We start from the raw sequence: 117,503 nt of genomic DNA, 5'->3' as shown, positions 1-117,503 counted from the left end.
TAGTTGTATGACCACAGTTTTTTAAAACTGCTTGACATCTGTGTGGAGTCAACCAACTTGTGGCACCTCTCAGCTGTTATTCCACTCCATGATTCTTTAACAACATTCCACAATTCATTCACATTTCTTGGTTTTGCTTCAGAAACAGCATTTTTGATATCACCCCACAAGTTCTCAATTGGATTAAGGTCTGGAGATTGGGCTGGCCACTCCATAACATTAATTTTGTTGGTTTGGAACCAAGACTTTGCCCGTTTACTAGTGTGTTTTGGGTCATTGTCTTGTTGAAACAACCGTTTCAAGGGCATGTCCTCTTCAGCATAGGGCAACATGACCTCTTCAAGTATTTTAACATATGCAAACTGATCCATGATCCCTGGTATGCGATAAATAGGCCCAACACCATAGTAGGAGAAACATGCCCATATCATGATGCTTGCACCTCCATGCTTCACTGTCTTCACTGTGTACTGTGGCTTGAATTCAGAGTTTGGGGGTCGTCTCACAAACTGCCTGTGGCCCTTGGACCCAAAAAGAACAATTTTACTCTCATCAGTCCACAAAATGTTCCTCCATTTCTCTTTAGGCCAGTTGATGTGTTCTTTGGCAAATTGTAACCTCTTCTGCACATGCCTTTTTTTTAACAGAGGGACTTTGCGGGGGATTCTTGAAAATAGATTAGCTTCACACAGACGTCTTCTAACTGTCACAGTACTTACAGGTAACTCCAGACTGTCTTTGATCATCCTGGAGGTGATCATTGGCTGAGCCTTTGCCATTCTGGTTATTCTTCTATCCATTTTGATGGTTGTCTTCCGTTTTCTTCCACGTCTCTCTGGTTTTGCTCTCCATTTTAAGGCATTGGAAATCATTTTAGCTGAACAGCCTATCATTTTTTGCACCTCTTTATAGGTTTTCCCCTTTCTAATCAACTTTTTAATCAAAGTACGCTGTTCTTCTGAACAATGTCTTGAACGACCCATTTTCATCAGCTTTCAAATGCATGTTTAACAAGTGTTGGCTTCATCCTTAAATAGAGGCCACCTGATTCACACCTGTTTCTTCACAAAATTGATGACCTCAGTGATTGAATGCCACACTGCTATTTTTTTGAACACACCCCTTTCAACTAATTCAACTAATTGCCCAATTGCACAGCCTTAAGAGCGTGCATATCATGAATGCTGGGTCTCATTTGTTTTCTGAGAATCTACTGAACCTACTGGTAACTTGTTTGCCACGTAGCAATAAAAAATATACGAAAAACCTTGATTATTCTGGTTAGTCACATTGTACTGCTATTATTTTGAACAATACTGTAGGAACAATGTACACTGACTCCAAAGAGTATTTGGACACCTAAGTTTCACCTAATAATGCATACATTCAACTAACAAAACATCTGAAAACAAATGATGCCATGCGTATCTCAGAACTTATTAAAAAAATATTTCAATAACTGTTGACAACTAGAAAGTCTCTTCATCTTTAACAGTATATGTGCTTAACAGTATATTTTTAATAATTTCAAACCTAAACCTATATTTCTTGAATCCTTATTGATTCTTGATATTTAATGCAATGATATGCATACTTCAAAGTTTAGCTTAAATGTCCAAATACTTTTCGGGGCCATTGTATGCATGTTTTATTAACTGCTGAATGTATGTTTTTTTCTCATCTGAGTGAATTATCTTTTTTATTCTTTTTTATTTATTGAATGATCACGAACTGCAGCGGTTTTAATGATCAACTATTCACTATAGCATCTCAACTGACTTCACACTGGTTTGAAATATCTTAATTGTTAAAGCAACATTTTAATGCTTCAAATATTTCCATAAAATCCAATTCATGTCTAATGCTATATAATGTTTTTTTTTGGTTTGTTTGTTTTGTTTTGTTTTGTTTTGTTTGTTTTTTGGGGGGGGGGTGTCAATAAATGTACAGTTGTTTTTATTTTTATTTATTATTAGTTTTTTGTTTGTTTTTTGCTGTCAGCAACCCTTCAGAATTTGACTATTTTATTTTTATTTAACTCAAACTTCTAACATGTTATTTTCCACTCATGCTTCTGAGAACAGAGCAGGAAAGAAAAGATCTCAGCTGTGTCAGGTTTTCAGATGTTACTAAATGCAAAGCAGAAATAACACATTCTTTCATCAAACACACCCCCTGGACTGTGATAAAACCATGTGGACAAGGGTTTCAGCCAACAAATCTTGACATGTTTTTAATGTCCTAGGGTGTTCAGCTGTCTCAATTTCTCAAACATTTGATATGTGCTTCATGTCATACTGATAATCCTTTATTATTAAGTAAATGCAAGGCATTATAGGTTTTGAATATTAAAAGCTAAATAAAGCAGAAATATGTTGCTGCACCGTTACAGCAGGTATGACTGAAGATGATAACAGTAAACATTTTTACATAATTTATTACATAATACATACATACACACACACATGCATACACACAATTTGTTTTAACAAAAATAAATACATTTAACTGGTCTTTTGATAATCTTTTAATTTAAATGAAGCTGGTTGACTGATTGTACCGCATCATCATGATATTTCTGTGTATATACTTTATGTACAGAATTAAAGTTTATTTATTGATCTAATTGTACTGTGCTTTATTAAAATAAGTCTGCATCACATTTAATAAGTACAAAATAATACTGCTAACTTCTGAATTTCTACATGGTTTGGCTCCACATTATCTTTGTAAACTGTTTCTCCTGACTCTTTTATTTTGGTCTTCAAACTCCGGCTTTCTCTCTGTCTCTTGGTGTCGGCCCTCTTCTATAGATCATTCAGCATTACTGCACCTAAACTCTAGAATTCTATGCCCCGGTCACATTGTCGCATTCATAATTGCAACTTAAAACCTATTTGTTTTCTAAATATTATTGTATTTTGTTTATGTGCTTAAATCTGTAGTGCTATTTTATAACCTGTTTATATGCATTCTAATTCTTTGTATTATCTTTGTTCTTACACTGTAAAAAAAAAATCAGGTCCCCAATTGAAAATGTTCTAGTAACTGATCACATCTACATTTTTCAGTTGGCCAAATTAAATTTAAATTAAATTTGGCCAACTGAAAAATTTAGATGTGATCAGTTACAAGAACATTTTCAATAAGAGACCTGATATATTTTTTTATACAGTGTATCTACCACCTTTAATATTGTATATTTTCGCTTCTTTTGTCTGCTATCATTGTCCACCCTACTCGTGCTGTTTTATTTCTTGTATCTAAGCACCCTTGAGTTGGCCAAATTGAATTTCTGTGAATTAAATTACATCAATTCACAAAATTTCAATTCGGCCAACTGAAAAATTTACATGTGATCTATGGGGGTATTATTGTTGTTTTTTTCCAAACAAATATATTGTTATCCACAAATAAATAAAGTGATTCACAAAAAATAAATAATTTCACAAATCAATAGAATGAGATCCACAAATAACAAAATAACATTTGCGAATAACAAAAAAAAAATCCACACATGTGAATCGCTTCCTGTGCATTTGTGGATCTCTTCTTGCACATTTGTAAATCGTGTGGATTTTGAAACATTCTAGGGTCTAGACTCAAACAAATCCACAAATAGGTAGACTCCACCCACCGTCTACTTAAGCCAATCAGATAATGGCCATATCGTGCTGACCAATCGTAGCACGTTCTGTTCGGGGGATTTAAATTACTGAAATCTGGATACCGCAAGCATGAACGCTCTTCATTCCCTCAGACAAAACCACAACTAGTGATTTTAGACTTGTCTTTTTTCGTCAATGATATTGCATGTTTATATAACGTTAGTCACAATGTAAGACTGTGATGTACTCTGAAATACAAGCATGCAAAAACATCATACTTGAGTTCTCAAAAATATAAATATATATATTTTTACAAAATGAATAGCCTTGTCAAATGACTATCGTTTTAACTTATATGGTGGAAAAGGTGACGTTTGCAAGAAAGATAGAGTGAACGATCTGTAAGCAACGTATCTACAGTTGTATTTTGTAATACAAAATAATATTACCCTTTGTCATTAGACACACTATTTAGTTTTATATGCTACTTGGAGTTTCCTATTGTTACTGTACTAGCATCTTGTGTTATCTAGACAAGTCTCTCTAAGAAACTTTCAATTTAATCAGAAATTGTTTAAACAGTCAATAAGTGGATCAATCCCTACTTACTGCTTGCAGGGCTCTAGTTGTAATTGCCACGTTCTTCAGTTTAAGACGCTGAGCGAAGCTTGCTTGAAATGGGCCGAACAAACGAACGATCTTAAATTAAATTGTTGTGGTATCCGATTATAAACATCAACCATGACTGTTGACGTTTTTTTATCTGCGGGAAGGGTATGAAAAGTCCTCACGTCTCCTGCACAGCCTGGAACCTGATATGTGTCCATGAGAGCTGCCGTTTTCGCTATCCTCAAGTGTCGCTTGTTTACCTGCAGTCACGATGATTCGGCTCCGTCAGTTCCGCCTGACAATGAATATGTTTGGACAGATGCAAATGTTGGGGGCGTGCATATAAATGATCCCCAACGTTTGCGTCACAGTTGGCATTATGCTGAGAATCACTTATTTTTCCGTGGTGTTTTTCATTCACGAGATTTAGGAGGCAATGGTGTTTGAGACTCACAGTATGTGATGTACTGAACTCTTGTACTATGGCAAGATTAATTCAATTTGTCATTCTAGGGCACCTTTAATAATAAGTATATAAATATATAAATCAGACGGTTTAAAGGCATGATTGACCAGTCTTGATTAAGTACTGTATGCCAGAGTGAGGTGAATAAGGTACGTATATAAATGCATATGGTAGTATGGCTGAATCTTTGTTTTATAAAACCAGGTACATGTTCAGCGTCATTACACAGGTTTTATAAAAAAAGGAGCTGTACTGGCTGATGGCTGCGGGTGAAATTGGCTAAATGAGCTGAGTGCAGACATTGTTCATCATTGACTCCAATTTTGCCATCGCCCTGTTCTGTGTCACTGCTGTCAGCGAGTCTGAAAGTGAATCTGGTAATACAGTTGGCCTCCTTAGTTTGATCAGATGCCTGGAAAGGCCAGAACTGTTGTTGTTCGTCCAACAAAACACAGTGGTCAATGCAGACTGAAAGAACGTCTCCCTGGAATTGCTGGTGGTGTTCAAAAAAATGCCACATTTAGCTATGTTCACATGTGCTGTACAAGCTCCACCTCACACCATCCTTTATGTTGTTCTACTTTCTTGACACTGGAATATAAAACAGGGCATCTTTGTTCAAATTGTCAACAAACCAAGAAAAGAATGACAGAGAATGAAACATGATTAAAATCCCCAGAGGAAGTATTTGGAGGTTTACTGGAGAGAATACACTAATATAAAAGTCATTTTTGCTTTATGTGCAAATTACATATTATTCATGCTTGGAGGCGAATATTAACATACATAAACTAATGTTGCCCTAGTGTTTGGTAGCGAAATATGTTTGCATAGGTAGCAAGTAAAAAAGAGTAACAAGTGTCTTCTCTATTCTAAACTTTTCATAATATTATAGCAGTAATTAGTCAGTTAACTAAACTTCAAAATATTCTTTGAAACCATCCATGCATACTAAGATTCAGATATTGTCATCAATATTGTGTCATTGCCATGTAATTTCTTCCTTGTGTTTAAGAGACAGTTCACGAACTGCCATGCCATTTGAATGGTTATGTGATGATTGATTTTTATTATATTTATGTGATAAATGTGTGAAATAAAAAGAGAAAGTAAAGGTAATATTGCATGAAAGAGATATAAAAGACACCAAATCTATAACTGCTGAAACAAATATATGCTTGCTTTTATTTATAATGCATATACTTCACACCTCTTTCTTACACACACACAATTTACAAACATCCTACTGTGTGGTGTGAAGCATGCAGCCCCTAATAGTATTAAATGCAGTTAGTTGAACTTTCCTGTCTGTCATGGAATCTTGTTTTCATTTGTTTCATTGGAACATTGTGTTGTGTCCTTATTGGTTCATTACTTTCAGGTGAGTCTTAAAGGGACAAAAATGAAAATTCTGTCATAAATTACTCACCCTCATGTTGTTCCAAACCTGTAAAACATTCATCATTGGAACACAAATGGGGATGTTTTTAATGAAATCTGAGCGATTTCTGTCTCTCCATTGATAGCTATGCAACTAGCACTTTGACACTTCAAAAAGTTAATAAAAAGACATATTAATCACATTAACCATACATATTAATCAAGCGATTTAGTCCTAATTTTCTCAAGAGACGTGATCCCTTTATGATGCTGAACAGATTTAATTTAGTCTTTTGTTCACATATAAACATTCATTCACTCACACATCAGTTATGGTAAATGGACGCTCAAGCGTGGTCGCTTGATGTGCGAGAACGCAGCACGTTTGAGCTTCCGCAAGAAGTTTGTTCTTGTGCGTCAATCAGGTTTGGCAAAGCTTCTGTTTATGTTCGCTGATCAAAGTTTTGCATTTTGCTGCATTCCAAAGTTCAAGTTTGGTGAACTCTGAGCTGGGAATTCACACCACGTGAAGGTGAAAACTAGTGACCAGTAGAAGATTAATATAGGGGGAGACCAGGGACAATTGTAACACTTTTTGAAATTTTTAGCAATAGATCAAAAAACATTTATTCTTGAATATATAACCAATTTATTATATTATAAACTTCAATCAGTCCACTTCTGAAACAATGTATTTACGTGCTTCTATGAAATATGTATAGGTTGCAAAATATATTTTAATACAGTCTCTCACTGAAAGAAAGCACATGCTATCAGCATGCTTTGGAGAAATGTTTTGTTCATAATTAGTTAAGATGTTCTCAACCTTGGAGGAAACCAGTATCATCTGGAGTTTGTGTGTGTGTGTGTGTGTGTGTGTGTGTGTGTGTGTGTGTGTGTGTGTGTGTGTGTGTGTGTGTGTGTGTGAGAGAGACCTGGTAATCCCTACGTTATGGGGATGGCAATATCCGAAATTCTTGTCCTTGTGGGGACATTTTTAGGTCCCCATGAGGAAAACATCTTATAAATCGCACAGAAGGAGTTTTTTTTTGAGAAAGTAAAAATGCAGAATGTTTCCTGTGATGGGTAGGTTTAGGGGCAGGGGCAGTGTAAGGGGATAGGATGTACAGTTTGTACAGTATGAAATCCATTACGCCTATGGAAAGTCCCCATAAAACATGGAAACACGACATGTGTGTGTGTGTTTGTGTACCAGATCTGTGCAGGCCTAATGTTGGAGATGTACATTTCTGCAGAAAAAGCCAGACTTGAAGACGCTTTTCGGTGGCCTATGAGGTCCCTGTGATGTAATTCTGGTTATGGAACGACGACTTGTCTACCTAGTTTGGCGATATGTGCTCCTATCTGAAAGTTGCTTACATTGCATTTTGTCTGAGCCAATCAGAATGACGTGGATAGACCTTGAGAACGGTATTATTGTTGGGACAATTGTATGTACGATAGGGCGAGGCAACGAGACGGTGAGGGAGGGAGCGCGGCCTACGAACTCCTTGAGACTTGAAGCTGGCTTCTGCTTTTGAAACTGCAAACTATTCTAAGTAAATTTTTCTTTTAAATAATTGCCATCCTGACTCTGTCTTCATTTCTTCACTACTGGTCCTGGGTCATAAGATGTTAACCCCTAACATTAAACTATAAGTATACCAGTATGTTCACTTAAAGAAAAGTACAAGTACTTGCAGTATAAAACTACTAAACTAGCCTACTAAACTAAACAGAGTTCACTTCAAAGTGTACTTTAATAAACTAAAAGTATTAAAATAGTAAACTAGTATACTTATAAGCTCACTTGTGGTACAAATGCAAATGAGAAAAGTACTCCTACTGTTACACTTATAATACACTTGATTTTTTTATAAATGAAAAGTGAGTTATAAATTAAATCTATTAGTATTACTATTACTTAAAAGTATACTTTATGTACTAAAATACTCCCAAGCAGTATTGAAATGGCAGACATTCAAGATTACTACTAGTACACATTGATATTAGTATACTTACTACATAAAGTTTATTTAAAATATACTTGAACATTACTAAAGTATACTTCATTAAATGAACCTGAAGTATAGTTATTTTTCTTAAGGTGCAGTGTAACTGCGGCTTTACTCAAATGAGATTGGGGAGGTATTAGGAAGTTTGATTTGATTTATTAATTTATTTACAAACTAACAAACTATATTAAAATAACTAAATTATATGCATATTTACTTTTAAGTTGAAAATATTATTAGTTAAAACAATATATAGAATTTCCTGCAGTCACTAAGAGAGGCAGGCACGCCTAGCTCGGCCGCAGCCCACACCAACCACCACAAGCACCTAGGTTTTACGCTGACAGCACTGTCAAGATGTTGTATTTCAGCAACCTAAACAATTTCTAATTTTTCAAAACTTCCCTTATTTACCATATAAATATGATATTCAGCCATATAGCAGGCAGTTTTCTATGCTGACTGACTACAAAGATGACAAAAAAAGCACTTGTTTTTCTCCTTGTTATTCTCCTGTCCCTGCTCCTCTGTACAGGTAAGATTCGCTTGTGTATACAGTCAAATTAACACTTAATACCAATTGAAAATACAGAAATCTGAATAAAAAACCTGCAGATCTCAGTGATATTAGCTAGATAAAAATAAAATTAAAACATTCAATAAGGCTAATTCTTTGGTCAAGTTTTAAATGGCCATTTTACTATTTTTTTAAATATTTTGTGATGTTCAGGCATTTCAGGTGTTCAGATGGGAATGTCTCCACACTTTGACCATCTGAATCCTGTGAAGGAGATGGAGTTCAGTTATCGTGACAACAAAGCAACCAAGAGCAAACAGGTAAATAAAGTATATTCACTTATTCAAAGAGAAAAAAACACCAATTTCTTTTCATTAGCAATATTTTAATTTCTTCTACAGATTTTTTGTGGTATTTGTAAGACTGTTGTTAAGAAAGCAATATCATATATTGGAAAAACAGTGACTAAGGTTTGTAAAACATATTTGTACATCTTTTCAACATACTTTAACTTCAATGTTTTCCCTTGGTCTTGATTTGTTCTTGTCTTTTTGCAGGATGAGGTAAATCGGCAGATTGATACAATATGTAAAAAAATCAAAATACCTGGCTGTGTAACATTTGTGAACAAATATAAAATTAAACTGGTCAATGCACTGCTCTCTGGAGGCAATGAACTAACAATCTGTATCAAATTAAAATTGTGCAAAAAGATGTACATGCAAGCTTAGAATTGTATTGTCATATATATATATGCGTGTTATAATTTCTTCAAACAATTTATGACAATAAATGTATGTTTTCTTGGGATAACCATAATTGTCCTCTGCAGGTGATTTTGCCGCAAATATCAAACCATTTACATTTATAGGTGTAACAGATTAAGAACGCTCCCAGATTATTCTGCATGTGTTGAAAGATATTTTTTTCTATTAATCATAACTGTCATAATTAATCATTTAATTAAAAGTAACATTTATTTTCCTTGCAGGAATAACATTTATATGCCAAGTTTGCCAACTAAAATAAATGTCCCCAAAGTGTGAATATAACAAAAAGATAAATTGTTGTCTAGTTGTATAGTTGTCTAAATAAACCAGGGCCATAACTACAACCATAACCATAATGCATTTTAATATATTTAGAAAAACATTATCATATAATTGCAAAAGGTTCAAAATGATTATATCCCAACTAGAATTTCCTTCACTGTTATATTTCTTTATGCTTTCTAAGAAAAAAAAACCATAATGCTCAATGTTCAAGACATGGCCTTGATATAATCTCATGACTTTTGAGAAATAAGGTGATGTAATCAAGAAATCCAGATTTGCTAGTACTGTTTTGCTAAATAAAACTGAAGAACCAATCATATTGTAGAAAAAAATGCTCTTGACCATGCTCCTATTCTATAAAAACAGTTATTCTTTTTCCTGGTGGGATACTCTGTGATTGGTCCATGAGATCACGTTGGATTAAAGCATATTCAAAGCAAGATATTGTCAGGGGTCTATTTATTGCTGCACAGCAGGCTAGACAATAGAGATGGTAAATGGACTGCATTTATATAGCACTTTTAACAGACCGTATGGCCATTCAAAGCACTTTGCATTTTGCCTCACATTCACCCATTCATACACCTGACGGCGATGTCAGCCATGTAAGGCGCCTTCCAGCTTGTCGGAGCAGCTGGGGTTAGTTGTCTTGCTCATGGACACTTCGACACTTGGTCAGGTGGAACCGGGGATTGAACCACCAACCTTTTGGTTTGTAGACAATCTACGTGAACCACTGAGCCACTGCCGCCCCGCAGAGAAAGAGCTTACTACTATTCTTCTTACGTCCAACGTTTTCTGAAGTACACTTAGTTGAGAATAAATTCGTAGGTGTCTGGGACACCTGGGTTAACAAGTCAGTTGATTGGGGATTTTTTTTCCCACAGTGTGTTTATTATACTGTATGTATCTGATACAGTGAAATTAAATACATTCATCAAATACTGATATAAAGAGAAAAACCACACCAGCATAACCACCAGTTTAACAAATGTAAGCTTCAAGAAATATTAGGCAGTGAAAAAGTGATGACATACAGTTTTAGATCCCTGGTAAAGCAATGATGTGGACATTAGATTAAACTAAGGAGACATTATTTATAGTAACATTACCAGTTATCATTCAAAAGCTTTTGTGTAAGATTGTTAGTTTTTCAAAGAAGTCTCTTATTCTCATGCACCCTGCTGCATTTATTTGATCAAATACATTTCAGTCATATACTGAAATATTATTACAATTTAAAATAACTATTTACTATTGTTATCAGTGCTTGGTATATTATTTACTTACAATTTGTAGTCACTGATTCCAAATTACATGACAAAAAATTGCAGTTAGTAATGTAATCTAGATTTTGTATTCTGACTTCTTTTTAGACTTGATTATCACATTGATTTGAATTTGATAATCTTGTACCATATTGATATAATAATACAAAGAGAAAATTTTTTTCCATTCTTTGTTAACATCATGAAGTGCATTAGGCTTTCAGACTGGGGTTTGTGCAGTGTGGCACGAATGCTGGATTGTTTCTTGATCTGTCCTGCTGAACTTATTTTTGCTTCACTTTTAGCAGTTTGTTTTGTTGGTTTATTTTGAAATGTTGGTTGTATAAATGTTTTTATTATTTGCTGAGGGTCACCATTGCTGTGTTCTGTATGTCAAGCATTGATGATCTGTGCATCATTAAGTTATGTTTATGAGATCACATTTTTCAAAGATAACTCTCAGCAGTTGCTTCGTATTGTGAAAGATCCATCAACAGACATGAAGTTATTGGCAAATCTTAATGCTTGAACTATTCTTAGCATGAATATGAAGATTTTAGTTATTACTGACTAAAAAATCTAATATCTTGTCATCATTTTAACAAAAGTTTTTTATTTGTCACATTTCTGACTTGGCTAGAACTGAAATTTCCATATGAATAGAGGGCCCTTAAAGAGATAGTTTAACCAAAAATGAAAATTTGATGTTTACGTAGATGCCTCATTCGACCGATCTGTGCAGGCACTAATGAGGAATCTATATGAGGTAAAAAAAAAATATATATATATATATATATATATTCTGAATCCCCTTTAGCTAGTTTAACAATGGCAAAAACAGTCTGCGCACCATGAGTCATGGGTGTGTTTTGGGAATAACATGCAATAAACCAATCAGAGTCTCATCTCCCATTCCCTTTAAAAGCCGATTGTGCTTGCAACATGGCAGATTCACTATTCACATGGAGGAATCCTTTTATTTTTAATATTTAAAAATGTTTATGTGCTACTGTGCATCCATGTGTGTAATGGGCACATATTACTATGCTTTCTTTAAATAACACAACAACTGCGCTATTGACTTTAGACCAGGTTTTTGTTGTTCAATGGTGAAGTCATTTTTTAGTTACCTCAAAATAGCAACGCCAAAAATATGCCTGAACACACCTCCTTTTCAGACCAGCAAGCCCATGGGCAAAACAGATGGGCACGAGTGAATTTGCTATTAAAACAACGTGGCGCTGGACATGAAACTGCGTTAGGCTGAAACTAGCAAAAAACACTTGCCTGATAGGGCTCAGAGGGTCCAAAATCCCAAGCTAATGGAACACTAATGCTTATTATTGTGACTTCAAAACAATTACAGTGGTAAAGAATACATTTATTGCAGTGGCGTGATTAAATACAAAATTATAACATGAAATCACAGTAAAATAAGAGCTGTAAGTTACTGTGATGTCAGCATTATTGTGCTGTTGATTCACAGTAATTTGTAAGAAAATGACCAAGCGTCAGCGTGCACTTATTTCACAGTAAATTTCTGACTACAGCATAACTTTATGTAAAAGAATAGGTACTCCTTAATCCAATAAATTCATTTTTTTTATGCAAAAAAAAAAAAAAAAGATTCATTATTGTTCAGGAAATAATTAAAGGTTAATATACAAATATTTTGAAAATACAGAAACTATTTTTAAGTAAATAATCTGAAAACACTGAATGAATGAGATTCCATAATAATTTAATAAAGCTTTACAGAAGTAACAATTAAATATATTTGTATTATATGATATGATTATTATCATATTTTTATTATAAATATGATGATTATGTCTAAGGTGGACACCCAACTTAATATATGATATTTACCATCTAAATCATAAACATGCATGTCATCAATTATATTTTAATTATATTAACAATTATATATGAATTATTATATCAAAGCCAGTCCGCTGTTTATTATCATGTTAAATATGACTTTTACCCCGTTTCATACTTTTACATATTCTGTTATTGAAAAACTGTTACGTATGATTTACAAAAATCATAAACAAGACATACATTCAATAATTTTAGTGATTCTCATTTGCTACTTAAATCTCCAATAGAAAAAGGAAAGAAAAAAAAAGAAATTAAAATAGCACAGAATCAACTTTTTGGAAGCGTAATTACAACAACATACATTGAATTAGCACTAAAGCCTAACTGTTGTATTTACGGTATGATTGTAAAAAGTTTGTTATTCATTCTCTATATTAGGATGATACTCAACCCCCTTATAGTGCCCATTTTTTTCTGGTTTGGGCCACTGCCCCTCAAAATGTCTGTGCACGGCCCTGGGTGTGCTGTTACAAGATTGTGTTTATATTGTGAGAAAATGAGTTTCATGAATTGGTTCTGCTGCATTTTTCTCATGTGTTATTTACTTGCTAAAAGAAAAACAGTAAATCTAGTTTTTCTAAAAGAAAACTGACAACGCCTCTCAAACAAAGCAACCGTTTAGCACTGTGGTGTTGTGGTATAACTTGCATTTCTGTCAGCTTCTTTACAGGACACGAGTAAACAGTTTTGACAGAAGAAAAGTCATCATAAATAAAAATAAACATGAAACTGACTTTCTACTTTAAGTGCATTGCCTCATGTTATTTTTATGTTAATACTGTTGCACATGCAAGAAAGTTGATCCACATTGCGTGACTCCAGTAACATGATTTCATAAATTAGACAGCAATGTGCAGTTATAAGTATAACAATGTCACACTTTTAGTTCTTTGACACTGGTTTGTTGTGCCTCTGCTCAGAGAGAGAGAGAGAGAGAGAGAGAGAGAGAGAGAGAGAGAGAGAGAGAGAGAGAGAGAGAGAGAGGGAGAGAGAGAGAGAGAGAGAGACGGTGAGCTTATAAGTAAGCAAAAAGAAAAGTGAGCAAGAATTAGTACCTGATCCTGATACAATGTTATCAATCATTTATTTTGTTTTTCTGATCTCTTGCTCAGGTAAGATACATCAATTAAAATATTCCAGATTTTTTTAATTTTTTTAATTTGATTTATATTATATGGGAATCACAATGTTATCAACATTCAATTTATGTGTTTTAAAATAATGATTTTTATAATTTTCTTTGAATGGAAAGCCCTAGGAAAGAGTGAAAATGAACTTCTTTCAGTTTGGTGGGAGCCAGAGATGCCCTCATATTCTAAAACCTTACATAGTTTGATGGACGGCTATGGAAATGACTCATCAGTATGTACAACTTTGTCATTAATACTGCAGCCCTTAGCAGGACTCACTCATTCATGTCATTAAATATCATTATTTAGATTTTTTTAACCTCATTTCCCATTACTCACATGCAGAGAGTGCAGCCGAACATCATCTTCTGTTGCGTATGCCAAGAGGCAGTAAGACGAGCTAAGAATGCAGTTTATCAAAAGATCCAGAAGGTAATGTTCAGATGTCTCAAAAGAACACGTTTCTAATGGCTCTGACCGTTTAAGACAGGATCGTCATTACATTTACACAATTATAATGATAAAACAGAATAGCAATTTACAAACTTTACAATAATTAAGAAAAAGAATAAAAAATGTAACTTTTTAATATGGAGTAAAGTATGTGTCATTATTTTCCAATTGAGTTCTGGCATTATATGAATATTGAGATGTAACATCAATGTGAATTTATTCATTGGACAGCTTGTGTCACAAAAGGAAAAATTTAAAATATAAAAGTTGCGTCAGTTTTATGTTTAATAATAAAGTTATATTTTGTACATCTTTCCCTGTTATTTTACAGAAGATAAACAATGTCTGTTACAAATTCATAGAGGCTTTTCGAAAGATTTGCATTCAGCGTGCAGTGAGATATCGGGACATCGTACTGCACACGCTCTTCCCTGGTGGGAGTCCAAGGGGCACATGTTTGAAGATAAAGTTCTGCTCGTAACAACTGACAATGGCTGTAGAAGGGCTACATTTGCATTTTTTGCAATTCTGTTATTGGCGAACTTCAAATCTGTTTCTAAATTAACTTTTCAATATTTGAGAGAAAACTGTTAGTTGAATATCTGTCGCCTGCCATGTGTCTTTTAAATGTGCATATACATATTTTTTGTCATCAATTTGAATGTTTGTCAGCTATGGGGTCTTGTGTTTCCATTTATGCTTTTCAGGAAATCAATAAAACATGCAGCAAATGGATTTTCTTTATGCGTTCCCTCTGCTATTCTGTAGCCAACGGATACAAAAATTCCCTGATGAGGGCCCTTTTTCCTGGAGGTACTCCTATAGGCACCTGCAGAGTGCTGAAGTTATGTGATCACAGAGACTATAAGATCAAAAAATGCAGTTAAAAGTTATGTTTAAATGCTGTAAAATGCTCTAATATATTGTACTGAATATTATACTACTGCTTTTTTTTTGCGATTCATCTGTAAGATGTAAGATTGTGTTATGTTTTACATCATACATTAAAAATAAATGTGATTTTCTACTTCTGGTTATTTTCTGTTGATAGTCTCTTTTTTTCTTTGATTATAACTGAATATTTGGCATGTAAGTGACTTCAGGACTCTTATCAAACATGTGCGGTTTGGGGCCGATCGGACATTTTATGCTTGACATCTTCCTCTTTTATGGCGAAACATCGAACTTTGTGAGGCCACCACAGACACGCTGTTGAGATCTTCACAATTTACATTTGCTATAGCCTTTAGATTAGACTGTGCAAATATGATGTTGATGATTAAATCTCTGAGGAGTGTGTATATACCAAATTTCATATCTGTATGTGAAATGCTGTGCTAGGGACTTTGTTGAAAATTTGTAGGTGGTGCATTTTGCCACGCCTAATTCTGAAACCCTCAGATGTAAATTTTCCATTACTTGTGACGCGTATGCAAAGTTGAATGAGTTTTCGAGCATAAAAAAAATAAATAATAATAATTAAAAAAAAAAAAAAATATATATATATATATATATATATATATATATATATTTTTTTTTTTTTTTTTTTTAATTATTATTTTTTTTTTTTATATCATATATAAAAAACATATATCTATATATCTATATCGAATTGAACGAAAGCACACACGTGTGTTTGCCTCAGAAACATGAATTCATTCTCGCGCCAGTCCCTCGCGCAGCTTCTCGACAATAACAGCGCGAATGGCAGTCGACTAGTATTGTTCTTCTCAACAAGCGCTATGGCTGCCCGGACACAATATTCAGATTTCAGACGCGCTATCTTGACTCGAGAGATGGAAACACGGATCAGTGATGAAGCATGCCGACCCCCTTCTCAATGCACTTGTTTTGGGTCGACAGAGATGAAGGGCTCTCATTGGTTTGGAGAAGATCCTGGTAGTCATATATATATATTTATTTATTTTTTAATTATATTTTTTTTATGCTCGAAAACTCATTCAACTTTGCATACGCGTCACAAGTAATGGAAAATTTACATATATATATATATATATATATATATATATATATATATATATATATATAGATATATATATATATATATAGATATAGATATATATATAGATATAGATATAGATATATGTCCTGGACATTGAATGCTTTATCAACCTTCAGCTGCTGTTTAGTTTAACATTTTGTCGATTTTTGAAAATTCTGACATAATTAAATATTTATGAGATGGATTTGAACTGGATTTCAGGATTTGAACACTGCCCTGAAAGTAAATGGTGACCAAAGGGATGTCAAGCTACAACAAACAATTTCTGAATATATACTTTTGGGTATAGGATGCTAATGTAAAACACACTTTTAACACTGTTAAAAGTTTCTGACCTTGGGTAATTAGCACTGAACTATCAGACAACACTGGAGGTTTAGCATTTAGACTCGCAAGGGTTAATATAATAATAGTGATCAGCAAAGTATATTTTTGTAACATCATTAGAACAAATGAACAGTTGGTCCAGGATTAGAGGAGGGTTCAACTTACTTCGCTTAACACTTACATTTAGCATCTTTGTGTGCTCATATCAGCAAAACCAGGGGTAGAGTGCCCTGACACTTTAAAATAAATATATTACAAAAGGGAATTATAGAACAATGTATCTAGCCTGTATCATTGGATCCTTCGTGATACTCTTTGGTAAGATATTGTTAATGTTTTAGCACTACTTTGACTTGTATTAATTTGATCTTGTCAAAAAATTATTCACTTTAGTGAGGCGTTAAACCAGAACCACATTTGTGTCCGAATGTTAAGATGTTAATGTATAGCCTATAGTTATATTATATGATATATGAAGTTATTTTTTTGTGCAGCTGCTGCTAAGAGTTCTCCATATGAAGCTAGTCATGAGATGGTACAGGCAATCACCTTCGATGACAAAGAAGATCTGTGTAATCCTTCCAAGGTAATGAAATTAATATAATCTCTCACCCTTAAATAAAAGTATACAACAATTATGTACAATATAATCCTGTGGTGAAGTTCAGAGAACATTAGTGTGGAGTACATTGTATCAAGAATCCCCTTGATAACACTCATTGTATTATTATTTCTCTTCCTAGACGGCCATAAAATGTTGTATTTGCTTGGAAATGATAAAAAAGTATTTACCCATAGTAAATGCTCTATTTGACCAGGTAAACATTTAGTACTTTTATTCCTGTTTTTCAATAATAATAATATTAATAATCTGCTGAAAACACAATCTTTGATCATTTAATCTCATATATTTATCAGAAAAGGAAGATAAAATAATGTTTTTAAATGTGATTTGCTAAGTCCCCCTTGGAAATATATTTGTATTGTTAGCCATAATGGTTACAGTTTTGTTATTTACTTTGTTCATGAAAGTATTCATATAAATGTGAAGAAATTGATGTCTTATACATATTAAAACTTATTTTTCGTTTGCTCTCTCAGAAAATCAATACTGTATGCAGTGCCAACCGATTTTTCAGGAAAACGTGTAGAAAACTTGCCACCAAGGTGAAATTTAAGGTCATCAGAGGATTTTTCCCAGGAAGTCCTCTACAATCCTGCATTAAGTACAAAATGTGCTAAGTAAAGGATAAACCTAAACTAACAAGTCAATCAAAATATCAGCTGTTTGAGAAGACTTTGTTTGCTTTGTTATTTTGTCAAACCATGAGGCAATAAAATTTTTTAATGTAAATGCAGTCACTGATTCATTTGTTTAAAAAACAAAAACAAAGTAATGTAATAATGCTGATGATTAGCCATTTACACTATTTTACTTAAAGGGTTAGTTCACCAAGAAATTGATGTCATTAATGACTCACCCTAATGTTGTTCCACACCCGTAAGACCAGAAAACAGTTTAAGATATTTTATATTTAGTCCGAGAGCGTATACAAGTGTAGGCACACTATACATGTCCAGAAAGGGAATAAAAACATCATCATAGTAGTCCATGTGTGACATCAGTTGGTTAATTAGAATCTCAATAACCATCGAAAATACATTTTGGTCCAAAAATAGCAAAAGCTACGACTTTATTTAGCATTGTCTTCTCTTCCGCGTTTGTTTTCAAACCTCAAATAAAGATTCAAACGGTCATGAATCATCTTATTAATTCATGAGTTGGATCGCCAATGTCACGTAATTTCAGCAGTTTGGCAGTTTGACACGGGATCCGAATCATGAATCAATACGCTGATTCATAACCGTTTTAATTTTTATTTGAGGTTTGAAAACTAACACAGAAGAGAAGATAATGCTGAATAAAGTCGTTTTGCTATTTTTGGACCAAAATGTATTTTCGATGCTTCAGGAGATTCTAATGAACCATCTGATGTCACGTATGGACTACTTCGATGATGTTTTTATTCCCTTTCTGGACATGGACAGTATAGTGTGCACTTGCATATGCTCTCGGACTAAATATAAAATATCTTAAACTGTGTACTGAAGATCAACGGAGGTCTTACGGGTGTGGAACAACATTAGGGTGAGTCATTAATGACATCAATTACCTTTTTGGGTGAACTAACCCTTTAAAGCATTTTCTAGCGATTGTACATCAGTTTTGAAGTATTACTGATGGTTAGAAGAACTGAACAGACAGGAAAATGCTGACAACAGGAGCTCCATTCTCATACTTGACACTTTGGTCCACTGTGGTTTTGGTGCCCTGAACATCAGCACTTCAAAAGTCTTGTATAGACATTTATTAGACACAGACGTATTGTAGCCAAGCAGCTCTTTCCTAAGTAGAGGATTTGAAGAATCATGTCACCTATTCTTTTTGGACTGCTTATCGTGTGCTCAGGTGAGACTGAGGGACTATATGAATTTTACTTAGAACTTTTCATTGTGCATTATCTCACATCTCACTTTTCCTTAATATTTTACAATCATATCAAATTCTGCACATAAATGTTGTTGTTTTTTTTGTGTGTTTTGTGTTTCAGTTTTTGTTAGGTGCAACAGCATTACTAACAAGGCACATTGGAACATGCTGGAGAGAAATGAACTTAACCTTCCCGAAGAAGTAAAAAAGAGTCATGAATTTAACATAGAGGTAAACTGATGCACTATAACGCGATACAATAAAAAAGACAAAGTTACTAATATCCAATTTTTTCCCCTTGCATACTATCATCAGAAGACGGATATGAACGTCATTATGTGCTGGGTTTGCAAGAAGTCAGTTGATCATATAAAGGGCTTTGTTCTCCGTGAGATTAAAAAGGTAAACTAAAACTTTTTCTTCTACCTAAATTGTAGGTCTATACATATTTAGCTTGAAAATGCCTGCCCATATCTTTAAGCAAATGTTGTTGTTTTTTTGTTCGTTTAAGGAAATAGAGGCTGTGTGCAAAGCAATGAAAGTCCTCAAAAACATATGCAAGAAACATGCATATGAATACCAAATTGTGATACTTCATCTACTGTTTCCTGGTAATAGCATACAAACTTGTCAGCATTTGAGCATGTGTAAATAAATGTTATTCGTAATGAACATGGTCATTTCTAAATATCAACCTGTCGCCTGCTTGCTTTATTAGGCTGTAGCTACTTGAATTTCCATGTCCTACAAAATAAAGGAAATTTAGTGCTATTTTTTCTAAAATATTGTGTGCATTATTCATAGTCTGAACCGTTATAAGCAAAATCTAATAGCAAAGATGCAATCCTTTTTTTAATTAGACAATTGAATGCTTTTCACATGCATATCTTGTATAATCACTTGGAATGGGATCTTTTTTTTTTTTTTTTGCATTTGTTGTATTTTTTCAGTTTAGATATCTTCAAAAACAATTTAAATAACAATATATATATGTGCAAGTTTTAAATGCAAATAAAGCATATCTTTACAAAATTTCCCCAGCTTTCTCTTTTATTCTTTTATTCGTTCTGACGGTTCTGACCGGTTCTGGCCTCTGATTGAAGAATATTTGACCATGTGACTCTGACACAATTCCCGCGCTGCACAAGAAAGAGCAGGTGCACGTGCGCGCTCGCGCGAATAGCGTTGCTTCCAGTTTGACATATTTATTAAATGTTGATTTTGTTTTAATTCACGTTTAGAAAAAATATTATTAATGTTATAGAAAACAGCTAAAATTAAATCGTACCTATTTCAGCAATCAATCTTAGCATATCTGAGAGCGCGTGGCATCATGCGCGTGTCATTAGGTCATTACTGAGCCGCGGGTTTTTAAACTGAGGTAAATTTGGTTTACAATTGAACACTTGTCATATTGGGATAAATCAGAATAACCACGTAAAATACAGCATATAAACGTGTGCTTATAAATTATTCAGATAGGAATGGTGATACGTAACTTGTATCTGTTAGCTGATAGATTTCAAGACGCTTCTTTAAATTGAATTAGCAAAAGTCTGTCATAAACAAACGGGAATTTAATAAATAACGAAATACGCTACCATTCATACTAAAAAAAGACAGAAGCGAATAACTATATAAAGACAATATTTACACAGTGGCAGTGCATTTGAGACATGATTAAACTGGGTCGACCATGGGCCGAGACCGCACCATCTGGACCTACTCACAGTCTGCAGATCCGGCGCGGCCCGCGGAGAACGAGGCCGACCCCAGCCGGTCGGAACCAGCCAGACTCATCTCAGCAGCCTCGCAGGAAAACACCCGGCCCGACCCTGCTGATCCAGAGGCAGGAGATGGCCGCCTTCTTCAGACTGTTCGGTGGGTTCAGCTAAACAGCTGCCAGTGAAATCTTATAAACAAAATGTCACACCTATGTCCCACTGGTCACTTTTACATCAGGTTAACTAAGAGTCAGAAATGTCAAGTTCAATAGCAGTATAATTCTGTAGAATTAAAACTCTTATATTTTAATGTCTGCTCAGATGATGATCTAATACAGGACTTTCTGTGGATGGACTGCTGCTGCAAACTTACCGATAAGGTAACGTTAGCCAGACATATTTTGGCGTATTTAATGTTTAGCTGTTTCTAGATTGTGCTCGGTTTTGTTGTTGAATTCAGAAAACGATATATTCAGCTGTGTCTCTAAACCCAGTTATCTATGTCTTTATCTATTATAGTATTTGTTGGCTATGACATTTGTGTACTTCAGGAGGGCTCGCTTCATTATCACTGAACACAACAGAATGAACTTCTTCCTTGCCCTGTGAGTTGATCGTCCTGTGATAGTAGCCTGTTAAATTTATCATGAAAAAATTGCAGCTGTGGTTGCCAGAAATCAGTTGTAAAAATACTGACACATTCCTACCATTTTATTTTATAGAATGTTAATATTTTCCCTTTTTTGAACTACCGAAGTGCATTTTACCTTACTAATAGCCATAATAATACAGGCAGTACACACACAAAAAAATTGAGAACTTAAAAGTTTAAGACAACCAGCTGCAGAACATTTGAGTTTTCTCAACTTAGGGTCAATAGTTGTACAAACTTTGAGTTATCTCAACTTTTTTCATGTTAAATAGTCGAATAAACTTTAAAATCTGAATTTTTCATACAAAAGTTGGATTGTTTTTACAGTGTACAATAGAAAGCCATGTGATGAATCCGAGTTCATTGTAAGTGTCCATAAAAACATGGTCAAAATGCACTAGATGGTGCACCGGGACAGACAAAACTATGGAAGCCTGTTTCCACCACCACCACCACCACACAAAAAAAAAGACTAATTGTGACTTTTAATCTCAGAAACCTGACTTTTTTTCTAACAATTGTGAGTTATAAAGTCAATTCTGAGCTATAAACTCGCAATTACGTGATATAAAGTCACAATTCTGACTTTATTTCTCAGTCAGAATTGTGACTTTATACCTCGCAATTGTGAGGAAAAAAAGTCAGAATTCTGAGATAAAAAGTCACAATTACTTTTTTTTTTTTGTGGTGGTGGTGGAAACAGGCTTCCATAGTTTTGTCTGTCCCGGTGCACCATCAAGTGCATTTTGACCATGTTTTTATGGACGCTTACAATGAACTCAGATTCATCATAATATGGCTTTCTATTGTTTTCTTATTTTATTTAGTGGCGGAATCAGGCTTTCATACAAAACACTTAAATAATAATACAAAAAACATTAATTAAATAACACAGAATTTAGCATAGAAAGACCCCAATACATTACTGATTACAAAAATCAGAGGAAACAAAACTATTTAAAAATGTCATGCAAGAACTTCTGGGAATGGCTTTCACTATTTTTTAACTCTAAATGATATGGTAATTAATTTGGCAATTTATTTTCATATAATGTGATTTAAACCATTTACAATTTTTTATATGGAAAGGTAACTTGCCGTTAACCAACTAAAAGATGTTTTACTCTAGCATTCAAAAACAGTCACAAAACTGGTCTGCAATACTGAACAACATACTGTATTTGTCTGTATTTGTAGTATATAGGGTTGTACTTTGGCATTGTTTTTGATGCCTTCAATCAAATTGCACTGTTTGCACAACAGAGAAGTCATATTTATGGATAAAATCTTAGTTTCTTGAGTCCATGTGCTCAATTTTTCATATTCTAGCTATCTAGCAAACACAATGGAAGAGGATGAGGAGGAGACCAAATATGAGATCTTCCCTTGGGCTCTGGGGAAAAGCTGGAGGAAACATTTCCCACGATTCCTAAAGCAAAGAGACCAACTGTGGGCACGCATAGAGTACCGAGCTGCTGTCAGCAGACGATGCTGCGAGGAGGTACACCCCTCACTAGTGTATTCTGTGCCACATATTATTTGCCATACTCTCTTGAAGTTCCACTTGTGCTTGAACTCGTCTGATTGTTCATAATTGTTAATCCACTAAGAAAAGTGTTAATGTTTGTTGCAATGGGAGCACTGAAGATAGCAATGTGCTGAAATGTATGCTGCTGTCTAGCTTCTCTGCACTTTTCACACCATGTAACTTATAAAATAAAATGTTGCTACTTATTTACTTGATTCAGTGTGCTTTCAGCAATCTTCTTGCTTGTTCCGAAAAATAGTTCTAAATCCCACTGTGCTTGATGCATGATTGCAGGTGATGGCTATTGTGCCATCTCATTTCATCTGGCAGCGTGAGCGTGCAGAGCATCACAGTGGTGCTCAGAGGCTCTACCAAAACTGTGAGGGGATCCACATTCCACGTGGGCCTTCTGCTTCTCCAGAGCTTTGTTCTCTCTGTGCCAAGACCTCTGCTGTTCCTGTGCCTCGCCCATCCTCTACTGTAGCCCGTCCATCAGCTGTACCCCTGGAGACCAAAGCTTCACAAAGGCGCAATAAGATGACCAAAGCTCGACACTCCTGTAACTGCACGACTACAGCAGGTAAATTAGCGTGTGACGCCCTCTAGTGGTGTTAAAGGAAATGTATGGTGTGCACCACTACTTCATGACCACTGAGTACTTTTACTTTGGCCACCACAGCTGAAAAACTTTTATGATCTATACCAGTGGTGTCCAAACTCGTTCCTTGAGGGCCGCTATCCTGCAAAGTTTAGCTACAGCTTGCCTCAACACACCTGCTGGAAGTTTCTAGTATGCCTATTAAGACCTTGATAGGCTGGTTCAGCTGTGTTTCATTGGGGTTGGAGTTAAACTCTGCAGGACAGTGGCCCTCCAGGAGTAGGATTGGACACCCGTGTGGCATGTTGCACAAAGCTGGTTTCAGTTACTACCCAGGTAAGTTCAAGATTAGTTAGAGCAAACTCTGGTTTTTCGGGCTCAAGAAGGTGGATTGTTTTTTAGCAGTGTTCATTACAATGGTAACTTACACTACATAGCTAACCTGCTCTGAAGCAGGTTTTATTCTTGGTTAGAGATCACAAACCCAAACTAGACCAATCAGCTGCAAGTAAAGACGCAATAAAGCCACGCCCCCTGCATTTATTGTTCCAAATTTACAGTTTATAGTGAAAACCATCAGAGACAAAATTGCTCATCCTTTAGTACTAACTATTATATTTATATTATAATTACTTTCAATTAATTTAATATATTCATATAGTTATTATATTAATTTATATAAATAAAACATGCATTCATAATTCTTTTAAACAATGTGTATTCATTTGAGCTCTTTGTGAACCTTTAATTATTATTGTATCATTTCTTTGATTCACATAATGCATTGTTATAGTCAGATATTATTTCAGCTGCCTTCTCAAACTGTCGCTGTGGCAGCAGTGTTTATTTCTGTTTTGTAAACGCATTTCATTTCATGATCATTTTCAAAACGATCTCTCAATCTTCTGAAGAGAAGTGAATCAATCGGACACTGTGATTGGCTGTTTTCTGCACGTGTCACACTTTCAGGTGCACGCGATTCAGAGTTAATCGCTAACTCTGGATTAAAACTGTTGACAGAGAACGTTTATACCAAGCTTTGAGAGACTGTTGAACTTGATCTAAACTAGGTTGGATTAATTTGGATTTGTCAACTCTAAACCTACTCTGAAACTCAGTTTGTTCAGCTAGCTTCATGCAACAGGCCTCTGATCTATACCAATGCCTCTAGAAACATTTACCATTTGGCTTTTCTTCTCTTTTTATATTTACAGGAAGTGATAGGGTCAGCGAAACGTGTCAAGATCATTCAATGGACTGGATCAATGAGGAGTAGCTTGGTTGCATAATATAAAATCATATTTGCCTGTTGACTATATATCTGAGGCACTTCAGCTGTCTAAGGGGAGAACATAATTTCAGTCTCTTAACTGATCTTATAAGAAATGTACAGCATTGTTGTAAAAAGGGGAATAGTCATGTACATTGTTCATATAAGATCTAAATATGTCAGTAAATCCTCTCACTATGTGAAGGTTTGTACATGTATTTTACTGTATCATAATCCTCTACTATTTATTTCTTCTTGTACAAAGTGCTTAATGAAACAAGTATAACATTTGACTAATATGAATGTGAATTAAATGTATTCCATGGATTGAGCAGATAATTAGATTCACTATACTTTGTCTTAAATACTTAAGAGCATGACATGAAAATGTACAATAAAAATACTTTTATTGGACAAGTTTATTGATGAAATGTATTTGAGACACAGCAGCTTTATTGTACTCTTGTATGCACATCTATTTCAAGATCTTCCGTAATTTTATGAGAAAGGCTGAAAAGAAATTAAAATCAGGTACATTTCAATCACATACAAAGTACCTAGAGAATTCTCTGAAACATGCATATTGAGCTACTGGAATACACACAACAATGTAGGGCTGTATCTCACCTGTATGGCCAGTCTGTTCTGGATGAGGACGTGCTATGTATGGGACGTCTCCAAATGGCACCAGATCTTGACAATTCAAATCCCCTTAAAACAGACAGGTTAGCATGATTCTAACCAGGAATGATTTAAGGTGATGCAATGAAGAATCTGTGACTTGTTCGATGCAGTCAAAACAAAAGATAAACTGTAAATGGAGAAAAGAGCATGTTATGCAATAATTCACCTTCAGTGTCTTCACTTGGTTCACATTCATCATTTTCACGTGGAGGTTTTCGTTTGGTAAATGTTCCATCTTTTTTGAGGGATGGACCAACAAGCCAGTCCCGGTACTGAACCTCAACAATGCGTTCACACACCAGAGGAAGGGTGGAGCATCGCAGACCCTCCATCAGATCAATGACCTGTGTGATACTGGTGACAAAATCAAACATTGAGACTTTCTATACACTACTGCTCAAAATAATTATTTAAAAAATATATATTTTAAATGATAACGTGTGGCTATACATTCACATAGTTGTTTTGTGTATGCACAGAATTTTGTATTACTTTGCTTGATAAACAGCACACACAGATCCAGGATGGAGGTGAGGAACCACAGCAGGTAAGGCCAAATGTGGATTAACCATATCCAGAGCGACCTAACACACAAGAAGTCTTTCATATACAGACAGCAAATGATTCTTATATTATGATAAAACATAAAACACATAGGGTACTGCTTCTCACTGAGTTAAAACCCCGCCCAGCCAGAAGAGGACCAGCAGATATGAGGTCTCCATGGTGAAAGTGAACATTATCAGGCCATTCCTCCCCTCGTCGGAGGCTCCACGAGGACTTCCAACGCTGGTAGTTTAATACAGCACCTCTGTGATGGTCCTCTCTTATCTCCACACTCAAAACACTCCCTTTATATCCAACTGATGACACAAGCATAAATTCATTCCTAAGTGTTGTAATGCAATAGTATACCTACTTCCACAGGACCCTCATAACATCTAGAAGATGGAGGAAACCTCACACACCTGCCCTGGACAAGAAAAGGCTCATGGCACCAGATCCAGAGCCTGATTCCAGAACACAATCTCCTTCGGTCACATCCATCATTGTCAACATCGCACTGGCATCCTGCAAAGGAGAGAGCGCCAAAATACTTTTTATTTTTCATTGGCATAAAACCTGTGGCGTAACAAGTAAAACATAATACATATTTTCCTTAAACCTTGAAAGCACGTTTTAACTTTCAAAAGTTTGAGGTCTGTAAGATTTTTATTTTATGTTTTCAAAAGAAATAATTTAAATTTAAAAATAACTTTTTTGTTTCAATTGTATTTGTACTTGTTACTTGTTAATTGTACTTTTTTTGTGTTGGCAAAGCTGAATTTTCAGCATCATTTCTCCAGTCTTCAGTGTTACATGATACTTCAGAATTCATCCTAATAATATGCTAATTATATTAGTGCTCAGGAAACATTTCTTATTAGTATTAGTGTTAAAAACAGTTGAGCTGCTTAAAGGATTAGTTCACCCAAAAATGAAATTGATGTCATTAATGACTCAACAATGTTGTTCCATAAGGTTCCTGTAAGACCTCCGTTCATCTTCAGAACACAGTTTAAAGGGATAGTTCATTTTAAAATAAATTCTGTCATCCTTTACTCACCCTCAAGTTGTTTTAAACCTGTATGAATTTCTTTCTTCAGCTGAACACAAAGGAAGATATTTTTAAGAATGTCAGTAACCAAACAGTTAACTGAAACCATTGACTTTCATAGTAGGTAAAAAATACTATGGAAGTCAATGGCTTTTTGTTTTCTTTAATTCTAAAATTTGAGATTTTGTTAAATATAAAGTGCATTATAAATAAAATATATTATTATTATTATTATTATGTGACATCAGTAAGTTAATTAGAATCTCTTGAAGCATTGAAAATACATTTTGGTCCAAAATGAACAAAAACTACGACTTTATTCAGCATTGTCTTCTTTTCCGCGTTTGTTTTCAAACCTCAAATAAAGATTCAAACGATTATGAATCAGCGTATTGATTCATGATTCGGATCGCATGTCAAACTGCTGAAATCATGTGACATTGGCAATCCGAATCATGAATCAATACGCTGATTCATAACCATTTGAATCTTTATTTGAGGTTTGAAAACAAACACTGAAGAGAAGACAATAATGAATAAAGTCGCAGTTTTAGCTATTTGTGGACCAAAATGTATTTTCGATGCTCCTCTATTTCTCTTTTTTTCTTCCCTTTTTCTGGTTTTTGCTACTCTGAGTAGTATACAAATCTTGGTATTTAGGGCACTTTCTGCGTTTCTTTGCCTCTTCTTGACGGATCACTTCCTGTACTCCAGAGTTGTAAGTCGCTTTGGATAAAAGCGTCTGCTAAATGCATAAATGTAAATGCATTAATGTAAATGCATTAATTGAAAGCAAAGAAATTTAGAAGAGAAACACAATTTTGTCACGTAAATCACAAATAATATTAATATAATTTTATAATATGTATCTTCCTGTATATATATATATATATATATATATATATATATATATATATATATATATATATATATATATATATATATATATATAATTTTTTATACAATTTATATTAAGTTTTACAACTTAAATTAAAAATGTACAAAAAAAAAAACTTTAATTCAAAAACTAAAAACCTGTTCATTATGGAAAAGTTATTGCATGTTTGAACTTCTTCTTCATGGAAATGACTAGGAGTATCACTGACTGTTGTTTTGTGATGATCATTTCTTACTTTAGGGTATGCAATAGCTGGCCCTCTCTTCATGAAGAGAGTAAACTCATCCAGGCTGGGTCGTCGAATCAGAATCGGGATTCCCATTGAAGTGCGTATGATGCTTCCAGCAGGACGGCCCTCCATGTCCTCATGAGTTATGAATCCCCAGTTACTATGGAGCTTCAGGCCCTCTTTTAGCTGGAACATCTTCCGAAATTCTAAACGTCTCCTCCGGCTGAACTCAGCCAGTAGAGTCTCTCCGAAACATATTGGCCTTTCCCCAGGAACATACACATGATTAGGAGCAAAAGATCCTTGAGGGTCCTCTGTTTCCAATTCTCGCTCCTTCCCTAAACTCTGAGAGTCCTGTTCATCTTCATTGTTTCTAGTGTCCAGTAGTTCCAAAACCTCTTGACTCAGACTGTCTTCAGGCAGCAGTTGACTGATCCTCTCCAGTGGGGACAGAGGTCGACGTCTCCTAGACAAAGAAGTTCTTCGAGAGAATGGTGGAAAAGTGGACACAGGTGCATCTGAACCCTTGTCAGAATCATTTGGGTCAGTCCCAAATCTCCTCAGGCCACAGAGAAATGGTTTAATGTGAATCACATTATGTCTTTCTAAACACATGAGATAGACTTTGGCAGTTTTACGAGTCATGAATGAGAGACCCAAATGCAGAGAAACAGCCATGGTTTTGAGCCCCAGAAATAATTCTTTAAAGATAAAGACGATACACTTTTGAATGGTTCTTCTCACCACACAGTGATCAGACACATCACACAGCTATTTGAGAGCTTCTACACGGACTAGAATATACTATAGGAACTAACAAATCATGCATTATTTAATTCGCTACAAATTACATCTACACAATAACCGTTGTAAAATATAAAGTCAAAATTATAGTAAATAGATCGTTTTAAACGACAATTCATAATATCTAAAATATTAGATAAATAATTGATTACTGTCTGGATTCCAGAGTAAGTGGCAACTTAAATGCGTACGGTAAGTGTCCATTACGTTAGAAGAAAAACAATCCAGCATGATTCTCAAAGGGCGCCGCCATGATGAAAAGGACGTCACTGACAGATGCAGTAGGACCTGGTCACCGGTAGATGGGTTCATTCTCTTTCTCTTCTCTTTTTTCTAAACTTCAGATTCTTGATTCAGTTTCCCTTATGCTAAAAATATTTTAAGGATCTTTAAATATCTTTAAATAAAGTTATTTACGAGGCTTGTGTATGTCTATTATTTCCTTAAAGTTTATATAACATATATAGTTTGTATGTATGTTTTTTAATAAATCATAATCACCTTATTACTGTTAGGTTTATAACTGGTTGGTTTACTGTTGAAACAATACACTTCTTTAAAAAAAAAACAATAAAGTAATACAATATTTCGTATGAATATATATATATATATATATATATATATATATATATATATATATATATATATATATATATATATATATATATATATATATATATATATATATGGAATTATTTGTTAAATGCTCATAAAGATGTGTATTGTACATGATCCATAACGCTTTAGAATAATTATATGTAATAACCGTTTCCAGTAAACGTTACATTATGAGAATTTTGATCAATGTCTTTCTTTTCTTTTTTTCTGTTACTAGTAAATACAGACCGTACACTACATGTAATGCCAATTTAAAATGAAATATACTTCACTTAGGGACTGTGTAAAACAAAACAAAAAACGTATTAAAACAATACAAATTATAAAGTTTTTTCAAATTCATGTAACTGCCCTAATATGTTACTTTATATCGTTTTTTTGTTTAGTTTTTTACTTACATGTTCATTCTATATTTTAGTTGATGTGGTTATTACATACTCTGAACTGTTCCATACTGTCTTATAATTGTTTTGTACTTTTCTGTAAGTAAACAAAAAAAATCCAGAATTCCAGATAAAATTCGAGTAGGTCGAGATGGAAACGTCCGCGTCTGTCTGTGATTGGTTAAAAACAATAATGACACGCCCACAGAAACCACCAAGGCCAATTAGCGTTTCCGTAGCGCCTGTGCAGCTGCGCATGCGCGCTTTGGAATTTTCTCTCACACGTGTTTCCCGTGAGGCAGACGGACGCACGCGGAATGGTAAGATGGCGGCGGACGGAGGCCGAGCTGCGTTACCCTGCGCATTCAACCCCAAATCACAGCAGTTTCTGGCTCTGTGCGCACAGGACGGGAGACTGCGAATATGGAATACCGACAGCAAAACTCTACAACAGGAATACGTGCCTTCTGCGCACCTGAGCGCAGCTTGTACCTGTGTGACATGGGGACCGTGCCGAGCAGTTCAGGTAACGCAGTGTTCGGGGTTCAGTCGGGGTATGCGGCCTGTTGTATCGTGGTGCTCCGTCACAGGGTCTTCAGGTCGCTGTGTATTTATTCTTCATGTGATCATAAAACTGAACGCTGATTATTTAAGACTATCTATTCCGGGTGCTTTAGAGCTGCGCTCGTGGACGGCGCTGCGCACATGTTGCGTGTGGCACATGTTCAGAGTACAGGCCGCGAGACGCGCAGATAAAATACGAAATCCAACAATAAACCTTTAAAATCACTTTACTGATTCCAGGAGTTAAGTTGCACACATATTGGGGCTCGTAAACATTGTTATATCCGTCTATTGGTTGTCTGTGCCTAATAACGTAGGCACAATAAGTTGATGTTGGCTAAGTGTTGATTCGCTGTAATTTATTTTATATCTCAATCATGTCAACATCTGTGTTAGTGTAACTTATTTTTGTATTGTTTTAATGATCAGTGTTATATTTAAATAGACTAGCAATTTAACACATGGTCACATGGCTGCACAGCCCTTACTCGTGAACTTTCTCTTGTTACCGTTTAGTAGTGTCTATCAGAGATCAGTGTTTCTGTCAAACTGATGTATAGTAACGCGGAACGTCATAGCCGTTGATTCTAGTTTGTTAGAGAGACAAAGTAATATTTCCATTGTTACTAGTAACACACATCAATTGTTTTACTCGGAGTTATTTTCCGTTTTGATTCATATATCAAACATTAACTTGCTAGGTTTTCTAATTTTACTTGGAACGTATGGGTTTACTATTTATTAGCTAACAAGTTATTGTTAGTTGTAACTATCCAAGTGGTTCTAAGTAACTGCTGCAGTTTCCTTGTGCAAATGGGGGCTAGAATGTGTATAATAGATAATAACTAATGACTGCTGTTGTGCAAATTGGTGCTAGAATGTATATAATACATTGGGTGGCGTATAATACATACAAATGGGTGCAATAATGAATATAATGGATAACTAGTTACTATTAGCGAGATGTATTTTTAGTACTTAATAAATATTCCTCATTAATAAAATAACAAAACAGGCTAATTTACATGTACTACTATCTAACAAAGTTTTGAGTGAAATTGGAAAATTTCTAATCACAATTTGATTTATTTGCTTGCTAGTAATAATAAAACCTCCCTCGATAGATAGATTACATGCATGCGTTAAAACCTTCTTAATAAAAACAACTGGAAACATTTGTGAAGAATGTCCAGTAGACCAATGTTTAAATATTATTCAGAACTAAATAACATATCTAATTTGGCAGAAGGGTTGGTAATTAATATTAATAATGGCCTAATTTGTTTTATTTTTTATGTGCACTCTTTAGGATGTTCCACAGAGGAAGAGGAGGAAATGTGAAGCCGGGTCGCCAGCTGAGCAGTCAGATCTGCTGGCTCTGGGCACTGCTGCTGGGTCCATCCTCATCTACAGCACAGTGAAGGGAGACCTGCATTGCACTCTGGTAAGAATTCAACAACAACTGGTCCTTATGATGTTTGGCCAACACAACTCTAAGATTTAAAGGGTTAGTTCACCCAAAAAAATGTATATTGTCATCAATTACTCTTTCATGTCATTCCAAACATCTGCTTTGCCCACCCAAGCTAAATTTAAGAATGGATAGTGTTAATCTGTTTTTATGAATTGTGAATTTTATGAAATGTCTGTGTTAAAAGGTTTGATAAAGGGATGTAGAATGCCCCAAAACAATCACAAAAATAACACCAGAAAATTGCAGTATTTTTTGTTAAAAGGGATACTCCACCGTTTTTTCATATTTAACTGTTATTCGCTTGACTAAGATGAGTTGATTCACTTTGATACCCTAACCCACAAATTTATGTCATTAATGACTCTCCCTAATGTCATCCGACACCCGTAAGACCTTTGTTCATCATCGGAACACAGATATTTTATATTTTAGTCCCAGAGCATATGCAGTCAATGCCCACTTTACTGTCCATGTCCAGAAAGGGAATAAAAACATCATCAAAGTAGTCCATATGTGAAATCAGTTGGTTGATTAGAAAAGATTCAAATGGTGTGAATCGATCAATGATTCGGGTCGCCAATGTCACGTGATTTCAGCAGTTTAGATCGCATCAAACCGCCAAACTGCTGAAATCAAGTAACATTGGCGACCCAAATCATTAATCGATTCACCGATTCATTAACCGTTTGAATCTTTTTGGAGAAACACGGGAAGAGAGGACAATGCTGAATAAATTCATAGTTTTTGATATTTTTGGACCAAAATGTATTTTCGATGCTTCAAGAGATTCTAATCAACCAACTGATGTCACACATGGACTACTTTGATTATGTTTTTATTCCCTTTCTGCACATGGACAGTAAAGTGGGCATTGACTGCATATGCTCTGGGACTAAAATATAAAATATCTTAAACTGTGTTCAGATGATGAAAAAAGGTCTTACGGGTCAGGAACGACATTAGGGTGAGTCATTAATGACATCAATTTCATTTTTTGGTCAACTAACCCTTTAATCTCTCTGACTCGCGGTGACATTTTGATAGCTCTTAGCTTAGCCCACTAAGCCCAGTTCATTCACTATGTTACCAAACAGAGATCAAGTTAGACGGAACCAAACACCTCCATGTTTTCCCTTAATACAGTTTCACGAATAGTTGAATGACCAAGTATGGTGACACAAAATAAAATGTGGCACTTTTCTAAGCGGGTTAAAAAGGATAACTATAATGTATGGCGGAATAACACTTCTGAGAGTACTTCAACTCGGCATGGTATAAAGTCACGCCTGAAATTGTCTCACCCTCTCATTTCCCTCAATAGAACCAATATGACTTTTACTTCTTCCTGTATTTAAATAGGAAAAACATGGAGGTGTTCGGTCGCTTCTAACTTGATCTCTGTTTGCTACCTAATGAATGAACTGGGCTTAGTGGGCTAAGCTAAGTGCTATAAATGCACGCACTGAGATGAGAGAGGTATGTATCAACTTAGTTAAGGGAATAACAGTTTAATATGAAAAAAACAGTGGAGTATCCCTTTAACTGAAAGTAACCGTGTTACATGCTCACATGCTTCAGTCCGTAGCAGAAAAGCAAAGGCTGACAATCACGAGCAAAAACAGTCAGAAATAGGCTATTTGCATGTTATTAAGGTGTGATTACGAGGAGTTGTATTCATTAATATGCATCTTGTAAATATTAATATACAGCTCTGATTTGATTAATGCCAAGTTGAAATTGGCTATAAAAAGGTGCATTTATTGCATGGACAGAGCTAGAACATAATGTAAGTGTTTAATTTGTATGCATTGTTCAGTTGAAAGTTCCATATGTGGCTTGTTGTTAGACTAAATGTACGAGGAAAACAGTCTGCTTAAATAACAGCACTGAAATATGAATGCGTTGCTTATTTTTTAATCAGTTTAGGGCTTTTCACGCAAGAGGCATCGGCGCGTACTGTGCAGAATGATCGCATATGACATCAAAGTACAGCGAGCGCAAACGACTCCACATGCTTTTAAATCGCTTGTGCGGTATTTTGATATCATATGCGAATTGGTCCACGCAGCATCGATGCATCTCGACCAATCCTGGTGTGTTTGTATTTCCTGCTGCCTCGCTGGCATTGCTAAAACATTAGCGAGAAAGACGAGATGTATACGGTGATGTAAGACCTAACTCTGTGGTGGCTCTCTAGCCTGTGGAAAGCCAACTCGGTTCTTAAAGGCTCTCAAGTCGAAACCAACTTAGAATTGACACTAGCACTGGCTCTGAACTAGCACCTGGTTCATTCTAGTGGAAAAGGGGTATTATTAAAAATTATAAATTCGGTTCTCAATCAGATGGGGTCCTTGCACGGGGCGTTCGTTTTGCGGTCCCACGATCACACTCACCAAAATGTCTTATGTTTTCTCAGGGAGTAATCTTAACTCAATCTAGGGCAGCAGCTATTGATTATTTTTGTAATCGATTAATCTAGCACTTAATCGATCAATTAATCAGATAGTAATTACTTTTTTCGTTATTGAAGAGCAATTCTAAATATATATGAGAAAATAAGATGCGCATCTTAAAATAACATATAATTGGTTTTCATTTTAGACAAAATACATTTAATGCTGAAATTGCATACATTAATAACTCAATTTTAGCTAATGCACACAATTGCCATATTATTATATAAAAATCTATTTCAAATTACTTTAAAAGGTAAACATAGTTCAATCTAAAACTAAACCTACAACCAATAAACCAAAATAATATAAATTACAATAATGCCTAAACATTGTATTTATGTTGTGCAACTTAACTTTCATGTTTCAGCTTCAGCTCAGGCATGAGCCTTTACGATCTTATTTACTCCTGAATCAAGAAATAATGGACAGAGTAACTTGAAATAAGAACAAGATGCGCGGATCAGCTCTAACTTCACCGAATTCGCTGTTAAAAACAAATCATCCACCCGCACTCGATCGTCACAACTTCAAATCCTCCATGTTAAGCGGAATGTTATCGTCAGATTAGCTACACTGAAGTAGGTTGCTTTAAAGGGGTGATGAATTGAGAAATCAACTTTCCCTTGAGCGTCATGCTAATATAATAATGCCCTGTAAGTGCACGCGGTTCACGCTTATATCGACCAATGGTGCGGGCCATGTAATCCAATCGCGGGTGGATGAGAAAAAAATCATTGTTTGTTTGATAATGACAAGTTGCAGTTGCCGCATTCATAATAATTTCTCCCAGCGTTCAGAAGACAGTCTCAAAACCAGTGTAGAAAATAGCCTATTACTTATTAGTTATGAGGTTTTTGAATGTAAAAACCACACAGATGTCATTAGTTGAGCTCAGAACTCTTGCGAATGAAATGTTCAGTGTCGCATCCTGAAGCTCAACACACAGTTGTCTTCATTTAAAAATAGCTAGACTAAATGATATTACCAGTGCTGATGCCACTCTCTCGCATTGCAGACTTTGATCTCGACATAAGCTGAAAACGAAAGTTGAAGAACAACAAGCATTAATTGCATTTTACCCTGAAATGAGAGTTCCGCGTCTTTCTAAGATCAACACATTAATAATTTCTCTCATCCTCTTGAAATATTTGGGATGTTTACCCACACAAGTGGATTTACTGTGGCTATAACCGCAATCCATGTCGACTAAACAAAGCATTGAGGCAGATGAATTTGCCTCAAGGACTTTTTTTAATTCGAATAACTCGAGTTACTCGATGAATCGTTTCAGCCCTAACTCAATCAGACAGCCTGGTTTTTGCTATTTTTTTCCCCCATTACACCCATAAAACTTTTGTTTTTTTACAATATCTTCCATAGGTTTGTAATAACTCGGGGTAGAAAGTAGTTCACAGATATGAGTGATTTATGTTATTATAGGTGAAATTATAAATGTTTGATGTTTGATATCAGGATGGTGGACACAGTGGACCGGTGAACAGTGTCCAGTGGCATCCAGAGGACCCTGTCTTATACAGCGGCTCAGATGACACACACATAGCCGAATGGGATTTGCAGAAAGGAAAAGTTAGTTGGTGAGTGTGTGCTGTTTTTTTGTTTGTTTGTATGTTTGACAAATATAGGCTTCCTTTTGTTTTATTCAACATAATAAAGTGGTGTATTGGATTTACATGCAAACATGTTCTGTATTCAGCAAATGGAAGGCAGACAGATCAGCCGTCAGCAGCCTGTGTATAAGTCCAGATGGAAAGCTGCTGCTCTCGGCAGGAATGACCATCAAGATGTGGAACCTGGAGACTAAGGAAGTGTACAGGGTGAGTCTGACCTCTAAGCTATTATCAGCCACAGGTAAATAAAAACAGGAACATTTCAGATTTAACAATACCTCCCAAATTTGCAGAAATTCACTGGTCACTCTACCATGGTAACGACTCTCTGCTTCGCCACAACACGACCCCCAGACAGCAATGGGATGTACTTTCTGTCAGGAGCTGCTCACGACAGGCTTCTGAGTGTGTGGTATGTTACACCTTTACTAGCTAACACAGCATTTAACTCATAACGATCATTTATGGTTCTGCAGAATTTAAAAATTACATTTTAGCCTTTTTGAGATGAGCAGCATTGGCTAATAATGTATCCAGTATTAGGGATGCACCAACATTTGTATTTGTAAATTTGGTTGTACCTTTATAAATCATAGTTTGTGGATGTATTAATTTAGACACTTTGAGCTTTGGATACAGGCCTAAATGGTTAAATGCACGCAATAATATCAAAAGGGCAGGCGTGGCAAGTTTACGTAAACCCAGTCATTTTGTTTTAAAGGTGGGGTAAGCAATGTTTCTAAGTTCTAAATTGTTGATATTTGAAATCAACCCAAAAGCACCCCTTTCTTCATTGCTTCGCCTCCAAAGCTCACTCTCCAGTCCTAACCACCCTGCTCAGTCGGTCTTAGACCCTCATCGCTGGCATGCGAGGCAAGTGCACCAACAAGGACATTAAACAGTAAACACTGCATTCTCTAGCAGTCATAAGCCTGAACAACTACCACTGGCTGACCTCCGTTACACATGAAATGCAAGAGTGGATGTAATTATTTATCGTAACAAGCACAACAAAACAAAGCTTAATTAAAAATAAAACTAAGATGATGAACAAATGACAAGGAAGAACAAAAAATGAACATACAGTACACAAGAATAAAGACAAACAAGATTTATTTGCCGACAGCACAGCAGTTCTAGACAAACAATATGACACTCGAAACCAGTGTTACTCACGTATGTTTTCAGGCCTTCCCGCTTGGCTCTCTCCAGTGCTGAACAGCTTTTCTGACATTAATACTGGTGCCAAAGCTCTTTCCTTTCACTGTCCAGTGATATTCTTATTAAGTTTTTTCTTTTGTAATGTCTCTCAGGCATCTCTTTTAACAGTCCTTCTACAAATCTCCCTTATGCTCTTTCTCTCCCCCACCGCCATACTAATGCTGATTAATGCTGACACGTTTATTGTGGTGTCGGTCTGACAAACTTTTAAACTGCAGTTTTCAAATATTGTCTACCCCACCTTTAAGTGAAACAGTTGAGAGAAAATGGAATGCATATAATATTGGATCTGTGCATTCAGTCTTAAAGGAACAGTGGCCTAATAAACCTGAAGCTATCTGTGTCCGTAATGTTAATCAAAGAGAAAAAGACAAAGAAAATCAGTCTTTGCTCTTGACTGAATAACTTGTGTACCATTAATATGATTCAAAGCAAGTTTAATTCTTACAGTGAAGACTATGCTGTTTCTATTTTACATTTATACAATTTCTGTAGTAGGCTTTTAGCAGAATATACTTAGACTTGAATAAAAAACAAAGCACTATTTTTTTTGTTTCCTTTTCATGTTATTTGTCCTATTGTTTAAAAAAAAGTTTTGACTTGTTTTCGCAACTTTTGTTTGTTCACAAACTATGTTAATAATTTGCATAGTATTCTGCTTTGGTATTGAAATTATCTACAATTGAGATATAATAGCAACCTTTCAGCATATATATTTGATTAGAACAGTGACCTTTTTAAACCGCGGTATACCTTGAAAATGGTAAACCCCAAATGGTCCCCCCTGTACTCATTCCCCCTTTATCAGTCTATGTATTTTTAGTTTAAAAATGTGCAAATGTTAATATTTACATGTAATATTTTTACATTTAGTTGACTACACCTTTGAATTTTCAACTTATTTTCACACAGTTTCACACGGCTCATTTTGTGGTAGAACTGGGGGTATCCAACCTTAAAAATCTAACCAAAGTCTTAAGGGTTACTTAAATTATGTTGTATCATAAATAACATTTTTGCTTAGGGATGGAGCTAAACCCTGCAGGTCAGTCGAGCTCAAGGGCTGAGTTGTCCACCCCAGTTTTACCATAAAATGAGCTGTGAAACTCTGCAAGAAAATATCTAGTTAAAAATGCAAAGATGTATGCAACTACAAATGTAATATCATATCAATTTTACACGTGAATATTAACATTTGCACAATTTAAAGGTGCACTGTGTAGTATTTTTGCAGTAAAATATCCAAAAACCACTAGGCCGGTGTTATATATTTTGTTCAGTTGAGTACCTACAATATCCCAGAAGTTTCCAACTATTTGTAAATTGCTATTTTAACTAAGGACAGGGACGTTTCAGCATTGCATTTGAGGGCGTCGCCTGTCAATTGCGTCATATCTGCGTTACCCTCGGTTTCGGCTTTTATTTGGCAGGAGTGCTTTACTCTTAGCAGTGTGAACAAGTGAACGCACGGAGAAAAGTCATAACATCGTTTTGAACACACTTAAATGTATCTAATATGATAAACAGAGCTACATTACCTCAAAATCATATCCGGAAGAGCGGATCTGTGCAGGCGCCCGGCGACTGTGTCCCGTCCCGTCATAATAAAAGTCCCGGTATTTGCGAGGCGGGTATTTGTTTAACAATCGCTCCAGCAGCTGTGCTCAGGTCCATAACACTCGGTCCTGCTCTGCTTTAGACTACAGTAACGTTAATAACCGCATGCATGAACGTGATTTCTGCCCGAGTCCTATTTTCCACCGGCTGTGATGAGAAGACCACATCTCCCAAGATGCTGCGCTCACACTTTGCGTCATCAAACTACGATTTGTTTTGAATAGGCGCCCCCCAGTGGACGGAAAGCTGCATAGTGCACCTTTAACTTAAAATAGATAGACTGATACCCTAATAGGGCAACGTCCGGGGAGATGCAACTCAATAAGCTGATGACTGATTTAGTTCCTTCTGTGCTACTCAGGCAGGTGAGGTCTGATGGAAAAGACAAGAACTCTGTGGTGTCATTTACTCTGACGGATGAACCCCGACACATAGACCTTCAGACATCCAGCCGCAAAGATGAGGTGAGGATTTAATGGGCTTAATCCTTTTCCATAATTGATGTTATATGCTTGGGTTTTGACACTTTTCGGTATGTTTCTCAGGCTATGAGGTTAGCAGTGGTGTGTAAGGATGGTCAACTCCATCTCTTTGAGCACTTTCTAAATGGGTGAGTCTGTCCATCTTATATTTATCATTGTAAATTGTTTTTTCTTGAAAACCGTTCAGTGAAGATCATGTTCATATTTTTCTTCCTCAGGATATGTAAGAAACCGCTGTCGCCAGTGTGCTCCCTGCAGGTGTCCACTATGAAGGGAGACTCGCCTGTGCCTGTCCCTCTGCTCGCAGCAGCTTTGTGTGGGGACAGACAGAACCTGATGCTGGCGTATGGACATCACCTGCAGCCTGTCATGGAGAGAACTGTAAGTACAGCATAAACTGATCATTGATTTTAGTGGGTTATTCAATTGATCAATTATCTAACATGCCGTCTATTTCCACAGCCATTTAACACGTCAGAGAGACATGCATGCTTAGTCCGAGATGTACATGCCACACTTTCTCTCTCTGTAGACACGGCTGTCTCCAAGGTAAGACCCTATCTGTGCCTATCATTTGACATTATTTTTCAAACATTATTATGCAGTGTTGCATACCATATTTGTAAAACTATTAAACTCTGCTTAGCTTAGTCTTCGGAAGATGGAGGTGGTTTGAGCTTGTTGAACGGAGTGAACAAGCTGTAATTGAGCTAGTTTATAATGTAGGATATAGCCCAGATGTACCCTTACGAAAATTAACCATATTGATAACCATTTGTATAACCACACAAGTAGCATAGTTAAACTATGGATTGAAACACAACTATGGTTAATTTGGGTACCATGAAATAAATACAAAAACTAGTTATTGTTTAAAGGTACTATAATAAATGGTTATTTATTATTATTAATAATAATAATATAGTGTTTATATTTTTTTCATTGTTTTATTCATTGTAAAACCAAGGTTAATTTTTGTAAGGTATATTCACCATGTATGTTTTCATAGCACTCAGATGACACAGTTGTTTTTGAAGACGGCTTTGGCCAGGATGCGGAATAGTGTTTTGTCAGTAAAAAAAAAAAAAAGGCCTTTTTATCGATTAATAGAAAAGATAATTGGCAAACTAATCGACTATCAAAATAATTGTCAGTTGCAGCCCTTGAAATATCTTGAAATATCTAGGTGTCCAAACTCAGTCATGGGGGGCCACTGTCCTTGCAGATTTTAGCTCCAACTTGCCTCAATTCATGTTTCCTTCTGTCTATAAGTTTCTAGAATGCCTAGAAAAACTTTGATTAGCCGGTTCAAGTATGCTTAATTTGAGTTAGCTAAACTTTGCAGGACAGTAGCCTTAAAGGTGCAGGATTGGATGCCCCTGTTTTAGAAGAAATGCTAACCGGTTACAGCATATAAAATGTACACTATAGTTAAAAGTTGGAGTTGAGGCTGCACTTATTTGATAAAAAATAAGGAATGTTCTCAGTCTATTTTAATCATTTAAAAGCTTTAATTTCAGCATCATTCCTCCAGTGTCATATGATCATGCAAAAAAATCCTTCTAATATGCTGATTTGCTCCTCAATATTGAATTATCAGTGTTGAAAGAATGTCTTACTCACCCCAAACTTTTGTAAGAGCTTTTATGTAAAATCTTGTAAGAGCTTATATGTAAAAGCTTTTAATACAATTTCTAAGTAAGTTCAGACGAATTACTAAATCAACTACCCATTTCTTCTGTAACACTGGTACAGTAATGGTTTAGAATGATTTGGTTTATTGACTGAGTGCATTCATTTGAACATTTTCTAGGTGAAGACACCAGTTGTTAATCAAAAGAGCAAAGTTTTAATACCAGGACTTCCAGGACACAAGGCACCAATCAAATTAACTCCTAATGAAGCAGAGAAAAGGAAAAAAGGGGCCAGTACCACAGAGGTAAGCCAAATGCTTCAATTTTATCCCCAAAGAATTAAATAAGGATTTTCTTTAAATCCTCTCCATCTTACTCTTAGATGTCTATTGAGGAGCGATTGGAGCAGATTGAGTTGAGTGTCGGGAAGGGTGCTGCTAAAAGCTCGTCCTCCCTGCAGACAGACAGTTTTGCTGTACTGCTGGTACAAGGCCTAGAGAGCAAAGATGAAAAGATCCTTAACGTAAGTTACACTACTCTGGCAACGAACATCAAAAACAACAGATTGTTGCCGCCAGCTGAAAAATGATCACTTTGTGTATGTTCATAGACTGTCTGTCAGTGAACGCTGTTTGTATTCTCATTCTAATTTGATTCAATCTAACAGAAAATATTTCAAACCAAAAAAGAGACATTGATTAAGAACACTGTTGCCCGGTTACCACCCCCAGTTATCCTGCCGTTGTTGGAAGAGGTATGTCGTCATTGTTACACTGTTAAATACTATGCATTTTATACAAACTTGAAAAATCTTTTGAATCATATTTATTATATACATTTAAATTATTTTGTGGTTATTTCTTTAGCTGGCCAGAAAACTGCAGGGACATCCGTACACGTGAGTAAACTTTCACTTCTTTTGTGTTTTGTTCCTTTTAAAGTTTTAATGCATTAAACGTTTTGTAACTTGATTCTTTTTCTGTCTGCAGGGCTATGCTTATTGTTCAGTGGTTTAAGGCTGTACTTGTACATCACGCATCATACTTGTCTTCGGTAAGTGCGTGTGGACCTCAGTACTTGTCAAACAGAAATTTTGCACCAGTGCATCTAATCTAGTAGTAGGTCATATTTATCACTTTTTGGGGGGGGTTCCTCATTTGGTCTGTTATTCTTGTTTTTCCATAGCTGCCGGATTTAGCGTCTCAGTTGGGCCCAATCTACCATATGTTTGAGAGCAGGGTGAAGTTATTTCAGCAGCTCACCAGGCTTCATGGCAAACTATACCTGCTTCTAACACAGGTGAGCTGCTCAAACACAAGCAACCAGAACAAATGGCTTATGCACAGATTTGTTTTTTAAACTTTTGCATATTTTTCCACTAGGTGGCGACAAGCAACCGCACTCAGAAAGTCTCTGAAGTTGATAGCACAGCAAAGCTGGTTTATGAAGAAGGTGGTTAATAGTTTAATCGATTTAGAAGTTTAATTCGTTTTTGATTTGTGGTTTAATTAACTGAGTAGCTGACTAAACTGTATCATTCTGTATGTAAATGTATTAGGTTTAATCTCTTTCCTTTTAAATGTTTAATAATGTGTATATTTCTGAAATAGTCTTGATTGCTGACATGGAAAAAGTAAATAATAAGCTCTTCCTTTTTTTCCGCAGAGTCTTCAGATGAGGATGAAGTGTCCGAAGATGAAGGGCGACCTGAGGATGACTCTGATGTAAGATACTCTCTCACAATATTTCCTTCTGGTATTTGCAGTGTGGCATTATGGGATTGTTCTCATGTTGACTTGTCTTCAGAACTGGGAGGAGGATGAGGAAGCAATGGAAGTGACAGGAGACAAAAAGAACCACAAAGAGGAGGAGGAGGAAGAGGAAGATATGAAAGATGAATCAAAAGCAAATGGTGATTCAGATATGGACCCTGAAAATGAAAGCGAGGAGGAATAATACCCATAAATCAGGCCGCTGGATTCAAAAAAGGACCCATACATTTATATATGATTTCATTTTATTTTTCATTTTGTTGAATTTTATTGTAACAAAACAAAAGGTTATGTTTTATAGAATTTTCAATAGCCAGTGCAGCCTGGACTTGTGGTTGTCTTTCTCAGAACAGTCACGAAGGGTGTGTGACCCTCATTTTGGGTGACTGACAGCACCTCGTACGGAGAGAGCGCACACACATTTGAGGTCCATTTAAAGGTCACTTTTTTCTTTTGACCTGTAACTGCCTCTGTTTTGTTGCCTAGCTTCTATGGGATACTGTGGGTTTCCCAAACCAAATCCCCCTCGATCTCCCTGCTCGGTTACATCCTTAATCGGGCGTCCGATGTCCCTGTGGTCCGAGCATAGGAGCTTATCATGATTATGCCCATCAACATTGTCCTCTGCTCACATCTTTAATTTATCTGTTGTCATTACTCTCTCTGTCACAGTCATTTCTCATGTTTGATTTCTGTGTCCTGTGTGATTTCAGATGAGTGGTTTTTGTACACCCTCTGTAGTCACCCCGGTTTCTCAGTCTTGAGAGCAAAAAAATGTGAACCTCCCATTACAACATTAATATTAAAAACACAACACCAGAGGCGTGTGCGTTAATTATACGGTGGTTGTGTTGAGCATCAACCAAAACCTTTCATGCAAACAATATATATCGGCAACTGTTGTACAGTTTAAATGAAATAAATACTGTTTTGTTCTCATCTCTTGTTTGGGTTAATTTAAACTTCACAATTTCTTTTCTGGCTTAAATAAGGCAATCTCTGGTACTGCTCTAAAATGTATCAACCTGAAGAGTGTGTATATATGTGTGAATTTTTTATTTTCTCTACAAAAGTAATCAGAATTTGTAAAATGTAATGCTTGGTTCTAAACAATTGAATCTGCTAGAAATTCATGTTTGTAATTGCGATCTTTTAATTGATTTTTTTTATTATAAATGCTCACCTAGTATTCAAAAACGACTGGATTCCTGGGTTTTAACCAAAAGCATTTAAGGTGTCAATTGTTTCCGTCTAGTTAGCACAAGTGTTTTACAGTTTTTAGCGTACAGTTGCTCTTCCCAGGTGCTCTCAAAATAAATTAAATGTAAGTGTGTGTGTGTATATATATATATATATATATATATATATATATATATATATATATATATATATATATATATATATATATATATATATACATACATGTATTTAATAGAAACATGCTTTTTTGTAATTAAAAAAGTGAAACTTTCATATATTCTAAATTACATGAAACACAACTATTGTTTTATGTTTAAAAATGCACAAATGTTTAAGTTCTGAAAAGCATGTTAATGTATGCACTCGTTACTTGGTCAGGGATCCTTTAGCAGGAATTACTGCAATGTGACGTGGCATGGAGGCGACCGATCCACCTGACACTGCCGAGGCATTATTGAAGCATTACATCTTTGCATCTTCACTTTTTCTCCAGACTCGGACCATGATTTTCAAATCAAATGCAAAACATACTTTCATCTGCAGCAGCCCAGTTCTTTTTCTTAGTCCAGTAAGATGTTCTAACATTGTCTCTGGTTAAAAAGTGGTTTGGTACGAATGTGCCAGTTGTAGCCATTTTTCTGAAGACGTGTATGGTGGCTCTGGATGCACTGATTCCAGTTTCAGTCCAACTTGTGAAGCTCTCCTAAGTTCTTGAGTCGGCTTTGCATGCCAATTTTCTCTTCCAGTCAACTTTCCGTGAATATGCTTGGATACAGTGACCTTCTTACCCTTGTAGAGGATGTCAATGATTGTCTTTTGGACACCTGTTAAGTCAGCAGTCTTCTTTATGATTGTGGTTTCATGTACCGTGATGGTAGTTTAACAAACTCATGATTAGAGGATTAGTTTCGAGTTGACCAAACCAATCTATTCAGGCTTTGATGGTACCATGATGCTATCATCAGCTTTCTCTGTCAACTCAGGCCTGAGTTTAGCTGTAAAATAAGTGAACAGCCAATCATATGCTGTGGATCAGTGCAGCTGAGATTCACTTCTCACGAGAGAAGCAGTGAGAATAATTTCTCTCTTCTGCAGAATACTGCATAATTTAAAAATATTAAGAATTTAAACAAAGTTACACAGAGAAAAAAAAGAAAGGAAAACTGATTTAATTTTATGTCTGGAAATAGGGATCTACGTTATATTATTATTATTCGTGTTTTTGTGTGTGTCTATTTGTTAATGAGGGATTTGTGTACACAGTAATATTTTTAGATTTGTGGAGTAAAATTAGTTAGCTGGGTTAAGATGACATTTTAAGCTAAAACAACTAAATTAGCAAATGTTTCTGTTTATTTAACACATTGGCGGATGCATTAACATCTTCCTGCACAGGCTAAACTATCTAAATATGTTAACATTTTAAAGTAAATGCACATTATTCTAAAGGGTAGCATCTTCTCCCATCCTAGAATGAAAGTTATCAAACTCAAAATGAGATATTCAAGTGTTTAGATACCGTTGGCCGTAATTATCGACAATACAAAATATTGCTGGAAACATTTTAGTTTACATGTATGACATTTTAGTTTAGTAATGATCAGCTAGAATATATACATTTTTCACTTTTTAAAGTTTTAAGATGAACGTTGCCACAATATACCTGTAGGTGGCATCGAAGGACTCATTGAGTTCTCCACTAGGTGGCGTCGATGTGTGTACATTTCATCACACGTGTCCACAGCTGTGTTTAACGCCCGCAACTCGCCCGACCCCTTGCTTCCAAGACAATCACGGCGCTGCGACTACAGTGTGCAGACGATTGCGCATTCTCCGACTGTAAGTATACGCTAAATAAGATTCGGTTTGTTTGTTTGTTTTACAAATACATTTGGTATTGATTTATAGATTGTGTCTCATCTAAACTTTCCGCAAAAATTTTTTTCAACGGTCAAAAACATTTGAAGTTTGGTTTTGTAAATATTTGTGAACTGAATAGAGAGTTTAAACTGTTTGGCGATTGTACACAATAATACATTTGCTTCAATAAATGTATTCCGTTCACCTTTTATTTAAATGTATTCCGTTTAACCGGAGTCCTATAAAGTGGAAATAGAAAGACTTTCTATCTAAACTGCCCGAATAGTAAAACATAAGATGGCTTTTTGAGCTAATTGTCTTGTTTATTCTAATTATTGTTTGATCTTAAATAGTATGCTAAAATAAATTATAATGTAATATTTTATGAACTTTAACTAATGTGAAAGTTCAGATAAATGCTTCAATAATCCTGCTTCATTCAGATGTAACGTTAGGCTAATTTAGTATAAGTAGGCTAATATGAATGTATATCACTAGCGATTATATTAATAGCATTGCAATGTAATCGACATGAAGTAAATGTATGAGGTACTGCTTGTAATTATAAGCCTGCCCTCAAATTCAACACTTTTATAAAAGGAGGGTCCTTTCGCCATCTTTCTGAAAGGTAAAAGCATAGTAAAAGACCCCATGCTTTAAAGGGATACTTCACCCAAAAATGAAAATGTTGTCATCATTTACTCATCCTCATGTTGTTCCAAACCTATATACATTTCTTTGTTCTGTCGAAATACAATATTTTAAAGAATGTTGGTAACCAGTTGACGTAGCCATTGACATCAGTTTCCTACTATGGAAGTCAGTACCTACCGTCAACTGTTTAATTACCAACATGCTTTAAAATATCTTATTTTGTGTTCAACAGAAGGAAGAATCTTATACAGGTTTGGGGGTGAGTAAGTAATGACAATTTTAAATTTTGGAGTGATTTATCTCCTCAATATAAAATTTTAAATGATCACGGAAGATGTGTAGTTCAACTTTGTATAACAAGCTACAATAATACCCTTTAATGTGTAGAAATGACCAGTTTCTTTGAGATTTTCTTTGTCTCATTCTGCCTCTCTCTCTGCACCCCTCCCTTTCAGGTGAGAGATATTCAGGTGAAATAACCTGATCGCTCATAGGTGTCATGAATTGGGCTTTTCTTCAGGGTCTTCTGAGCGGGGTCAACAAGTACTCCACCGCGTTCGGTCGTGTCTGGCTGTCCATAGTCTTCCTATTCAGGGTCATGGTCTTCGTTGTTGCTGCGGAGAAGGTGTGGGGTGACGAGCAGAAAGACTTTGCATGTAACACGGCTCAGCCTGGCTGCCACAATGTTTGCTATGACCACTTCTTCCCTGTGTCCCACATACGGCTGTGGGCGCTGCAGCTCATCTTCGTCACCTGCCCGTCGTTCCTCGTGGTGCTGCATGTGGCCTACCGCGACGAACGCGAACGCAAGAATCGCCTGAAATACGGTGACGACTGTCAACGGTTGTACATCAACACTGGAAAGAAGCGGGGTGGTCTTTGGTGGACGTATGTCCTCTCGCTGGTATTTAAGATAGGAGTAGATGCGACCTTTGTGTATCTGCTATATCACATCTATGAGGGCTATGACTTCCCCATCATGGTTAAGTGTTCTGAGTCTCCCTGCCCCAATGTGGTCGACTGCTTCATCTCTCGGCCTACAGAGAAGCGAATATTCACCATCTTCATGGTGGTGACAAGTCTAGTGTGCATCCTGCTCTCGCTCATCGAGACAATCTACTTGGTGGGCAAACGCTGCTGTGAATGTGTCCACAGGGTGCAAGGGTCACGGCAGATAAACAAGGCAAGGTCTATTACAAACATGAGGGGCTCACATACTCTTTTAGAGACAAACAGCAAGAAACTGGCAAGGAAAGACCAGCCAGCGCCAGCGTACAGTGTGGTCATCTCATCCTAAGGAAACATGAGGAAAATACGTTCGCCCCAAAGTGGGACTCCAAGAGATGGAAAATGTTCTTCACGTTCACCACGATGGGAACTCGAACACGACTGACTCAATGGACGGTTGGCAGTAGAGGAAGCTGCTTTTATGCTTACCCTACATCCACTGGATCTTTTTGCTGGAAAGTTGTGGCCTGATAAACAGCACTGTATATTTGAAAAGCTGATGGGGTCAAACGCCATCATTCAGGATGACAGTCTTTAGTTTGACTAAAGCAAGTCAGTTCAGGGTTTGGGTGTGATGTAGCTTCTGTTAGGCCAAGCTCCAGAACACCAAATTTGATCAAATAGCAAATAGAAAACAGCTGGTATAAGACCAGATCATTTCTAATTATTACATATTTGTCAGTTTTTAATCGACACTAACAAGCAAAACGTGACTGCAAATTAAGCTAAAGTACTCTTCCATTCACGTATTTTAATAATTTTTCAATTGTACTATTTTTTTGCAGGAAAAAAAGCCATTATCAATGGAAACCTGTTTTAATCTCAGAGTAATTGTAATTGTCTTAATATTTCACATTGTGAAAAATCTGTAATCATTTACTCACCCTCATGTCATTCTTGACCTATATGACTCTTCTGCAGAATACAAAAGACTTTTGAAGAAGGTTTGAACTGTTTTTGTCCATATAATGAAGGTCAATGGGATCTAAAACAACATTGGACCCCATTGACTTCCATTGTATGGACAAAACACTGAGAATATTTTTTCAAAACATCTTTTGTGTTCCCCAGAAGAAAGAAAGTCATACAGGTTTAGAATGACTTGGGTTTTATTGAATTTTTCTCAATTTTAGTTTTTAAGTCGACTATCCCTTTGAACTTCAATATTTTGACTCACAATGTGGCTTTATTATTTTAATTCAAACTATATCTCATCATTAACTTTATTTCATTCAGTCTCTAAGGCGGAAACAAGTTTCCACAAATATCTTCATTTGGCTTTTACTTGTAGAATAATTTGTTCTGTTGGATGCAAGAACACCATGCAAAGATGTCTACATTTCATCTACATTTATTTGATAACAGTCATCAAATAAAGCACGTGCTGTTAAACGCAACACATTTTTCAAATACACCCCTAAATCTATTATTTTGTAAACCTTGATAATAAACCCTAATTTATACTGAAATTTGAATGTAAATTTGTTTACACATTTTTGCAAAACAGTATGTACTGTATTGTATTTTTTATTACTACTATGCAATATTTTGTCATTTTTGCTGAGTTTATTTTTTTGTATATAAGCTGGTGTGTGTGTGTGTATGTGTGTGTGTGTGCGAATGTGTGCGTAAACTGTGGTGCTTCAATCTAATGTCTCAAGAATTTGTGGTATTGAATAATCACAAGAATTTATTGATAAAGCTTTTCAACCCTGCCAAGATGAGCAAATTCAAAAGAGGCTGTTTTGCCTGTGTGTGTATGAGAGTTTTTCATTCAATGATAAACATGTATCCATAAAAGTAAACATTCTCCGAGGTTAGAAATCCTCTGTTTGTATGCTAACCTTTCAGAATTCTTTCCTCATTGCTGTGTTTAAAGTTGTTTACATTTGAGATACATTAAAAATCTGCTTTTTATTTTCTTACAATCTGTTTCTCATTTAAATTAGGGATGTAGAGGACTTTAGAGGATGTGCTGTTAACAGATTTAACGGTTAAAACCAGTTATTCTGCACGTTAGTGTGCATTGGAGCAAAAAAAACGTCAAGAATGAAAATATGCAGATAAACATCATGTGCCGTGTCGACATGACATTTCATTCACATCAAGCTGCAAAAGGGCAAGACGGAACAAAAAAAAAAGAAATGTTACATTTTCAAGAAAAATATAATGAATCATGCACACATCTCCTCAATGTTGGACCATTTCTGCCTATGGATTTGTAAAGGCGTCGCACTGCATAAAAACCAACTTTTTCTCTTTAGGCAGTTTTGTTACTCAGACTGTATACCGGTTACACCATTCAGTCTTCACTCCTTTCATTAGGCTAGATAAAAGCGCCCCAAGACAAATAAAAAAAGTTCCACCCTGTTTCACCATCAATGCCATAGTCTGTTTTCTATTTTTCTTGATATCTCCATAACCTCTGTACAGTGAAAGGGTAGGGTAGATGTAGCTAATTTCATGTTGAAGCAGGTTTCGTAAGTCACATCTACATTCTTAAGGTGTGGAAACCAATCTAACGAGTCTTTTTGTCCTTTTTTAACGCAACCGACATTCCACTCCCTGTTGAATGTGCTCTTTACTTCCTCTCAATCTCATTTCATCATTGTTAATGCTTTAATTATACCAAAATTTGCTTACCATATATTCTGCATATTCACATAGCAAGCTTGGTACACGTTTAACTAATGTTTTTTGTTGGTAAAATCTATGTTAGAAGTTTAATTCAGTATGCAAATGCAAATCTAAGTGAGGTTAATCATTTCCCCACATAAACAAGTGTAAACCAGTTAGAAAAATGTAAAACAGGCCTGACTGATTTGGTTCAGTGTTTCTTCTGCAATGTTTCTTAATGTTTCCTCTTGCTGAACAAACAAGTTAAGAATGAACACATGGCCTGGATAACTCAAAGCAAGACTTGAAAACACATTAAGAAACAGACTGGCAGTCCTGTTGGCAGAATTATACATAGCTTTTTACTAGAGTTCATTTTATGCCCGAAGCCGAGAATGAATCATCCTCATCTTGCAAATGTTTTAGCAGTGAGTCAGAGGGCTCCTGTGATTGAACAGAATCCCTTCTCACTTTGATGACTAAGAACCAGAGACTTTTCCTGTGGAAAACTCAACTTCTGGTTTACTTGCTTGGGATCAAGCCGGCAGTCCTTTGTATTATAGGCTACCATCCCATATCCTCAATCAGGAGGCTCCCGCCACCAGCTAAAACTATTGTATTGATATTGGAAAATCAGATAAACAGACCCACACCAACGGACTTTCCCTAAGGATTTCCCATATTCCAGACCTAATGCAAGACTTGTTTGGAACATGTAAACACAATTACCCAAGATAATTAGAACTGGATTGGTGTCTGACAAAACATTTAAAGTATGCCTCCACAGACCCACTACAGCATGACAAGTTTTTCTAGGTAGCAAAATGTATTTAAAAAAAACAACACTCTAAATCTGTTGTTCAGGACGAGGTGTGGTCCTTTACGTGACTACAGGGAGCGCAGGCATTCATGGACAAGTTTGAACATAGAGAAGCCGCCTGCAGACGTTGGCAACATCACAAACCACTAACAAGCAGTGTGTACTTGACAGGGCTGTCCAAACAAAGGGAGTCTTATTTATTGTGCACCAAGATGGAAAATGTTGCTAGACTTCACAGGCAAGGGTTTCCTATTTGTCCCACAAAACACAATGCAGTACCAATATTAACATACAAAAAACAAAACAAAATATATTATGGAGTCATATTACCGCGTAATGTCAGACATTGCAACTTGAGAAAAAAGAATGCTTTAATTGTTCCTTAAATTCGACATGTAAGGCAATACACTGGGAAGCATGATGATTTTGCGAGCATTAGGCTATAGGCCTACACAATATATGTATTTAATGAGCGTACTATTTTAAGAGGTTTATAGCAGAGCTGTGTCCTCTAGTCTGAAAACTGAACTCCACCCTCAATGAGGCGTGTTACCAAACCAGATCCACAGGAAAGAAACAGAGGTCTTCAGAGAAGACAGCCGCTGAATTATAAGAGAACTGAAACATATAAAGTAAGTAATAAACTTTGTTTTGTGTTGGCTGGTGTTAGAAGCGATTCTGTGTTCAAATTAGCTATAATAATAATTTGCGCTAAAAAGATTTTCATCACTAAAACTGCCTCGTTTTCCGTTCATTACCTTTATGTAATTTTTGTATGATGAAAGCTGTATGATTTTAGTCGGTAGAAATTTTCTATGTGAAATCTTTAGAAACGCTGTAGCCTTATCATAGGCTTTTGTCTGCCTTTACAAAACGAAATATTTTAAAACTGCTGATAGCTTAGCAAATATAGAGTGGACACAAAGTAGCAAAAAAGACAGCAGGACTGGTTGTACTTTGACTGCAGTTTACAAAAAACAACAGATATCTCGTGTACGTATCCTACCTAAAATAGTTTTTGAAAGAAATCATCAAAAGTTAAAGCGCATTCCTTCGGTTGAGAAAAAAAATTATGGGTCTGTTCGTTTCAAAATAACAAAAGATAAAAGTACCATATCATGACTTGTCACTTGTGCACTATAAGTATTTTAGCCTTCTGAAGTCAATAGCTTTCTGTGACTAATTCACTTTCTTCTGTTGTTAATCAGATAGTATTAATTCACAAATCAACGAAGTTCAATTCATGAATGAATCAATCAGGACCTATTTCCCAAAATTACAATACATATGGATGAGTGGCCTGGATATTCTTTAAAAAAAAGCATTATATCCTCCTGGGACCCAGTAATAGACTTTTGTCCACTGTAGTGGATATTTTATTGTGTTTTTGTGACATCACACACGTCACAGTTTTGAGTCAGGATGTGCTTTATAGAGCACATTCACCAAATGTTTGGAGGTTTCACTCGGACAACAACTTCGTGGTCTTTAAAAATGGCTGACATTAATGTTTAGCACTCTTATGGAAATATGATAATATTTTGTAATTATAATTTAAATCTGATTAATTTTCTAATTGTTTGTTACTTTATCAATACATTCTTGTGATTATTCAATACCACAAATTCTTGAGACATTAGATTGAAACACACACACACACACACACACACACACACACACACACACACACACACACACACACACACACACACACACACACACACACACACACACACACACACACACACACACACACACACACACACACACACACACACACACACACACACACACACACACACACACACACACACACACACACACACACAGTGTGTAGTAATAAAAAATACAATACAGTACATACTGTTTTGCAAAAATGTGTAAACAAATTTACATTCAAATTTAAATCATGTTTATCAGGCATTTTGGAGACACAAACAGTAAATAGGGAAATAAATTACATAACAAAATTCCTATGAAATATTACATATTATTATGAAAATGTTGCCAATTATTACTCACCTTATTACACTTCTTTTTTTCATTACATGTTGCACCAAGAACACAATAATATGCAAATTAGATGCAATATACCGATACATTGTATTGAATGGGAAAATCCAAGTATGGCCATTTTACCCACATATTGCATAAAGTAAGATGGTATATCAAAGCATTCAGTTATATCTTTTATAACATAGCTCAGAATCATCTTTAAAAAAAGTTTGTTTAAAAAAAATCCTGAAACTTAAAAATGTATTCGTGAATTAAAAATAAATCCCATTGTTTTTGCCTATACATGCAGTTTCATTTTATTACATTTTTTTAACAACTGAGTCCTGGTGTCAACTACAGAGGACATATCACAACATATGAATACAATATAATTTTCCAAAAAAAATAATGTGTCCATTTGTTTCTTATGCTCTAAACAATCTAATGACATGAAAAAATACAAAATTCAAAAAACGTCCCAGGAGGATATGAGCTGTTTACACCACACTGTTTTACAATTTTTTATGTGTAGGCCTACACGTTTAATTTACACGCCAAGGGCATTATGGGGGCATGAAAAAAGAAACTTTTAAAAAAGGATTTCAAAGTGCAAAATTTTGACAACGATACGGATATTGTCTCTGTGTAAACCACTTAAAACAAAATTGTGAGAATGGCTATACGCATGCGTATAAAGTGGTGCAGGTATGACGTCACTTTGTAGACCAACCAGCCTTGAACATCACACTGGTTCCCTCGACAAAATCCCAAAAATCTTTTTCCATAGGCAATCAAGATCATTTTCACAGATGAACACAACTTCAATGAATTCTGAAGCCTAGTCGCCAGCTGGAAAAGCTAAAGGTGGGCTATAAACGAACTACACCACGGTCACTTAACTTCAACATCATTACCACTAAGCTTCCGACAACTATTTCTTTTCAGTTGGAATATAGTTTATAAGAGCACAATTATAAGCATAACGAGGCTCTGAAAGTGGACTTAGTTTACACCATCGGCGTGATGATAGTTCCATTTAGCCACTTGTTAGCAACTGCCTTTTTCAAGACACGTTATAGAATAAAACGTGAAAGTGTCTTGAGCTTGTGTTCACCACAAACCTTATTTCAGCCATTTAACCAAAAACCCATTCAAAAAACTCATTGACTTTGGGACGATGGAACCGGAAGAGCTAAAATGCTAACTCGTTTCCACATTTTGGCCTATGATGTGATGCCATACCTACACCACTCTATTATGTGTTCAGACTACAGGCGTGTAGTTTTTCTTTACAAAGTGACATCGCCAACGACTGGCCTGGCATATTTAATGCAACATTTTAGGTTGTTTTTCCTGGATCCGTGCGAACGAGGATCCAAAGGAAAAATGTTTCAGGTTTTAGAACATCATTGTCATGTAAACATGCCCTTAGTGTGTTGGAATAATGGGAGGTTGAGTAAATGATGACATAATTTTAGCTTGAAATCTCCCACCAGATTGCTTTTTACAGTATGTTGTTTTGAATCAGCTCACTCATTGTGATTTCCCACCCCTGCTGTATACTTTATCAGACAGAGGATCCGAGGAAGAATTCAACGAAGAGAAGAGTGAGTTGTCTTTGCTCTCACCATGGACTGGAAGACTTTTCAATCCCTTCTCAGTGGGGTGAACAGATACTCCACTGCATTCGGCCGGATCTGGCTCTCTGTGGTTTTTGTGTTCAGAGTGATGGTTTACGTTGTAGCGGCCGAGAGAGTTTGGGGCGATGAGCAGAAGGACTTTGACTGCAACACCAAGCAGCCGGGCTGCGCGAACGTCTGCTACGACTACTTCTTCCCCATTTCCCACATCCGACTGTGGGCTCTGCAGCTCATCTTCGTCACATGTCCGTCGTTGATGGTCGTCATGCATGTGAAGTACCGCGACGAGCGTGAACGCAAGTACCGTGAGAAGCATGGTGGAAAAGTCAAGCTCTACGACAACACGGGGAAGAAGCACGGTGGCCTGTGGTGGACGTACCTGCTCAGCCTTTTTGTCAAGACCAGCATCGAGATCACCTTCTTGTACATCCTCCATCACATCTACGACAGTTTCTACCTGCCACGGCTGGTGAAGTGTGACGTTCAGCCATGTCCTAACATTGTGGACTGTTACATTGGCCGACCCACAGAGAAAAGAGTCTTCACCTACTTCATGGTCGGAGCTTCGGCACTCTGCATAGTGCTCAGTGTCTGTGAGATCATCTATCTGATCTCCAAACGCATCATTCGCTGTGCCAACAAGTTTAAAAGGCCCCACAGAAGCAGCACACCGCTTGATGGACGATACCGAGATGAGGACAGCAACTGTACCATTCCTTTGCATGAGCTGGAAAACAAACCCCAGTATAAGGAGGAGTCAAAACCAGACTTTAAGTCTGAGTATAAACCTGGGTCTAAACCACAGTTTAAATCTGAACTCAAGCCAACATTTAAGCCAGCCTACAGGTTGAGCGTGGACATGAGAGCTTCTGCTCCAAATCTCTCAGTACCTATGTACAAGATACAATCCGATATACTTTGAGAAGCATGTTTCCATATGTGTCAAGTATTTGCAAAACCATCCAGAGGCATAAAACAAGCTTTGACGGCCTGGACAGTCTCAAAGTCTTTTGTTGCCCATCAAGACCTATAGAACTGCTGTTTGTCATTTGGCAGATGGTCGTGAAATGTTTGCCTTGGATATAACAGGGATTAATTCTTTTGCCTAATGGCAAAGTGGTGATTAATCAGGACTGTGATTTCACTGCTACCTGGGTTCAAACCTGGAGTTACCAACCTAGTTCCTTTTAGCTTCAATACCAGCTCAAACGACTGCATTATGACTGTGAACCTAAGAACTAATGGTGACAAAATCATTCCTTTTCTTCTGATTCATTTTTTTTTTTATCATTTCTCAAAAAGAACAAAGGTGAAACCCCCATGAAAAAGCAAGAGTTATCAAATAACCAGGAAGGCATTCATAGAGAACACACCTTCCATACAAAATCCACCTCCGCCTTCACACGCACAAAGAATGATAGGAGGAAGAGTGGCTTCATTGAATGTAAGAAGATCTGATGAAAATGCCTCATGGGTCATTGATTGTTTATGTGTCATTGATTATGAAACGTCTTATATATCAATGTCCTGAATTGTTAGCAAAAATAAGAACAAAGATTCATATTTGAAGCTGTCTTGACCATCAGTTTCAGAGAATAGTTGATGTTTATGTGCGAATTCTCTTGAACTCTATCTGAACTCAAATTCTTATGCTGGAAAAATAAGTGGTATATAAAATAAACCAAAGTGTAAGATACAACCACTTTTTCTTGTGAAAGACTGTGGACTAACCTCTGCTGATTTACACTTGGCAAGCGTTTGTAAGAGTCTGACTTTGTTCAGACTTGCTGTTATGATTGTGTTACATATTTCAACTGAGATCTTTCATGCTGCACACCCTGCCTTTGTATCAAAAACTTGCACTGACATATTTTTTTTTAATGAAATACCTTCAGGTTATTGTAAAAAAAGTATCCTATATGATTGTATGACAATATGAGATGTTTTTGTAAATTGAGGAAGCTTTGAAAGTTTCCTAATTTTGATACTCTATAAATAATAATAAATAAATTGCTATAGTTTAAATCATGAACAGACATTTGAATCAAAGAGGAAACAATAAAGGAAGTAGATGAACTTCTACTTCTACTGAAACTGAACTTCAGTTCAATTTCACAGAACATGAACATTGTTATTAATTTTCCTTTGTCAGAAGTTTTATAAAATTATAAAATGGAAACTCGTAATAGTGATGTTTAGGGACAGTAAGACTTTTTAAAAAAGAAATGTATTTTATTCAGCAAGGACACATTCAAAATATCAAAATTGACTTTACAAAAAAAAAACATTTACAACTTTTTTGAAATAAGATTTTAAAGATTTGAAATAAATGCTGTTATTTTGAATATTTTACTCATCGAAGAATCCTAAAAAAATGGATCATGTTTTTCTCCAAAATATTATTATTTTCAATTTCTGAAGGATCACATGACATTGAAAACTGGAGTAATGATATGGTTTTGCATCACATTAATAAATTACATTTTAAAATATTGTAAGGAGCGGTTTTACTGCGAAGACAAAAGCTGAGATCCAACGCCCTCCAATAAAGCAATAAAACTCACCAATCTGGAGAGATCTCACAAAAAGACTGGAGGACACTGGCCAGCCCCAAACCCTCTCCCTTCCTCCCTTTCCCCCCCCTTCTCCCTGATTCAAGTCATAGAATGCAGATATACAACTGATGATGTATCTTGTGAATCTATTGTTTTATCCCTTTCACGTCTACTGTCTTTTTAAAGGTAACAGTGCAATTGGTAAATTGGTCTCAACTTCACTGCAGTCACTGATAGGATGAGAAAGATTGAAACATTGAGAATTCTGTGCTCATTTTTGAGTGTTCTCTTCTAAGAAATCTGACCCTCTCTCTAAAACTAGGTGTTGCCTGAAAATATTTACAACCCTTTGTTCTGGTCTGGGTATTTACGAAAGGGTAGCAAAGCTGTACGTAGCCAGAGTACAGTGCTGTATAACTGACTTAGAGGCACTCACACACATGTATTGTATCAGTGCCAGATACAATGACTATTTAAAACCATTTTCATACTTTGTAATTGTGCTTTATATTTTTATGGCGAAAGTTGTGTACCATGGATTCATGTTCAATTAGGGGTACAATGTGGCGTCCTTTATTTCCGCAGGATATTTTTGTTGCCAGGATAAATCAAACCGAGTAGGCTACTCAGGAGCATGGGGCACAGGATTTTGAGATTATCTGATTTCTGATTAGCAAGTTACAACTTCCGTGTCTATTACTAAAATTACACGTTTTGTTGAGTGAGCAGGTGCAACCACTTCACTCTGCAATCCTTCGACTAATATAAGAACTGGCCAGTTTTTGTTTGTGAGTGAGTGAATCCGGATGCTTCTGTGCAATATTGGGTCCCTTGATGAACTAATATTTAAAAATAAGACACTAGTTGAAAAAAGCAACGATCCAAAATAATTTACAACGAATCATCATCATTAGCTGTTAAGTTACAAACGCAACACATTTAACGAAGTCACAGAATTGGAGTCAGATAAAATTAAAGTCAGATTTAAAATTAAAAATGCTCTTCCCAATGAGATTAGACAGGCTAACTCTTTTTGTGTTTTGAAATCTCTACTTAAAACCCATTTTTTAGGCTAGCGAGTGACTCAACTTGTTTAGTTTCCTAATGTTTATTTTAAATGTACTATTTTTTATTGTTTTATTGTATTTTATACTGTCCATACTGTTTATGTGAAGCGCTTTGACATATAACTTTAAAGGCGCTATAGAAAATAGTCCTAACAGTTTTTTGGATCAAATTAAAATCTCTGGAAAACATTATAGTGCTTACCCAATCAATTGGTATCTTTATTATGAATGTTCGGAAATCACCATCATATTTCATAAAGAGCTATATTTCAAGGTATTAATATATGAACTTGGTTTTTATTAAGTCATTCTTCAGAATAATCACATACATACATGCAGTCCCCAGCCTTCCATTTACCAGATGCCACTTCATGATGAAAGTAGGAGAGCTATTCGAAAACGTTTTTTTATCAAACCTTAGTAATGCATGACCGAATACGTTTTTCAGGGTTGGTGTATGATGTCAAACAAAATGCGTAAATGTGCGAGACTTGTTGGTCCAGTTCATCAGCCTTCAACAAATAAACAAAACTAAAGAAAGTTTCCTAACAGTAACAGAAAGTTAGTTCCTTTTCTCTTGACAAAAATATTCTTACTTTTTTTTAAACAGTTTTTAAATAAAAAAAGGTTTTCTAGTTTAAATATAACGGTTTACCACATTGCACAAAGACTCATAAATTCACTTTTCTTATTGTCTTTAATCATTAAAATGAGTAATTTCTTAAACATACAGGCTGAAGATTAAAAAAACAAAAACAAAAAAACAATATCAGTCAACCACAAAGAGAAACACCAACAAGACATGTATCAATAAATTAAAGGAAATCTAAAGGCATTCAACAAACCTGCAGAGCTTCTGCTTGATTTGTTCCCGTAACAAACAATACATACTGCTTATGTAAAGGGGTTTTCCTTCAATTAAGTTTTTTTCCTGGAGAGGAACAAAATTCATCAGTAATCGGTTATCTTTGTGGTGCATTATTTCCATTTCCTGAGTTTTAATTTGAATGCGTGTGTTATGAATACCAATGTTGTACTGCGTTTTACTAATAATGACAGATATTTCCGTTTCAAAATGAGCCAAAATGACATGCAGACAAAGCTCTGGGGACATTAGACACAAAACTGTGTGTGACCCCTTATTCTGTGAGACATTGTCACATTAGTAATTATATAAATTAACATTAGTACCGTGATACAGGCTAACCAGCAAGATATTTGCATTTGATTAACAATACTCTGTCAAACTACTTCCCTCTCTAGCATGTATTGCCTTTAGGCATCATACATTAATCTTACTTCAGCTGTACACAAAATATTAAATTCATTTACTAGAAATTAACATACTCTGTATTTAGTGATTGACTGTCATCAATTATCAAGGCACAAGAGAACAATTTTGGTCTGTCTGGTTGTGAATATGAGATGATACAGTTCACAAATGTCCTTTTCACCACCAGACTAATTCCCACATTCACAGTAGAGAACGGATGTGCTCATCCCCAGAGTCTAGCTCCACTGTGATTAGAGATATTTATTTCAAATATGCTGTAAATGAAGAGGCTTTACTGTATACTAAGGGATAACAGTGTAACCTTCACAACAGTGAACCCAGGCACTACGATCACTTTAGAAGACTTTAGAGCTTGCAGGAGGCCTGAGCTACTTTTGAATTTGTCCTTCTGTTCAGTGAATGACAGATGAATGAGCCAGCGTCCAAGAGTTTGGGCAGGTCCACTCCCTGAAACACAGAAACTACAGTCTGAATGGGTGGTATAATTGATTAAAAATTGTTTTTTAACCAGACTTTCAAGTAAGAAAATATATTTTTGTGTTATAAAAATTAAGCCATGTGCACAATGTACGATTTACAATAGTTCTTTATGAGTTGTTTCAGACTGTACGAACATGTTTCCAGCTGATAGTCATGTCACACTGTGGGATTTCAGTTGAGTTTACGACAGTCAAGACGCATTGAAAACGGATGCACGCAAGAAGACAGCTGCATTACATGCAGGACTGAAATGGTGGATAGCAAACAAAAATGATCTTTAGCATTAATTTTGATCATGGCTTCTCTTGTAATGAAGAAAAAAGATGATGTGAATGGAGCAAGTGGTGGTTAGTTGTCTCACTAATTGCGCCACCAGGTTCTGCGCTCCTATTGGTCTTTGATTTGGTGTTTGTCATAGAAGTCACATTACAGGACTGAGCATCCCATCTTGACACTGCCAGAATTTTGTCTGACCCTAGTTAAGATTTTAATAACTAAATCTACCTCAGTTTAAATAAATTGTTCACCTGTTTGAGAAGTGTTTGTCATGTTTTGACAATAAAGGATAGTTTAAAACCACAGTTAACTGTCGGTTTTCTACATATTTCACTCAGGAGCAAAAATATGCCTTTAAACTTTAAAAGAAATTAAGCTTTTACATTTATCGTGATATTTATCGATATCGACTGATATGGTAAATTATATCGTGATATTTTTTTGGCCCATATCGCCCAGCCCTACAACACATCAAAACCCAGTTGTTTTGAGTAGGGCTAGTAAGATGATGCATTTACAGACCAGAACTTTTAAAAATAAAAATCTAGAGACGGCAGTAAAAATTGACTGAAAGAATAAGTACATTTTAAAACACACACAGTCATGTTAGACTTACAGTATGGATTCCCAGCCCGTGCAGCATATAGACCACATCTTCAGTTGCAACATTCCCAGAAGCCCCCTGGGCATAAGGGCAGCCGCCTAACCCTGCAACGGATGAGTCCACGACACTTACCCCATTCTAGAATTGAGCACAGGAAGCAAAAGTGTGTTGTATTTAAAAAGTAGTTTCTCGTTTTAATAATGTGAAAAATGCAAGATCATAATGCACCTTATGTACACAAAGAGCAGGTCTAAATAGACTAATATGGCTGCAAGCAGCAATGATGGGCCCAAGCCCCAGCACCACCGCCAGTACACAGAATGAGATCAAAGGATAAGTTAGAGACTTTTTACAAGTTGAGCTAGAAAATTCAACAACATTATATAAAAAAGTAACATCTAAACTGAGACATTATAATGTCTTATATATCCAAATTCAATAGCTTATATTAGTAATGTATATGAAAACCCTGTTTTCAGCAACAAGGCTTTTCTCAACCCTGTTTAAAAAGAGGCCTATGCTTTCAAAGTCTAGTGGTTACACTATGTATTACATATAATTTATTTATTTAACCTAGATCTGTATTTTTTAAAAACATTTAATTTGTATTATTTTATATAGAAATAAATGGCATATACTTTATTTAGAAGATATGAGACTTTTTCTCATAATCCCTCGCCACGTCAACAAGATATCCAATAACCGTTTGCAATTTAGCATTTGTAATATATGGGCATCATGTTGAGAACGTTTGGTGTGAATTGTATTGAAGCCCTTTGGAGCAGTAGTTCATTCAGAGCTTGATTAAAAGAATACATATTCAAACAAAAATGGCTGACTTTCTGTTGGTTGGAGCTAATGATTTTGAATTAGAAAGTTGTCCCGAATTGATGAGAACAACATATGTACAGAGTTTTGTCAAAAGTATGACTTCAGTCAAAAGATGGCGCTATTGAGCACCTCCTTTTAGGAGGTTCTCTTCCTTTTACAATTCGAAGCATGCTAAGAGTAAAATAAAAATATTAAATGAAATGCTGCCATGACAACAGTATTCAAGACATCAATAATCCTTTTGCAGGTGTACATCTGTCTTGTCATTACTCTGACGAAGTTTGAAATGAATCGGATAGAGGGATATTTCAAAGCTTATTTGAAAGTCACAGCTCCTGCTGCCAGTTGGTGGCATTATGACTTTGACTCATAATGGTCACATCAATGTGATCGGCCTCGTAGAATGAACATACGTCCTGTTTCTCTTTTTTCGCCATAAATCTGTTTCACAGCCAAATCGTTTGAGATATCAAAAATCTGCATGGAATTTAGCATCCTCAATGTCTTAGCTTCATGTTGACGGAGTTTCGGCTGAATCCCCTAGGAGAAGTATATCAAATTCCAGAGCATGCATTTTTCAAACAACCCATAATAGCTGACTTCCTGTTGGGCTGGCGTATGACTATGAGCGTGAAAGTTATTTGACCTGACGAGATCTATAAGAATATAGAAGTTTGGTGACTTTAAGTGAAAAGGGGTGTGCAACAGAGACCCTCAAATACAACCATATTAAAGGGTGTGCCACAGATCCCTATAATAAAACAATATAAATATAGTAAAAATTGTAATTGTTCCACACGCCCCCTGACTCACTTACCTGTAATGCCACAAGTATGTTAGCAAGTGCTTGTCCATAAGTGTCATGACAGTGAACTGCTAAAGCCTCCACTGGAACCTCTTTCTTCACAGCATTCAACATCTCCACCATGCCACCCGGAGTGCCTACTCCGATGGTATCACCAAGTGAAATCTCATAGCACCCCATGGAATACAGTCGCTTAGCAACCTCTGCCACTTTGTTTGGAGATACCTTCCCTTCATATGGACAACCCAGTACACACGACACATAGCTAGGAAAAAGAGCAACATTTTTCAACAAGAAGAGCGGTCATTTTAAAGTTTTGCACACTGGGTTATGGGAAAAACTAAAAATGTACAATCCACGGTTGTCTTACCCTCTCACAGGAACTCCCTCTTGTTTGGCCGCTCTCATCACCTCCTCAAAGCGCACAAGACTCTCATCCACAGAACAGTTTATGTTTTTCTTACTGAAGAGCTCTGATGCAGCACCAAATATTGCCACCTCTTTTGCACCAGCCTTCATCTGATTAAAAAAAGAGAAATATTCCTGTGATGGCAAAGCTGAATTTTTTAGCATCATTATTCCAGTCTTCAGCATCACATGATCCTTCGATATTCTCCTTATATGTTTATGTGCTCAAGAAACATTTTGTATTATTATTATTAATGTTGTAAACAATGTTGCTGATTCATTTTTTTGTAGACATTTTTTTTTACATTCTTTTCTCAGGATTCTTTTTTTTTTTTTACTTCTTTTGAATGATAGTATACACATAAGTAGTATAGCACATGAAAGTCTGTTCACTCACAGCAGCCAGGAATCCCTTCAGATTAGGGGTTAGAACGGGGTAATTCACAGTAGGTTTCTTGTGGAGACCCCGCATCACTTCCTCCTGATCAGCCATCTGCCAATCAAACGCAGCCAAACTTCAATAGTTACATCAAAGATTCTCTCATAATTCCTATTTTATAGCAATTTATGTTGTGAAGGTCTATTAATAAAATGTTTGCATATTTCAATGGTGTGTGTGGTGTGGTGTGGTGTGGTATTGTATCTCACCCGAGGGACCCATTTAGGTGAAACAAAACTTGTGGCCTCAATGACAGGAAGTCCCGCCTCAGAGAGCATATCAATCAGACGGATCTTCACCTCAGTGGGAACGATGGCCTGATGGACGCAGAGTTTGTGTTTAACAGGAGATAATATATAGCTTTCCTATTTCACATTACATGGTTCCCGGAATTTCTCACACATACATTTCCATCATACATTTCCATGAACTATTCCAATATTATGAAACATTTTAGACCAAAAAATTATAATAATAAAAACAAAAAACATATATAGGCAGGTATATACAGTGGCATGAAAAAGTATCTGAAGCCTTTGGGATTTCTCACATTTCTGCATAAAATCACCATCAAATGTGATCTGATCTTTGTCAAAATTACACAAATGAAAAAAACAGTGTCTGCTTTAACTAAAACCACCCAAACATTTATAGGTTTTCATATTTTTAATAAGGATAACATGCAAACAATGACAGAACGGGGAGGAATAAGTAACTGAACCATCACATTTAATATCTGGTTGCCCCCCTTTGGCAGCAATAACTTCAACCAGACGCTTTCTGTAGTTGCAGATCAGTCTGGCACATTGATTAGGATCAATCTTGGACCAGTTCAGTCAGATTCCTGGGATGTCTAGCATGAATCGCTGTCTTGAGGTCAAGCCACAGCATCTCAATGGGGTTCCAGTCAGGACTTGGCCACTCCAGAATGTGTATTTTGTTCTTCTGAAACCATTCTGAAGTTGATTTACTTCTGTGTTTTGGGTCATTGTCCTGTTGCAGCATCCATCCTCTTTTTAGCTTCAACTTTCTGAAAGACGGCCTTAGCTTTTCCTGCATAACTTCCTGATAAACTTTTGAATACATTTCTCCATTAATGATTGCAATTGTCCAGGCCCTGATGCAGCAAACCAGCCCCAAACCATGATGCTTCCTCCACCATGCTTTACGGTGGGGATGAGGTGTTGATTTTGGGGATATTCTCCATTTTTCCTCCACACATGACGTTGTGTGTTCCTCCCAAACAGTTCAACTTTCATTTCATCAGTCCACAAAATATTTTGCCAGAAGTTCTGTGGACTGTCCAAGTGCCTTTTTGCGAACATTAAACGTGCAGCAATTTTTTTTTTTAGACAGCAGTGGCTTCCTCCGTGGAGTCCTCCCATGAACACCATTCTTGGCCAGTGTTTTACTTATAGTCGATGTATGCACAGAGATATTGGACTGTGCCAGTGATTTCTGTAAGTCTTTAGCAGACACTCTAAGGTTCTTTTTTTACCTCTCTGAGTATACTGTGCTGAACTCTTATTGTCATTTTTGGGGGACGGCCACTCCTTGGGAGAGAAGCAACAGTGTCAAACTCTCTCCATTTGTAGACAATTTCTCTAACGGTGGATTGATGAACATCCAAACTTTTAGAGATGGTTTTGTAACCTTTCCCAGCTTTATTCAAATCAATAATTCTTGATTGCAGGTCTTCAGAGAGCTCTTTTGAGTGAGCCATGGTGCACATCAGACAATGCTTCTCATCAAGACACAGTTCTTTCTAGGTGTGTGTTTGATAGTGAGCAGGGCAGCTTTAAGCCACTCTTCAGTGATTGGACACATCCCTGACTTAAATTGTTTGGTAAAAATTGGTATTAATTGCTCTAAAAGTCTCATTAGGCATAAGGTTCAGTTACTTATTCCTCCCCCTTCTGTCATTGTTTGCATGTTATCCTCAATAAAAATATGAAAACCCATAAATGTTTGGGTGGTTTTAGTTAAAGCAGACACTGTTTTTTCATTTGTGTAATTTTGACAAAGATCAGATCACATTTGATGGTGATTTTAGGCAGAAATGTGAGAAATTCCAAATTCAGATACTTTTTCATGCCACTGTATATATATTTATTATGTTATGTATATATTATGCTAAATTCTATTCTCTCTCTCTCTCTCTCTCTCTCTCTCTCTCTCTCTCTCTCTCTCTCTCTATATATATATATATATATATATATATATATATATAAATTAATTAAATGAGAAAAAAGTCAGAATTTAGCAGTTATATATGAATTATTGCTGTCAAATGGAATAACTGCATCCAAAATAATGTATATAAACACACACACACACACACACACATTTACGAATTTTCAAAAAAAAATATTTGTATATGTGTATATATATATATATATATATATATATATATATATATATATATATATATATATATATATATACAGTAAATACATGCAAATATTTCTTAAAAGTATACATAAATGACTATATTTACAGAACACAGTATACACAAATATATTATGTAACAACAAACTTTTATTGGATACTATTAATCACAATTAACCGAATTAACAGCACTTATGTTAATATTAAAGATAATTAAAATTCCTGTACTTAACCTTTGAAACTCAATATTTGCCGAGCTGACAGTAACTAACGTTACCTTCAGAAATCAAGGTTTAATTTGAGTCACCAGTGTATGACAGTTGGTAAAACAGAAGTAGAACTACACTGCACATTGTCATGCTGGATTTTAATGCAGGTTAATTCAGAAAAAGAAAAGACGTTCACCTTTTCATTCTGAAGTCCATCTCGGGGTCCAACCTCCACAATCTTCACTCTCTCTGGGAATGACTGGGTGGCAGACACACTGACCTGTCAAATCACACACACAAAGTTTACAAACATACATATGCACCACAAAAGGGCAAATACAAACTACATAACATGGTCACGTTTAGAGCAGTAAACAAAAACTTACGGATCTGAGCACGACGGCAGCAAAGGAGTGCAAAGAAGGACGGTGAACCCGAGCAGAGGCGAAAGGACCAGGACCAACCCTCATCATGAGCGCCGCCATCTTCACACGCCCCCATTCCTTCTGACGTCATAATGTCATATAATGATTTTAGATCTCGCGATAATACGGTAGCGGATTTCGAGAGGCTTGTCACCGTCATTCCTCTGCACCATCATAGCGACGAGAGCTAAATGTTTTCTTATTTGACCCGACCAGAGGGTGAAAAATGCCAATGTTTTTTGTTAAATGTGAGTGTAAACCTAGAATGAGCAAATGCATTTGTATTTTATTCTGGTTAAATGTAACTAATGATTCTTACACACACTGCATGTATTTAAAATATATTTCTTTAGTCTAAATTATCTTAAATCATTTTCAAAATAAAACGAATAGCAGAATATATTTCCATAGTGAAAGAGAAACACATACAGTCATACATATAATATTTTATTTAGACAATGTTTAAGATGAGCCTGTGACAACATAACTTGTTGCGATTTAAATAAATAAATGAGTCTGTTTCACATCACACAAAGTAAGTCACAAGGACTCCATGCAGCAACGTATATAAAATGAAAAATGTAAACCTTGGGATTAACACAAGTTTGATTTTTTTAGAATTACAGAAAAATCCCATTGTAACAGCCTTGGATCTAAATTAAATTACCACATTGTCCTTTTGCCAATAAATGCCTTTGAAATAAACTAAATATACTTTAAATTACAGAAATATACTTGTACTTTTATAAAAGCAGTTATATTTTAAATACTTTTGATTTTTAATGAGAAATTTATTTTATTTGTACAAAAACGCACAATCATTTTCCTTATGAAATTATAACGGATGTTAAACTGCCAAAAAATACAGCTCTTACCCATTCACCCTCACACACAATCAAACATATCATCACTTTCCACTGGCTTCCTCATCACTGTCCTCCACTTCCTGGATTATGAGATCTGCTCCAGAATCTTCTGCGAGGTCATCGTCGTCCATGACCCATGTAATTTGCCTGTTCTCACTCATGTCCTCTTCCACACCCAACAACAGGCCATCCTTATCCTCAGTTCCATCTGTGATTAACTCACTGTAGCCACTCTCCTGAATGCAAACGTCGCACAGCCTGTATTTGCGGGTTCCCTCACTTACCACTCGCCCATTGACTTCAGTAACATGGCGTTTACACTTCCTGCACACCAGTTTACGGGCCTGATGAATCTGTGTAACACAAGTGTTTTTCTTTTATTTAACAGACAGAAAAACATATACTTATATATATATATATATATATATATATATATAGATTAAACAGCATTCCTGATTACACAGGAAGTACAATATATGAAATGATTTTATGATTAATGACCAACAATAGCATGACAATGAATGACAATGTACAGCAATGAGCAGTGAAGCTGAGTGTTTCTCACCGTCTCAAAATGGCTACGTAGGTGTTCCAGGCGAGTGAAACGTTTGCTGCAGGCCTGACAGGGATACGGACGCTCACCTGTATGACAGCGGAGATGACGCTTCAAGTCTGCCTTCCTCTTTACTGTGTGCGTGCAGAAAGGACATTTGTAACGCATAGAGGGAGTGGAATCTGAGACAGAGAGAGACAGTGACTGTCAGATCCCTTTCACGCATCACCACATCAAATAACTATTTGATAGCCAATTTAATAAATACATGTCTTGTTTACAAAGTCCAGACCCATTGCATAATAGAGAAAGAATCAGGGGCATGATAAAGGCCTAGAGGAGAAATGTTTTGCATTTAACTACTGTTCAAGTTTAGGTTGTTGATCAAAACCTAGAATGCAATATAAACAGAAAATATTGAAAGGGGTACATTCTGAAATCCATTGCCGCTTCAGTAGACACAGACAGACACAGACACACACACACAGACAGACAGACAGACAGACACACACACACACACACACACACACTATGTATAATAATATTATTATAATTATTATAATGATTTTTTTATCATTCTTTTCAGTTATGATTTTACTTAATCAAGAGAACTGAATATTGTCTGTACCTCTTACTGAGAGAAAGCACATGGTATCAATACGTTTGGGACACTTTCTGGTCAGAACTGGAGGTCAACCAACGCTAACCTTGGATAAACTGTGTATCTGTGTATGTGCATAGTATTCTGTGCTACAGATCAGTATTGAGGATGTACAATGGGCAGCCTAGGGAAAGTGACAGTATGTTGTTGGTGCCTGCTCCAGACCTGGAAGGTCACTATACGTGCCTAAATCTGTACTCAAAATCAATACTTTATATTGATGTTAAATTGAAAATAATGAAATAAAATTAATATTTAACTTTTAACTCTAAGATTATTTTTTATGTTTTTAAAGTAAGCCTCTTATGCTCACCCGGGCTACATTTATTAAAAAACAAAAACAAAACAAAAACAAACAAACATTAAAAACAGTAATATTGTGAAAAAGTTCTACAATTTAAAAGTTTCACAGGAATAAATTACATTTTATATATATTACAATAGAAAATGTGATGGAAAAGCTGTATTTTCAGCATCATCAGTCTTCAGGGTCAAATTATCCTTCAGAAATCATCCTAATATGCTGACAGGTGCCCAGGAAACATTTTTTACTAACTCATATCATTATTAACTCTTATTATCTAATGTCTATGCTAAAAACAGTTGTGCTCCTGCTTAATATTTGATAAACAGAAAGTTCAAACGAACACGATTTATTTCAAATATATTTTTGTAACATTGTAAAAATCATTACTGTCACGTTTAGCAGAATAAACTGTTTTATACGGCAGTGTAGCGCTTACCTTTATTGAACACCCCAACTACCCCAACAATTGACGGAAGGTTTGCGTACAGCTCGTCTGCTTTCTGAGAGCAGTGTGATACCACCCCCTGAAGGTCAATGAGAGAAGTGTCTTCTGTTACCAAGCGACTGGTGGCGGTTCTTTTCCTGCTTCCTCTTCTCCTGCGTTCAGGGAGCACAGAGCTGTACTGCTCCTCCTCCATTTGTGCCTCCAGGCTGGACTGTGGAGGAGAGTTCTGCTGAAGCCCTGAGGGCTGCGGGCTGGTTCCCCTGAAGTCTTCCTGTGGCTGTTCATCCTCTTGCTCATCCCAGAGTCTGGTCTGAGAGCTCATGCTTACGTCACACATGTTGGACGGCTCGATGACGTTCTCACGTCTGTCCTGAAGCGGACTGCTGTCCGACAGACACAAATACCGATTCTCATCGTCCTCTTTTGCACTGATCTCGAGGAAAGATTTAATGAAGGCCTTGCAGTAGGAAATGACGTCATTCATCTGCAGGTAGCTGGCGGCTGACATCACTTCTATTACATTAGAGCTGTTGAGCTCTAGCTGACCAGAGTAAATAAAGTCCAGGATTATGGCAAAGATGTCAGGGCTGAAGACATCAAAAGAAGCACTTACAGACTCCAGAGTGTCTTTAGCTCCCTGAGACAGCAACATCCTGAAATATCCACTGCTGCCATACAGGACATTACGGTGTGCACGGAAAATCTGACCCTCAACCAGCACGCTGCAGTCACAGAACAACTCCTGATGCCGCTGCTGGTCCAGCTGCTTTAGCAAACAGCTCTGGTGAATGGCTGACATATCTGCACTGGTCCATTTGTGAATAGGCCTGAATAAGAAAAAAAGTGAGAACTTTATAAATATTTTTATAGCATAATTAACTATTTAAAATGGTTTATTGAATTAAAAAAAACATTTTATTGCATAACATACACAACATACAAGATACACATACAGAGGATCACAGTATATTATTATCCATTACATTCATAATAACTTCTACTTTATTTCTGCAGCGTGTATGTGTGCTTTGTGTGACGTAATGGCAGCGATTTGATTTCACAAGGAGGCAGTAAAACTCCGCCTTACTGTTCTGTGATTGGACTGCACATCTGTCAATCATCTACATTCGCTGTGGAAGGGGCAACACCCGACTTTGCGCATCGGGTAACAAGGGAGAGAAGAAGGGAGAAAAAAAGAGGAAAAACAGAAAGAGGGAGAGAAGACGACAAACGCGGGTTTAACACTGACGCGTTAAACATTGAAACAATGGCAATAAAGAAAATTAGGGGACGTTTTTGCTGTTAAAAAAAATCTCTCCATCTTTCGTCTTCCCTCGCAGCACGCGCACACAAATACCAAAACTGGGTTACGTTGTAACTAAGACACGAGTAAATAAATAAATAACCCAATTAATATAAAGCCATACAATCCGTAGGAACCAAGAAAACGGACGAAAAGTAAATTATGAGATTAAAGTGCTCTGCGCCCTTTATGTGTAAAACGCCCGACGGAAAAAGTAATACCTGAGATAACGCACACACACGCCTGTATTTAACGTACCTAAAACGGTATTTAATCGATAACGAGGCATTGCATTTCTTACATTACGAATAAACCCTGTCAGATACGGGGATATGGGCAGTGGGGTGGTTTCTGATGGGAACCCTGTCGTCCGTGGAGAGCCGCCCACCGTACCGACCTCAGACTTGATTTTAAAACGCAAAACACCCGGCTTTTTAATACCTTCACCCCTTTTTCATATTTCGGATTACCTGAGCTCAGACGCCCCGCGGGTTGACGCTGAGCCTCGTGCTGGTCCCCTTCGCCCACCCTCTTTACCCGGGCACCCGTTTCCCCCAGTCTCTTAAAACATAATACTCACAGATGCCCCGCGTCACCCGCACTCCGATACGATCGACATGTCCCACTTTCACAAACCATCTCCATTTCTCTGCCTACTTTGGATGTATTTGTCCAGCTTTTGTTATCAGGGCGAACTGCTTTCACTTCCTGCTTTGCCCGAAAGACCGAAACCCGGTTGTGCTGGAAAAACGTTTTGCTGACGTGGGTGTCCGGAGCGCCCGGGACCGGAGAACCGCTTAAAGCACACGCGCCCCTGTACAGCAAAACCGATACATTCACGGCTTCTGGCCCTGAAAATGAATAAATGTCCCATTTAGGTTTTTAGCACTTATGTTGACCCCATTGTCTCATAGAAAACAGCGCCATTGGTTTGACAGGGAACGTTCATTTCATACACTCGGATCTAAGATGTTTTATTCTAGCACGTGTTTTGTTAAAATAACCTGCCAAAAAACGACAAAAACACGGAACAATCAGTGAAATGCTGAAAAAAAACACTTAAACATACAATAAAAAGAAAATGCAGCATATTCAATTTATTTTTTCTTATCTCACTGACAAGGAAGTAAAAATAATCATAGATCAGTGTGCTTTAATACAAGTGATGGCATACAAATATTGTACATTTTAAAAAGACAGATGCTGAATTAGATTAAATCTTTTGTTTATGTTTAGATTTCTTGTAATATAATGATTTTACATATAATTATTACAAATGAAAGACTTCATTGTCCCACTTTGGCTTTGTTTTTTTGCTATGAGTGCAATTCCCTTATTTTTTGTAAGAAACAGTCTGCATTCATCCAGTTTCAAGGCAGTGTTCCATTACTGAATCCCGTGGGATTCTTGGATTGCCAGCGCCATAGATCCTCACCTGTGATTAGATAAAACAGTCAGATTAATTGGGAGCTGTCAGTATTTCTCACCCATCTATTTATGCACACTGCAGAATGAAAATGAATTGATTTGATGGTTTACACTTACACATCCTCTCCAGGCCGTATTCAGCCTTCCAGCCCAGCTCTTTCTCTGCCAGACTTGGATCTGCATAGCAGGAGGCCACATCCCCGCTCCGCCGAGGAGCAATCTCATAGGCAATCTGGAACCAGAGGAAGAGAATATTCAAAACATCACAATCCGATTTCATAAAGGTGACCTTAGGCTGAACAAATTGTGTACATGCATATATAAATTATATATATGTGCTTTGGACCGCAGCAGGTTCACCTCACCTTTCGACCTGAAGCTTTTTCCATGGCATTCACCATCTGTAGCACCGAGTAGCCTGTACCTGTGCCAAGGTTATAAACCTACAAAGAGACCAGGACAGGAAGGTAAAAAACTGAGAAAAAAGGATGTGAAAAACAGAGCACATTAAAGAGGAAGAAAGAATGTCTTACTTTACACCCACAGCTGTCCTTCAGTTTCCTGACCGCAGCAATGTGCCCTTTTGCCAAGTCAACAACATGGATATAATCTCTCACACCTAGCCAGGAAGAATAAATCAGAGTTATTATCTTAACCGGAATGAACTGAATGTCCTGAACTGAAAACCAACATAACTGAAGATTTTCATGACTACAAAGCAAACTAAAATAAAATAACATAACATGGTTATAAATAACATATTATAGAACTTGGAAAGTTTTACAACCACCTGAATTAAACCTTAAAATGGCACTGACTGAATAGGAAAAATCAAGACACTGCTGACAATTTTTCTAGCTTTCATAAAGTCAGCACAAACTTAAGACAGCCCTAAAATAAAGACGAAATAAACCAAAACCAGACACCTGTGGAAAAAACTCAACTAAAACCAGTGTTTTTTTTAGTATTATTTAAATAATGCTACACTATTTATTCATTTTAGCTTGACTTTAAGTTTTAGTAATTTTGTTATGTGCTGTGTCATTTTTATTAGTTTTTAAATAAATTTAAATAGTTATATTAGGCTTTCATTTATTTATATCTCATTAGTTTGAGAAAATGTAGTACTTTACCTTAAACTAATTATTTAAAGTTTTTATGCCAAAGTTTTCCATCTAATATTTATATTTTATTTAACGCTGCAGTCCGCAACTTTTTGCGCTCTAGCGGTTAATAAACAGTACTGCATGCGTCTTATGGAAGAACATTGCAGCTGGAGCTACTTCTCTCCGTTTTATGTCTATGGCGAGTCACACGGGCTGTGCACCTCCGCAGCGGTTCCTACCAGTCTGGCCTGAAATAGTCCCAATATAAACACTTATTATAAGTGTACCATAATGATCCAGGGTAGGACAAAAACACGGTTTGGAAAATGGATTCATGTTGGACATTCTCATTATATAATTTTTGTAAATCTTGAACACACAAAAAAAAAAAGTTACGGACAGCAGCTTTAAGCTTTATTTCAATTACTAATTACAGTTTTTCTCAATTGCTAAAACACTAAAACCCATCGGTTGAACAAATTTCTCAGTTGCCTGAACTCATTTAGCTAATTGTGCAGTCTGTTGTCAATACCTTAAACCATTTCACATGGTAAAACATAATTTGCAGATCTCACTTAGACTTTTCAGCTAAACTCTAAACACATTCTTATTGTCAAGACACATTCTGCACTCTAATGCACATGCCTTCATACGGGTTAACACAAGTGACAACAATCAAATACAAATGGAGAACACAATGTCATTGATTGAACACAACCACTCAAAACTGATTTAATCTGTTTCAAATGATGAGACACAACCAATATAAGTACAGTGCATTGTAGGCTGTATACTGTACAATGAACAAATCATATTGCCCTGAACATGTTGCTTTCCATTTGTTTACAGTAGGCTACTGACTGCTCAATAGATTTTGACTGGTTGCAGGTTCATATCAACAAAGGACAAGTTTGTGAGATGCAGAGTACAGTACTGTAAAAATCAGCCAAATCTAATGAAAATGCATATCTATAGCACAAATTGTATTTATCGCGTGATTTATGTGCCAAAATGAGTTTTTATGTGCATATGTTACACATGCAGTTTTCGTGTGCATATGATATGTACTTTATATTGTGTTATGTGCACGTACTCCAAACACCTCAACCTACCCAATAGGGTGACAATGCAAATCATATGCACATAAAAAATAATTGTGACGTATAAATATGCATTTCATGAGAATGAGTTGGTAAAAATAGGGCTACAAGCAAGAGTAAGAACAAAAAATTGCAAAGCAAAGCAGAGTAGTAATAATTTCTGACCAATTTTGAGCTACTATGATTACAAGACAATGACAGAAAAATATGAAATTTGTTTTGAGATTAAAAATTTACTTCTGCCTGAGAATGTTTTGAACAATGTGTTTTCTATTTTTTGCTGTATTGTTTACTGATTGCTTGATAGTGTTTATCATTTTGATCACTTTGTTTATGATTTGAGAGCAGTGTTTGATTTTGAACACAGGCAAAACTGTTTTGAGGCGAAAGTTTCATTTTGCAAGAGGAGTCAGAGGTTTTGTGAATAGTGCTTGAAGAGGAGGTTTTGTGTTTAATGGTTTCAGAAAATGGAGCAAGGTTTCAGAAATAGTGTTTAAGCAATTGAGAAAAACTGTAAATGGAAAAAAAAAACTTTGTTTAATAGTTTAACAATAACTCATAAAACACATAATAAATATGAGAGAGAAACTAATTGCAACTCCAGAAATTAATTAATAAGAGACAGCAGTTAAGACGAAGATAACGTGCTGAAAACCATCTCATTACCGGTTCCATCAGGTGTGCTGTAGTCATTTCCAAACACATTCAGATGTTTTCGCCTGCCAACAGCAACCTGCCATACAAGTGAGAAAGAACAATGTCTTTTACAATGCACAGACACAAATGTAATTATTTAAACCTTAAGTGCTCAGACAGATCACCTGGGCAACATAAGGCAGGAGGTTGTTTGGGATTCCCTGTGGATCTTCACCAATCTGTCCTGAGATGTGAGCACCAATGGGATTGAAGTACCTGAGCAGCACAGCATTCCAGTCCTGCAAGTCATTTTATCAGTTACACACATGCCACACTGACGCAAAAGGGTCAGAACAGTGTGTTTAACTACCTTCTCTGCTGTGCACTGGTCCCTGATCATTTCCTCTATGAAGTACTTTGTCTTGCCATAGGGGTTTGTGCAGCCACCCACTGGATGCTGCTCATCAATGGGAAGTTTCTGGGGGTCTCCATAGACGGTGGCAGAACTGCTGAAGACCAGATTACGCACCCCATGAGACTGCATCACCTGATTCGGAAACAAACAGAGCCACAGCCAGTAAGGCATTCCTTAAGAGCTGAAAGCACTAACATGCACAAACAGACCCCTAACTGTACTAAATCTGAATGTCAAGATTCAGATTCATATGGACACTCCATGCATGAAAATTAACCATGCATAAGGACAATCCATGCAAAGACATTTACATTTTCAGACACATTTCTTACCTCCAGCAGATTGATGGTTCCTGTGAGATTGACTCTGTAGTATCTTAAAGGTTGTTCTACAGATTCACCCACAGCTTTCAATCCTGCAAAGTGCATCACTGCATAGAAGGAGTGCTGGGACACAGGACAGAAAGAAAACATTGAACTCAATTAACCACTAGAGGACGCTGTTATACATTGAAGCTGGTCTTCGTTCAGCAGTGGTGTGCGGTGGTCTTTTAAAATTAAGGGGCTAAGTCCTCAATCCCACACCAAATACAATTACAGCTCTGGAAAAAAAATTAGTCATCATATTTTCAGGCCATTACAAGTTTGATTTTGATGTGTCAAAGCAGTGATAATCAAGTGGTTTAGTTGTTTACTTTAAAATTAGTCATCTCATTAACACCATTATTCTATTTATTCAGAGTTTCAGACCGATTCAAGAACAAGCACAAAAACAAGAGGTAGGATTTATTATACAAAACAATCATATCTAACCATCACCAATCATAAATCGTTGGAGGCATTGCCTCTCATGTGACTCATTCATCCTCAACTACCCCTCCATCAAACCCACTGCACGCTAGGGGGTCTGTTTTAAAGGAAGGCAAGCCTCCCACTGTAACTTTACCTACAGATGTTGCTGTTGAACAGGGTTACTTTATAAAAACTAGTGACTTTTTTAATGTTACATTTTTTTAATATTTGTTTCATTTTTTTTTTAAAATATTTATTTTGTTCTTATCCAGTTGTTGAGGAGACACTCCCTTGCTTCCTCAGAGTAAACGGCATATATATAAAAAAATATTTTATATTTTTTTTACCTTTTTAAATATTTTCTCCAGTCCAGGTTTATCCAGAAGGTCCAGCTCATGGAACTCAATCTGAGTATTCAGAAACTTCTCTATTCTCCGTAAGCTCTCTGGAACATCACCCTCTCCTCAACAAAACACACATCCACAAACAAACGATGGACATAAAAAAAAAAAAAAAAAAACATTTGAAAAAAATTAGCTATTTATAAAATACTATTAGCTAGCTACCAAACCAAAATACTGAATTAACAATTATATATATATATATATATATATATATATATATATATATATATATATATATATAAAATGTTAAATATTGAATGTAATACAACCGTTTTAAATACAATATAATACATGAATTTAAATACAAATATTTAAATTAATATTTAAAAAAAAGCTGAGTTACACGGACTATACTATATTCCACACAAGGGCTCACTGTGTGTGCAGGATATTTCTGAGACTCTTTGTAATGCAATGTGTTCAGGACACCACCAAGGACCTTCTGCCGTTTAGTGTTATTTACCTCTGACAGCATTACTGAAATTATCGACGACCACAGGGTGATACCCAGCCTCTATGAGCTCCACAACACAGTGGCTGCCAATGTATCCACCTCCTCCTGTCACCAAGATCTTCTGACGCATGTTGAGAGCCTTCAGCGCGGACAGAAATATAGACATACAAAGGTGAATGTAATTAACGTTACTGGATCACTGTTTACAGGTATGTGGGTGTGTCCTATCCTTATTAAACCTGTAAGAGCACTACGTGGCTCAACCTTCACCAGCTGCATGAGCATCCTGTTTCAGTGTGTTTGAATGGAGCCCTTTCATTCATCGATGGCGCTCATGTCACAGCATTTAAACCTCACTAAGATTACCAAAAGTTCAAGTGACCAATGCCAATTTAGTTCAAACCAGCATGACTACACTGGTAACGTTAAGTGGTAAACACTGACAAAATACATGAAGACTTTAAAAGTCACCTGACTGAAGAAAGAAAGTAAGATCTGTATTCCCCCAGTCAGAACAAACAACATAACAACAGCTCAGATTCAGATCTATTATCACCCACCGTACTGATGAAGGCGGATCAGTGAGAGTAATTGGAGAACACGCAGGTGACAGCCACAGCAGTGACCGGCGGGAAGAGCGTCTGTTTGGTTTATTCATTCTTGCTTCCTTGTTTCAGGGCTACGTGGAAGTGTGTGAAGCCGCCAATGTATGTTCTGTGTAATTCACTTTCAAAGAAAAAGTCTTCATATTTTGAGTCTCCTTATGTCACGATGAAATAAAATAACTATTTTTACACCAATCACTCATTCATCTATGCAGATTCTTTGTTTTCTTTAGCAGGGCGGTGTAGTAAACCAAAATGCCCTCCTTGCTCATTGAAACACGTTCTTTGGAGACCAATCGAAATATATGACTTTTATATAATTAATATAAATAGGATATGATATTATGATATCCATGGAAATAATTATTAAATATATGCAAGAATGAGTATGAACATTATACACAGTACACATATATCAACACAAACTATAATTTTGGATGCAATTAATCGATTTAACAGCACTAAAGTATCATGGAAGCCTTGAACCACAGTGTGAAAAATCTAATTTATTTGTTTCTTCATAAATTGTGATATATTTTTTCTTTTTATTGTTTTTCACTTTCTTACTGGGATTTTTTGTTGAGTTTTTAAGTTTAAATATAAAACATTTCTTTAAAACAACCAAAAACAAGAGGAAACAATAAAAACAGATCAAAAGAAAATGCTTTCCTAAAACGACTTTTATTATGAAAAAAGTTGTTCCCTTCCTTTGCGCACACAACTTTCATTCTGACGTGTTTGTCCTTCTATGGAATTAAGTGGTCAATTACAACTATGATCATATGTCAGTCAGCTGGTTTATTCTTTTATTTATCTCAAATTTGAGACGGTTTAATCTGTAATGTGTAGTTGAACATGTATGATGATGCCTACATATCCCTATCATTCACACTTTAAGGAATATCTTCCTATTCCGACAATTTTCAATCACTTTCAAGCCTCACTCCTTCTTTGTCAAAGAAAATGACACGTCTGAATAAGCAGTAAGAAAGACAGAACTAAACAGAATCAATAAAAATATTTATTTATTGTTGTTTGTCTTTGGAATCTTACTCTCCTTCAATATCTACAAAACGCTATAACGACTGGCAGAGTTTCAGTGATGGGTTTGGGGGTTCAAAGACAACAGAACATGATGAAAAGCTGCTCAATGAATCAGCTCCGTACCTTACTCTCACTCTGACTTTTAACATCACAGCAAATAAAACATGTCACACATACAGAAGTAAGGATTTATGATATTTATAATGTCGTAGATACTGTAAAACTAGAAGATGAAACCTGCAATTCCACATGACAACCAACAGAGGGCAAAAAGCAGCAATAATAAAATCAGGACACAGTCACAACCCTTTACTAAAACACTGCTCTCCTTTAGAAGTTGCTCAGGAGGTCTATAATACTAGAACATAAAATAGCATTCCAGTTCTTCTCAGTGGAATGAATATGAAGGGGCGGGACCCCCAGAAATTGTATTTTTTGGGCTCTCAGTTCTAGGCACAATTTTTTAAAGTCCATAAATGCTGATTGATTAAGGCACATCAAGAAAGCACTTCCGTTTCACACCATGAAATCAAAATTACAATTTGTGTACTTTTATGGAATATTACAGTGTGTATTATAATGATGTATCCATGCACCTCATTATTTATTGTTTGTCTGATGTGTTCAAATAATCTTTAATCAAAATAACCTTCTATCATGTCCTCACACTTGCAGTGACGTCTCTTTGATGATGTTTGGAGCGAGGGCGGGACAATATCACATGTAAAATCATAGCAATAGCAAACCACAATGATCCAATCATTTCCGATGGACAAAATCAAGTCCAGCCCATTTTGTCTTGTTCAAGAAGACATTTCACTAGAATACGCCACAATAGGGAAGAAAAGACTTTTGCAACCTCTGTTTCATGCTGACTTTAAGTTGATTTGACTTTTAAGAGCCTTTCAGTATAAAACAGTGAATGAAGCAATTCACTTGTTTCTTGCAATAAGTCAAAATACATGGCAGGGTTAGCGGGCCATGCTAACCAGCCAAACTCAAAAACACTGTGCAAATGATCAGGACATGTATATATCCAGAGTCTCACATCTCAAAATGTTGGTAGATGCTCTCTACGTACTCCAGAACTCTGTGCCAGTCCGGTGCATCATCTTTTAGCATTTCCTCCACCGTCTGAGGAACCACAATGAAACATTATTCACAAATGAACAACCACACGAGATCCTGTTTGCATTATTCCAATGAATCATGTTTGAGTCATTTTGTTGGCTAATCATGATTGTTAACACATTCAGCCAATCATGTCTGAGGCATTTACATATCCAGTCAATCATCTCTGAGCAATTATCATGTTCAGCCATTCATTTCTGAGCCGATTACATAGCTAATCAATCATATCTGAGTCGTTTTCATGTCTATTCAATCATGGGTCATTTTCACATCTGGCCTGTCATGTTTTTCATTCTCGTGTCTTGCATATTCTGAAATCTGGAATTAATTAATTGTGCATTGGTTGATTAGTTTGGTGTCTGAATCAGGGAGGAGTAATTACAGGATTAAGTTATACAATTAAATACAATTGCTTCGAAAAAACTCAATCATCTCACCAGTGAAGCAGAGATTCCAAAACCTTCTCCAGTCTTGAATGCTAGAGTGAGGTTCTCTTTCTATGGATAAAGCATCAGCATCAACATCATCATAACACTCATATGCTAACATGTTAGCATGTAAGCATGTGAAAGATGTGTATTACCTTGTTCTCTGGATTGAGTTTGTCATATGGTATGTGAGAGGGGAGGTAACTGTGGTAAATCGCACAAAAGGCCAAACCGTCCTCCCAGCAACTGCTGAAATTAGTGATCTCAATATTCTGCAGGAAAAACAGGAAACACCAAAATGATAAAGAGCTACATTAGTCTAATTTTAATGCAGCTTTTTTTCTGGCCAAGAACCACCCAGTTTGACAGAACGAGACTGAGTGATTGATATATAAAGTGACCAGCCACACTTAGTTTTGTCTTTGTCTTTATGCTGTTTAGTTTTATAGTTTTTATCACAATAATGGACCTGCGTAATTTTTTTTAATATAATTAAAAAAAGAATATTATAAAAAGTTTGTTCCCCCCTTCTATATGTAAAGCAGTACCCAGAAAAAGCGCTATATAAATTGAACAAATTATTAATTCATTATTAAATAAACTTTTCTTTCTGCTATTAATGTTGAAAACAGATGTGCTCTTTAATATGCCTGTGGAAATCGTGACATTTTTTTTCAGAATTATTTAATGAATAGAAGTTCAAATAGAAGAAAAGCATTTATTTGAAATCTTTTGTAATGTTATAAATGACTTTCCTGATCAATTCAAAGCATCATTGCTAAATATATTAATTTAAATATAAATATATTAATTTTGCTGAATAAATGTATGTACAATTTTTTTTTTACAAAAACTAAAATGGCACTTTACAAAAACAGTGACTATTTAATTCCTAATAGTGTTTGTTGTTTCATCCCAGTAACTTACACAACTTTCAAGACTTCCTTTTGCAGGCAGACTGATAAAAAACTCAGTGAGTCAGACAAGAGCTTTCCAGATTGGGAAAGTGCTTTTCAGTTGTGTGTACAATGTGCATCAGATGGTCAGTGAAAGGACTGTGGGTGGTCCGTGCTGTCTAAGTCTGAGACAAGGGGGTGTGTGGCTGACTGCCAAGTTTTATCTGTCAGCTATTTCGTTTAGTTTGGGTCATTTCAGTACCTTGTATCCCTGAGTTCTGCCTTGACACCAGCGAAGCAGAGAGTTTCGCCTGGAACTTCCATGAAGCCTCAGTGACCTGAGTCCTGATGGGAAATCCTCCTGTGTCCTGATGGGAAAGGAGATAGATGTCAATTCTCTATTCTTTGACTTCCATTTCAGTGTTTCTCATGAACGAATGGTAATGGAAAAAGAGGTTATGGTGTTTGATTCACCTTGTCCTGTTGATCTTATTTGCCACATCTAAACCTGAAGAGTTGCATGTTTGTAGGAGTGGATTCTCCACTTTCTTATCTGTTAGACATGCACAGGCATGCATACAGAATAAATCATTTGTGTCCGTATGAGTCTGGTATGCCAGCAAAGGTACAAATATTAAATGATTTCCAAACAACAGGATATTGTTCAAATGAAACCCCTGTTTTCATACCTTTAATGGAGCTGGTCATATTGTTTTGCCGCTCTAAACTTACAGCTTGAGTCTTGCTCTGGGGAGCATAAAATAATTAGACACTGTTAACCGATTTCTTTTCTTAAATAAGTCTGATACATTAATAATAAAAATTCAAAGAATCAGAAAAAAGGGAATATGTTTTATGTTTTCTACTCACTGATTCTGTTGTCATAGCCACGGAGGGTTGGGAAGTACCATTTACAACAACATCAGGGTAATTGGAGGGCAGTCTGCACAAACTCCTGCAAAATGATGGAATGATCCATACATGTAACATAGGTCACTTTGCAAGACTGTGGGCTGTAAACAATGAATCATTTAGAATGACTAAACAATGCCCTGGTATTAGATATATCTGCAGCATGCATCACAGAACTGCGCACTGATTCACATTGGAATGGAACTCACTCGATGAACAGACAAGCTTGAATTAGACTGAATCGGATTTGATTCAGTTAGGAGTTGAGAGTACTGTAGATTCCAAAGGTAGGGGTAATTGACTCTTAATTGACTCCATTTTAACATGTTCAGACGAGACAGGTCCATTATCTCGATTTACAAACAACTATGTGTCTAAGAAAAGCCTGAAGAGCTTACATTGAGGAGTTTGATTCATTTTGAATTTACTTGAATCTTTTGATTCACTTCACCAGTAAAACTGGGTCAGATCTTGATTTATTTAGTGACTGTTACATTATTACATCAGTAGGTTGTGACGAGTGATTACTTCAATCATTCACTCAACAGATTCCTTCAAAAACACATGGGCTGCATCCGAAATCACATACTCTGCAATTTTTACTGAATAAGGTATTATTTCATGACAGCTTAAAAAGTATGTTCTAAATAGTATGAATGTGTGTAGAATGTAATCTGGATGTACTACATTTGCTATGTTGCCCTCATCACATCTGTTGCGCTGTCAGTTGCGTCGCGTTACTGCCATTCCCAAATCCTCTCCTGTGGCCTCATGGGACAGTACACTGTCCATCGTATGCACACTTTAGAATCTCACCAGAAGTAGTAGGTCATCCGGGTACATTTAGCCTACAGATTTATGAGTACTGTGAATTCAGACATACTTATTTTGTCACAAAACTGTTTTTCGCCTCCTATATACAAGGTATTATGCGATTTCTGATGCAGATAGATGTCGTTCACAACAGAAATACCATACCAACACTTATTTAGAATATAGAGGAAAAGAGATTAACTAAAAATAACTAATGGGACCTTATTGTGAAGAGTAACTATTTACATTTCTAATAAAATTTTATTTAAAAAATTTGAGCCAATTTGAGCCATTTTTTTGTACATATAGAAACTTACATAATACTCACCTAGATCTCTCTGTAGTACCAGAGATGCGCATTTCTCTTTTTCCCTTCATCTCATATGTCCACAATGGCTCTTCGGGTCCAGTGCTCTTCTCATAACCCTCCACTCGTCTCTCTAGGCCCCTCAGTATCGGCGCCCCCTGGTGGCTGCCAGTGAACTCTTTCAATTTCTGCTTGCTCTGCTCCAGTTCAACTCTCAGACTCTCCAATTGACTTTCAAACTCCTGACGAGCCTGTAAGGCATTGGCTAGCTTTGTTTCCATGTCCTGCATTGCTGCTCTTAAAGAATTTAGATCTTCCTCAGATTCTGCCCTCAGTCTGTCTGAAACCACTAGCGCCACCTTCAGGTCAGCCTGGAATTGCTGCCACTCCTCACGTTCTGCCTACAGAAGGAGAAAACAGTGATAGAGTCATATATACATAATATACGCCACACATATATACATAATACATTCACATTGATATTGTTTTTATTTAATATTATATTATATATTTTTATTATAGAAAATGTTTATTACATACACACACGTAGGTACACACACACACACGTAGGTACACACAAACACACACACACGTGTATGCATGTAGAGAGAGAGAGAGAGAGAGAGAGAGAGAGAGAGAGAGAGAGAGAGAGAGAGAGAGAGAGAGAGAGAGAGAGAGAGAGAGAGAGAGAGAGAGAGAGAGAGAGAATTAAAAAATTTGATAATAGAATTGAACATTGAACCTATTGATGGAAATAAATGTGATGTTATTTCCATAAAGATGTGCATACATTTTTGGTCAAGATCTTGTATTGTCAATGCAAGAGTCAAGCACTCTGTAAAGTCTACTCTGGCACATCCCAAAGACTTTCGATTTGAATGTTCATGTGTGAAAATGATTGTTTATGCTCCCTTCCAACCATTCTTTCACAATTTGAGCCTGATGAATCTTGACATTGTCATCCTGGAATATGGCCATGATGTGTCTTCCTACATGGTTGTTTAACAAATGAAAAGCTACACACTTCATCAATTAGGGTTGGAAGAACTGTTGCCAAACATATAACATGCTAGAACCATTATAATCACTGCAATAATGATCCAATCACAGACCATCCAAGCATTTGCCAATTTAAATCCAAACAGCTTTTTTTTTTGGACGGGCAGTGTATATAAATGTCAAGGTTCCTTTATTAAGATGAGGGGTCTTTGAGAGCAGAGCAGTAGGCTGAGGAGGAATATTTTCCTCTTGGATACAGTTGTAATTCAGCTGTGAGTCTACGAGGTCAGAAGGCTTGTTGTGAATCTTACCGCTATGGTCATCATACTGTGCTGCTCTCCACCTCTCACTGTTTCCTAAACACACACTCACACACAATCTGCTTACATTAAACTTCACTCCACTCTACTGAGGAATTTGAGATGGCACTGCTCGTCTCAGCAAGACCAGCAACAAATCCTACTTCAAAGGAATAAAAGGTATTCTGTAATATTTACTATTTACATACATACACACATACAATGCCCCCACCCCCCACTCCGCTTGCAGCCCTGAGCATGTTCTGGCAATAAAGTGATTGCTCAATAGTCAGATGTCAAGAAATACAACAGAAATACAGTGATTACCAGGCATGATAACACATTTGTAAAACAACAAACATAATTTAATTTCATAATCACAATCGAAATATATTATTTCTCTCTCTTTCATCATCTCTTTTTTCCTCTTTAATTAGAACTGAAACTCAGTCTTGACTGAACTTGTCAACTGTCTTAATTCTGCCAGAGAGGGAGAGTGACTCAAATGAACAAAAACTACTGACTTCTAAAGTTATCAAAGTGAGTTCCTATACAATCCTATACAAAAATATAAAGCAGACAGAAAGTGGTAAAACAATTGGCAGGCAAAATTATTTAGGACAAGAGAGGCCAAAAGTGGGGGAAATTCATAAGAAATTATGGCAAGAGTTATCAAGATGAAAGGGTTGATAACAACAATGTAGACGTTGGGAAAGAGACATAAGACCAACTGGAAGCCTGCCGGTTATCAAGCTAATTTTTGAGAAAAAAAAGAGAAAAGACAATAAATTAAAGAAAATACTAGTATGTTAACTTACACCATGACTCTGACTTTTAGACTTTTAAAATGATTATTTCAATGGCATTTCAATGTAAGCATCACAATAAAATAAGTTGAAGACTCCAGCTGTGATTAAACAAATAACACTGAAGGAGGATGGAATTAGAGTAGGAGGAGAGAGAGAGAGAGAGAGAGAGAGAGAGAGAGAGAGAGAGAGAGAGAGAGAGAGAGAGAGAGAGAGAGAGAGAGAGAGAGAGAGAGAGAGAGAGAGAGAGAGAGAGAGAGAGAGAGAGAGAGAGAGAGCAGGGAAAGTCTCAGGACCCTCTTCATCACTCTTAGGCCTCCAGACCCCAGCTGGAGCTGATTATAGCAAGACTTTCTCCGACCGAGTCTATCTGATATTAAAACACAAGCATAGGAGTGTATTTCTGTGCTGTCTGAAATGTGAAAAGCATTTTAAACTTTAAACCCCTTAAAACATTTGGTCACAATTGCTTTGCCAAATTGCTATTCTATCCTATCTATCCTATTGTTTTCTAAAATCTATAATATAACTTATTAATGTTACATTTAAATTTTCACTTCAATATTCACTAAATATCCTGCTTTTGAAATCCACTAAAGGCTGGAACACACTACATAACTCTTAATATCTGAACAGATTTTAAAGGAACTGTATGTAAGAAATGTATTTTAATTAATCATAAAATGGCCCTGATATGTCACTAGCCATTAAAGGACAACTCCGGTGAGAAATGAACCTAGGGGTAATTAACAGATGGTTACAGTCTAGATCGTTCTCTGGGATGCGTTTTCATGGAAATCGAATGTAAAGAGTTTTATCTCTAAAAACAGATTAGCTTATAACACTAGTCTATGGGGCACAGGGTAGTGAAATTAAAACGCTAGTTAATAATGAACATGTGCTAATGAACCGTGAACGCGTAATGCGCTGTGTTTATAAAGTATCTTCTTATAAAACTGTTTGTACACTTACAAAGTTCTCAATGCTTTGGTTTGCATGCAGGGACCCTCATTATGCTACTGTGTTAGTGTGAGGCTATTTTGAGCCTTGTTAGTGGTTAGCAATTTAATTTTACTACCCTGTGTCTACCCTGTGCCCCATAGACAAGCGCTACAAGCTAATCTGTTTTTAGAGATAAAACTCTTTACATTTGATTTTCATGAAAACGCATCCCAGAGAACGATCTACTCGGTAACCATCTGTTAATTACCCCTTGGTTCATTGCCCCTAGGAGTTGTCCTTTAAGAAATCATGTTAATTTCAAATACTTATATCACTGACAACTGTAGTCCGGACAGGATATTGTCATTTAAAAGTTGTTTTTGCAGCCCTCAACTAATGTTGATGTTGACATGTTGTGTTTTGGCCTGAAGCGCCACCTATCGACCAATCACAAAGTCAGTAGTGTTTCGGCATCCGGGGTTGCCAGATCTGCTCTAGTTACCAAAGCTGCAGCTACAAACGTTCCTGCTGGATCCTGCTACCTATCTAGCAACCTCGAGTCAGGGGGAGGGGGAGAGGGAGAGGGGATACATCGCTCTACAGTCATTTGAAAGTGATTGCAGTACCTGTTTTGGCCACAATCTTACATATACTTCCTTTAAAGTGCTATAGGCATCATACACTAAACGACTGAGGATCACACACTTCAGACTTTTAAGTGGTTCAGAACAACGAACTCACACAGAGACATCAATGCAAAGGAATGCAGGAAGTGCTGCACAGGGTGTAAGATCTCGGTGCTCTTTGGTTGTGTAGGATAGTTAAGTTTAAATGCAAAAGTAGTCCAAGGCACTCGATGGGTATATTGAGAAAGTTAAAAAGCCTTTATTTTTTCATGGCTTAAACATTTAAAAATTGGTGTCACACAGAGACATGTCCCTCGACGCATGACAAACAAAAACAATCTATGTTCTAAATTTAGCTGAAAATATGTTCATGTTCGATATCCTCCTAATGGACGGAATCAGAATAAAAAGGACGCAAAAAAAATCTGTGTCTATGCCATTCGTACACTACGCAGTTTTCTGTGAAATCTGTCAAATCAACTGGACAAAATCTGCAGACTGCCTCTGACTTTCAGCAGCTTTTCTAGACTGTAAATCATGGCAAAAATCATGGCAAAAGTTGCATAATGTATGATTATTAGTTAAGAAAATGTGTCCTCAATGAGTTCATAATAATTTTCTGTCACAGGAGAGATTTTAATGCATTTTTCTTCTATTAGCCTTTTTAAATCTTGAAGCATTTGTTTTAAAAGGACACTTAATTTGTTCATTAACACATGTTGGCAGTCACCCAACTGTCTTTTGCTCTCTGCTCACACTCACTGCCTTCCAAGCATCCTGACAGGACACAAAATGACCCCACCTCTCTCTCTGGACAGTGGTGATGTTTTAGACATCAGCTCATTGACTCAGTGGGATTTCTAAGGAAGTACCACACCCATCTCTGATGATAAGAAGCTGTAGCTCTTTTTTAGGGGCTTTGAACAGTGTGTGGGGGTGGGTAGAGTGTGACCCTCTCCCCCTACTTGACAACCCCTCGCGCACGCACGCACGCACACACAATAATCACTACTACACGCACAGAAAAGTGCCCACAGACAAGTGCGCCTAACACAATGGCCAAACACACTGTGTAAAGCTTTTTCCAGCCAAACCCAAATCCAGTGTGTGACTCCTCCATTCAGCGCAGTCCATCTGGAACTGATCCGCCAGCTTCTTATGTTCATAACGTGTGTGTGTCTAAGAGTGAAACAAAAACTATGCATGGAGTGACCCAGCACCACTCATCAAACACACACACACACCCATGACAGATTTTATGCTCTGTGAGTACAGTCATTGTTAGCATGTGGAATGTAACATTTTAGCAATGTTCAGCGGGGCGAGAGAGAATTTTTTGGGGTCAAAATGAAACTGGGAATATTGCAATGAGTGACTAATGAGTGAATATGAAAGTTGTGTGGTAATGTGTGAGAGAATAGTTAAAGTATGTTTACTTTAGTTGTGTAGTTAGGAGGTACAGTGTTTTTTCCATCTTCATATGTCTGTTCAAGTATACACGACAATGTGGAGACAAATATTTAAAGGATTTAATACACATTGCGTGTCGTAACCTTTTTCGGAGCAAGCGCACAACAGCGATGCTAATTGTAGCATTATAAATGGACAAAGTCAAACTACATTTACATTTTACATTTAGCAGACGCTTTTATCCAAAGTGATTTACAACTGAGGAGAACAGGAAGCAATATGTCATGGAGAGGCTAAAAAATGCAAAAAGTGCCTTAAATACAAAGTTTTGGATATTACTCAGAGTAGCAAAATCTAGAATAGGGAGGGAAATAGAAAAATAGAGGAAGAATAGTTATTTGAAATTAATCGGGAGAACTCCGATTTCGGACTAAAGACTTATTGTTGCATATATCAGAGTGAGGCGACTAGTTGTTGATTGTTGGATGGATGACTGCGATCTTATGTGAGTGACAGTATTATTGTCCCGTCATCAGAGAACGGGGAGGAAAAGTTTGTCTTTGATTAGATTATGATGGCACATTAATTAAAAAAATAATTGTACGTGGATAAATAATTTATATTAAACACTGTATTAATCCATAAAAATTTTGATTAGGTGACTTTGAAAAGACTAGTTGTTGCTTTATTTCAACTTAAGTGCATGTAAGTAGTCGTTGAGTTGCACTCACAGAAGGCTGGGGAAGAACACACTCACTCTTTTGTTTGGTCAGTGAGTTGTTACATGCTGACTTCTACTGTCACAGGGGCCAAACAAAAAAGTTTTGTTCTTGCAGGAGCTGAAAAAAATTCCCCACATCCCCCTCATTGTCCCGTTCACTCCATGTTTCCATCTGTGTCTCAAACACTCCTACTTCTTCAGGCCTGACACCCTGTATAGCTGCTTTGTGACCAGAGCACTATTCAGATTTTTTTTTTTTAAATGTTGCTATAAAGATAATAAACATGTTCTTTATTTCATATTAATGCTATAGATCAATGTTTAATATATATATTCAGAAATCTAAGTCTAAGAGAAATGCACAACTTCACCCTCTCTTTCTCCATTTTTCCCTTCTCTGTCCCTTCCTGCCTTCCTCTCCTCTTTCCTGTCAAAAATAGATTTTTTTTATCTGATTTCTTGAGACTACCAGATTAGGCCCATGTAAGAACCATAACACAAACCACTCACAAAAACAATGTCCATTCCTCAGCTAAGACAGGAAGGGAGTCATTTGTAGGATTGCATGTCCTATAAGCCTTTGCTGAAGCTGACAGTCTGTTATCAAACCCTCGCTGACCTGCACCTCTGGGAACAATGTTACTTCCTGTTGCATTTTCCTGTCTTCAAAAGAGGGAAATGTAGAAACCAAAGTGTCAAGCATGCATGGAAGGTACAAAAAGAGGCATCTGCGATTCACCTGAATCTTTTCCTTACAACTTCTCAATTCCTCCTTCATCTTCTCCCTCTCCACCAGAAAACATTGTAACAGATCTGCAAAAAAACAAAACAAAAATCAAGCGTATAGCAGATGTTCTGGCAGGTCTATGAATCCCCTCTGTTTTAGCATATGCAGAATGAGGCCGGGCCCTGTCATGCTTTCTCAGGAAAAATGTCATCTTGATGGCAGTATATGTCTCTGTACAATCCCAAAATACACCTCCACCTCAATGGTACCTTCACACACATGCAAGTCACCCATGCTGTTTGCACTGACGCACCCCCACACCATGCCAGAAGTTTGCTTTTGCATCATTGATGAAAGTGTGTGGATGGTCATTATTGTCTTTGGGACCAAGAACTCAAAAACAAGCTAAAATCAAAAATCTGTCCTAAAATCAAACATTTCCTAAAAACTCTAGAGATGGCTGTTCATGCTTTTATAACCTCACGCTTATACAGGTCCTTCTAAAAAAATTAGCATATTGTAATAAAGTTCACTATTTTCCATAATGTAATAATAAAAATTAAACTTTCATATATTTTAGATTCATTGCACACCAACTGAAATATTTCAGGTCTTTTATTGTTTTAAAACTGATGATTTTGGCATACAGCTCATGAAAACCCAAAATTCCTGTCTCAAAAAATTAGCATATTTCATCCAACCAATAAAAGAAAAGTGTTTTTAATACAAAAAAAAGTCAACCTTGAAAAAATTATGTGCAGTTATGCACTCAATACTTGGTCAGGAATCCTTTTTCTGCTTCAGTGCGGCGTGGCATGGAGGCGATCAGCCTGTGGCACTGCTGAGGTGTTATGGAGGCCCAGGATGCTTCGATAGCGGCCTTAAGCTCATCCAGAGTGTTGGGTCTTGCGTCTCTCAACTTTCTCTTCACAATATCCCACAGATTCTCTATGGGGTTCAGGTCAGGAGAGTTGGCAGGCCAATTGAGCACAGTAATACCATGGTCAGAAAACCATTTACCAGTGGTTTTGGCACTGTGAGCAGGTGCCAGGTCGTGCTGAAAAACCAAATCTTCATCTCCGTAAAGCTTTTCAGCAGATGGAAGCATGAAGTGCTCCAAAATCTCCTGATAGCTAGCTGCATTGACCCTGGCCTTAATAAAACACAGTGGACCAACACCAGCATCTGACATGGCACCCCAGACCATCACTGACTGTGGGTATTTGACACTGGACTTCAGGCATTTTGGCATTTCCTTCTCCCCAGTCTTCCTCCAGACTCTGGCACCTTGATTTCCGAATGACTGGATTTCATCCGAAAAAAGTACTTTGGACCACTGAGCAACAGTCTAGTGCTGCTTCTCTGTAGCCCAAAAGTGGCTTGACCTGGGGAATGCGGCACCTGTTAGCCCATTTCCTGCACACTCCTCTGCACGGTAGCTCTGGATGTTTCTACTCCAGACTCAGTCCACTGTTTCCGCCGGTCCCCCAAGGTCTGGAATCGGTCCGTCTCCACAATCTTCATCAGGGTCCGGTCACCTCTTTCCGTTGTGCAGCATTTTTTTGCCACACTTTTTCCTTCCCACAGACTTCCCACTGAGGTGCCTTGATACAGCACTCTGGGAACAGCCTATTCGTTTAGAAATTTATTTCTGTGTCTTACCCTCTCGCTTGAGGGTGTCAATGATGGCCTTCTGGACAGCAGTCAGGTCGGCAGTCTTACCCATGATTGCGGGTTTGAGTAATGAATCTTTTGCAGGTGTTTAGAGTTAATTAGTTGATTCAGATGATTAGGTTAATAGCTCGTTTAGAGAACCTTTTCATGATATGCTAATTTTTCGAGATTTTTTGGAATTTTGGGTTTTCATGAGCTGTATGCCAAAATCATCAGTATTAAAACAATAAAAGACCTGAAATATTTCAGTTGGTGTGCAATGAATCTAAAATATATGAACGTTTAATTTTTATCATTACATTATAGAAAATAATGAACTTTACCACAATATGCTATTTTTTTGAGAAGGACCTGTATTATTGCAATTCATTGTGGAATAATCTGCCTCTACAAATTAGGCTAGCATCTTCCCTGACCACTTTTAAGTCTCTTCTAAAAGCACTTTTTTCCCATGGCTTATAATTCATTTTCTTTTATGGTTCTTGTTGTACTTTTATGTTTTAATGTCTCTACCTTGTTTTCTTTGGTTTTATTATATATTCATATAGTTTTGTATAAATTGGGCTTCATAAAATGACTTTGCTTTAATGTGTTTAAGTTGAGTCTATCACATATATTTTTCTTTCGTCTGAGCCTCTGTACAGCACATTGGTCAGTCATGTGGCTTTTTAATAAGTGCTATATAAATAAACAGAACTAGCCTAGAAATCTAGACGCACCCTAGCAGCACCAAATCTAATTTGCAGCCAGTGTCGTCTAGCAACTCTCCATAGACTTGCGAGCTGGATAAAAAAGTTTACAGTGAAAGAATAATCTATCAACTAGCTCCGTTTCACGTTACTCTGGTTGGTTGTAGCGCTATCCTATCGCGTGCAGAGGGAATTTGAAAGACAACCGTTTATTCCGCCCCTCGGATTGAGCCCTGTCAATAGTGAGCTCCCAGACCAAACATCTTGATGTGGGTCTGGCTTGTTGTCAGGCTAAAACGGAACTTGAACTTGAACAAGCTGAAACACGAACTCATCTGACCACTGCATACATTTGCATACAGTGGTGACTGAGGTTCTGGCCCAGGGATGTGACGTGTCAGTAAACACTTGTTACCAGCATGTCATGTGTTTGGATTTTGGAGATATCACACACCCCTAACATGCCAGGTGTTTGCTCACTTAGCCCGGCTTCCAGATATGAAATATGGATGTTAATTTAATTTATTATATTTTATACTTTTATATTTCCTTTTACTGAAACACTAAAGAGTCAAGATGAATATTGCCTGTGCTATACTAATGTCTGTATCTCTTACTGAGAGCAAGCACATGTTATCAGTATGTTTTGGGAAACATTCTAGTTAGAACTGGAGCTCGATCAACTCCAACCTTGAAGAGACTGTGTATCTGTGTATGTGCGCAATATTCTGTGTTACAGATCAGTGTTGGGAAGGTGTACAATGGGAGATGGGTGGACTTGTTGTTCTGGACAAGCTGGCACCTGCTCCAGATCTGGAAGGCCACTACGTGCCTAATTCTGGGGTGAAAGCTTCAACACATGATCTATGGACACATGCATCTTATTAGCTGACAATGTGTGGAAATTTACCATGACTGTTCATTTTCGCTGAGCCAATTAGAATCATCCACCTTGCAGTAATGACGTGGATAGACCTTGAAAACAGTATAACTGTTGGGACAATTGTATGTACGATAGGCGGGGCGATGACGACAGGACTGGTAGAGTGGGAGCACAGCCTACGAGTGAGACTTGAAGCTGGCTTCTGCTTATGAAACTGCAAACTATTCTTCAGTAATTTTTTCTTTAATTAATTGCACTCCTGACTCTTGGTCTTCATTTTTCACTACTGGTCTCAGGTCATAAACTGTTAACCCCTAACAGTACCAATGTTTTATGAAATAAAACAAAGCAAATAAACTTGAATTATATTAATACAAATATTATTCTTCCACCAAACAATATGTAGTTCCTCAGAATCAGTTGTGGTTGCAACTAAGTGGTTGCAAAGCAACAGACACAGAAACAAAGACAGTGGAAAGCATGCTTTAAGGTTTTTATTTTTATAGATCAGCATTTGCCTATTTTTGGAAGCATGCTTAAAGATTTGAGTGTTTGTTAACATTTATCTGGATATCGCCGCTGAATAATGAATCAAATATTTTTTTCAGAGTTTCAGATTCTGTACAGGTGCACTTTATTTGTGCAAATTAGAGGCAAGGATGTTGCTCTAACATCTTCTGTTGTTGTAGTTTGGTTGATTCACATTTATACCCCGTCACTGAAACAGTTTCTTGACTCAGTAAGACTGATAGTTGGATGGTTGCCAAACAACACAAAGACGCAACAACATACACACTCAGTGGTGCAACGATACTTATAATATGTGGTCAGCTTTATGTTTTCAGTAATTTTACAATGGATCAGAATCAAGGGCTTGAACTATCCGTTTTATAAAGAGAATGAACAAATCACTTGATTTTATTACATTTTACAAAATTTCCTAATTTGGGGTTGTACCAGCAACACCATTTGAGAACCACCAATGTGTACAATACATTGAGAATGTATAATTATGTGCGGACAGTGTTGGGTGTAATACATTACTAAGTAATTTTTAGGTAACACTTTATTTTACAGATCCCTTGTATATGTTACATGTACTTACCATACTAACAGTAAATTATGCATACTAACCCTCAACCAAATCCTAATCCTGGCCTAACCTTATAGTAAGTAGATGTCGTCATTTAATATTACTCACTACTTAAATATATATTTACACTGTAACAATGACACCTTAAAATTAATAATAACTGTAATTAATTACTATAATTTAAATTAGGGATTACTCTTAATTTTCTGTAATTCAATTAGTTCCTGGATTTAACATTAACATTTAACATCTAATAAAATTACCCAATACTGTGTAAGGACATTTTTAAGTATGTATGCAGTAGTTCATTTAATTACCGGTATATGCATGCTCTAATTTATGAATGAATCATGTATGACTTACCATTCAGAATGTGTGTAGTTTCTTCAGTGTTGTTAAGCTGCAATGTGTTCAGACACTTCTGGAGGAGTTTTGCATCCACTTCTGTGTCTCCATGCACACACACATCTGACGGATGAGACACCAGACAAGGTACTTGTGTCATCTTATGTTCCTCCTCAGCTTCTTTCGCAGGCCCTGTCATGCAGTCCAAAAGCAAATCATTCTGACTGATGGGGATGAGTGGTGGACTGAGAGCATCTTGGTCTGTTTCAGGGGTGGCTGTGCTTTTAGAGTTGGAAATGGACACCAGCTGAGTGGTTGGTGACCAAGTAGAAACAAGGCTATATGGGGAAGCGGGAGGTGTTTCATATGTGTCCACAGTAGTGCCTGCAGAGAGACAGAGGTGGGGCTCTCAGAACTCTAATAAATAACTTGAATAAAACATGACCTGACATAATTTGTGCAAGTAGATTAGTCTGATACAGAAATTGTTTTATTTCTATTATTCATGGGATGTACAAAATGTGGTTAATATTCACGATTTTAAATATTTTAAGAAGAGACTGCCTGTGTAGGGAACATAATTATGTGACTACACAGTACATATTTGACTAACATGTACAGATTGGACTAGCTATTTAGATATGTGACATTAAAGTTTTTTCCCCCCACATTTATTTCTTGTTTTCTAGCAAAATATATTTAAAGTCTAAATCTAAATGTATTCTTAAACAATAAAAAATAATGATAATCCTTTGTTAATCTTAAAAAATATCCATTATACTTCTGCCCCGTTTAAAGGTGCACTATGGGGTGAAATTATGTTTTATGCATACTGAGCTTTTTACACTGTTAAAAACTTGGATTCCCATCCTAAAAATGGACAAAGTTTCAAAAACTAAGTTGTACGTTTGATTCCAGTTTCTCACATGTTTCTGAATTTTTTTCCCGAGTATGGGTCTGTGTGACGTATAATGGGGCGGAATTTCCAAGTATTTTCCTTGTACGGGCTCTTCTCCCGGAAGAGTGTGAGCGTGACTGCGAGACCAAATGCACGCCCATAAATGCCGCACACACTGCTGTCACAGGACTTCACAAAATCAACAATGTCACCAAAGAAGTGTTTTTGATGGATCGGTTCCAGCGATAAAGGTTCACTGACCACTAAAAGTGTCGGTTTGTTTATTGTATAACCACTCCAAACATTAAACCCAGTTCACACAAAGTGCACTTCTTCATTCAAATGCGCTACTATTCCATTGTTTTTCTATGTACACACTTGTCTGACGTGCAAAACCGTTTCGCTTGCTATTGCTACCATTTAGTTGCATACAATAGTCCATAAACCAAACCATGTCCTCATAAACCACGAGTAAACACACAAATGTTGACAAGCCGCTAAATACAGTAACAGTAACGTTACCACATAGAGACGTCCTGCTGTTGCTGCTGCTTCTGTTCAATTTCAGATCAGGATCAGATTCTGGATCATATATGTATAATTGAATCATGATTCATAGCCATGGTTTATTTAGGGTAACGTTTTCTTTTCCACGCTTGATGATGTCAAAGCTTTCAGATGGTCTCAATGCAATAGCTGCACACTCTCGTGATTCTTTAGCTCCGCCCACACGATACGCCTTCATCCGCTCTCATCCGCTCCGCTTCTGTTCCCAAATATCAAAACTCAAAATATGCCACTCCCATATTTTATAATCACTATGCATTATACACAATTCAACTTGTAAATCACTATACAGAAGTAACCATAAACATTGTCTGTTTTCCAATGCTCTTCCACAGCTGTAACATTGTTAGAAATTAGAATGTAAAATGGCTAAAATATATCAATAGAAGCATTTTAGTAAAATACACCTTTAAGCCATGGGGGGAAAAAACTGGCAGGCAACAGTTTAAAACTAGCCCAATTCTGCAGAAAAACCACAGACTTGCCAACCTGGATGTAGTTATAAATTATAGTCAGTAGATTATCTTTTGAGGAGCCTCAAAATAAAGTGTTGGCAAATATTAAGCAGACAATCTACTAATACTTTAATGACTTGTAATTGACATGTAGTTGCAAAGTTACTTAGATTGTCTGAAGTTGGACCAGTCTCCTATTACTATAATCCTGCAGAGACCTATACTTGACTATTTTGAATTGCTATTCCCTTAAGCTCTGCAAAACCCATGACCAAACAAGGTTGTATATAATTCCTGTTATGTTGCAATAATAATAATTACAAAACATTTATTTTTCCTACTAATATCAACATACATTTTTGTGAGTTCTTCACACAAATTTTCAGAATACTCATAGACAAGTCATATGGACTACGTTTATGACACTTTATGGTGCTGGTTATGAAGCTTGAAAGCTCTGGTCCATTATTAGAGGAACCAGCACACTATTCAAAATTTAAATGTGAATTAATCATATAAGAAAATGTTTATAGTTGTAGTTTTCTAAAATAGGCAGGTTTCACAATTAGCTTTTTCTGAATACAAACCAAATGGAGCAGATTAGATTGAATGTGTGTGAGTGTATGTGGGTGTTCTTCATTAAAAAGCCTTTGCTGTCTCCCTGGGTGGGAAAGGTTTGCTGATTCAGTAAGTCTGAGGGCTCTGGACACCACCAATAACAGGGAAGAATGTACAATACAGTATGGCAATAATGACACTCTCTCTCTCTCTATCTCTCTTTCTCTCTCTCTAATACATTTAATAACTGTCGTGCAGTTCTCTTCTTTACAATATTTGACAGTCACATGCCTGTGTTTCACACAGTACTCTTTTCTGTATTTCTTAATTTTTTGTTTCTATATCTCAGTCTCTGCTGTTCTGTAATTTCTTGTGAAAAATGCCTCTGTAGGTCCCTGCGCCTTGAGGGCTATTGCCTCAGATCTCAATAAAACACCAGGAAATCCAAATGTGTGTGTGTATGTCTGTGTCGAAAGCTACTTACCTAAAGATCCATGTCGTTCTTTTCCAGAGTTATTCCCCATGTTACCAACAGCTTTTTCACTCGTCTAGTAAATGAATAGTAAAAAAAATGTTTTACAATTTTTTACCCCCTTTGTTACACTTTATTAAAATAGTCCAATGGTCAAGCAAAAGTAACCTAATACACTGACCTTCTCCCAAATATCAAAACTCAAAATATGCCACTACCATATTTTATAGTCACTATGCATTATACACAATTCGACTTGTAAATCACTATACAGAAGTAACCATAAACATTGTCTGTTTTCCAATGCTCTTCCACAGCTGTAACATTGTTAGACATTAGAATGTAAAATAGCTAAAATATCTCAATACAAGCATTTTAGTAAAATAAACCTTTAAACCATGGGGAAAAAAACTGGCAGGCAACAGTTCTAAAAACTAGCCCAATTCCACAGAAAAACCACAGACCTGGCAACCTAGATGTAGTTATAAATTATAGTCAGTAGATTATCTTTTGAGGAGCATCAAAATAAAGTGTTGGCAAATATTAAGCAGACAATCTACTAATACTTTAATGACTGGTAATTGACACGTAGTTGCAAAGTTACTTAGACTGTCTAAAGTGGACCATTGAAAAGTGTTAGCCTATCCTTTAGCACATATTCTCATACGTGGTCAATGTCCCATCTTTATTAAGTATCTAACAGTGGTGCTGGCACATACATAACAAATACTCAAATAAATAAAAGGATTGTACATTAGTATCTCCACTCATATACTCCTTTTCCAGGTCTCTGATGTATTCAGAAAGCTCTTCAACAACTGGTAGGGCAATTTGAATGAGGTTTGTGGTAAATTTTGCATGAAAATGCAAAAGCCCAATGGACCCTTCCTAAATTTACACTGAGGTAGAGCAAATAGATTAGGGAACACTATGGAGTGTTGTAACACATTTGGTTTCAATGTCAAGTAAAAAAGTAATATCTATAAATAATAGTAATAAAATAATAATAAAATAATATTTTTTCAGTAATATCCATAGTTTTCTACTCTTGGTCGTCATATAATATCATAATTACTTATAAACGGCTAATCGGTTGTATGTTTATTACACCACTGTATGATAGGCAAATTACATTGTATTGTTTGCATTATTACTTTTTAGTCATTCAATCTGAGGTGAACAATGTAGAATTCTGAAAGCTGTGCAGACAGAACCAAAAATATATGGAAATAAAATGTCGACTATTTTGTTCAGAAAAGAACACATTTTAATCATAATATAATATCGCAGGCCTACATTGTTTTAACGTCTATGTTAGTAGTCTAATTAAATAATTTTGTTGTATCTTATTAAAAAAAGAGAAATAAAAATCATCAGTTTACCTTTTTGATAATTTCTATCGGGTTAAACCTGTAAAACCTCGTGTTACAATAGATAGGCTACGTTCAATGAACTACCAACTTTAAACCAAGATAATGAATAATAACAACTTTACCAAGAAAAAAACTTTAGCCTAATGTTACACGGACAGAGCATCATTAGGAGAAAAGGACGGTAAATCATATAGCCTATATAAATTCATACTATATAAAAACTCCCATACGACAATGAAAACAATAACAATCAATCATTTATGTTGTTTACACACCTTATTGATGGTCTTGTGTTCACCGGGACTGACTGGGAAGTTTTACATGTTGTCGCTTGTGGAGTCGCACCTCTTCAGGGACGGGAGAGGATCATGAGCAGACTGCAAGATGTTGGTATGAGGAACGGTTAAAAACGGTCCTTTTGCCCCCTCATGAGGACTGAGCAGTAGCCTACTACAGAAAACAGCGTGGACTATATCAAAACATTTCGATCTTACTGTCCTCAGCTTTTGAAGGAGCGATAAATCAAATAACATCCTGTAAACACCCTCCAAGTGAGTTTTCCAGCAGCAGGAGTCACGTGTGAGTAGCTACATTCCCCTCATTAACATCATCAATCAAGCCCATCATTAAGGGTTTATGATTTATAGCTCAACGAATACCACAAGCTGCCTTTCAGTTCACCATAACATCTGACCTGATCCTACTTTAAAGACTTAACTTGAGCAGAAGTTTAAGATTGTTGTTCAGCAATTCTCAGTGTATTATACTGTAGGCTAATTACGGCAATAAGCTGAAGTGATTTATAAAACAAACAAACAAACAAAAAAATTACAATAAAAAACAACAACATAAAATCAATGGCTTTTAAATAAAAATACAAAGAAAATGAAGTATTCATTCTTTATTTGCATGAAATGTAAATACACTGCTAAATTTACACAATATTTTGCATTTCTTGTTTATAAGATTCACACTGTTATCAGGACTCATTAAAACTTCAGCCATATAAAAAATCTGCTAAAATAAGCATTTAAAAAGATTACACATAATGCAAACCATATCAGAACAATCATCAGCATTTAGTGTCACTCTGTGTGCTGTTTTTAATGCCATATTCTCTCTATAAGAGTATAACAGATTAATCAGATTTAAAGTCAACCTGTATGTTTACATCTCATTGACAAGCCCTAGTAAACTCAGTGAACTAATCTTCAGGAAATGACTTAGCTTAGGAAACATGCCTGTCATAGTGGGTGATATTGTGACTGTAAATACATTTCAAAGATCAGCCATCATGATGTCATTGACAGACGTTTGTAAATTATGCCTATATGTGGGCTTGATTCAGAATATTAAAATTCTGTAGATTCGCTCGACCAGAGACAACGCCCAAGCATGACTTCATCAAATTATAAAAAAGAATTCAAGTAATTTTCACAATCATGTCAATTCAATGTATGACCAACAGTTGGTCATAATACAGATCTGCTCAATCATTTGTGCAACTGCAGCTGACCCCATAAACAAACTAATCAGGGCAAACCGGCTTTCTTGTACAAAGGCACTTTCCAAATCACAACTGACTAAATTATTGACTAATGCTCCATCTTACACAGTAAGACCTTGTATGGCTGAAGCTTTTTTTCTTTATGATGTCTTCACAGGCTGCTCGGTGTCACCCGTGTTTTTGATTGGTTGATCCTGTTCATCTTTTTTGGTGGATGGTATGGCAGCATTGGCTGAAGCCATACGGGCTCGGCCTGGGGATCCTGGACTCGAAAGATTAATGGCAGGTTTGGACATCCAGTGAAGGATGCGCGTGGAGGGTCGGTGGTGAACAGTGAGTTGGCGAGAGCTGTAGCTGGACATTGCAAAACCCAAAGCACCCAGAACAAGAGCGACTCTCGGCACTACAAGATCGTGAGCCCTGTAGGTCACAGTCTGCACTGCTGATGTCTGAAAGAGAGTGGAAATAGATGGTTATACTGTGTGGTGAACTGTGGTGAAAAAAGGTGTTTTAATTAGGAACACCTCAACCTGCAAGACTGAATGATAACTTTTCTTTTGGCTGTAAAACATTAAATGTTTAAAAATGGCTGAGTACACTTGTAAATCATAAATCTATAATGAGTGGATTCTAACGAAATTGCAATGACATAATTCATACTATTTATAATAAAATAATAATTGCTTAATTAAATGCTTAATTTTTAATAATAGTAATTGAAATCACTTCATGTGGAATTCTTGAATCAAAGAAGACAATTCTTCACCATTACATTAACATCCAATCAGCTTTATGTTTAGCACTGCAGTTCTGCCCTAGTTCAGGTCTAAATACACATTATACATATGCACAACTATAAACATCTACAGATGATTAATTCAAACTGTTTAGCTGTATTTTTATTCAGTTTCTTTATCCATAACCTGCACATCAAGACAGATCATTTAAATTACCTGCAAGTAGCGGATGTATCCTGAAGTAGAACGTGGGAGACCAAAAAACATGTCAAGTATGCCACTAGGCCTCCGAGCTGTGTTTGTTAGTACCTCTTCCTCTGGTTCCTTGTTTCTTTCCTTTCTAACGGAGAAGCTTCATAGAGGATAGAACTCACTCAAGATAGGAGTGCACGTCTGTTGCAGTCTTCCTGTGATCCTAGCTTATATAGACAGTCCCCATCTGTCTGTCTGTCTCTCAATGAGATTACCAAGAGACATGCTAGCTATGACGACAGTGGCGACAGTAAGGGATGTGAGGTTAAGTTGTTGTGAAGGACGACATCCTTGTATAGCTTGGCATGTGTTAAGCCGGAAAGGGCTATAGTCTACTGACACAGGTCAGAGATGACCCAATTATCAAAACAAACAAAACATAACCAAAAAAAAGTAATATGACAAATGACACACACATACATATTATATATATATATATATATAAACAATTAAATGGAATGATGCCATACATTATTAAGTCAAACTCTACCAAAAGACAGTATATTTAATGTAAAAAGCTATACAAAGTTTGGGGTCAGATTTTGTAAACATTTTTTTTTAAAGAAGTCTCATGCACTCCAAGCCTGCATTTAATTTATACATTTTTTTATTTTAAGCATAAAAATAAATGTTCATTACTCCAGTCTTCAGTGTCACATGATCCTTCAGAAATCATTCTATTATGATGACTTGCTGCTAAATAAATATTTTTGTCAGTGTTAGAATAATATTTTTGTAGAAAAATATCAGTGTTAAAATAATATTTTAATTTATGGAAACATATACAAACGCAATTCTAAAAAAGTGTGAATAAAAACAGAATGCAATGATGTGGAAGCTTCACATTTCAATTTTTTATTCAGAATACAACATAGATGACATCAAATGTTTAAACTGAGAAAATGTACTATTTTAAGGGAAAAATAACTTGATTTTAAATTTTATGGCATCAGCACTGTGATGTGTGTCATCCCCTCTTCTTTTTAAAACAGTCTGCAAACGTCTGGGGACACAGGAGAGAAGTTGCTCATGTTTAGGAATGTTGTCCAATTCTTCTCTAATACAGGTTACTAGTTGCTCAACTGTCTTAGGTCTTCTTTGTCACATCTTTCTCTTCATGATGTGCCAAATGTTTTCTATGGGTGAAAGAGCTGGACTGCAGGCTGGAGATTTCAGTACCCGGATCCTTCTTCTACACAGCCATGATGTTGTAATTGATGCAATATGCGGTCTGGCATTGTCATGTTGGTAAATGCAAGGTCTTCCCTGAAAGAGACAATGTCTGGATGGGAGCACATGTTGTTCTAGAACTTGGATATACCTTTCAACATTGATGGTGCCTTTCCAGATGTGTAAGCTGCCCATGACACACGCACTCATCCAACCCCATACCATCCGACATGCAGGCTTCCTAACTGAGTGCTGATAACAACTTGGTTTGTCCTTGTCCTCTTTAGTCCGGATGACATGGCATCCCAGTTTTCCACAAAGAACTTCAAATTTTGATTCACCTGACCCCAGAACAGTTTTCCACTTTGCCATAGTCCATTTTGAATAAGCGTTGGGCCAGAGAAAATGGCTGTGCTTCTGGATCATGTTTAGATATGGATTCTTTTTGGACCTATAAAGTTTTAGCCGGCAACGGCGAAGTGCACGGTGGATTTTCTGGAAGTATTTCTGAGCCCATGTTTTGATTTCCATTAGAGTAGCATTCCTGTATGTGATGCAGTGCCATCTAAGAGCCCTAAGATCACAGGCATCCAGTAAGGTTTTCTGACTTTGACTCTTATATACAGAGATTGTTCTAGAATCTCTGAATCCTTGGATGATATTATGCACTGTAAATGATGATAACTTTAAACTCTTTGTAATTTTTTATCTGAGAGTCCTTTCTGATATTGCTCCACTATTTTTCGCCGCAGCATTGGGGAATTGGTGATACTCTGCCCATCTTGACTTCTAAGAGACACTGCCACTCAAAAGCCCTTTTCGCACAGGACTAGTATTATCTGGGGACCTCTGGTGATTTGTAATAATTGCAGAGAATGTCGATGATCTTAATCTCGTGCGAATCAGCCATGTCTGTAATTTGTAAAGTAAAAATTCCCCCGCAAACTACCTACTATATAACACCGAGGTCCAGTAGTCCCGTGCGAAACAACATCTCTGTGATTTGGCGGATCGTATATAATTTTGCAAGGTTTTTATTTCCTATGCGCATTTCTATCTTTATCTTTCATGAAGAATGGAGGGTGCATTCATAATGAATTCCCGTGCGGCCGTACGGATTACTTTCACTTTAGAAGAGTACCAATTTGGGAGCAAACTGATTGAATGGTTTGTTTAATATTATTATCAATACTATTCTATTCTTTGCAGTTCAATTGACCTAATAAGTTGCAAATGAGTCCTCCAGCTGTTCTTTATATATGCATTTAACTTTTCCAGCCTCTTATGTCCTGTCCAAATTTTTTTGGAATGTGTAGCTCTCATGAAATCTAAAATGAGCTAATATTTGGCATGACATTTCAATTTTTTTCCCAACGCTTCAACATTGTTATTTATATTCGATGTGAATAAAATATACGTTTATGACATTTGTAAATTATTGCAGTCCTTATTTATTCACAATTTGTACAGTGTCCAAATATTTTGAATCGGGTTTCTAATTTTTTTCAGGATTCTTTGATGAATAGAAAGATAAAAAGCATTTAACAGCATTTATTTTAAATATCAATATTTCAAAACAATGTAAATGTTTTACAGTTATTTTTGATACATTTTATGGTAGTGTAGGTTCTAGTAACAAAGACAACAAAGTATGTTGTAGCTGTTTTTTGCCACCATTTCGTCTTACTTGTTCACCTGGTTAAATATCTGTTTGTTGCTAACACTGAATGAACCTGTCTTTTGCTGTTTTGCCTTAGGGTAGAAAACAGAGTAAACTAGGGACAGCAGAATATTTTCTTTCCCAACACAATACTATAGACACTTCACAATGTTTTATCAGCCTGTGTGTCGAGGGCCTCACTGGGGGACTGACAAACCGTAAGCTTTATGAGGACCTGTTAAACCAACAGACCTCACTCAGAGGCAGATAATTTAGTATGTTTAAATGAAATTGCTTTTCCCAAGCATTAATGACTGGCGGATATTTGCTCCACCTCTTTGCAGGATTGCCTCTCTCATCTTCTGAGTGGGTATGATCCATAAACCACGATATTAAAGCTGCAGTGAGCCTTTAGTGTGATGATATGCTGCGCTTAGTGCTAAAACAAGATGATTAGCTATTTTATTTGTTCTTTTCAGCTTCTATAATTCCACCATCACACCTGCTGTGTCATCCGCTTCATATTCCAGCTGGAATAAGAAAACATTTCTCAGAGAAACAGAAGGGTTATTATTTCTAAACACTGTACCCTAATGGGAAGCAATTAAAAAAACAAAAAAAAACACTAAGCTAACCCAGATCCATGTGATCCTATAATGGCATCGAAGCCTATGTTGTGGGTTGCCTTGCATATCTCGGATTAGCACGAACACACACAGGGAAGTCTAGAGATGTTTGTTTAGCTAAAGTCATCCTTCCTTGACGTCATGGATAAGCCATTAGATCAGTTTAAATCGATCTTTGTAGATCATGTAGTGAACTGACTGCATTAAATGCAGGTAGGTATGTCATACAATCACTGGAAACAAGGACACATTTGATTTTTCTCTTTAATAAATATCTTAGCTGGACTAAGAAATATTTTTCTATTTACACTAATAGTCGCGGTGGCTTGTCACATCGATGCCCCAAAGAAGCTCATTAAATGTATGGAAGAGAGAGAAAAAAAACAAGTCCGTGAGGCTCTGTTTTGGGGAAATTAGCAGTCTAGTGTGTAAACAGGGTCCCTTAAATCAATAAGGGACTGCTGACGTTCTGATGTTAAGGTAATTAGCTGCTAAGAGGCTAAACCACAGACTCGTCATAATGAGCTGTGGAAGACGGTTGATCCAGCAATAGTGTTTGTAATTCAGAAACATACTTTATGGAACTGGTGCCCTATGATAAAAGAATGAGCAGCAGAAAATATGTACAAATGTTTTCATAAGTAATTACTTTGAAGGCAAGAAAAACTAGAATATATCATTCTGGGTCTTCAAAAGTTATTCAAATTGTTGCTGCTGCTGAGCTTCTTGATTTCTTTGAATAACAGCATGACTGAAGAGACATAATGAGATGTTACAATCAGAAACCTGCTGGTTATTCACAGTCGTTTTCCTCTTAGGCTCTGAATCTGGGGACGTCATGTCTTATGCTCTCTCTGTATGGGAAGAATCTCTGTCAGCCAATACTCAATAAGAGCACATACCACTGAAACCTCATCTGTAAAACAAGAAAGAGAAAGATCACCTAAATAAACCCTAATTATGATTTTTCATGTTGTTTGCTTAGATATAATGTATATATGCTGACAACTGTCTGGATTTGGTTGATATTTTGACCAAAGATTAAAATCACAACAGAATGAAACTGGCCAAAAATAAGGACTAAATAATTATATAACAAAAATCTGCACAATTGCATCTGCATGCATCCCCATACATCTTCTTATTAGGACATCTGAGGGAAATCACACATCTGCAATAACAGAGTACCAGAGACAATAACCTGCAGAAACTACTGGTGGAAATAATGGTGTATGGAAAAAAAAGGATAATTGTTATGTCCTGTGGTTGTCGTGGAGACGGAGGCTATGTTTAGGAGTCACCATGGACACCTGTGAGGAATGTCATGAGTCCAGTCCACTGGGTGCCTATAGATCCTCATTAAAACACTGATCATCTTATTAAGGTCTAATCTGTCTTCACACATTCAAGACAAGTCATGCTAACAAAAACACTATGGGGACATTAAAAGTAAATAAACAAAATTGTTATTGTTGTTTTTTTATTTATATAAAGCCAACAATTCCCTAGAAAGCACTTTGAACGCTGCAGCTTTTTCTTGATCGATACTTTGGCTATGTTGAGAATCGAACACTAGTTTACTACATACTGAATGTTACACAATATACATTGCACACTTCATAGTGAAAAGCATTATTAAACAATAAAACATTTAAAATAGTAGAAGGTCACATGACCTTCTTAAAGTGAATGGCATCTAGTTAAAGGTGTCATGAACTGGCTTTTTTTCTTTTTTTCTACTGTTGTCTGAGGTCATCTAATGACGTTCATGTGGTTTTTACATTACATTACATTACGAGATTCATCGGCCTGCCGACGGCCTTCCGTTTTGGTAGCTTTGCGAGCCCTGGCCCATACATGTCTGAGGCAAGCGTTTTAAAGGTATGCCCTGTTAGAAACGCACACATAAGCAAAATGATCTATAACAATGCAATACTATTACATATAAAAAACACGTTTTACTCACATAAGTGTGTTGCACCATTCCTCCTGTCGGATCCAATATAGAAGAATAGCATTGTGAGATTTGTTTACAAATGATCCTATAGTGAAATTAAGTGAACACCACTGTCTTCCCCATGTCAGTTGAAACTTCATTAAAAATAAAGTTCAACCACACATTCCTAATATTAGTATCTGAAGAAAGCTTATGCAGTGACTGTGTTCTTCCACAATAGCACAATATCTTGCTATATTCTTCGGCATGTTTATTGCTGCTGGCTAGCATGATCTATTGAGTCGGTGGGTGGGGCTACTGAATTACACATGCTTATTATTCTGTAGAGGCGGTGTTTCATCAGTCGATGACGTCAAGATGCGAATACATCTTGAAATGTACAAGAAATCGTTTTCTGGGCCTGGTGTCTGTAAAAGCTTTTCTTTGACTAACAAGGATGTTTTTAGCTCTGAAACTTACAGGATAATCTTATATTACCATGGGAAGGGGTAAAAGGGAAAGTTTATTTTTCAATTCCTCACCCCTTTAATGCCATGCAAATAACGATAAGAAAACAAAACAAATATATTGTTTTTATATATATATATATATATATATATATATATATATATATATATATATATATATATATATATATATATATATCATGCAAAAGCTAAGGTCCACATTTATTTGATCTAAATTTGAATCGTGACATACGACTTAAAATACCTGTTATCTTTATTAGTATATTTTGAAATGTAATTTAGTCCTCTGATGTAAGGGTCACAATTCCTGACCATTTCTCAAATGTCAAAGTCAAATGATCCTTTTGGAATTTTTCTAATATGTTGATTTGGTGCTCAAGAATAAGAAAATCATCAATGTTGAAAACAGCTGTGCTGCTTAATATTTTTTGTGGAAACATTACACATACTTTGATGAGAAGAACATTTAAAAACCTTTTTTTTAAATATATATTTTTTCAACACTTTTCACTTTTCATAACTTTAATGCATCCTTGCAAAATACAATTATTCATTAATATATATATTTTTATTAGTTACCCCAACATTTTGAATGATAGTAGACTGTGCATTTGTTAGCATTTTTAGTCTTTTAGCAATGAAATCAAATAATGAGTAAAGACAGACATGTTACATTTTTGTGACTAATATTACTTTCTCTGAATTGTGTTATATTGTTTGCAACTATTGCAATGCTTGATGTTCAGTCATGGGAGGTCCAAGTGTCCTCACTAACCTGCAGGCAATATGCTTGTAGCCCTGAATTCTTGCAGGTGTGATTGTAACTGCTCTTCATTATTCACCAGTAGAGCCCTGAGTCCACTCAGCCTGGAGATCTCAGCAGGGGGCAGCGTCCTACCAGAGAGACGAGAGAACAGAGCCTCAGCTGCAGTGAGGGAGAGAGAAGGGCCACTTTCTATACAGGAACATGAAAAGAAGAGTAGAAATATAAATGTGTATATATCAGTTTTCATAAAAACTTTTCTTCCTGCCAGATTTATTCAAATGTAAATAATGTACAGTAAAATACAGACTACCATTCAAAAGTTTTAGACTGGTAAGATTTTTGGAATGTTTTTAAAAGAATTCTCTTCTGCTCAAAAATAATGCATTTAGAATTACAGCAAAAAAATTTCAAAAAATTTCGAAAAAAAAATTCAAAATCCTATTTATATCTGTGATGGTAAAAGCTGAATTTTCAGTGTCACATGATCTTTCAGAAATCATTGTAATATGCTGATTTGCTGCACAAGAAACATTTTTATTATCAACGTTGAAAACAGTTGTACATTTGGATTTCAGGATTCTTTGATGAATAGAAATCTTTTGTAGCATTATGAATATCTTTACAGTCACTTTTGATCAATTGAATGCATCCTTGTTAGATAAATGTAGGAATTTATTTAATTTCTTAAAAAAAAAAAAAAATCGTACTGACCCCAAACTTTTGATTGGTAGTGTGTAATGTTATAAAAGCTTTCAATTTCTGATAAATGCTTTTCTTTTGAACTTTTGATCAAATAAATGCAAACTTGGTGACCATCAAATACTTCTTTCAAAAACATAAAACCTTTTAAACAATAGTGTATATTTATCCTCAACATAGAAAAAAGTGCCGTAAAATGCTATACCAGAGGACTTGCGGTCAGACAGGTAGATCTCCTGTGTGGTACGAAGGAAGTCGAGCACCTCCTCTGAATTTCCATGTCCACTTTGTGCGTATGTAAATTCAACAGCTCTCACATGAGGCACCAGTCCAAGAGTGATGAGTTTCTCTTTGTGACGTTTCTTCTTCATCTTCCTCTTTCTGTTCTTGCTGAGCCGCTCTATGCTCAATGAGCTTCCAGCATTCCCATCACTGCTGGGATGTACAGCATCTGTCTTTTCCTGTGCAGTGCCCTCTGCTGGAGGAGTGGATATCTTGGCTGTAGTAATGGGAGACACTTTTTTCTTTCTCCTCCTTTTCCTCTTCTTATGTAACTCATGGTCTTCTGTATCTGAAAGATCCAAAAACAGCTCATTGGTGAGGAGGATTATAGACTTTCTCACAGTATTAGTATTAGTACAAAAGGGTTTTAAATCCGACAAGCATCAGGATCCATTCTCTGCAGAAAGAGGTTTAAAGTGGCCGATTTGTCATGAACAGATTTAAATAAATACACTATAACAACTGTGAATGACATCAGTTACAGCCATTACATTTATGCTCTTGGTAGACTCTTTTCTACAAGAAATGGGCACATGCCGTATAAGAGGCATATACAGATAGCATGCACACGTGTACAAACACAGTCACACACACACACCCCCTTTCAGTAGATTTCTGCAGGATTTTAGAGCTCCTTAGGACTACAAAAACACACTGAGTTGTGCTGAGCTATTGATTTTTTTCATCTGTATTCAGAGCAGAGAGACTGACCGCACATCTGAGTGACAAACCGCAGGAAGCAAAGATTCAGCTCATCAGCATACAACTCATACAATGAGACCGGTTTGCAATAAAGGAGGGATGAGGAAAGGCCTCAATAACATGGACAGTATGAGTGTGTGTGTGTGTGTGAGAGAGAGCTTTTGAATGAAGTTACAGTTGCTCTGCAGGTTTATTGAGGTCTATTCAGATCAATAGCAACAAAAAGACAGTAGGAGGAGGAAATCTACAGAGCTTTTTCATGAAAAAAGGAAGATGGACAATATGCACAGTTGCACACTAAGCCAAACCACAATACGGCACTTGAACTAACAGACTGATGATGGTGGGATGATTAATATGTAATAAAAGATGCAGCAATGTCACCTCCTATAAATGAGGTGGTTGGTTTTGTCATTAAACTGTGGATAACGCATTGATTTATTGATTTTATTCAATCAATCTCATGTTAATCTTGAGTACTTACAGAGTAGCATTGCATCCATCACATCTCAAAAACGTCTTTAGTTTTATTAGATTACAGATAAGATGTACCGACTTTTTCCGAAAACAGCCAAACTCGTGGTCGTGGAGGACACACACACACACACACACACACACACACACACACACACACACACACACACACACACACACACACACACACACACACACACACACACACACACACACACACACACACACACACACACACACACACACACACAAAACAGACATTTGATGCAGTTTCGACTCGTGACCGGGAACAATCAAACACACTTGCAAAACTCTGTTGCTACTCTGGTTATCTTTCCCTCACAACCAGAAACACACTTCTTTAGTGACATTGTTGATGTTGTGGTCTTAAAACAAAATGCTGTCGACAATTCCTTCCCCCCCAAATAGTTTGGGTGTCATTAAAATGTAATGTAATATAGTACAAGTATCCAAAAATTATGTTACAACCAAACCTCTGTTTTTTCAAACCCCCCAAACTCTTGATATGGCTTGTCCTGCCTATATAAATACAACAAGAAGCAGGAAAAAGCATGTATCAAATGGAACACAATGAAATATCCCAAATGATAATTGCAAATCAAATATCTCAAACAGTCAGATTCCGGTTTGTGTGGTGTATGTGTGTGTGTGAATTAAAAATAAATTACTAATGTTTTGTGTTTGTCTAGAATAGATGAAAAATATAAACTGTTTTCCTGATGAATAAGGATGTTATTTATGATGGTTTTTTTATCCTGGGTGCTGTGACTAATATGCTCCACTGAATTGAATGATTTGATCATTTGGATCCACAACAGGAGTTGCAAAATTAAAATGAAAAATTGAAAACCACAATGATTAGTCTAAATAATTAAAAAGTAAAATATCAAACAGGATATCATCAAGATACAGACTGGCTAATATAATCTGCAGTGACTAATAATTAGGATAATTTGCAGGGATTAATAGGAGGATTACAATAAATATTGCTATCCATTTCTTATTGGAGTGTGTGACTAAAAGAGACATCCAAATAAAGAGAAAAAAGACAATGCTCTTAGCCTAAGAGGTCTGCCATTAATCAGGTTGAACACAGTTGTCACTAACTCACCTGCTGGGCTGTTCTCAGAGTCAATGGAATCTGGATTGGACATGGTGACAGAATCATCCGCAATAGTGATCAGATAGCCTTCTGGAGGAGGAAGTACAGTGTAGAGCTTTTTGCCTTGTGCAGTGGTACTTTTCTTATTATCTAAGAAAGGGAGAGAAAGAAAGGGCAAATGAGCAGTCCCAAATCCCCTGTTAGTGCCCCTATTATGCTTTTTCAGATATTAACTTTCATTGTAGTGTGTTATATATAGCTACTTTTGTATGTAAATTGTCTGCAAAGTTTCAAAGATTAAAGTACACGAGAAATGGAGTTATTGCTTCCCAAAAGAAAGAACTGGTTCTGAACTGCCTGAAATCAGTAATTCCAGTCTAATTTCCTGTACAAACCTATGTAGGTTAACAATTTTGCATTATGCCAGCCTATGGTCTTCATGTCTACTTTGACCCATCCTCAAACACTGCAGTTCTTGCTGAGGCCTGGTAGAGTTTGGTTTGAGTTGTCAGCATGTTGCAAAGATGAGGACTCAAGCTCGAATAGATACAGTATTGTTTTTTCTTTTTTTAAATTCCATTGTTGCTGTTCATATCACTGTGTATAAGTGCTGAATAAGTCTCTGGAGCTGAAATTCAGATATAGTAATGGTGTTTTGTTTTCTGTCAACGGTTGTAAGCAGTAGACCAATCTCAACAGACGGGGCCATATAACCAATCAGAGCAGAGGGAAAAAGGAGTGGCTTCAGATTGCAGGCACCATTGTAAAAGATGTGATTCTGCAATGTATATGATAAGAAATTAAAGTGTTTTTTTTTATTTTTACTTTTGATGTATGTGAATATATTGGAGTAGACCTCCAAAACAAAATTAGGAACCTTTAAAAAAACATGCATATTTAACAAGTTATAAAGTAAAATATCTAGCTTCTTCCAGACCGCCTTCATATTTAAACCCCTGTGGATTACGTTTTTTTGATTGATGGATACACTTTTTTGAGCGGCAAAATCCCTGTTCACTGACATTATAAAACTTGGAAATATCAGGAAATGTATTAATATAACATTGTGTTCATGAGAAAGAGGAAAATCATTTATATAGGATAATTTACACCTAAAATGGCTTGAGGGTGAGCAAATAATGGTGCAACTTTCATTTTAAAGTGAACTAATCCTTTGATGACTTAAGCATGAAGAAAATTCCAACCTGACTTTTTGGGTGGGATTGACTGAGGTCTTTCTTCAAGGTGCACATGTGCTAGTGAGCTCTGCTCCTGGGCAACAGGTTTCGGCACACTCTGCCCTTGGGATGCAGGATACAATCTTTGCAGGACCTTGGACTGGAATACTAACACACACACACACACACACACACACACACACACACACACACACACACACACACACACACACACACACACACACACACAGCCTTGTCAACAATAAAACACGTGCAAAGCACAAGGTTCTGTAGAGAATGTACATTCACTATATATATATATATATATATATATATATATATATATATATATATATATATATATATATATATATATATATATATATATAGTCAATGTAATACAATCTCTGTAATGCAGTCATGCATTTTAATTCAATGATCTGTCCTTACCTTCTTTTCTGACAGACATATCAGCTGCTTAGAATCCTGATGACCTTTTTTTCCTCAATCGTAAACAAAACTGCTCTACATTAAGTAACACTTTTAGTTGTAAACAGTGGCTGGGTTAGTGTATGATAAGGCGTACATCAAGTTAACTATTAACCGTCTTTAATCCATCAACATTTTGACTATTTTACACATTTAATGATAATACAGAATTTAACACGTACCGCATATATAAAATGAGCTTTAAAATCGCACATTTATTTCATAAACTTCAAAGAAAATACAGTCATGCTGCTTCTTCTTGTATTTCCGACCTCATCATGATGGCGTCTGAGCGTGCAGCGTCCTGAACTGCGCCATCCAGCGGCGTGGACAAGCGCTACATCACCTCTAGGGGACTACATCTACATCTAGGGGCGCTACATCTTCACCCGCAGGGCGGCGAGCGGCGACTGGTAAGCACATGCACTCTCAAAACTTCGCTGCCATCCTCACCATGTAGCTGCAAGCTCAAGGAATACCTAGAATGTCAGCGTGGAAGAAGGTACGTTCAGCCTTTTGTGCATGCTTGTTTCTTGAAAGGTGCAGAAGATAACAAAAAGAGTCTAGTCTACTCTCACGAGCTGCATGGTGTGCGGCGGCGCGCGGGACGCAGAGCTCAGCATTACATCACTTTACCTGCCGAGAAAAGGCGTGACATTTTCACCTGTCGGATTCAACAAATATTTTTCTTATCTAGGTTTGTCATCAATTTAATTTAGCCCTTTTAACCCAAAATGACCCAAGTTCGCTTAGAATGTTCATTCTTGAACACTGATCATGAAAACTTTTTACTCGTTCTGTGTGTATAGCCTAACTGGGTGTTGGAGTGCAACTTTTAAAACTGCTAATTATCTACATTCTTATTAGGTTATGCATGCAAACTTAAATATGGATACCCCAAAGGACATTTTTTAGTGACTACTAACATGTAAGATGTAAGCATGCAATAATACGCACTTTTTGGTCACTCAATATTAGGTTACATCCATCTATAAAGGTAAACTTTTGAGGATCTCTAAATCGATACAATTACATTATCTTCCAATAATTTGAATATTCAGGGAAACAGTGTGACATCCCCTTTGTTAATGTTGGGAAGATGGAATTTTAAATACACTCTTCCCCTGTTGCACAAACAAGGCTAATCCCTGACTAAAATGCATGTTTGAGCTGTTTTAACTGAAAGCGATTTGCTGTGATATATCTTAAAATATGTAATCTTAAATGTCCTAATTTAGTCCTGACTTAATCTAAGCCCTGTCTGTGAAACCAAACCTAAAAATGTAATGTGATTTTAATGTAAATCTCAAAACGAATATCCCTTTTTAAAGGTGCCCTAGAATGAAAAATTGAATTAACCTTGCCATGGCAAAATAATAAGAGTTCAGTACATGGACCTCAAATACTGTGAGTCTCAAACATCATTACCTCCTACTTCTTATATAAATCTTGTCGCAAGATGCTAGTATACAGTAACAATAGGAAATACCAAGTGCCATACAAAACTAAATAGTGTGTCTATCTGTCTAATGACAAAGGGTAATATTATAATATTAATATTAATAGATACTTTGCTTAGATCGTTAATTCGATCCTTCTAGCAAACGTCACCTTTTCCACCATATAAGTTAAAACGATAGTCATTTGACAAGGCTATTCGTTTTGAAAAAAAATAAAAGTTATAAATTTATATTTTTGAGAACTGAAGAATGGTGTTTCCCATGATGTTTTTGCCTATTTGTATTTCAGATTAGGCTATACATCACAGTCACTGCGTAACCTTAGCCTACATTGTGACTAACGTTATATAAACATGCAATATCGTTGACGAAAAAAGACAAGTCTAAAATGTAGGCTGAATGACACACTTTAAGCAGAACATCTCAAATGGAGATTGATCAAATGCAGTTTATTGGTGTTTTCAGATCGTCCGTGCGCGAGAGAGAGCTCGCGTGCAAATGGTAGCCGGATTGGACAAAACCAGAGTGTATATGGGTTTCTTTACACAGAAAAGCTCTGTTTGGGGGATTTAATTACTAAAATCTGGCAACCGCACGAACACGAGCTCTTTCTCGTGCGCGGATGATCTGAAAACACAAATAAACAAGTAAGCTGCATTTGATCAATCTCCATCAGATCTCCATTTGAAATGTTTTGCTTAAAGTGTCATTCAGTCGGTCTGTGTTCTGTCAGGACGGACAGGACTCAAGAGCTGCTTCACTGAACTGCGGTGAGCTGCTGAATTAAGCCAATCAGAGCAGAGCTCAACATTAATATTCATGACCCTTCCAATAAGGCAAAAACAGAGCATTACATCCTAGGGACAATTTATAGGGTTGTAAATGGACCTGTAAAACTGTATCTGGACAATGTTTTCCCTTAAATAAGCCACATACCCTCTATGTAGATCAGAGAACAATTTAACAAATTGTTTCAAATCATTCTAGGGCACCTTTAAAACAGTCCATAATTTGTCATACCTAAATTTGCTTGTAGCATTCAAAACAGTTGATTTTAGCTTATAATTAGTTATTTTTTTAAAATTTATTTATACAAAATAGTGTAGAATGTAATTATGGGCCATTTAAGTCCATTATAGGCTAATTATTCTCTATCAATTTGTCATGTCACTCACGCCATTCAAACCTCAGTGGAGTTGAGAAGTAGTTGATGCTGTTGGGATAACAGTGGAAGGCTGTGTCTGTGTAGATTTTGCTGGAAAATCGTAAGGATTGAAAGAGTGCTTTCTATCCCACAGTGCAAATGTGTCTGACTGCGATAGAGCAAATTTGACAAAATATGCATCCATTATCTAAGCTGTTCTCTAAAATGACTCTAAGATGCCCATTTTAAACATATTACATAAGCTAGCAGCAGATGCAGTACAAAGCTTCCCAGATGCAGCTGTCTGTCAGTGTAAGTGTAGGGTACAGCATTCATTTGCAGTTTCAAACACCAGTTCTACAGAAATAACTCAGACGGGCAGAATCAGCCTTCTCTGTATCTTGCACTTTTGCTGATAGACAGCACATTTAACTGAGGATCTGAAGGGTTATGTGGCCCATGCTGAGATTTTATTAAAGCTTCTTATATAGCTGCTTTACCTGTAAATATCTTTAAAAATCATTTATTCAGTTCAGTGACCTCAGAATAGGCTGTGGACAGGTGTGGAATTTTGTTCTACTAATGCAATTATATGTTGTTTTTCTCTGTCGGCTTTCAAAAGTACATTTAAGAGCTGCAAAATTAATCATTAAAAGATTGCAATGCCATTCCCAAATTAAGGCCATCCTTAAAAATATTTTGGTTTGCAGTAACAGTAAAAAAAATTAAAAAAAGGGTCGGTAGGTAGGTCTATATTTTTTTTTTCAAATTTTAATACAAAAAAAAAAAAGTACATTTTTGGTGATGGTGATTACGTAGGTATGAATTTAAACAAATTGGCATATCGTGACATCACTGACTGGGTCTTCAAGCCGTGCCTTCGGGCGTGTAGGCTAATTGCAGGCTATATAGACCACAAACAAATTGAAATATTTGTCAAAAACATGTTTATTGCATAAATTTCCGGTGCATTCTTAAAGAAAAGTGTCCAACCACCAGCTAGCTGTCATTGACTCAAAGCTGTCAACCCTCCCTTTTTCTCCAGGTTTCTCACGTATTTTAGCTCTTTTCCCGCTGTCTTCCCGTTTTAGTATTTTCCCGTGATATGTTTCTTATTTTTACGCTCGATTGTGTAAAAAGGGGTCGTTTTACGCTCGATTGTGAACACGCAACTATCTGTGTCTGTCTCTGAAGTGGCTTCCTTAAAAAGCAAAAAGTTGTTTTTATGAATTCAATTAATTAAGTCTATAACCAGCTATTTAATCAAGAGCAGTGAGTGAGTCCTTATCTTTTGTTTGACAGAGAGCAGTAAAGGCTACTGCCCCTTTAAGACCTAATACAGAGATATGCATCGTCTTTCTCAACTGTATAAAGTTCTCTTAAGGCATATACAGACTGTCTGATGGATACTCATCAAGATCGACATGTTGACATACTTTTTGTGTGAGTTTATCCGTTCAAACGCAAGACTTGAAAGAACTCAATATTTGCGCGCTGTGAGACGTGCGTGCGCTGCGCACAGAGACAGATCTTCTCTCACTGCAGAGGGTTCTCATTCGCGTCTTCTGGCGAATATACTGAGTGATGATGGCGAAAGATGGTCATACGGCAGCACTCGCATGCATTGAACACAGTTTACAAAGATAGACCGTTTTGCCCACGTTTTCTTTTATTATCGCTGTTGTAGTGTACGTGTATCCATCGACAGAACCATACATAAAGCATTATTTTTCAAGTTACAACCAGTCCCGCCGCTCCCACCACGCGCTGGGGTCGAGCAGAACACACGCTACCCATAGCAAAGCGTTATGACAACATTTCAGACTGACAGAGACAAGATAAACGGCTTTTCCACCATTTGTTACTGTTTTGTACACGTTGTTATATTAATTATAATTCAAAATCTATTTTATTCGCCACAATATAGTAATGATAAATGTTGAGGGGGCACTTTTGATTCATTTTCAAAAAGGACAGGGGCTCAAAGCCCTCCCCTCTGCAGTGCACTTGCCTGGTGTGTGTAACGTGTCCATGG

At 36.5% G+C, this 117,503-nt stretch overlaps 12 protein-coding genes across 19 annotated transcripts in view; 6 read left to right on the top strand and 6 right to left on the bottom strand.

Annotated features, from left to right (window-relative positions):
- Positions 1–8,451: 8,451 nt before the first annotated feature.
- Positions 8,452–9,648, top strand: LOC137091258 (uncharacterized). The gene is made up of 4 exons (XM_067455512.1): positions 8,452–8,613; positions 8,809–8,915; positions 8,997–9,065; positions 9,153–9,648. Exons 1-4 carry the CDS (start codon positions 8,553–8,555, stop codon positions 9,324–9,326), a joined length of 411 nt encoding a protein of 136 aa, XP_067311613.1. The 5' UTR covers positions 8,452–8,552; the 3' UTR covers positions 9,327–9,648.
- Positions 9,649–18,824: 9,176 nt separating this feature from the next.
- Positions 18,825–25,415, top strand: spdya (speedy/RINGO cell cycle regulator family member A). Its single transcript, XM_067455500.1, has 10 exons — positions 18,825–19,205; positions 19,348–19,457; positions 19,542–19,628; positions 19,738–20,607; positions 20,885–21,107; positions 21,272–21,330; positions 21,470–21,555; positions 22,932–23,103; positions 23,425–23,710; positions 24,943–25,415. Exons 5-10 carry the CDS (start codon positions 20,903–20,905, stop codon positions 25,002–25,004), a joined length of 870 nt encoding a protein of 289 aa, XP_067311601.1. The 5' UTR covers positions 18,825–19,205; positions 19,348–19,457; positions 19,542–19,628; positions 19,738–20,607; positions 20,885–20,902; the 3' UTR covers positions 25,005–25,415.
- Positions 25,400–29,469, bottom strand: trmt61b (tRNA methyltransferase 61B). Its single transcript, XM_067455499.1, has 7 exons — positions 28,413–29,469; positions 26,651–26,753; positions 26,355–26,545; positions 26,175–26,266; positions 25,849–26,036; positions 25,626–25,709; positions 25,400–25,508 (listed from the first exon to the last, which is right to left on the bottom strand). Exons 1-7 carry the CDS (start codon positions 29,082–29,084, stop codon positions 25,474–25,476), a joined length of 1,365 nt encoding a protein of 454 aa, XP_067311600.1. The 5' UTR covers positions 29,085–29,469; the 3' UTR covers positions 25,400–25,473.
- A 1,015-nt stretch (positions 29,470–30,484) lies between these two features.
- Positions 30,485–43,998, top strand: wdr43 (WD repeat domain 43). The gene is made up of 18 exons (XM_067455498.1): positions 30,485–30,737; positions 32,085–32,219; positions 36,179–36,300; positions 36,420–36,540; positions 36,627–36,745; positions 39,533–39,635; positions 39,717–39,781; positions 39,872–40,034; positions 40,116–40,202; positions 41,467–41,592; positions 41,670–41,810; positions 41,955–42,041; positions 42,154–42,185; positions 42,277–42,340; positions 42,473–42,586; positions 42,670–42,739; positions 42,953–43,011; positions 43,094–43,998. Exons 1-18 carry the CDS (start codon positions 30,537–30,539, stop codon positions 43,241–43,243), a joined length of 1,959 nt encoding a protein of 652 aa, XP_067311599.1. The 5' UTR covers positions 30,485–30,536; the 3' UTR covers positions 43,244–43,998.
- A 2,009-nt stretch (positions 43,999–46,007) lies between these two features.
- Positions 46,008–49,997, top strand: gjb10 (gap junction protein beta 10). Its single transcript, XM_067455497.1, has 2 exons — positions 46,008–46,098; positions 47,229–49,997. The coding sequence occupies exon 2, from the start codon at positions 47,273–47,275 to the stop codon at positions 48,068–48,070; it is 798 nt and encodes a 265-aa protein (XP_067311598.1). The 5' UTR covers positions 46,008–46,098; positions 47,229–47,272; the 3' UTR covers positions 48,071–49,997.
- A 1,736-nt stretch (positions 49,998–51,733) lies between these two features.
- On the top strand, positions 51,734–56,941 carry gjb3 (gap junction protein beta 3). The gene is made up of 2 exons (XM_067454587.1): positions 51,734–51,849; positions 54,784–56,941. The coding sequence occupies exon 2, from the start codon at positions 54,842–54,844 to the stop codon at positions 55,772–55,774; it is 933 nt and encodes a 310-aa protein (XP_067310688.1). The 5' UTR covers positions 51,734–51,849; positions 54,784–54,841; the 3' UTR covers positions 55,775–56,941.
- A 1,747-nt stretch (positions 56,942–58,688) lies between these two features.
- On the bottom strand, positions 58,689–66,711 carry hmgcl (3-hydroxy-3-methylglutaryl-CoA lyase). Its single transcript, XM_067455496.1, has 8 exons — positions 66,595–66,711; positions 66,405–66,488; positions 63,821–63,928; positions 63,570–63,665; positions 63,135–63,283; positions 62,777–63,029; positions 61,141–61,266; positions 58,689–60,215 (listed from the first exon to the last, which is right to left on the bottom strand). The coding sequence occupies exons 1-8, from the start codon at positions 66,691–66,693 to the stop codon at positions 60,114–60,116; spliced, it is 1,017 nt and encodes a 338-aa protein (XP_067311597.1). The 5' UTR covers positions 66,694–66,711; the 3' UTR covers positions 58,689–60,113.
- Positions 66,712–67,104: 393 nt separating this feature from the next.
- zbtb8a (zinc finger and BTB domain containing 8A) lies at positions 67,105–71,714 on the bottom strand. 2 transcript variants are annotated; one of them, XM_067455492.1, is made up of 4 exons: positions 71,349–71,714; positions 69,457–70,292; positions 68,065–68,234; positions 67,105–67,852 (listed from the first exon to the last, which is right to left on the bottom strand). In XM_067455492.1, exons 1-4 carry the CDS (start codon positions 71,411–71,413, stop codon positions 67,541–67,543), a joined length of 1,383 nt encoding a protein of 460 aa, XP_067311593.1. In that variant the 5' UTR covers positions 71,414–71,714; the 3' UTR covers positions 67,105–67,540. The 2 variants fall into 2 exon arrangements, with proteins under 2 accessions (XP_067311593.1, XP_067311594.1); XM_067455493.1 differs by lacking the exon at positions 71,349–71,714 and adding an exon at positions 71,239–71,270.
- A 127-nt stretch (positions 71,715–71,841) lies between these two features.
- On the bottom strand, positions 71,842–77,785 carry gale (UDP-galactose-4-epimerase). Of its 2 annotated transcripts, none has more exons than XM_067455494.1 (11): positions 77,663–77,785; positions 77,112–77,241; positions 76,592–76,707; positions 75,786–75,899; positions 75,409–75,585; positions 75,224–75,337; positions 75,069–75,135; positions 72,730–72,815; positions 72,562–72,639; positions 72,314–72,428; positions 71,842–72,203 (listed from the first exon to the last, which is right to left on the bottom strand). In XM_067455494.1, the coding sequence occupies exons 2-11, from the start codon at positions 77,230–77,232 to the stop codon at positions 72,139–72,141; spliced, it is 1,053 nt and encodes a 350-aa protein (XP_067311595.1). In that variant the 5' UTR covers positions 77,233–77,241; positions 77,663–77,785; the 3' UTR covers positions 71,842–72,138. The 2 variants fall into 2 exon arrangements, with proteins under 2 accessions (XP_067311595.1, XP_067311596.1); XM_067455495.1 differs by having other exon boundaries at positions 76,592–76,704.
- A 929-nt stretch (positions 77,786–78,714) lies between these two features.
- Positions 78,715–99,271, bottom strand: si:ch211-195o20.7 (cytospin-A). Its single transcript, XM_067455491.1, has 12 exons — positions 99,051–99,271; positions 97,415–97,478; positions 94,471–94,836; positions 89,781–89,854; positions 83,260–83,639; positions 82,077–82,161; positions 81,896–81,953; positions 81,681–81,759; positions 81,469–81,574; positions 80,466–80,582; positions 80,320–80,379; positions 78,715–79,885 (listed from the first exon to the last, which is right to left on the bottom strand). The coding sequence occupies exons 2-12, from the start codon at positions 97,452–97,454 to the stop codon at positions 79,796–79,798; spliced, it is 1,455 nt and encodes a 484-aa protein (XP_067311592.1). The 5' UTR covers positions 97,455–97,478; positions 99,051–99,271; the 3' UTR covers positions 78,715–79,795.
- Positions 99,272–104,973: 5,702 nt separating this feature from the next.
- On the bottom strand, positions 104,974–113,174 carry erich1 (glutamate rich 1). Of its 3 annotated transcripts, XM_067455489.1 has the most exons (7): positions 113,047–113,174; positions 112,826–112,900; positions 112,403–112,543; positions 111,207–111,347; positions 108,822–109,187; positions 107,927–108,106; positions 104,974–105,643 (listed from the first exon to the last, which is right to left on the bottom strand). In XM_067455489.1, the coding sequence occupies exons 2-7, from the start codon at positions 112,842–112,844 to the stop codon at positions 105,564–105,566; spliced, it is 927 nt and encodes a 308-aa protein (XP_067311590.1). In that variant the 5' UTR covers positions 112,845–112,900; positions 113,047–113,174; the 3' UTR covers positions 104,974–105,563. The 3 variants fall into 3 exon arrangements, with proteins under 3 accessions (XP_067311590.1, XP_067311589.1, XP_067311591.1); XM_067455488.1 differs by having other exon boundaries at positions 112,826–113,155; XM_067455490.1 differs by having other exon boundaries at positions 112,408–112,543; positions 112,826–113,155.
- Positions 113,175–113,244: 70 nt separating this feature from the next.
- Positions 113,245–117,503, top strand: part of dlgap2a (discs, large (Drosophila) homolog-associated protein 2a) — a 238,503-nt gene continuing 234,244 nt past the window's right edge. For all 4 annotated transcript variants that reach the window (XM_067455481.1, XM_067455487.1, XM_067455480.1 and 1 more), the window contains exon 1: positions 113,245–113,366. In XM_067455481.1, coding sequence (XP_067311582.1) covers positions 113,349–113,366 — 18 coding nt within the window. In that variant the 5' untranslated portion in view covers positions 113,245–113,348. The remainder of the gene's footprint in view (positions 113,367–117,503) is intronic.

This window comes from Pseudorasbora parva, chromosome 10, assembly GCF_024679245.1.
Source record: "Pseudorasbora parva isolate DD20220531a chromosome 10, ASM2467924v1, whole genome shotgun sequence".
NCBI classification, from domain to species: Eukaryota; Metazoa; Chordata; class Actinopteri; order Cypriniformes; family Gobionidae; genus Pseudorasbora; species Pseudorasbora parva.
The sequence above is the reverse complement of the archived record's forward strand: the minus strand, read 5'-3'. Positions and strand labels throughout refer to the sequence as shown.

Excerpts from the sequence above, each read along its gene's own strand:
- trmt61b (XM_067455499.1), bottom strand. The coding sequence starts at position 29,084 with ATGGCTGTTTCTCTGCATTTGGGTCTCTCATTCATGACTCGTAAAACT. Across the intron at positions 26,546-26,650 it reads CCTTTTCTTGTCCAGGGCAG|TTGGATATAAAGGGAGTGTT; the intron begins GTGTGTGAGGTT and ends TTGTGTCATCAG. Across the intron at positions 25,710-25,848 it reads ACCAAGTGAAGACACTGAAG|GGGATTTGAATTGTCAAGAT; the intron begins GTGAATTATTGC and ends GTCTGTTTTAAG.
- gale (XM_067455494.1), bottom strand. The coding sequence starts at position 77,232 with ATGCGTCAGAAGATCTTGGTGACAGGAGGAGGTGGATACATTGGCAGC. Across the intron at positions 76,708-77,111 it reads TTTCAGTAATGCTGTCAGAG|GAGAGGGTGATGTTCCAGAG; the intron begins GTAAATAACACT and ends TGTTTTGTTGAG. Across the intron at positions 72,640-72,729 it reads AGGACAGCTGTGGGTGTAAA|GTTTATAACCTTGGCACAGG; the intron begins GTAAGACATTCT and ends GTCTCTTTGTAG.
- zbtb8a (XM_067455492.1), bottom strand. The coding sequence starts at position 71,413 with ATGGAGATGGTTTGTGAAAGTGGGACATGTCGATCGTATCGGAGTGCG. Across the intron at positions 70,293-71,348 it reads GCGGGTGACGCGGGGCATCT|GCCTATTCACAAATGGACCA; the intron begins GTGAGTATTATG and ends TTTCTTATTCAG. Across the intron at positions 67,853-68,064 it reads TACGTAGCCATTTTGAGACG|ATTCATCAGGCCCGTAAACT; the intron begins GTGAGAAACACT and ends TGTGTTACACAG.
- hmgcl (XM_067455496.1), bottom strand. The coding sequence starts at position 66,693 with ATGGCGGCGCTCATGATGAGGGTTGGTCCTGGTCCTTTCGCCTCTGCT. Across the intron at positions 63,666-63,820 it reads CACCTAAATGGGTCCCTCGG|ATGGCTGATCAGGAGGAAGT; the intron begins GTGAGATACAAT and ends TTTGATTGGCAG. Across the intron at positions 61,267-62,776 it reads ACATACTTGTGGCATTACAG|AATGGGGTAAGTGTCGTGGA; the intron begins GTAAGTGAGTCA and ends GCTCAATTCTAG.
- si:ch211-195o20.7 (XM_067455491.1), bottom strand. The coding sequence starts at position 97,454 with ATGGGGAATAACTCTGGAAAAGAACGACATGGATCTTTAG. Across the intron at positions 89,855-94,470 it reads AACTACACACATTCTGAATG|ATCTGTTACAATGTTTTCTG; the intron begins GTAAGTCATACA and ends GTTTTTTTGCAG. Across the intron at positions 81,575-81,680 it reads AATAAGATCAACAGGACAAG|GACACAGGAGGATTTCCCAT; the intron begins GTGAATCAAACA and ends CTTTCCCATCAG.
- gjb10 (XM_067455497.1), top strand. The coding sequence starts at position 47,273 with ATGAATTGGGCTTTTCTTCAGGGTCTTCTGAGCGGGGTCAACAAGTAC.
- gjb3 (XM_067454587.1), top strand. The coding sequence starts at position 54,842 with ATGGACTGGAAGACTTTTCAATCCCTTCTCAGTGGGGTGAACAGATAC.
- spdya (XM_067455500.1), top strand. The coding sequence starts at position 20,903 with ATGATTAAACTGGGTCGACCATGGGCCGAGACCGCACCATCTGGACCT. Across the intron at positions 21,556-22,931 it reads ATGAACTTCTTCCTTGCCCT|CTATCTAGCAAACACAATGG; the intron begins GTGAGTTGATCG and ends TTCATATTCTAG. Across the intron at positions 23,711-24,942 it reads TAACTGCACGACTACAGCAG|GAAGTGATAGGGTCAGCGAA; the intron begins GTAAATTAGCGT and ends TTATATTTACAG.
- LOC137091258 (XM_067455512.1), top strand. The coding sequence starts at position 8,553 with ATGACAAAAAAAGCACTTGTTTTTCTCCTTGTTATTCTCCTGTCCCTG. Across the intron at positions 8,614-8,808 it reads GTCCCTGCTCCTCTGTACAG|GCATTTCAGGTGTTCAGATG; the intron begins GTAAGATTCGCT and ends TGTGATGTTCAG. Across the intron at positions 9,066-9,152 it reads TTGGAAAAACAGTGACTAAG|GATGAGGTAAATCGGCAGAT; the intron begins GTTTGTAAAACA and ends GTCTTTTTGCAG.
- erich1 (XM_067455489.1), bottom strand. Across the intron at positions 109,188-111,206 it reads CTCTGAGAACAGCCCAGCAG|ATACAGAAGACCATGAGTTA; the intron begins GTGAGTTAGTGA and ends TGGATCTTTCAG. Across the intron at positions 105,644-107,926 it reads TACAAGCATATTGCCTGCAG|ATGAGGTTTCAGTGGTATGT; the intron begins GTTAGTGAGGAC and ends CTTGTTTTACAG.
- wdr43 (XM_067455498.1), top strand. The coding sequence starts at position 30,537 with ATGGCGGCGGACGGAGGCCGAGCTGCGTTACCCTGCGCATTCAACCCC. Across the intron at positions 42,186-42,276 it reads CTGCAGGGACATCCGTACAC|GGCTATGCTTATTGTTCAGT; the intron begins GTGAGTAAACTT and ends TTCTGTCTGCAG. Across the intron at positions 43,012-43,093 it reads GACCTGAGGATGACTCTGAT|AACTGGGAGGAGGATGAGGA; the intron begins GTAAGATACTCT and ends ACTTGTCTTCAG.